The 144,179-nt window shown below is 39.3% G+C and overlaps 2 protein-coding genes, 2 long non-coding RNA genes and 1 pseudogene across 4 annotated transcripts; 2 read left to right on the top strand and 3 right to left on the bottom strand.

The window, feature by feature from the left end:
- Positions 1 to 31,317: 31,317 nt before the first annotated feature.
- LOC106911795 (multiple epidermal growth factor-like domains protein 10) lies at positions 31,318 to 33,502 on the bottom strand. The gene is made up of 4 exons (XM_014978610.2): positions 33,372 to 33,502; positions 32,688 to 32,789; positions 32,359 to 32,459; positions 31,318 to 31,529 (listed from the first exon to the last, which is right to left on the bottom strand). The coding sequence occupies exons 1-4, from the start codon at positions 33,491 to 33,493 to the stop codon at positions 31,408 to 31,410; spliced, it is 447 nt and encodes a 148-aa protein (XP_014834096.1). The 5' UTR covers positions 33,494 to 33,502; the 3' UTR covers positions 31,318 to 31,407.
- A 27,262-nt stretch (positions 33,503 to 60,764) lies between these two features.
- On the top strand, positions 60,765 to 67,161 carry LOC148156321 (uncharacterized). Its single transcript, XR_015764795.1, has 4 exons — positions 60,765 to 60,835; positions 65,370 to 65,453; positions 66,033 to 66,125; positions 66,992 to 67,161. It is a non-coding gene; the product is annotated as an uncharacterized LOC148156321 (long non-coding RNA).
- Positions 67,162 to 73,152: 5,991 nt separating this feature from the next.
- On the bottom strand, positions 73,153 to 73,953 carry LOC148156320 (uncharacterized; annotated as a pseudogene).
- Positions 73,954 to 89,433: 15,480 nt separating this feature from the next.
- lmnb1 (lamin B1) lies at positions 89,434 to 128,309 on the bottom strand. Its single transcript, XM_088011313.1, has 11 exons — positions 127,775 to 128,309; positions 123,678 to 123,834; positions 123,472 to 123,597; positions 116,441 to 116,611; positions 110,017 to 110,142; positions 101,312 to 101,532; positions 100,992 to 101,220; positions 95,664 to 95,768; positions 95,009 to 95,128; positions 94,754 to 94,858; positions 89,434 to 90,598 (listed from the first exon to the last, which is right to left on the bottom strand). Exons 1-11 carry the CDS (start codon positions 128,125 to 128,127, stop codon positions 90,557 to 90,559), a joined length of 1,755 nt encoding a protein of 584 aa, XP_087867439.1. The 5' UTR covers positions 128,128 to 128,309; the 3' UTR covers positions 89,434 to 90,556.
- Positions 128,310 to 140,413: 12,104 nt separating this feature from the next.
- LOC148156319 (uncharacterized) lies at positions 140,414 to 143,922 on the top strand. The gene is made up of 2 exons (XR_015764947.1): positions 140,414 to 141,609; positions 142,275 to 143,922. It is a non-coding gene; the product is annotated as an uncharacterized LOC148156319 (long non-coding RNA).
- The last annotated feature ends 257 nt before the right edge of the window (positions 143,923 to 144,179 follow it).

The raw sequence follows: 144,179 nt of genomic DNA, 5'->3' as shown, positions 1-144,179 counted from the left end.
ATTTTGCAGTTTCTCTTATTGTGATATTTTAACTGTTTCACTTGAACATTTAACTTCCTGAGATATAGTCAATTTATTTTCAATAAAAAAAGACTTTAGGGCTTATTGGGTTTTGATTATGTTGTCTAGGTAAATATCATCACTTACTTGTATATTTTTTATTTACTTTTGTTTTTCAGGTTTGCGTCATAAAGCTTCTTGATGTGTTTCTGAGCCATGATTGAGACTCTCCATGATGTTCACCCAGGACAGAGAGGAGCTCATATCTTCTCCACTCCATCGATCCCTTGAGACCTTCCTGTTGTTAAATTGCCTTTCCCTTGGATCCAAGCACAGTCAGCTGGATCATCACAACATTGACTAACTTTTTATTTACAATTAGGATCTGAAAATCGGAGGACCAGATACTCAAAAATCAACCTGCAGACTTTAAGCAGCTACCCTGACACTGCAGTGATCCTGGACTGGGCTGAGCCACTCTTCCTCTCTCCTCCAGAGTGATGAGTTTTCATCACCAGTAAAGACAAACAAGTTTAACAATTTTGTTTTCTTTCAGGCATGGTCTTATGACAATTGTGTTTAAAACTTTCTGCAGGACAAATTTTGGTTAGAAATTTGGGGAAATATGTGTTTGGAAGATGGAATCAGTACAAATTGGGAAGTTCTAACTTTATGGTTCACGAATATCTTTATTTCACACATTGGAGTGTGACGAACAAATTACAGGTGAACATGGGGATCTTTTCAGTTGCTGTGGGTGAATTACACTACTTAGTGTGTTTGCCCACTGTTTCTGGAGAATTGGAAGGTATATTTCTTACATTATAGGTCAACTGATGTAAAGATGCCTTCAAATACAGAGAATGTGATTGTGGTCTTATTTTTACGACTTGGTTGAGGGTCATGAAGACCTCCAACATCCTGCCTTTCCTTACAATGGGGTGTGAATGGGTCTGCTTGAGTGTGAATGAGAGTGAATATGTATGCAGATGGCCTTTGATGGGTTTTTAGGAAGCGCTGTGTAAATTTGACGTCACTTTGGTGTAGCTGTGTGATTTTTTTTTTCTCATTTTAAACTATTTAGAGACAGTGGAGGTTTTTCTGTCATAAATGTACTTATACTACTGCTTTACAGACAATTTTAAGGTGATGATTACATATTTTGGTATCACAATCTGATTTGAAGAAGAATCCTTTGCTTGTGCAGTAGGATTAATACAACGATGGGAGCAATAAAACTTCAGCCTTGGCTTAAAGCAGATAAATTTAGTAATTAGGAAACTGTCTCATCCTCTTTGGATAAAACACTAACACACTAACTTCTAACTGAATTAACTGTTGGTTTATATGTCACATGGGTAACTGATTGGACATGTTGAAATTTTTGCATAATGGGGGAAAGTTCTTCGATTTTAGTTTTCCACCTATAAATTGTTTTTCTTTTTAAAATAAGAGAAACACAGGGGGATATTATACAGATAAAAGATTACTGATGGAACTTTGAAATTTAAGCCATCTCAATCAGAGGTTTTACAATACAATTCGAGGGTTGGTGTGAACCAACGGTTACGACTCTGCATTTCTCGGAAATGCATTAACTTCCTCCATGATTCACTCTGTTTGTCTCACAAAATGCTAATGTGTTTTTCCCTTCCAGCCTGACAAGAATAAGAAAGGGACTAACTATTAGATTACATACATTTTTCTTAACCATAGCTGACTTGCATTGTGGGCTTCGCTTCAACTACAAAGGAAGATGATCTAAATTTTATTTGACTCATATTACAGTGGCTACCATTCAGTGACAACTAAATTAAATGAAAGTTCTGTGTTAATTTCATAATTTTGAATTAAATATTAAATTCTTTGATTGAGGTGTTCAGATTGTAACAGCATCTGCGACACCATGTTTGAATTACATCCAACTGTGTTATATAATGCTAAAGTTAGCTGTGCTAGCAGGTTTCATCTCAATGAGTTGTGTGGGATTTGTATTGTATTCTATAACAGAACATTTGTTCTGTTATAGAAACGGGGAAATTAATGGAATTGATCTAATAAGCAAATTTGTAGTCCGGAGTTCTCTTTACTTCTTGGCAAAAGAGGTTATTGAAGTTAAATCAAAATTCATTAAATATGAGCTAACTATTTGGATATGGAATAACTAAAATTTATAAATTGAATACACTAAACTTAATATTACCTGTCAAATAATTTATATAAAACAGTGTTTCTTAAAACAGGGAAGGTGATCGTTGGATTGTTGAATCTCTTTTCATATGATTTAAAATAAGTTGTTTAACTAAGACATCCAGGAAGGTCTAAGCTGAATATTTACATCATTTAATAAACTTAGTTGCATCGAATTTCTCCCCAAAACTGAAAATGCATTGATAATTGATAAACACTATAAAAAGGGTAATTCATTATCCAATTAAATATTTTATAGGTTTTCAAAAGAATAAATGGATCAGAGGTAAAAATAGTTGAAATTTTGGGATTTAAAACTATGATTGGAATAAAGTAAGTCATTTTTGATATGTAGTGACACGGTTAACTTTACTCATGTAAAACAGGCTGATCATTCTTTAAGGTTTTAAAATAGAAAATATGATGATTGAAATTAAATTGGTCTAAATTGGAGATTTACAAATTAACAATTATGGAACTGCTTCTAAAATATGGTTAAGGTTTGGGTTCAACACAATGGGAAAACATTTATTTCTCATGTAGGCCATAAGGCCTACATGAAAATACATTTTAATACATTAGATTAAAATTAAAATACATTTTAATTTTACATTAAAAAGAGGGTCAAAAGATTGATAAAATATAGTCCTAAATGAGCAGCTTCTTAAAATGCTAAGTTTACTGAGTTATAATACAAAAGGAAATTTAGTGAAGGAGACTTAACAAAAGGAAATAAATGATAATTAGGAATAAAGTTTTAAAGAGAAATAAAACTAAAAGCTACCACAAAATCTCTTCCTTCTTGATAATACAATAAAATAACTATTAAAATAAGATTTGATAACAAGAACAATATATGACTTGAAACAATAAAGAATGATTAGAGTATTAATTAATAAAACATTAATTCAAATAGGAAGGAATGACTTATTTTATTTTAAAATACATTAAGGAGCTCTAGATAGATGACAGACAATGTTCCAGTATGGTGACCAGCGGATGACCTCATTAAATAACAAAGAACCAAAGAACCAACCTGAGGATCTTCAGCCCTGACCGGAGGACGACCTCACACCTAGATGTTCATCAGGATTTCTTTCATTCTATTATGCTTTTGATGTCATCAAATTGGAAAAGAGGGAACGGCCTCTTTGCTAAACTCACCAAATTGTGGGCACAATAAACACGGCAGGGGTTTCTGGCTTCAGATAAAGGGTCAGAGATAGCTCCTGGTTGGATGAGCAAAGATACGCCTTATTTGAATAAATTAAAGATAAGAATACGCCTTCACTATAAAACTTTCTACACAGAAGTAACAAATTAGATTTGCTCTTGCAATTCTCCAGACGTCTTTGCTTTTCTTTCTTCTTCTTCTTTCCATTTATGTCAGGCAAATGAATGTATGTCTCCGTTGTTCTGCAGTTTCTGTTGTAATTTTATGCATCGTCTTACATTGGATTAAACTCTGTAATTCTGTGACATCAACACGCATTGCTGTTTTCTTCTGAGTGACTACACGTGGCCGCCACGAGAGGACCCGGGATCCAAGAGGAAGAGAGAGCCAGACTTTTTCCAAAATTAATTAATTCAGAGAATCTCTTCCTTAACACTTGGCATTGGTATTTTAGGAGAAAAGTTTTATTTGTCTAGTGAAAATAGCAAAGATTAAATTAGAACAGTTAAACTGCTTTATTCACAATCCTTAATAATTTTAACTTTATAATGTAAACTGTAAATGAATATGCTTTAGGAGTATATTTAAAAATTTTCAACAGAATCTGGTTTTTTTTATCTCTTATTAACATATGTCTTAACTGTAAAGCTTGCTTGTATGTATCCATGTACATGCATATAATTCAGGATGCGCTTAAATGAATACATGTGCATGCAACAAATTAATTTACCATAAAGCCAGGAGCACAGATACATTCTCCAGTCACACTGTGGCAGTCAGCTCCATTCTGGCACTGACACAAGTCAGTGCAAGATTTGCCAAAAAATCCTGGTGTGCACGTCTCATTGCAAAAAAGTCCTGACCAACCAGCCTGACATGTACATTCCCCTGACACTGGGTGGCATCTAGTGAAAAAGAAAACATGATGTAATCACAAAAATTTACTTCACTATGTTGGAGTACTAAATTGAACTGCTTTGCACAGTTTTATCACAGAAAAAATGGTTAATGGTACAATTATGTCCCATATATTTCATACTCATAACAAGTTTAAAGTAATCTTTTAATCTTAGTAACATGTCTTTCCTGAATCAAAATCAATGTCCTACACACTAAGTTCTTAAAATATAGAAAAACAAATTTTGTAATTTCATCACTTAACACAGGGTGTTATCACTTCAAAGTTCTCCCATACCTTTCAATATAAAACCTAATTTCCAGAAAAGTTTTTTTCTAATCTGACAAAACCAAAATTTGTAAGCTTTACAAATTGACAAAGCTGACAGGTAGTCTATGTCAATTACATAATTATCAACGTATCCCTCCTCACCAAAGAATGACGAGGTAGGTACCATCCTCCCTGCGAGTCTTAACTGCATATGTGAGTGGCTTCATGTTTTAAACTAACTCGGGAGTACTTTAAAATTCTTAGCAAATTTATAATTTAGTACCAGCAATGTTAAAAAAATGGAAGAGAGGTCTTACATAAGTCTTCTATTTACTGAACCTTAAAACTGGGGAAAAATATTGACCAGGGTAAGTTTTAAAGTAATCTGTATCTCTGCTTGTTTTCTATTTAATACATAGACTTTGACAAAAAATATATAATGTTTGTATGATAAATTGTAATTTTAAATTGCTTAGTGGGCAGAATATTCTAACATTTCTCTTATCAAAAGATATTAGTTGTTTAAATTACTCAAACTTTCTATGGTCATCCAGCATACAGATGACCAGTCAATTTAATACTCTTCTACGCCATTCCTGTCTTTGCTTTCTCTTACATATTCCTAAAAGAAAAGTCTATTTTGTCTTTCTTTTAAGTGATAGACAACTTAAGGACTTTAAGACAGCTGACCTGCAGTGTGCAAATACAAGTGGATAGGGGGCAGATAGAGTTTTGCCATTTTAAAACAGCATTTAAAAAAAAACAAAAAAAAAACTACAGCATACCTTTGTGTGCAACAAGCTGTAACAAGCCCAAAATTTTTCTTACTCCACCATTTAAATATTTTGTGTATAATATTGACTTTTCTTGTTCACTGTGCTTTTCAGCAAACCACACAGCTTCATTCTTGTTCTCGACAACATATTGTTACTAGCCATGCCAGTAACAATTTTATGAAGACATTCCTCTTTTCCTTTTGATTCTTGGACTAACTCTGATACTGAGAAATAAAATCTAAGTTATCTTAGAGTGAAATTATTTTCACTTTGTTGAATCTTCATTTAATGAAATACATTAAGGTTTCAAATCAAATCACTATTGTCCAGTTTATTAAAAAATAAAGTTTTTAAGCTTACAGAAATGTTTTTCTTGGATTTAACTTGTGGTAAATCCAAGTGTGTGTGTTGGAGTGGAACTTTAAGCTACATAAAGCAGAAATTGTGGCGAACAAAAGTGATAATCATTATTAGACTGTTATAAGAATTAAAAAACCCAGTCTGCTTAATTTTCTGATTAAGCAGACTGAACTAAAAAAAGAAGGGTTGTCTTCAAAGTTGATACACATGCATTTACAGGAAGATTTTTTTTTTTTGCTTCCCAGTATAATAAAGCTTTATCTTAAGTAACACTTGCAGAACCTTTGTGAGTTCAGAAGAAATCCTGTTTGCATGTCACTTGCATGTCAGACCCATCAACTAACAGCCACCTGTGCGTATGTAACTGTCTGACATATTACAGTCACACTAGTTTAGTACTATACCTGGAAACTTGCTTTTTCCTCTAAATATTAAAACTCTACATTGATTCCTACAAGTACCAATCGTTTAAATGTGTTTATTCTTGCACAATAAAGTTTGTTAAAGTCAGTTAAATCATTTACAGCATACCTTAGAGTTCTTGGGACGTGGCATGGACAATTCTTTTCGCATCTTGAACCGTAACGGTCGTCAGGGCATAAGCGGATATCACATTTTTCTCCTGTGTAGCCCGCATCACACAGGCATGTTCCATTGATATGAACGCACTTACTGTTGTTCATACAGTGACAGGTCTTTGCACAGCCAGCACCAAAAGTACCAACTGGACACTCATCCTGGCACCTGTTATCAGCAAGACAGAAATATGTATTGTCATAGATTTGGCAAAGCAGCGGGTATGAAAAGTGTCAATAAAAATACATTTAGAAATTTAGTACAAAAGTTCTGAGTATAGGCCCCCGACCTTGTGAAGGACTCTGGTTCTTTCAGTCTTATATAAAAAAAACTGATCTCATCTCTGCTACGCAAAGGCCGCTCACCTTTACACTTCAGGAGATTTGAAGGAGGGAAACTCAACACGGTCCAAGTAGGGTTGGGCCATATGATATCATTCGCAATAATACAGGTTAAAAAAAACTTGCACAGAAAAATACATTTTATTGTGATATGCTTATTTCATGGTGTAAATACATCATCCCACCACACGTGCAGTCATATTGAAGTTGTAAAGGTGAAGGAAACATTGCTAAACCGCCATAAAAACAAAGAATTTGGTCAGCTGGTTGACAGTCTGGATTGAACTGAATTTGACAGAATTAGCTGATATCTGTGATAAGGATATACACTTCAGCTCTGTGTCAGCTCGGCTCTCCTCTCCACATGGAAAGAACGAACCAATCAGCCATTGTGAAAAACTTTCTGAAACACTGGTGTCTTCCCAAAAAACAAATAAATAACTTGAATCTTTGCACAAAGTTCAGGGACATTGAGCAATCTGAAACAGGAGAAATATCTCCTGATCGTTTTGTCCGCGCCTACTAACTCGTAAAGAATTAAATAAATCAGTGGAAGTGAATATCTGATTCGGGTCTCTGTGACCCAAATCAGATATTCCCCTAGAAAAAATATTAAACAAACTTCGCACATTATTGGTAATGCCCTTGCTGAAGGGAAAGGGGGAATGAAGGGATGAGAGCTAAAACATTAACATGGAGATTTATCTGACAGTTGGAAAAATTGAAAATGAAAAATGTTGATTATTAAGAAATGTGCTCAAATTTTTACTGTTTGCAGTTTTTTTTATGTATTTTGATGTTCAACATTTTTAAAAGGAGCATTTCCTTTTAAAAGTATTAAAATATTCTCACTTTTGCACATAATGTTTTTGTAAAAAAAAACATGAGGGAAACACTTTTTAACATCTTGTAAAATTAGTGTTCTGCTGAACCACAATAGATTGTTAAATTTGTGTATTTTAATATTTTTATTTCCATTTGGTAGCTGATTTCAGGGAGTTTTCTGTTAGCAAAATTACCTTACATTTCTATTTATCTATGTTAGCCCCCCACTCCCTCATGTGGAGAAGGGGAGTGACACGACAACCACAAAAATTCGAGAGTCCAGGTGAATGTGACAAAAAAAGGGATTTATTTTCAGCAAAAATACGAGCTCGTACAAACTGTGAGGGAGAAAGGGACAGTTAGGTGGTGCCAACTCAAAGAAAACAGGGCATAACTACAGTTTATGCTAAATAAAATAGAACCTGATTTAACAAAAGTTTCACCAAAACTTTACATGGGTGGCACCAACCTATTTACCTAATGTAAATAGTTCCCTCAATAGGTTGTAGAAAATTGTAAATATAAATGTAGAAAAACACCTATGTGATGGGAATGTACAGGGTACCCCAAACTTACCTAGTCCTCTAACTCCCACCACAAACCTTTACACATAGAGCACCAACAACAAGACAATAGAAGGACTGGTCAAAGCTGTTAAAGGAGCAAGAACTGTAGAAAAGTTCTTGCAAAAGAATCCTGCCATCCGCAGGAATCGATGGAGCTCCCATCTCCAGGATTAGAGGATTTATGTCTCAGTGAGATCTAAAGAAACTCATCCATGCGTTTATCTGTAGTCGCATTGATTACTGCAACAGCGTCTTCACAGGTCTGTCCAACAAATCAATCAAACAGCAGCTGATCCAGAACACTGCTGCTCGCATTCTCACTAAAACCAGAAAGATAGAGCACATAACACCAGTTTTAAAACCACTACACTGGCTCTCTGTAGCTCAAAGAATAGACTTTAAAATACTGGTTTTAGTTTATAAATCACTGAACGGTTTAGCACCACAATACATCTGCTGTTGCTGTATTAACAGGTCTTCTGGTTCTGGTCTGCCCTGCATCCCCAGAACCAAATGAGGAGAAGCAGCATTCAGCTTCTATTGCACCACAAATTTGGAACAAATTTCCAGAAAACTGTAAAACAACTGAATCACTGGGTTTTAAATCTCAACTTAAAACCCACCTGTTCAGAGTTGCTTATGGAACATAACAATTGGGATTTGAATCCAACCCGAGTTCAAGCGCTAGCAAGAAAAGGTGTGAGGGTTTAGAGTCCTCCCCGCCCCCCGTTGAAAAGGGGTGGGGGTTGGAGTCCCCCAGTTGTTTGAAAAGGGGTAATGGTTGTAGTCCCCCCCCTCTCCCCTCCTTTCTTTTCTTTGATGAGGTACCCATAAGGGCAGAACTTCGACTCGGCAGTAAATTTTATGTTTTTGATTGTTGATTCGATGTACAGCATTTCCTTTAATGCCTAGTGAAATCTTTCAAGTGCAACCTGGCTTTCAGGGTGGTAAGAGCTCGAGGTGGCATGCTCTACACTCAACTGTTTCAGTGCTTGGGCAAAGGTCCTAGATTTAAAGTTGGTGCCCTGGTCAGTTTGGACAACCTTATGACAAAATACTTATAAATCTTTACCAGAGCATTGGTGACCATGTGAACTGTAATCCTACAAAGGGGCATGGCCTCAGGAAACCTGGTGGAAGCACACATCGTCATCAAGATGAACTGGTTTCCACTTCTTGACTTTGGCAAAGGCCCTACACAATCCACAATCACTCTTCCAAATGGTTCACCCAGTACTGGAATTGGGGACAAAGGAGCAGGGGGTATAATCTGGTTTGGCTTGCCAGCAACTTTGTAAACATGGTAGGTACAACAATAATGGGAAACATCAAACTTGAGACCTGGCCAAAAGAAGTGTTTGAGAACTTTGTTTATACCCAAATGCCCTGACAGTGGATGATCATGTGCTAATGCTAGCACCTGCATGTGGTACATTGTTGGCACAACCACCTTATAAATGGCACTCCAGTCTTCCAAGTTTTCACCAGCCCAGCGTTTTAACAGGAAATCATCATCAACCATATATGTCACCTTTTTCCCCTGGGCTTCTTCTTCGGTAAGAATAGAAGAATGACATTTCACCAGAAACGTCCTGATTTTGTGCAGCAATGAATTCCTCTCTGGAAGCTGGTAAATTGGTCAAATCTGAACCTGGAAGAGGAAATACATTTTCAGATCTGTGGAGTTCAGTCTCTGATCTGATAGTTTCATGAGACAGTTCTGTGGCAAGAAAAGACTCAGACGAATCAAGACTGTATTTCTTTGACTGGGCGCAGGTGACCACACAAGGAGAGAAAATGCCAGGACACACTGGTTCAGACTCCAGGCTTCTGGTCCAGAGCAGAACCTGATTGAATCTGTTGACTTGTCTGCATTGACAGAAACTGAACAACTGCAAGTCCAGTCGCTTTTACAGAAGTACAGCTGTCTTTTCAGCCCATGAAGGTGACTTGGGGTGCTCTAATCTGGTTTCTCATGACATTCCCCTGTTGGATGAGGTTCCGGTCCGGCAGAGGTACAGACGCACACCTCCTTCAGAGAACGAGGCTGTCAACCAGCTCCTACAGAATCAGGTAATAAGGGAAAGCAGTAGCTCTCATGCCTCTCCCATCATTCTTGTTAGGAAGAAAGACAGCAGCCTGCATATGTGTGTGGATTACCATCAGCTTAACAGCAAGATGAGAAAAGATGCTTTCCCATTGCCTCTCATCGAGGAAAGTCTGGACCATCTTTCTGGGGCCCAGTGGTTTTCCACTCTAGATGTAACCAGTGGGTACAATCAGGTTCCTATATCAGAACAGGATGAGTTAAAAACTTATTTTTGTACGCCATTTGAGTGGAACCGTATGCCCTTTGGGCTTACGCCAAGTAATGCGCCAAGTACCTTCCAATGGCTTATGCAAAGGATGTTTGGGGACCAACAGTGTCAGTCCCTTCTTTTGTATTTGGATGATATTGTGTTTTCAGGCTCAGTGCAGCACCTTGCATCTACAAGCTGTCCTTGCTCAGCTTCAGAGAGAAGGTCTGGAAGGTAAAACTTGAAAATTTTTATTTTTTCAAGCGACAGGTTAAATACTTGGGGCACCTTATCTCAGATAAAGCTCTAGCCACAGACCTGCCAAGACTGAAGCAGTGGCTAAATGGCCACGTCCCACACATGTTTCAGAGCTTCACTCATTCTTGGGCTTTGCAAGCTATTATAGGCGCTTTCTGAAAGGTTTTGCTAGGCTAGCTGGTCCTCTCCATAGGCTGGTGGCACAGCAAATGGGCACAAAATCCAGGAAGGGGTCTGGACAGGCTTTTCAATCGGCCTTTACATCAGAGTGTGATGTCCAGAGAGATATGGAGATATGGAGAGATATGCTCCCTTTTCACGTCCTTTCATTCTAGAGACGGATGCCAATCACAGTGGACTTGAGGCAGTATTGTCACAGGAAACAGAGGGATGGAGTGAAGACCATTGTATATGTCAGTCGAGGCCTTAAACCTTCAGAGCACAACATGGCTAATTATAGCTCTATGAAGCTGAAGTTTCAAGCATAAAAATGGGCTATGATCGAGAAGTTTATATCTCTTGGGCCACTGGCGCATACAGATAACAACCCTTTGAGTTATCTTCATTCAGCCAAGCTTGGTGCCATGGAGCACTGTTAGGCTGCTCAACTTGCTGCTTTTAATTTGGATATAAAGTATCGTTCTGGATGCAGCAATAACAATGCTGATGCACTCTCCCGCAAATCTACATCAAGTACCAGCCTGGCAGAACTGTTGTCGTGCACCTCTGTCCCAGAGGCTCTTTGGTGTACCCCATGTCCTGTTCCATTGTCAGCAACTCAATCTGTGGTGACTGTTCTGCTATCTCATCAGGAACATGTCCATGTTCCTGATGAGATAGCAGTTCCTGATGAGATACCAGGGTATGGAGCGCACCACTGAGTTAGTGAGGCAGCACCGTTACTAGCCCAGGATGTCTCATTAGACATCCCGGGCTAGTAACGTTGTTGCCTCACTTGTACCCACATTAAACAGTGGGTACAAGAGTGTCAATGGTGCCAGGTCACTAAAAATGTAACATCTAGCTCTGGCACTTTCATGAGCCATCTGTTAGCTTCTCAGCCAAACGAGATCATTGCCATGTTTTACCATGTTAGAGCTTTCACAGAATGGTTTGGAAAATGTCCAAAGTTCTGCAGCTACCCGTTCTGGAGTAGCTGGAAACAGATGCACAATTTTACAACCGTGGATCTTTGAAAAGCAGAAGCTGATGTATTTAGTAAATATAACATTGCTGTTCCAACTCGGAACCAGAAATCAGCTACTGTCACCCAGGTTTTGCTGACTGAATGGTTTTTCAGATTTGGGGTTCCAAGCTGCATTAATTCAGACCGGGGTCAGACTTTTGAGAGTGCGTTAATTCAGCAGCTCTGTAACCTGAATGGGATTAAAAAGTCACACTCCACCTTTTACTACCCTGGTGGAAACAGGCAGTGTGAGCGCTTCAATTGAACACTTCATAACCTTCTGCGCACTTTACCAATGTCTAGGAAGCGGGATTGGGCTTCCTGTCTTCCATAAGTACTTTTATTATGCAGTATTCAGCCATGCCCCTAACACCTCCTAGACTCCAGTGGACTGACTACTGACCAGCTCTCCAACTAACGGGTCCGAAAAGCCTCTAATTCCTGAGTATTACCACAGATACAAATGTAGAGGACATTTTGTTTAAGCTGGGCGCGAGAAAGATGTGTCTAAGTTCCAACTACCTTCAGATCCAGACGTTATGACCCACTTCAGTTCATGAATCAGACATCAGAGTAGCCCGCCGATGCCCGACAGCATAAACCACGCCTGTTAACGGTAGCTCTTTCTCTAATAATAACGTGCACTTGTTACAGCTTAGATAATTTTAGAGACTCGGATTGAGTCCCAGGGTCATTATTTATCATAACCAAAGAAACATCTGAAGCCCCCCTAATTTACTAGGATCATGAACATTGATTTTATATTAACCAGAAGATTTAGTTTTTTTAGCTGACTTAATTAATTTAACTGTCCACAGCATCAATTAGACTTTAATATTTTATTAGCAAGCTTTAGCAGGGGAAAATGACATACAGCATCTTCAATCAAAAAAACAAGAAATTAATATATTTAAGAAATTTAGAAATTACACCTCCTTCTAATCCCTACACTGTGTCACTGATCTAAAGAGAGGCTTTGGGATGCAGTTCCACTCGTACCCAGATGCAGAGTTGATCTTGGCAGCAGAAAACTTTAATATCCATGGTGAGAGTCCTGTCTTGTCGTGGCAGAATCCTTTTTAGAATAGATCCAAAGGTGAACTGGTGAGAATCCTCAGTAAACTCAGTTCTTTATCCATATGCAATCTTTGTCTATTCCCCATGTCCACTGCAGCATAGTTGAAATCTTTTTGGGTTGAGAGTAGGGCTGTTGTCAAATCAGTCCCGGGTTGTGGGTAAATGGATCTTGTTCCTTTCTTGAGCAGCGCGCGGTCTTCACCGTCCCAGGGTATCAATACGCAGCCCTCAGTTGATTCTGCATCTTTGTGTGATCTTGACTCGAACGCTGCGGAACAAAGAACACCTGTCCCTTTCTCACTTGTATTTTTATACCCTCTGTTGTCTCTTATCTGACAACAGAGGGTACAACTGGTGTTGTATCTGCAGCTTACACAATTTTCTACACTTCTGTATCTTATTTGTGCATGCACTAACTGCTCGCACAATCTCTTATTGCACAACTCCTTGATGTCAAACGTTTTGGTCAACCGTTGCCTCTTTCCTCTTTTACGCCCACTGAAGTTTCTATCCGCACTCAACATCTGGTGCTCCTGTAAGTTTCGCAAGTCCACTTCCTGTTTCTTCAGTGCTCACAGCTCTTCTGCTCACGCAGCTTCTGATTGCAACACAGTACGGAACTTTCCCTCTAACTTGAACCAGAATATTAATTTATGATTTATTTTCCATTTACTTCTTGAATCAAGTTCACATAACTCATCACCTTAATCAATAGTACATTTTAAGGTAAGGATTACCTTAGTTTTTAATCACATCAAATCATAATACAGAATTTTCTTATTGCTTTCAAACTCTCATTACAATACAGGTTATGTGTGTTTCAATCAACATTAAACCATAATTCAAGATTACTTGTTACCCTCTGGTTTTTGTGACCTGTTTTCTGTGTGTCCTGGAAAGATCTCAACCAGTCTCAACCAGGTTTCACAACAGTACTTTTCTGTTACAACACTACCCCTCATCAGATTACTGGTGAGTCTCCATTTTTTCTTATGTATGGCCATGAACCTCAGCTGCCTGTGGATTTCTTGTTGGTTCGAGTTCGGGACCCTGCACCAGGTAAGGTGGAGGATTGGATGGCTGAGCATAAGACCAGGCTTTTCATCATGCTCAGGATCACTTACTGGCAGTTGCAGGATCAGGGTATACGGGAGGTTCCACTGCAGGAGGGACAGTTGGTTTATCTGAGCGATTACAGTGCTAGAGGTGGCCATAAAACCCACATAACCCGGTTATCCATCAGGTCGTGAGAGCTCCAACAGCTGGAGGGCCAGTTTATACTGTGAGTCCTGTAGGTGATTTGCAGAGAACCCAAAATGTGCATTGTGACATACTGAAGGCTCGGGTTGACCCAGAGTCCACACCTGTACCCTTACAGTTAAAACCTCCAGAGAGTTAGATGACGATTTGTGCTTGTTGGTCCCTGATACTTCAGTACCATCCACTTTTGCAGCTCCTTAGGTTCTCTCCACAGGTGACTTCAGGAAATGGTCACTCTGTTCAAACTTCTGAGGCAGTTCATCCACCCTTGCGTTGCACTGTCTGCTCCAGGGCTGGACAGCATTCAAATGTCCATCACCTCCCTCAACCTGTGGGTCATGCCACAGGATTGAGTCAGCCAGTCTCCAATGCACAGTTTGCCATTTTTCGTCCTTGGTGCTGAAGTGTGCAGGTCCATTGTCAGGGCAACGATGCAACACTGAGAGGTAGAATGTGGTGGGATGGTGTCACCCTCCCCCACCCTGCGCACCAGGTGCAGCCAGAAGCACACTGTTGATTGGTGGGCGGGACAGATGGCTTTATAGACACATGCACCACTGCAAGGTGCATGTGTCTGCAGTGTTGCTTTGCTGGTGTTACTGGCTGCTGTAGGAGGTTGTTGTGGCATGCGGCTTCCATCTTGTCCTCACCTGCTGACCCGCTCACTCCCAGTGTCCTATTCATGGGTAAGCTACCTATTTAGATTTTAATTTATTTTACCTGAATCCACAGTAATGGGTTTTCTCTTTCAGGCACCTGATTGTATTGTTTGGAGCTACAGTGCTTTGGACACTCTGCTGTCTTGTTTGTTTGGGCTGCTCTCAACAAAACCTGTTGCTGCTTGGGCAGGCTGTGTGGCAGGGCATGACTCTTCTGGCCCCGTTGAAAGGACTCTGAAACCGGACAACAACAATTTGTTCCATCGCTTGGAGCATTTTTCTTTTACATTTTGTGTTTGTTGTGCATTATTGAAATTACTTATTTGTTTGCTTTTTTGGGTTTGATTTACTAATTTGTTTTCTTTTGCATTGCATGATTTTTTTTTTTTTTTGAATAATTTATGTCCTTACCACACATGTTCCCCTTTCTTTTCAGGGACCGAGTAGTAGGCCTGAAGCCAGGAGAAATGTTTTTAAAAAATTGTTAATAAAATACTGTGTGTAAGTCTGTGTTTTGGTGCATCTTGTACATCAGGGGTCCCCAAACTTTTTCCTGTGAGGGCCACATAACTTTTCCCTTCTCTGGTGGGGGCCGGAGTCAGTTTGTAACAGAAAAAGTGTGACGATTGCAGGAGTGCCTAAATGTAAAAATTTATTGTTTTCCAGAAAGCACAATCAAATAACCCTCTCTGGGTTCTTCACAAAAAAAAAAAATCCAGGAAATAACACTGTATTTTCCGGACTATAAGGCATAACCCCAACTTTTTTTTTTTTTAAACCAGTAAACATATAAGCCGCCGGTCTAGATTTTCCACAACGATGCAGCAGCACACAGCAGAGGGGTGCGGACACCCAAAATTTGAGTCATAACAGGTCAATTGAATATAACATTTATTATGATTGAAAAAGAAAAAGTTGCCAAGTTTAGATTTAACTGAACTGATTATGAGGGCGTATGAGTTTGAAGAGAAAAATCTCCTTACTTAAATGAAAATGGGTGCTTTCTTCTTCTTTAGATTTCAATGGCAGCTTGCATCCATTATTGTTGCACTACTGCCATCTTTTGGATCCTAATATCTATACCTCAAATTCTCATTGTATTACCATGTTTCCCCGAAAGTAAGACACTGTCTTACTTTCTTTTTATCCCCAAAAGCCCCACTATGTCTTACTTTCGGGGTATGTCTTAAATTGGAAAAAAATTGTCGAATTTTTTGTTTTAACCATAAAATTAACATTTATTAACAACCTGAACAGTATTGTATTCACCACAAAACAGTTTTATAAAAGGAAGTGCCAAGAATGTCTTGTTACAACATTGCATAACATGTAAAACAATGAAAAATGGTAAGAACGAACAGTGGAATACTGGAAGATAAAACAGATTTATTCCATGACAACCATGTCATCATCCTCAGGAATATCATCATAAACATCCACACTCTTAGGTTCCTGTGGATTTTCTTGGGACTCTCGGGACGACATTTCTTGCCGAATCATTGGCCCATATTTCTCATGGGTAGCAACGGCACTGTCCTGAAATGAGCAGGCTTTGTCCAGGTAGCCAGCTCGCAGTGCATTTGCAACACAGGTGTTAGTGATTTTATTCCAAGAATTCTTCACCCAGTTAACAATCTCTGGCAGTCTGGGCTTCACAAAGTTCACACGTACATTTCTCTCCATTCGGTTTTCAATGTAGTCATTGATTTCCACACGCAGATAGTCCTTGAACGGCTTGTTAAGCCGAGATAAGCCGTCATCCCTGCAGGAATCATGATTTGGTCGATTCTCCGCTCATGAAGGAAGTTTTTCATGGTTTTGGTGCGGTGTGTGCTGGCTGCATCCCAGATCAGCATCCCTCTTTTGTTCCCGCGCATTACAAGCGGCAGCATTAAATCAAGCTACTTTCTTATAACATCTTGTGTGGCCCAGGCTTTTTCAGTTTCCAGCACATAAATGCCAGAAACCCGCTCAATCTTCTCCTTCTTGCCCTTTGCAATGAGTAGCGGTGTTGCTTTAGTGCCATCCAGACGAATCGTCAAAATGCAGGTGACACGTGCACTTTCATAAGCAGTGGAGGGAACGTACACGGAGGAGGCACCTCGATCAATGGTGGTTTGAGCTGCTTGGCCCATGAACACGGCAATTTCATCCATGGCGATCATGTTGCAAAGACTGTATTTAGAGAAGTCAATGTCATCCACAAACTTCTTGTAGGCTAATGCACGTTTAACAATCTCAGCATCTTCCAACCTAAAGAGGGTTGTGGATCTTCTCAAAGACAGGTCATTGCGTTCAAGAAAGTTATCCACCCAGTGCTGTGATGCCTTGAATTGTTCAGGGGAAATTTCAAACTGTGGCGACACTGCAAGGGCATATTCCTGAATCTGAGCCCTGGTCGCCGCCAATGTCTTTGCTCTCCTGTCTGCAACCCACTCAGAGACCAGGCTTTCCAGCTCTGTATACATTGGTTGCCGACCACATCCAATCTTGCGCTTTTTAGCCATTCCGCTCTCCACTTTTTCACTCAGGTTAGTGTATTCTGCACGCCATTTTTGGACCAGTCGGTGATCCAACATTTTCTCCTTACAGAACTGCACTACATTTTTGCCCCAAGATTCTTCGACAATCGCTTTTTTATACTCCACGGTGTAACTCTTCCTTTTACCACTGGAACCGGAAGCGTTCATGTCTAGGGGCAAAAATATAGCATACGGTATAAGCACTGCTTGTGGTTCCGTATCACAGTCTCCCATAGGGTTACAGCCCCACACAGTATCCCACACAGCGTGTTTTTGTATGTATCTAACCCAGTGTGATACAGTACCACCTGCTGTATTTAATCCAGTGTGACACCTGCTGATACCCACTAGGTTACATACAGCAGATGATATGCCAGTGTGTATGTTTTACTGATGTATGATTAATACTGTGTGCATTACCGTATTTTAAGCAGGAGGCGGCAGTGACAAGTGCAGGGGACGGCGCGGTGACGTATGGAGAGGGGGACGGTGCGGACGTGGGCAGGAGGAGGCGCGCAGCTAGATGAGAGGTGTTTCCCCGAAAAGTAAGACACTTTTCGGGGAAAAGTGTCTTACACAATTTCTATAAATGTGTAGAAATTTCAGGCATGATGGTTTGTGATCTCTGGACATTTTGATGCAGGTCACCAAGGGCGTAGGAACGAGTCTGTCATTGGAAACCTGACAGATCCATAAATAGCTTAAGCAGAAATGTCAAAGAATTGTGCCATAAACACATCAGTAATGCGTTACTCCTAATATGGCCCCTTGTTTCAGTAACAAGCATTCTAACGCGTAACTATTTACAATCCAATAATCAGATTAAAGTCATGCATCCATGTAGCATAATGACTGTCATTCCAAGACTGCACACTCACTTCACAGGGTTTCCCCAGAAAACTTTCTAAGCCCGGTGGTCGAGCCGCTGAGGCGGTCCACCGTGTTTTTGTATTATAGTAGACAGGAAATGTAAAAATATTGTAATATTGGCCATTCTAAGGTAAAAACCCAGCGCATACAGTGTTCATGTTTTGTTTTGTTTTTTCATCCAGACGGCTTCTCGCGTCCCCCTGCAATGACACGGCTCCCCCCTAGGGGGCGCGCCCCACAGTTTGGGAACCTCTGCTGTAGATAATGTACAAGGAAGCAGTAAATCCACTAAACACAATGAAATTATCTAAAATAAATTCACTCTTTTGAAATTTTGGCACATCTTTTCTCTTATTACACAAATTGTACATTTTTCTCTATTTTAGCAACATACTCGGAACATAGCATGTACTGTGATCGTAGAACAAAATACTTCACAAAGGTCAATATTTTCACAGGTGTCAAGACTGTTAAAGAGTATCACCATCAAACAGCATTGATTATGGTTAGCTGTTAAAAAACGTGCTGTCAACTTCTAATTTGGAATTTTTTGTTTCTCTCACTTGGTGACTTCTGTTAACTTTTAGACAGCTTCAAAGTTAGAAATTTGGGAATTTAGACTGAATAATTCAGTTTCTAGCTCTCACATAAGTTCAACAGTAGACAGTAGAACTGAACAAAGATGTTGCAATCCACAACATCCAGTATAAAAAAACTGTATTATTGCTAAAGTGGTTGTTTTATTGAAATAATTCATTGTGCATTAATTTTAAAAATTAATAACAGGAAGTTGTATCAAAATTAATGTTCTGTACTTTTAATCCAGAAACAATGATTGACATAGAAATACGATAAATCATATAACCATGTTCAGTCATGTTCAAACTCAATCATATTGCTATGATTCAACATAGAAACATTTTACTCTTCTGTGTACTGTGAATATATATATATATATATATATATATATATATATATATATATATATATATATTTATTTATTTATATATTTATATATTCATATATATATATTTATATATATATATGTTTCTGAATTTTTCCCATTTCACCTTACTTACAAAGTTCCTGTGTATCCTGGTGAACAATTGCATTCTCCAGTCACATGATGACAGATGGCCCCATTCTGGCATTGACATGTCCATTGACACCCATTCCCATAAGAACCAGTTTCACATTGGGCCTCACAGCGCCAGCCTCTGTATCCAGGAGTGCAGATACAGGATCCAGTGATAGGGTTACATAGTGCTCCATTCTTACATTGACATCTATTGCTGCAGTGGGGGCCCCAGTGGTCACTGTCACAAGCTGCGGAGAAGATAAAAATAAGCAGGATTTAGGCCTTCCTCTAATATTTATGTGCTGTCTGAGCATTAACATCTCTAATTTGCTGCCAATTGTCAAGAGGAACAAAAAGACAACTTAAGAAATTATGAATGTTTCTTAAAGTTGTAACAAATCTTAGTATAAACTAGAAATGTACATGCACAAGAGAGTTCTTTGACTTGTTTTTTATACAAATTTAGAAATAAGTATGATCACTGCTTTCCCTAATCAAAGCTAGAAAAATGATTTGATTGAAATAAAAAGAAGGATGGGACACGTCAGCTCACTGATGCGGCTAAGAGTTGCCCGCTACGTTTAATAACCAATCATCTGTTTCCTGGAATCATGGTATTATATCAGTCACTCTCGAACTTTTTACAATTAAGCAATCCCACATTCAAATCTATAGCCCAGCCTATGAATCAAAACAAAAAAAAATGTCATCAATAATAGTCCATCGAACAGTCCATCAAAAATAAAGTTCCGTCCTCGCAAAAAAACAACGTTGGGGCCCAAAAAATGTATCAGTCTTTGTGCACACAAAAAAACAATAAAAAAAAAAACATGGAAGGGTCTCACCGGGACAGCGTCTGTGTACCCGGGCGGCTCCCTTTGTCAGGCCTGGAACGTGAGCGCATCGGGTCCGGTCCTCGCCCCGTGTGGCTTTATCTTGCCTCCAGAAGACTTTTGATTCCTTCAGTAGTTGATCTGGCAACGCATTTATTCCATCAGGTATCTCCGGGCTAATCTTTCGAGCTCCCCGGTCCGTCGCTCGGCGTCCTTTTGCAGCGTGCTGCCACACCCACTTCTCTCTCTAATCCAGTGTCCCTTGTTCCTTTTATCAGTCCGGGTAAAAGTTGTGACCCAAATATTTTTTTTACTTCGTGGACTTTCACAAATAAAATACATACATGCAAGACATCCTTGCATACATATCAATACAACAAAAATTTATGTGAATTTCATTAACCCATGCTTTATTCTCGGAGGTTAATTTTTTTTTTCGCTTAAGATACTTTTTTTTATTGTGATGTCACAGATCCCCCCCCCCCTGCCGGAGGCACCTGGACCTGAACTCCATAATAGGGTTTCAAGATCACCACATTTACTGTATCTGTTTTTCTATTCTGGTCTGTCCACTGTATCTGGTAATTCACAGGACCCAGTTGCTTCCTCACTACGGCTGGACCTGACCATTTAGGCACTAACTTAGAGGAAAACCTATCAGTAGCTTTGGAGAGGGGGTGAGACCGAACCCAGACTAAGTCTCCCGGAAAGAGCTGTACACTTCTCCTACGGGCATTATAATACTTAGCTTGTCTGACCTGGCTCAACCCTATCTTCCGCTTAACCTGTTCAGTCATTTCTATATGTCTGTCCAGAAGTTTATAGGGCGTCTGTTGAGGGCTAGGAGAGTGGCCAATGATTCTCTCCAGTGGACCTTTGAGAGGCCGACCCAGAGTGAGCTCTGCAGGAAACCTTCCAGTTGTCTCATGCTGAACGGCATTGATGGCAAATCTAAACTCTTGGATCCATTGGTCCCAGTTGGAATGGTGTTCTCCCACAAAAGAGGCTATCATGATCTTTATTGTTCGGTTTGACCTTTCAGTGAGATTGGCTTGGGGATGATAACTTGTAGTAAACTTTTGAATCACCCCCTATGTGCGACAGAACTTTTCCATCTCATGGCATGTAAACTGAGGGCCACGATCTGATACTAGCTCTTGAGGGACACCAAAGCGGGTAAATATTTCATTCTTCAAGATGCTGGTAATTTTCTGAGCTTTGCTGTCTTTGAGAGGAAACACCTCTATCCACTTGGTAAAATAGTCAATGATTACCAGCAGGTATTTATTTCCATTCTTGCTGCGAGGTAGAGGACCCATCAGGTCAACACAGATCTTCTCCCATGCTTCGGTTACTGGGGTAGGCTGCATGAGCCCTGCAGGCTTTTTGTTGTCAGGTTTATATTTTTGGCAGGTGACACAGGCTTTAATGTAGGCCCAGACATCTTTTCTGACTGAGGGCCACCAAGCTACTTCCAGTATCCTTAACAGGGTTTTTAATTTCCCTAGGTGCCCGCTTAGAGGATGATCATGGGAGTAGCTGAGAAACTGGATTATTATAGACTTGGGCACGACCAGCTGAAACTTTCTTGACACTTGGTTCTTGACACAGGACTTCCTGTACCAGACATCCTGTACTTGACAGAACCCTATTCTGTTGGGGTCTTTATCAGCAGACGTCTGGACCATGTCAAGGAGAGCAGAATCCTTCTCTTGTGCCAGTTTGATTTCGGCCAATGATGAAGGTAATTCTGACTCAGATTTGGACGTGACTGCTGGAACGGAGTCATGTCGGTTTTCCGCACTGTTCTTGACTGTGCGTCGGGTACCAAATTATGTAACCCTTTTCTGTATCGAACGTTGAAATGGTATTCTTGCAGCCGAAGCACCCACCGGGTCAAACGAGAGGATGCCTTTGGACAATTGAAGGCCCAAGTCAACGCTGCATGGTCAGTAAATAGTGTGAACTCAGATCCATCTATGAAATGCCGCCACTTTTCGACTGCCCACACCACAGCTAAACACTCTTTCTCTGAGGTTGAATAATTACACCCAGGACCCCTCAGAGATCAGACGCATAGGCAATGACCCGCTCGCCTTCAGGTGTCATTTGCACAAGTACTGCGCCAAGACCTACATCACTGGCATCTGTGTGTATCTCAAACGGCCGTTGGAAGTCTAGGGGCCTCCACCAGGGCCCGTTTTAACTTTTCAAAGGCCTGCTGGCGGTCTGGACACCAGTCCCATTTGCTGTCTTTTTTAAGAAGATGGTATAAAGGTGCAGCTATGTCAGCAAAATGGGCAATAAATTTGTGGTACCAGCCCACTAGCCCCAAGAATCGCTGAAGCGATTTCTTATCTGCCGGTTCGGGGTAGTTTGTGACGGCCAAGCTTTTACTTTCATCTACTTGCACCCCCTTCCCAGACACTACGTGACCCAAAAAGTTGAGTTCTGATTGAAAAAAGTTGCATTTTCCCAGATTGAGGGTCAAATTTGCCTGGTGTAATTTGGCAAAAACTGCTTCCAGATCTTTCATATGTTGTTCAGGTGAGGGAGAGAAAATGATCACATCATGGATGTAGACAAAACAATTTTTTCCTCTCAACTCTCCAAGCACTCGTTCCATGAGTCTCTGAAATGAGGCACCAGCATTTTTCAGTCCAACAGGCATATATTTAAACTGATACAGCCCAAAAGGTGTTATTACAGCTGTCTTGACTTTACTTTCTTCAGCCACTACCATTTGCCAGTACCCCGATTTCAAGTCCAATGTGCTAAAAACTAAAGCTCCATTCATGGATTCCAGCAACTCATGAATCAGAGGCATGAGATAAGCATCTTGGTGAGTTTTGGCATTTAAGGTCCTGTAATCCACACATCAGCTTCCTCAGGGGGGGCATAAGAGGAGTTGGCTGCCAGCACTTTGATGCCAGAATGTTAAACTTCATGGTAACTTCTAGCCTCCTGAGACTAGGGTTCCTATTTGGGTGTTAAATGTTGCATCCCATATGTAAATAACTTTGTTGATGCATGTATGATTTTTTGTTTGTTTTGTTGTTTGATGTTTTGTTTTAAAGAGGGTTTTGGGGGGGTTAAGGTTGCTAGGCGATCTACCCGGGCTTCTAGCGGTAACTGTCTGTTGGCTGTTTTGGAGATAGTGCAGAGAGCAAGCGTACGAGTCACGGTTGAGTGGAGATAACTAAGAAATAGTTCAACTAGGGTCCAGGCAATCAATTAACTAGCGCTTGGTTGATGAGGGAACAAGGTGGGTGTTTTGACGAGAGTATTGTATTTGTTGAACGGGATGTTTATGTTTCAATATGAAATGGTGCTAATATTTGATTAACTGTCGAACAGTTGAAACAGAATACATTTAGTTAATTTGTAATATATAAATGTTAGTTAATTAAATACATGTATTGTAAATGTAATGTTATTACATAAAGTAAGTCTTATAGGTTAAGGGAAAAGGTTAGAACCACTAAGAATAACTAATGGTGTTTTATTTGTATGTTTATAGCTCTTACGGTGTGTTCATGTATAAAGGCTGTTAAATAAAGAAACGTGAACCATCAGTTAAAGAGACCATCTGTGGTGATCCTGGGTCCTCGGGTTGTTTTGCTGCTGCTTCTGTCATGTTGGATTTTAGTCTCTTGACCCACATGCAAGTTTCACACAAGACCGGAAACACTGTTCAGTGAAAGTTTTAATGTTGTTCAATTGTACAATTAAATATGCTCCACAGAATGGTTAGGCGATTCAGCTCAGGATCTGTTGGAGAGGGGAGATGTTAGTGGGGGAGCGGAGATGAGAGATCTTGATCGGATTGGATGAACGGGCTTACTGTTTTTCCGGATGGTGGTTGCGTGGAGGGGAATGCTAGGATCCGTCAGCGTTTCTGATGACCAATGATGGAGAGGGAAGCGGAGAGCAGCAGGCGGAGATGTTCGGTCTTTGACAGGGGCGATCTTTATGTCCGGGCGTGGTTCTTGGCTTGATCCCGACAGCTCATCGTTTTTTTCTCTGAAAGAAGACACAGAATTACTCGAAGTCTCTTAAAAGCATCTAAAGTATGGCTTCTGGGTAGACTCTGACCAACAAGTGGGACCATCGAGCGATGAGCGACTGTTCCTCAGCTTCTTAAAGGTCCTCCAGTCAATCATTCGGAATCAGCTGCCGGTGCGCCAGCCTGTCAGAGCTCTCCTCCGAAGATCCTCTATAGGGAAGACCACTCACACTGACCCGAATCCTAACAGTACCCCTCCCTCAATGACCGCCACCTGGCGGTCTGGACGACCCCGAATCCCTGGAGGCGTGAAATTTCCTAAGAACAGACTCATCTAAAATAAATGACCTAGGAACCCAGGAGCGCTCCTCAGGGCCGTAACCCTCCCAATCCACCAAGTATTGGAGACCCCTGCCTCGACGACGGACATCCAGTATTTTATTAATAGTGTAGGCTGGGCCCCCATCTATGTAACGGGCCGAAGGGGGAGAATTAATAGGTGGACAAAGTGGGGAAGACTTCACAGGCTTGAGCAGGGAAACATGAAAAACCGGATGGACCCTTAGAGAAGATGGGAGCTTGAGTCTAACTGCAGAGTGGTTCAGAACAGCCTGGATCTCAAAAGGGCCCAAAAACTTGGGAGACAGTTTTTTAGGTGCAGCTTTGAGGGGAATGTCCTTTGCCGAAAGCCAAACCTTCTGACCTGGGCTATAAACAGGCGCTGGTTTTCTTTTTCTATCGGCAAAACGACGGTTCTGGGCCGCGGTCCGATTCAAAGCCGCAGTAGCCTCCCTCCAAATGCGCTGACACTTACGGATATGGTGTTGAACTGAAGTGACAGCGTTCTGAGGCTCGTCTGAAGGGAGGAGAGGAGGTTGATAACCCAGAGAACATTCAAACGGAGACAGACCAGAAGCGGAGGAGATGTGGCAATTATGGGCATACTCAACCCAAGGCAGATGGGAGGACCACGATGAGGGGTTGGAGGCGCACATACAACGTAGCGTAGATTCCATCTCCTGATTCATGCGCTCCGTCTGCCCATTAGTCTGAGGGTGAAAAATACTTTAGCCCCGAGCGCACCACAAAAATCTTTCCATACCTTGGAGATGAACTGGGGCCCCCGGTCAGACAAGATTTCCATAGGAATCCCATGGAGCCTGAAAACATGTTTAACAAGCAAGAGAGCAGTTTCCTTAGCAGAAGGCAGTTTTTTAAGGGGCACCAGATGACAGGCCTTGGAGAAACGATCAACAATGGTAAGTATGACTGTGAATCCCTTAGAAGGAGGCAAACCGGTAACAAAATCGAGAGCAACGTGTGACCAAGGACGTCCCGGAACAGGTAAGGGCTGCAAGAGACCGCTGGGAGGTTGATGGTGAGACTTGTTCTTAGCACAGGTATGGCAGGCTAAAACATAATCCTTAACATCCTTGTTTAGGGACGGCCACCAGAAGGAGCGTCTGATTAATGCTGTGGTCCGACTGGTGCCAGGGTGGCCAGAGAAACGAGAAGCATGGGCCCAATGAATTACCCGGGAACGAACAGACAGAGGAACATAAGTGCGGCCCGAAGGACCGGTACCCGGATCAGGATCGGACTGCTGAGCTCTGAGGACCAGGTCGGAGATGTCCCAGGAAACCGCCCCCACAATACATGATCGCGGCACTATGGTGTCCACAACAAGGTCACCCTCATCAGAGGAGAATTGCCGAGAGAGGGCGTCAGGTTTCACATTCTTGGAGCCTGGTCTGTAAGAAATAAGAAAATTGAATCTCGAAAAAAAGAGAGACCATCTTGACTGTCGAGGATTCAACCTTTTTGCCGTTTGGAGGTAGGACAAGTTTTTATGATCTGTCCACACCACGATGGGAAGCTCAGCCCCCTCCAGCCAATGGCGCCACTCCTCAAAAGCCATTTTAATAGCCAGCAACTCACGATCCCCCACATCATAGTTTCTCTCTGAAGGCGACAGCCGGCGAGAAAAAAAGGCACATGGATGCAGTTTGTGATCAGAGGGCGAGACTTGAGACAAGACCGCTCCAACCCCCGAGTCAGAAGCATCCACCTCCAACGTGAACTGCTGAGAAGGGTCCGGTTGGATCAGAATAGGAGCACTAGCAAACTTCTCCTTCAGAGCTGAAAAGGCCGCATCTGCTTCAGGAGTCCAAGTAAACTGGATCTTGGTGGATGTGAGACTTGTCATGGGGGCTGCAGTTTGACTGTAGTTGCGGATAAACCTCCGATAAAAATTAGCAAACCCCAAAAAACGTTGTAACTGCTTCCGGGAGGAGGGCGTCGGCCAATCCAGAACTGCGCGAATTCTCTCCGGATCCGGCTTCACCTGCCCGCTCTCCAAGATGAAACCCAGGAACGAGATGGAAGGTACATGAAACTCGCACTTCTCCGCTTTAACGTACAAACTGTTTTCTAGGAGCCGTTGCAGGACCAATCTGACGTGCTGTTTGTGTTCCGTTATGTTCTTAGAGAAGATCAGGATGTCATCCAGATAAATGAACACAAACCGATCCAGAAAATCACGCAGCACGTCATTAATAAGAGATTGAAAAACCGCTGGAGCGTTCGTCAGACCAAATGGCATGACCAAATATTCAAAATGGCCCAACGGAGTTTTGAACGCGGTTTTCCACTCATCCCCTTCACTGATGCGGACAAGATGGTAAGCATTTCGCAAATCCAATTTAGTGAACACTGTGGCGCCCTGGACCGGTTCAAATGCTGACGTGAGAAGGGGAAGAGGATACTTATTTTTAACTGTGATCTGATTAAGGCATTTGTAGTCAATACATGGTCTGAGAGAACCGTCTTTCTTAGATATAAAAAAAATCCGGCCCCTAACGGAGACGTAGAGGGGTGGATAATGCCTGCAGCCCGTGACTCATGAATATATTTCAGCATACTCTCCCTCTCTGGCTTAGAAATGTTATACAGCCGACTGGAGGGCAGCGGAGCGCCTGGAAGGAGATCAATTGCGCAGTCGTAGGGGCGGTGGGGGGGAAGTGAAAGCGCTTTATTTTTTTTTAAACACCATTCTTAAATCATGATATTCAGAGGGCACTTTAGACAGATCCTGGGCGTCATCTTCGTCCTGCGGAGTAGTGTCCAGTTTTGGATTCGTCAAGGCCGACAGCAGGCAGGTTGCATGACAGGTTCTGCTCCATGATTCCACTCTTCCCTCATACCAGTTAAGGTGAGGATTATGTTGTCTCAACCAGGGAATACCCAGCACCAAAGGGCTCTGTGGAGAGGGAAACGCATAAAAAGTCAGAAACTCTCGGTGATTGCCTGAAACCAGAAGTTCGATAGGTTTAGTCTGTTGTGAAATTGCTGGCAGAACTCCCCCATCCAGGGCAGAAACTTGGATTGGAGCGGGAAGGGAAATTGTAGGTATATTAAGATTCTTAACCAGTTCTTTATCAATTAGGTTTTGTTCACATCCTGAATCAATTAGTGCCGAGAGGTTAACTGACCTTTGATTGAAGCAAAGAGAGGCAGGAAGAGAAAATCGGGAGATCGAACTGGAACATCCACCCACCAGGACTCCCGTGTTCACTGGTGGGCTTTCCCTTTTAACCGGGCAGGGCATGCCGCGATAAAATGGCCAGAGAGACCGCAGTAAAAGCAGGCTCGAGCTTCTAGCCTTCGTTGCCTTTCTGAGGGGGAAATCCTGGTGCGGCCAATCTGCATGGGTTCCTCGGGAGGAAGAGTGTTCGGTGAGGTTTCCATGGCAACCTCGGAAGTGAAACTGTCTGGAAAAAACACAGGTTTAGATCCCTTCCTCTCTCGGGATCTCCCTCGAAGTCTATTATCAATCTTAATAGCCAAGGATATTAAAGCCTCCAAATTGGGTGGTTCATCCCTGTAGACCAGTTCATCCTTAAGCATCTCGTTTAGAGCCTGAATGAAAGCCCCTTTAAGAGCTTCGTCATTCCACCCAGACGTAGCTGCAAGTGTGCGAAAATCTATTGCGAATTCAGCTGCAGAACGGGATCCCTGCTTCAAGTTCCAAAGCTGATGCGTGATTTCCAAACTAGACTCTGCATAGCCGAATGTTTGCTTTAACTCACTTAGAAAGGTAACAAATGGTGTTTGAGAAAGAGAGACCAGGTTAAATTTAGCTTCTGCCCATCGCAGGGCTTTCCCCTTCAATAACCCGATCATATACGCTATCTTAGCGGAGTCATCTGGGAAAGAGTCTGGAGCTCTGCAAAAAACGATGGAACTTTGCAAGATGAATCCTCCACACTTTCCAATCTCTCCAGAATAATGATCAGGTGTCGGAAGCGAAATCTCACGGCCCCGGTGCGTCCCAGCTGGGGTTGACTGCAAAGGAGACCCCGCACCGGGTGGAGGGGCAGCGGCGGCGGCGGCTTCTGCGCCGGCTGCATTAGGAGGCTGAGGATTTTGGTCCAGTCTATTTGACAGTTCTGAGACTGACGTTCTCAATTGATCCATTATCTGTCCCTGGAAATTCTGCTGATCCAATAGAGTACGAAGCATGGCGTCGTGACGAGCTAAGAGTTCAGCTGAGCTCAAAGCGGGTCTTGTGTGAGTACCTGCTGGGTCAACTTGGCTCGATGGTTCTGTCATGTTGGATTTTAGTCTCTTGACCCACATGCAAGTTTCACACAAGACCGGAAACACTGTTCAGTGAAAGTTTTAATGTTGTTCAATTGTACAATTAAATATGCTCCACAGAATGGTTAGGCGATTCAGCTCAGGATCTGTTGGAGAGGGGAGATGTTAGTGGGGGAGCGGAGATGAGAGATCTTGATCGGATTGGATGAACGGGCTTACTGTTTTTCCGGATGGTGGTTGCGTGGAGGGGAATGCTAGGATCCGTCAGCGTTTCTGATGACCAATGATGGAGAGGGAAGCGGAGAGCAGCAGGCGGAGATGTTCGGTCTTTGACAGGGGCGATCTTTATGTCCGGGCGTGGTTCTTGGCTTGATCCCGACAGCTCATCGTTTTTTTCTCTGAAAGAAGACACAGAATTACTCGAAGTCTCTTAAAAGCATCTAAAGTATGGCTTCTGGGTAGACTCTGACCAACAAGTGGGACCATCGAGCGATGAGCGACTGTTCCTCAGCTTCTTAAAGGTCCTCCAGTCAATCATTCGGAATCAGCTGCCGGTGCGCCAGCCTGTCAGAGCTCTCCTCCGAAGATCCTCTATAGGGAAGACCACTCACACTGACCCGAATCCTAACAGCTTCTCGCTCCTTCCACCAGGGACCGCCTGGTGGATGATCTCTGGTGGGCGTGACCGGCGACGGTGGGATCCTCACACCTGTCGGAGATTGTCTCATCTCCGCAGAGGCTTAAGAGTGGAGTCAGCCAACACATCGATGCCAGAGTGTTAACCAGTAATGGTACTGCAGGCCATCATCATAGCGTTTGTTGACTCCTTGTGAACCTCCCAGTGACTCCTGTTGTGTTTCTTCGTTTTTCAGACTACTCCCTTGTGACGTCGTGGTCCGACCACTCGAGGCTTTTGAGCTCCTGGCTGTACCTGGCGTACTTACCCCTCGTTGGCTGCCTTCCTCGTTCTGCCCCGGTGAGCCGAGGTCTGTATCTGTCCGCCCTCCAACGCTGTCCGCTGGATCTTCCCAAGACACCAGCTGGTTCCGCAGCAGATCCCCATACCTGAAAACACCCCCGGAAATCCCAGTATCCACCCCCTCTTACCTGCCGCCTGACCTAGTAAGACCGTTGCCGTTCGTTCAGAACTCAAACATCCCACAGTCCTTAAACTCATTGCTCATTCTCTCTTCCAGCCCGCTCCAGTTGCCGCTCCACCAGGAACACAGTTTATCTGTGCTGTTGTTGTGCTTTATATTAAGCATCTTTTACTGATTATCGGTTCTCTGGTTTTTTGCATGTGGGTCAAGAAGTTACCTTCCGTCATGACACCATCTTTTCAACCGGGACGCTACACCATATTATGGGATGTGATTTTTTTTCTGTATTTATATAAATGTCCAACAGACACAGACACACCTATCAGTGTAACAATAATCACCAAACTAAAACACATGAGATATTAAGGTCAGCAAAATTGTCATGGTGGGAGCTATAAAAGACCCCCCGAACTATGTTTTCCTGCCAAGGTAACCATAAAGAAAGTTTGGACTAAGTTCCTGATTGTTCATCCGAGCAGTTTTACTGCCAACAAACCTTCAGCAGTTTTCCAGACAAATCAGATCTGGCACCTCTGTATTCACCTGGGCAGAAAGTTTGGGTCTTTTAACGTGGCATTCCATTCAAATCCATCCCTAACAAGCTGGGTCCATGCTTTATCAGTCTATATGTCATAGAATCTGTCATCAATCCAACAGCTGTCTGTCTCCAAGTTCATCCCACGTTCCACATCTCCAAGGTAAAGCCTGTCCTTGCCTCGCAAACTGTTTGGTATCCTGAGAGTGTCGCTGCATTTGGGCCCGAAATATTCCAAAAACCATGACACAATAAAGGTTAAGAATTTCTTGTATAAAAGCAAGAAATTCTTATAGAGATTTCATAAAGGACTTATTTTATTCCACTTATAGAGATAGAGATGTGAGAATATTTTTTTTAAATTATGATAGTTTCAATTTCTTTATAATCTGTTTTTGGTTGGTGCTGGTGGCCATTTTCTATTTTTCTTCGAGTTAGACAAAAAGGGGGCAGAAAGAAGGGGGAAGACTACACCACACGATGCCCCAAGTTTAATGATTTTGTTATTTTGGGGGGTGGGTGGGGAGGGGTTAACTGGTATCATAGGTTCAAAGTTTTTATCCTGAAAAAGCATTGAATCCCAGGACAGGGAAAAAAGAACATTATTACACATGGATATTATTATTATTATTATTATTATTACACACGCGTGGATATTACATAATTTTTTTTTGAATTGTGGATTTTAGAGTTAGTAGATGAGAGCTTATGAGGTATACACCTCATTAGCGTTTTATTATTTTCAAAAATCTGTTTTTACTACTAAGGACTGCATTGCACAGTGAGATGTTATTACGAGAAGTAAAACCAAACATACTCAGATTTACACTGAAAATAACAGATACCTTGAACTGTTGCCAGATTAAAAGATTTTACAAACATATTTAAAAATATAAGTTAGAAATCCTTGTGATTTGGTTTCAGAATAGGCTGTCCCAGAAACCAGTTAGGAAATATGGAAATACTTATTTTCAACAAAACGACATTAAGTTGCAGATCATTTACATTACAAACAACTTACTCATTCACACCAACGCAACCATCTGTCTCTGTGTGGTTTAATAGGCTGCAGTAATATGTTGAAAGTCATTTTTTCAACATGACTTCTGAGTACTTTCACAGGAAACCAGCCATACACATGACATGATCACTCACAGACAGCAACAGCTGAAGAACTCACCACTGGAGCAGTTGGAACCCCCCCAGCCTGGTTCACATCGACAGGTGTTGGGTGCCATACAACTGCCATGAACACAGCTGTCTTCACAGTGTGCTGTGCAAGGAGGAAGCAGACACAATAATGAATTCATTTGACTTTTTTAATTTTATGTGAATTAATTTCAGATTATCTATAGATTATCCACAATGTAATTTAGAAAATATCCAATATACCACAAGTTTCCATACAATGAATAAAAAGATATACACCTTTTTTCCTTAGTTTCTGAAGACATTAGACCACACTTCCCCTGTTTTAGGTTAGTTATAATTATCAAAAACATTTCCATTTACCAAATTTAAGCAGTGAGAAAAATATCAGAAGACGATGTGATGCCTTTGGAAACCACCCTTAGCTTAATTGACACATTTACGTTCCACAGGTGGAGGCACACCTGTGGAAGTATTTTAGGGCCACATCTGGTACACACAGCTTTCTTGTTTGACACAATTGGAAAGACAAAAGAAATAAACCAAAATAGCCAGAAAAGAATTGTGGAGTTTCACAAGTCTTGTTTATCCTTAGGAACAATTACAATCAAGGAACAATCAACAATGAAGGTGCTGTGTTCATCTGTTCAAACTAGGAATGAAAACAATTATTTATAGGTTAATTAATTGTTTGCATTTTTTGCAATTGTTAACCATTAATGTCTACTTAGATATTGTCTACTTATTCATTATTGGTTAACAATAACCAATAAATAATTTTGGCTGGATGGCAGTCAAAATTCAAAAGTGTTGAATTTATGAGGACTTTGTCTTAATGTTAAGACAAAGTCCGAATATGGTGAAAAAGAATAATTTTACGTGTGTGTGGTTCTGCATGTGTATACAGAGAAACAAGAGTAATGGCAGTGGTGGGAGGGGATACAGGCACTCACGAGCACACATCTCTCCAATTTCAAAGAAGCCTGGGCAACACTGTGACTTTATCCTGTACATGATTTTCTCTCCTCTCCGATAAGCTGTCCGATACATCTCCCTGTAATCACACAGAGAACAGAGGTCACTTGTTGAGGACATTTAGGTTATGGAAAAAGGTTTAACAAATTAACTAGCTTTCACAGGTTATAAAACAGCTGATTATAAAAAAGTGAGCCACTCTGTCATCATACGTATATGATGTATGAGAAGTGAAAATTGTACTTTGATAAAACACCAGGTACAAAATCTGTAATCTCTTAGATGTATGCTAAGGTGTGTTCCTCACCTGTATCTGGTGCACTTGAACCATTTGAGGATGTCTGGACAGTTGGTGTAATAAATCTGATCAAAACTATAAGCATAAGACTCCGTCACCATCCTTGAGTAACTGAAACCATAAAAAGACAGAAGAAGGACACTTAAAACTTACAAGCAAACTCAGTATGTCTGTTGTGAGAAAGTAAGATAAGTTAAAATTTCAAACTGTTCAGTGTGCCACTTCTATCTGACCACTGTTTTTCAAAGTAATGCGAGATAAGTGTGAGAATTGAAGTCTGTCCAAAAGAATTTGGTTGCAGGGCTTGAAACAAAACTCCCGCATGACTGTCTCATGAATAACCACACAAACATGCTCTTTCTACAGTAATCACATTCAATCACTAACACCAGTGAGTTTCAAGCTCACTGGTGTTAGTGAGCTTGAAACTTACTATCTCTTTTTATTTCTTACTCTGCATCTTCTCCTGTCCCCCATTTTTCAAAATATTCTATTCTTTTGAAAATAGAGCTTCTTTAACTACTGTGAGCGAACATATTTTTTGTTTCGTGATAAAATCAGTTTAACTCAAATTTTATTTGAAAAGAAGGACCTTAAATCAGATAAAGGAGAGTCTATTAAAAGTACTTCTTGCAAGTTTTCTCAGCACTTGTCCAAGCCCTACACAGAAATGTCTGCAGAATTCTGATTCACCTCTCCCAGTGACTGCAGACGTTTGGATCATCCAGATTGAGGGAAGATGTATTATAAGGGCGAGACCAGAAGACCACAGTTGAAAGGACCGTCATATAGTACCCCATCAACTCAGCCATCATAATAGAAGCTGCACCTTAAGTTGGAGAACAAGAAAAAAAAAATCAATTAAATGTAGGAGCACTTAAAAGTTAAACTGTTATTTGAATTGGTGCATAAATGTACATAATGTGTTCTTACACCTTAAGTAAAAAAGGTAAATCATAAGTACATTTATTCTATTGTGAAAACATTTGAAGTAGCTACTTAGCGTGCTCAATAGTTAGTTTTAGGGTTAGGTTAGGTTAATTTTAGTTTAACTGCATCGTTGAACTTACCACTCAAATCTGCAGTTAATTTGAATCCAATTCAGTTTATTTATCCATCCCTCCATTATCTTACATGCTGGTGCCTATTTTCAGCAGTCAATGGGCGAGAGGCGGGGCACACCCTGGACAGGTTGCCAGTCCATTGCAGAGCATCAGCTTATTTATATAACACCATTTCATAACAAATATCGTCTCAGGGAACTTACAAAAAAATTTTTTCAATTCAGTCATACAAACATTTCAATTGATCCTAGTTATCAAACAGTACAGAATGCTCAGTTATTTATTCAAACTAGATTAAAAAGTTTTTTCTATGGAAACCCAACAGATTGCATTAAATGATGCATACGAAAGGTATGAAGGTTAACAGAATATAAGGAAGCAGTAAAAATACATGCATACAGCATAAAAATGCAACATTGAAAACAATCACTTGCACAATCAGTATAGACAGAAACGAGGGTAATGGTGGTGTTGGGAGGGGGTATGTACACTCAGGAGCACGCAACTGTCGCCTGTGTCACCCATTGGTGAATGACTGTAGTGTGAAGCGCTATGGCGTCTTAGGGACTTGATAAAGCACTATACAAGCACAAAGCCATTTTACCACTTCGTCTGCCTACAGAATGTAATGCGGTTCTGGATTGGAGTTCAGTGGATTATGATTATGATTATAATGATTATGGATTCATTATCAGACATATTTTCTATTGATATTGATCAATTATCTATTGTGCTAGATATTGCTATAGTTTTATCACTATAGTTTTTATTAGAATATATTGTTAGATTCTAACAACAACATATATCACAAATACACATACATCAATACAAAAGTACAGCTGGTATTTTGTACAATAATTTCATTAAATTATTATTATTATTATTATTATTATTATTATTATTTATGGAAGCCATTGAATTTCCCCCACCAAAACCACTACCATAGACACTCTCCACTCTCATCATGGACCCACGAGCCAACAATAGAACCTACACAGTGTCGGTTATGTCCATTTTTGTAAACTTCCCTTGCCATCCATCCCCAAATGTTCTCAAATGGGTTTAGATCCGGGAACATGCAGGATGGTCCAAAAGAGTGATGTTATTCCTTCCTGACAAAGGAAGAACTCCTTTGTCAGGCAGGTATTGTGAACTACAGCATTGTGCTGTTGAAAAACTCAATCATTACCACACAGATGAGGGCCCTCAGTCATGAGGGATGCCTGCCTCAACATCTCCACATAGCCAGCTGAAGCTCCATTGTTCCATTGAAGGAAAACGGACCCCAAATCATGATGGCGCCCCCACCACTGTGCCGTGTAGAAAACATCTCAGGTGGGATCTCCTTGTCATGCCAGTAACGTTGGAAGCCATCAGGACCATCAAGGTTACATTTTTTCTCATCAGAGAAGACAACTTTCTTCCACCTTTCAATGTCCCATATTTGGTGACCCTTGCAAAGTCCAAACGGGCAATTATGTGGCGTTGAAGAAGACGTGGCCTTTGAAGATATTTTTTGTTTCTGAAGCCCTTCTCTCACAGATGCCGTCTGATGGGCTGATTGGGCTGCAGTCAGCACCAGTAATGGCCTTAATTTGGGTAGAGGATCGTCCCGTGTCTTGACGGACAGCCAATAGGATCCTGCGGCTCAGAGCTGGTGAAATGTTTTTCGGTCTACCACTTGACTTTTTTGTTCCATAACCCTCAGGATCATTTAAAAAATGCAAAATGACTGTCTTACTGCGACCAACCTCAGCAGCGATGGCACGTTGTGAGAGGCCTTGCTTATGCAGCTCAACAATCCTACCACGTTCAAAGTCAGTGAGCTTTTTTGCTTTTGCCATCAGGAGGTCTTGACAGTGTAAAGCAGGGGTCCCCAAACTTTTTCCTGCGAGGGCCACATAGCTGTTCCTTTCTGTGGTCGGGGGCCGGTCTTAGTTTTTGCAGTAAAAAAACTAAAATATTCTTGTCGATTGTTCTGTATTTGAAACTGTCGAGCGGGGGGGGACGGACGACGACGACGACGACACATTCGCGCTTTTAGATTGATTGCATACCCAGAATGCAAATGGAAAAAACCATGAGTGAAACGGTGACTGACGAGTATATATTCCATTGAGGGAAAGTAAGTTTCACATTTGCTCAAAAGCCCCCTGGTGGTTGAAGAAAAATCCACATATAAACCGGAAAATACAATATATGAAAAAAAACACTGAATGCTCTCTGGTATGAGCAGGCGGGCCGGATCCGGCATTGTTCAGGGGGCCGGACCAAATGACGTGGCGGGCCGGATCCGGCCCGCGGGCCGTAGTTTGGGGACCCCTGGTGTAAAGACTTGACAGAAAATGACATGGAATCCAGATTTTTGCACAGCTTTTGGCTTTTAAAGACTATGGTCTTAAACTTTTGATCAGCTGAAAAAATCATGTTTGAGTGTAATTGCAGTTTTCAGAAAATTTCCTGCTCAAAAGTTCTTGTCTCTTGCACTGATTTTTTTTCCTTTAACATTGTGAAGCTCTACTTAGAACCTTCTTAAGATCCAATAGTGCAAAATGCAAATTCTTGCAATTTTTTGACTGGTCTTAAGATTTTGATCGGGAGTGTGTGTATGTATATATATATATATATTTATATATATATATATATATATATATCAGTCTGTCCAAGAATAACACCACTCCTGGTGCCAATACCCCTCAACACTTCTTAACCCAAGTTGGCACCAATAACTGATGTATCAATTATTGAGGACCAGATCAAACCAAATTTATTCTTTGATTCTCTTTAAAAACACAACTTGGCAACAGATTTTTTACAATGTCTGTCTGTCTGTCTGTCTGTCTGTCCGTCAACCCATCTTTTTACAATATATTTAAAACAAGTTTATTCTTCCAGTTGTTAAAAATATTTTTCTTTCCAGGTTTTTGAACTACGAGAATTGTGTGTAGATCCTTAGATATTCCTCAACCTAAAGTCATATACAAATAGGCAGTGCCAGAAAGCATGTAGATAGTCATCAGGTGAATCTTCTATGCAACTTGGACATGTGTTGTTTTGTGAAAAAAACATTTGGAGAAATTTTGTCTTGAATAAAGGTACACTATGGAAGATTTTGTTATTTTGGATCATTTTAATTTTACTTTAAACATATTCCCGATAGAAGAATGTCCCATTAACACAATAGGAAGAGATTTTGTTCAAACTATTTCAATTTTGTTTATAGTAACAATTGAGAACACTTCTTCTACAGACAGTTTACAAAGAAAGTCTACCTCTGAAGGTATTACACATACACACATTATCACTTTCTATGGTGACATGCTTTCCATTAATTATACCCTCTAAATAATTTACCCCTTTACTATTACATTTTGATAAGATAAAAATCCTTTTGATGTACTAGAGTGTCGAGGGGGTCCCCCAATCAGAACTCGAGTGGTGTCCTGTTGTTGGACTTCTGTGCTCGTCACGGATTGTCCATAACGAACACCATGTTTAAGTGTAAGGGTGTCCATATGTGCACGTGGCACAAGGACACCCTAGGCCGCAGTTTGATGATCGACTTTGTCATCGTTTCATCTTATCTGCGGCCGTATGTCTTGGACACTCAGGTGAAGAGAGGTGCAGAGCTGTCCACTGACCACTACCTGGTGGTGAGTTGGCTCTGGTGGTGGGGGAGGAAGTCGGTCAGATCTGTGAGGCGGAGCTTTAACTCCCATCTCCGACAGAGCTTCGAACACGTTCCGAGGGAGGTGGGGGACAGTGAGTCTGAGTGGACCATGTTCCATGCCTCCATTGCCAAGGCGGCTTATCAGACCTCTGGTCGCAAGGTTGTCGGTGCCTGTCGAGGTGGCAACCCTCGAACACGTTGGTGGACATCTTCGGTGAGGGATGATGCCAGGCTTAAGAAGGAGTCTTACCGGGCCTTTTTGGCCAGTGGGACTCCAAAAGCAGCTGATGGGTACTGACGGGCGAAGCGGCATGCAGCTCGGGTGGTTGCTGAGACAAAAACTCGGGCGTGGAAGGAGTTTGGAGAGGCCATGGAGAAAGACTTCCGTACGGCTTCGAGGCGATTCTGGTCCACCATCCTGGAGGGTGCATGGGAGTTCGCCCAACCAATCTACATGTGTTTTATGGACTTGAAGCAGGCGTTTGACAGTGTCCCTCGGGGAGCCCCGTGGGGGGTGCTCTGGGAGTATGGGGTACCGGGCCCTTTGATACGGGCTGTTAGGTTCCTGTATGACCGGTGTCAGAGTCTGGTCCGCATTGCCAGCAGTAAGTCGGGCTAGTTTCCGGTGAGAATTGGCCTCCGGCAAGGCTGCCCTTTGTCACCGATTCTGTTCATTACTTTCATGGACAGAATTTCTAGGCGCAGTTGAGTTGTTGAGGGGATCCGTTTTGGTGGCCTTAGGATTGCATCTCTGCTTTTTGCGGATAATGTGGTCCTATTGGCTTCATCGAGCCGTGATCTGCAGCTCTAACTGGAGCGGTTCGCAGTCGAGTGTGAAGCAGCTGGGATGAGGATCAGTGCCTCCAAATCCGAGGCCATGGTCTTGAGCCGGAAAAGGGTAGAGTGCCTTCTCCAGGTCGGGGGGGGGGGGTGTCCTGTCCCAAGTAGAGGAGTTTAAGTATCTGGGGATCTTGTTCTCGAATGAGGGAAGAAAGGAGCATGAGATTGACAGGTGGATTGGCACAGCATCTGCTGTGAAGCGGCGCTGTACTGGTCCATCGTGGTGAAGAGAGAGCTGAGTCAAACAGCGAAGCTCTCGATTTACCGGTCCATCTACGTTCCCACCATCATCTATGGTCATGAGCTTTGGGTCATGACCGAAAGAACGAGGTCCCGGACACAAGCAGCTGAAATGGGGTTCCTCCGCAGGGTGGCTGGGCTCTCCCTTAGAGATAGGGTAAGAAGCTCCGTCATCTGGGAGGGACTCAGAGTAGAGCCGCTGCTCCTCCACGTCGAGAGGAGCCAGTTGACATGGCTCAGGCATCTGGTTAGGATGCCTCCTGGATGCCTCCCTGGTGAGGTGTTCTGGACACGTCCCACCGGGAGGAGGCCCCGGGGAAGATCTAGGACACACTGGAGGGACTATGTCTCTCGGCTGGCCTGGGAACGCCTTGGGATCCCTCCGGAGGAGCTGGAAGAAGTGGCTGGGGAGAGGGAAGTCTGGGCCTCCCTTCTAAAGCTGCTACCCCCACAACCCGACCCCGGATAAGCGAAAGAAAATGGATGGATGGATGGATGGATGGATGGATGATTCAGCAGTTGCTAGAAGAAATAAATGATGTTTTTCAAGATGTTTACACCAAATTGTATTCTGAGGAAAATAATGCTTCCCAAGAAGAAATTAACTCTTTTTTAAAACAATATTGATCTACCGCATTTGACAGATGAACAAATTCGTATGCTTGAAGCTCCAAAAGAATGAACCAATGCAATACACCTTTTGCCAAACAATAAAGCACCAGGACCGGACTGTTTTCTTAAACCTGGCAAAGATCCTATGGCCACTTCTAGCTATTGTCTTCTCTCACTAATAAATACAGATATGAAAATTATCTTTAAGGCAATAACAATCACAATTGAGAAAGTCATCTCATCCTTCATTCATCCAGATCAAACTGGTTTCATTAAAAATAGACACTCCTCATATAATATACAGAGATTGTTGAACTTGATGGTTGGTTTTAACAAGTAAACAAGACTCAGCCATTGTAACTTTGGATGCTTAAAAAGCGTTTGATAAAGTAAATTGGTCATTTTTGTTTTCAATATTAAGAAGGTTTAGATTTGGAGATTCTTTTATTAACTGGATTAAGTTATTCTATACATCACCAGCAGCAACTGTTACTACCAACAATATAATTTCAAAGAATTTCATCTTACAAAGAGGCAGAAGGCAGGGTTGCCCACTTTCTTCGTCCTTGTTTTCCATGTTCATTGAACCCATTGCAGCAGCAATTCGTCAGAACTCTCATATTAAAGATATCCCAATTAACGCAACAGAACATACATTTTTTTAATATGCTGACAATATCTTAACACTACTGCAGGATCCATATTCTCCAATGATTGAAACAGTCAGAATTATTAATCAATTCTCAAAAAGATCTAATTACTTAATAAATTAGAATAAATCTGCACTTCTTCCTTTAAATAATTTAAAATGGGATGAGACAATCCAAACTACACCTATTCCTTTATGCACAACTCATATTACATACCTTGGGATTAAATTATCTCCTAATTTGTCAGATTTGTTTAATCTTAATTTCATATCACTTCAAGAATCAATACAAAACAACTTGAAACAATAGATAAATCTACCACTTTCTACTTGCAGGTAGAATAGTGACAATTAAAATGAAAATACTTCCCCAAATTAATTATCTATTTTCTATGTTACCCATCCAACCAACTAAAGAATGGTTTACATCTTTAGATAGTATAATCTCCTAATTTTATTGGAAAAACAAGCTACCAAGAATACAGTTATAAACTTTACAAAACTCAAAATAATATGGAGGGCTAGATGCACCAAATTTTTATTAACATTATTTAGCCAATCAGCTACACTACATATGATACAAGTGGTACGGGTGTGGGGTTGGTTGGACCCCATTTGTAAACACAAGGGTTAAGTGGACCCAAAACGAGCAACACAATGATTTAAATAAATTCAAACAACCATTTTGTGGGAAAATGCAACTATCGGATTTTTTATCGGATTTAGTCAAGCGATTAAGAAACATGGTTGCAATAAATCACCAACTATTAAAACTACTCTTTCAGTTTGGTGGAAATTCAGTGATATCAACTCAAATTTTACCACCTCAAAATACATACCACTTTGGAACAATCCAGATCTTATGATAAATAGAAAAAACCCTCTTTATTTTAGCTCTACAGGCATTACACATTTTGAACATATTTTTCGATGTAATAAATTCCTCTCATTTTCACAATTAACTAAACAATATAAACTCAATGATACTCAATACTCAATTTTTAAAATATCTTCAATTAAAATCTTTTATGCAAAGTAAATATGACCTGGAAAAACTCATTATAAAACCTAATACACAAATTATGGAACTATTTAAAATTGCATCTAGAAAGAAAACTCAATCAATCTACAGAATGTTAAATAGGATTGATTCAACAATATCCATCCCTACTTTAAAATGGCAAATAGATCTAAATATAAACCCAGATTGTGAATCCTGCATTAAAATTTGCAATAATTTCTCATATATGACAAAAAAACCCACTAAGCTCCAACTTATTCAATATAAAGTACTTCACAGAATCCACTACCCAACTCAAAGAATGCATAAAATGGGTTTGGCTCAGACTGAATTGTGCAGAAATTGTTCAAAAAATACCCCTGATACATACTTTCATGCTTTATGGTTATGCATACTTGGTCAACAATTAAAATAAATTACATTCCTTTCCAGTAGGTTTGGCTGTCTCATCCCATTATCACCTTCTCTTTGTTTACTGGGAGACACCACCAACTTCATTAATAACGTTCCAAATACTAAACAACTACTCATAGCTGTAACCATTGCTAAGAAAACAATTCTTATGAACTGGAAAACAAGGACCGCCATCAGTGTGACAAATTGGAAAAATGTACTCATTGAACACATTTCAATGGAAAATAAAATAGATTTTATATGATTCTCATATATATACTTAAATAAATTCATTTATTTAATGGTCATTGTCTTCGCCCTGCTTTGTTTTTCTTCCTTTTCCTTTTTTTGGCATCATTTCTCCATTCTCATTTCATATAGTTCCTGTATGCAATATAACAAATTCCACTCAGTAGAATTAATTTATCAATTCCATTAATTGATCTGTCATATGTATATAATTACTTGTCTTTCATAATTCATTGATGTGTTCATATTATTGATGTGCAGTAAAATGCTAAGAAAACAGTTGTGCTAATATGTAGGACTAAAGCAGACAACTTTGTTTCCCTGATTTTTTTTTTTCTGTCAGGGCAAAAGTTAAATGTTCAAACACTAAATATCAGGGTCACTATATCACAGACTAGCTCTGTGACGATGATGACATTTATCAACAGTGTGCGCACTGATGAGGTAAAAATAAGTTTGTTCAAGGCTTACTGTACATCCTGGTATGCAGCTCCTTTGTGGTGTAAGTGTAAAAAAGCTTAAGCAGCTTAAGGTTGCTCATAATGATTCCCTGAGAATTCTGCTTAAGAAACTCAGGTTCAGTAGTGCAAGTGAGATGTTTTGTAATGTACATGTCAGAACATTCCAGGCACTCATGAGAAATTTGATATACAAGTTTATGTGTCATTTATGAACAGTCTTATTATAATGTTTTCACATCCTTCTGTCAGTGCACTAAGATACCAGTCGGCTCTGTGGAAACATTGGTATGCAAGTCTTTCCTAAGATTTTATTTATTATTTTATATGTGTTGTTGTGTATTATGTCTTTGTGGACAATGAGTCTGTTGAATAAAGCAATCAATTATTGCTAGTATTAATATTTTTTGTTGTTTTTGATTTTATTTCATTTTTGTTGGTTTGTTTGTTCGTGTTATGTTTGTTTTTATTGCTTTACATACTGATAATGTCGTTCATATTACCATTTTTGCTCACATACTCATACACATACATGCACACACAGTTAATCATACTTATTCTCTGCAACACAATACCCTCTCTTTTCCTTTTTGTTAGTTCCATGATTTTATTTTCCTTTCATTAATGTAATGAAAGGAACATATGGTGTAATGACATACACCATATGTCTTCTATTTTGATATTAAATAAAGTAAAAAGAGAAAAGAAAAAATTAATGGTTACATCCCAGACTTGGAAAGCTGGGATGCATTCCATGCCATGATGTTCAGAAACTCTCAGGCACACGTACATTGTTGGCCCAAGGCATAAGCAAACTAAGCAGCTGCATAGGGCCCCAAAGTCACTAAGGGGCCCCCTCAGTGGAGCTGATTTTTATTTTTTTTGTAATAATTTCTATGTCATAATAATTTCAAAAACACGCAATTTCACTATGAAATTATTTGTTTTTACAATAATATATATTTAATAATGTATGTATAAATTATTATTTTATTGATAAAAGGGGGGAGGGATTCTCTTGGGGGCCCCTCGTGGCCGTGGTAAGTACTGCATGTTTTGCTGGTATCATGAGCTGCAATGAGCATCCAGATGTCCAAAGCTCCAGTCAGAAGTGAAGTAAGCAAAACAATGTCTCAAAAAAGGGCTTATCCTTCAGAGAAGGAGAAAAGAAAGAGGAAAAATAGAAAAAAGCCAAGATAAAGGTTTGTTTTAATGTGCCTTGGTAATGTAATGTAAAAGATTTGTAAAGCTGCTAGTTAGTAGAAAATTAGCTTGAATGAGACCTGGAACAGTCCAGTTCCACAGCCAATCATTTGTGCTAGGGTCTTTGTGTTTGTGTAAAACTGAGTTTAAACTTTAAATGAGTTGATTCTCCTGCTTGGCTCTGTATATTTCTGAGGTATTTTTGGCTTCAAAACGCCGAGTTTGATAACGTTTGATAAGAATAAACTTCTCAATGTTTGACATTGTATAGCAAAATGTTTTTACGTCAGACTACATAGCTGGTACATCGATGAGCTACTCTATGCTGTAGTTGAGGATATGGAGCGAAAGCGGAAGTTCAGACTGGAAGACTCCGCCCCCTCCATTCGCCCATCGACGTCATGCTCATCTCCGACCTCAACACTGGACCTCACCCGGTGCGTTCAATCAGCAATCAGGCTCTGCATAAAGGATCCACACCCAAGCCGTCAGCCGCTTCCCAGCTGCGTTCAATCCGTTCATCTGCACGTCTCAGCTCCTCCACAGCTTCGTGATTCCCCATCCTTCGACCTCGCATCCTGCGTTGGTCCTTTCTTTTTCCCCTCAGACGCTCCTCGGATGCAAGAGATTTCTCCCGGCCCCAGCCTCGATCATTTTAAGCAGCTTCTCCCGCCTATCTCTCACCTGCCTAGGGTTTCATTTACTCCACAATCCACCTCCAAAAAACATAAGCCCTCCGGTCACCTTGTTTACTTTGACCCCTTTGGCCCGTGATGCACGACGCATTACCTCCCGCACAGTCAGTGAGACAAGGTAGCTAACTGCGGAGCTCTACGTGGAGGGAACAGCCTGTTTATAGATGCAACATAAAGAAAAACGACAGAATCAAAAGGGAGGATCTGATGGAAGCGGCAAAAGGCCATCTTCCTTCGCCCATCAAGCTTCTCTCACTTCCGCATGCCGTCATGGTCAGCACCTTTCCGGATTTCCCCCTCTACGCCCGTCTCAGGCTGCCAGGATGCTCCTCAGATACAAGAGATTCCTCGATGATTTCAAGCAGCGTCTCCCGCCTTGATGATTTCAAGTAGCGTCTTCCCCCTTTCTCTCGCCTGACTGGGTTTTCTCCATCTCCCGCTCCCTCGCCACCTACTCCACAATCCACCTCTGGCAAACAGACACGTGATCCCACTGTTTTCAACCTGCACCGTCTTCTTCACCTCAGCGCCTTCGCACCAGTGCCACGCTAAGGATCAGCATGCCTACGATTTCCCTCTCCTGCATGGTCGCTGTCAGCCCGCTCAGCAACACCTCTCTGGTTTTCCCTCACTACACCTGTTTCAGGCTACCAGGGTAAGACGTAGCATTCTCATGTCTCATTCGAGTCTCAAAATACTTCGTAACGCAGACACTTTTCATTAGTTTATCCCCTCCCGAACACTTTGGCCATATATACATGCGCCACTCGGGTTCCAATGTTCAAGGACTTTTATCCGAACATTGACTTAGTTAAACCATCGTCACCTGTTTCTCCGAGGCGCCTTTAAACATAACATTGGTTCAGCAGGTGACCAGCTGTCGCGTAAGAGCTGCAAGGCGTATGTTAGAATCCAGACAGCCTTGGAGGGATGTCTTCCGTATAAATAGCAGATGCATGTGCACTCAACTGCGAGCAGTGCAGCCCATCTTTAACTGGTCGTTTGGTCACTGCAGTTATCTATCTGCTTCACATTAGTTATTTGTCGCTAGTCAGCGCACTATTCTTTGTCGTCTGAGCTGTATTATAATTTAAGCTACCCAGGCCCGGCAGCACGGGCGGACACTTCAGTTGTGTCCCGGCTGTTCTGTAGGCCCCGTGTTTTACCTACATGGCCAACTCTTTGATATTCCTGCATAGATTTGGTACCGGAGTTTCCTCCCTCTCCCTTATCGCATCCTCTGCAACCGCGTTCTGCAATTAAAACAGTTTTTATGTGCTGTTAACATATCGTAATCTATTTCAAACCGCCTACAAACGCAACTTGAGCCTGGAGATGTTCACACCAGTCGCCAATGGCGTAGGAGCCGCTAGTATAACGCCAATACTTTCCACAATTTAACCAACCGAGTAGAGTAATGCCGCTGGATGCAGGTGATGTTAGCATAGTTATGACTAATTTCAATACAACCCCTTAAGCTTGTTAACAATTCGCCCGTGGCCATTATCGTTGTGTATGTTCAGCTACGTAGATAAATTCTGCCTGTTGAAGATTTTAGGTTGTAATTTTGGAAAATCTCTGGCTCAATCTTCTTCTCACGGATCCCAGGTTCTCCCGGCGGGCCGAGTTAAATCACACAGAAAACGAGTGTAGACATCTCAGAATTAGAGTTTAATCCAAGAAGACACACATGAAATTACAACAGAAACTGCAGAACAGAGACATGCATTAATTTACCTGAGTCGAATGGAAAGAAGGAAGAAAGAAGCAAAGACGTGCTTAGACGTCTTTGGAGAATTACAAGAGCAAATCCGAGTAGTTACTGCTGTGTACAAAGTTTTATAGTAAAGGCGTATTCTAGACTTTTATTTATTCAAATAAGGCGTATCTTTGCTCATCCAACCAGGAGCTGTCTCTGATCCTTTTTAAAGTTAGACACTCCCTGCAATTTGTTTTCAAGGTCAAGCTCCAACTGTCACCTTTATCTAAACAAAGTGGAAGCAGAGCTTCTCCTCTACTGGCCTGGACTCCTGCTGTTTCAAGGCTTTTCACAGATCGTGTGAAAGCTGGAACTTCTCCTGATGGTTTCCCACACAAAGGGCAGTTCAAAAGATCTCAGCAAACAATCTACTTTATCTACAGGTAACAAAGGTTAACAGGACAGAATAAGTTATTAATCTGAGAACTATAATTAGGCTTTCCGATCAAGTCATGGCAAGTTTTTAAAACTAGCATATTTTAAATTTACTCCTTATCATAACCTAAACAGTCAATTCAATCAGCTAATCTCGTCTGGAGCAGGGGTTCGCGTCTCGGCTGGCCTTCACATACCGAGGCATGAATTGTCATTCACCTAATTGTGGACTTTTACCTTGTTGCAACAGCAATACGTGCAGTAGAGTGGCTTGCCAACGTAACATGAAGTCGACTAATAATTCCTCTTCAGTTCGGTTGAGTCTGTCCAGCGCTTCTGCTAATTATTAATCAGCCTTAAATTCTTGTTGATGAGGGCCATTGTCCAATCATTGTTTCTAAAATTTTTTGCTCAGTGTCCATTCACTACTTATCAAAGCAACCTTAAATAGAACTGGTTTAGATGTGGGGGGTTTTTTAAAGCACTCGATTTATAGGATTTTTTTTTTTTTTTTTTTCACATGCGCAATGTATAGTGGTTGATGATTCATATTTCATTCCGGTAGCTCAGTTCAGAACAATCCAGAGGATTTAAATGGTCTGGCAGTCGCTATTCCAGCAGGTGATCCTTTTTGTAGCTTAAGTTTTAGGTTTTTCTTAGCTGAACTCTGGATATTCCTGGTCTACTTGCTTCGCCACTATCAACCGAGCTGTTCCATATTCTGATGTGTCCTGTTCAAGTCCCATGGGTCGCTTCTCAGTTCTTATCTCAAGATCTCCCAAAATCGGCAGATTATTTCCCAGGCCATCCTGCCACTTTCAGGCTATGTAGTCTGTTCTCTCACTTACCCCGGTCCCACACTCAAATGTGCTCATTCCAGTCTCACTTCTGGGCCAATAGCCTTTAGACTCTTACCAGTCATTCTTGTGGGTCTGTCACTACAGCAACCAGCTCTTGCAGGTATCCTAAGCTCACAGCCATTCTAGTCTAAACTCCCAACCCCATTGCCAGGTCCAGTGGAGTTAATTCGAGTGGCACGTCTCTACACGTCAAAGCTTTTCGATGAGTTAGTTAAGATGGTATTTTCTTTCTATTTCCCATTTTAAATTCAGTCTGTCGGGCATGGCCCTTTTTTGGGGGGAGTTGGTTCAGCTTCACCTTCATTTCAGTAGCTCGAGTTTCCAGCTTTTTACAAAATTGTTCCACAGCCATAACCCGTTTCCTGAAGGCTAACTCCGCAAGCAATCCCTAATTGTCGCTCTCATCAGTCGTGTGTTACTATAAAGCTGAACCTTCACCAGTCCGTTTCATGTCAACTGACTTTAATCTTATCTGTTTTTCACCCATGATCATTTTGACTATTGTTGATGAGCTGTCTCCACCTCTGCCCAGTCTAGTTCATCTATTAGACGGCATCGCTCATTTCATGTTTAATCTCAGGTCTAGCTCTAATTTATTAGCGAGGGCTCCCTCAGTGCCTAGGTGAGCATTGCGCATTTCGCTGGTGGTGGTTGGTCTTTTCTTGCCTAAGCATTCTTATCCAGTGATTTGTCCCATTTTCCTTCTCACGCCTCCATGCTCCCACCTACACGTCACATCACAAGCACACTCGTTCTACCGCATCCTAAGTTTTGTGAGTTTCTTTATCATCTCATTGATTACTTCCCCTCTTGACTTTTTCCTTCTCTCTCCATTGTTAACTCTTTTTCTGTTTTTGGCTTTTCCTCTGCCCCTGCTGCTGGCCCATGTCCCAGCGTTACCTGCCCCTGCAGCCGGCCCATGCCCTAGTCTTTCTCTGTATTAGTCCATGTCTTGGTTGTTTTCTTTTTCCCTCATACTTTTCACCGTGGCTCCCTTACAGCGGGCACCTGTCCTCCATGTTTTGTGTCTCCTATCTGATCCCATCTCCTGCCAGGCTCCGCGCATTCAATTATCCTTCACTCTCTGGCTGGTATTATTTTGGCCCTTTCTCTTAGCAATCCTTCACTCTTCAGTTGGACATCACGATTTCATGAAAACCCCCTATCTATGAAATTTGAATCCTCCTACCAGCTTCTCACCCTCTAATCTTCTGCACTCCATCGGCTGTCAACAAGTTTAGGTCTCACCTTTCCTCGGGCCTCAGCCCCTTTTTTGGGGGAGAGCATCCCTAATCAGTTATCGGGATGTTTGAGTTCACATCAAATCTCAGCTCGAATTTGCTGCCGGGGTCGGAGTGCCAAAGAACTGTTATTCATTCCTGTCATTAAATCTTTTAATTGTTCCCCTTTTGTCCGTCTGAGTCTTTCCAGATTGAAATAGAGCTAAAGCGGAAGTTCAGACTGGAAGACTCCGCCCCCTCCATTAGCCCATCGACGTCATTCTCATCTCCGACCTCAGCACTGGACCTCACCCGGCGCGTTCAATCAGCAATCAGGCTCTGCATGAAGGATCCACACCCAAGCCGTCAGCCGCTTCCCAGCTACGTTCAACCCACCACCTCCCCTTCTCCACCCACATCCTTCTGCTCTCCAGAATAGCACCCTTTCCCAACCACCACCACCAGTGTCGGGCCCCAGGGGGAGAGCATCCCTAATCAGTTATCGGGATGTTCATCGAGTTCACATCAAATCTCAGTTCGAATTTGCTGACGGGGTCCGAGCGCCAAAGAACTGTTATTCATTCCCGTCATTAAATCTTTTAATTGTTCCCCTTTTGTCTGTCCGAGTCTTTCCAGATTGAAATGCTGTTTGCTGCTGAGCATAATCATTTTGTGGCTAAAACATCAACTTCTAAGTTATGTGAAACTTCTGTTAAAATCCTATGAAAGCACAGAATCAGTCCAGTACCAATCGACATTCAGTCACATTCTCATCAAGACTCACCTGGTATAAATAAAATTTTTAGCTATTGGAGTAACACTGAAGAGAAATGTATTTAATCAAAGAATGTCATGAATATGTGTGTAGGGCTGCACCGATTGCAGTTCTCTGGCCGATCCCTGGTTACCGATCTTTAAAAAGCCTGACCTGCCGATTTTGATTTTGGCTGATATTAATTTTTTTTTTTTTTTGGTCTGAAATGTCGCTAAATATAGCAACAAAGTCACTGAGTATGCCACAGTGGGGTGAATATTGTTTACTGTTAATGCAGACCTGACCTAGTTGGTCTGTCAGTCACACATCTCACTGTAGAGCAGAAGACGACAGAGGCTGATTTTTAAACCTTTGCTGACGAAGATAAGATCAGGGGATAAGGTGGGCGTCACATGCAAGTATCGGCCAATCACAATCACCCAAAATTAAGGAAATTGCCGCCCAGAAATCAACTGGACGATAAATCAGTTGGCCTATAAATGTATCCTGTAATATTCATGTATATAAAGTAAACAGCACTTCCAGAAATGCAATAAGTTATAGCAGGTGAATGATCTAATGATCGGACTGCTGATACTTGTGCCTCCATGGCCCTGCACACAAACACGCACATGTATGTATATATATATATATATATATATATATAGAGAGAGAGAGAGAGAGAGAGAGAGAGAGAGAGAGAGAGAGAGAGAGAGAGAGAGAGCCTCGACTTCCAGATGGAGCAGGAGGTCTACAAGAGGAAAAGCGGTGGTATTTATATCACTAACCTGAATATGAGATCAAGGGAGAAAGTTGAACAAAACATCTTTGAGTCTGTAGTTCCGGAAACAATTTTTAAAGCACGTATTAATCTGTATTCTTAAGAATTTTTTCTTTCGCAATGTCACAATTGATATTTCACAATTAGTTGTCATCGGTGTCTCCGCCTGTCTTCCCGAGAGATTTCACATACAAACACGTCCAAACTTGAGAGAAAAACTTAAAACTTACCGGGAAACGTTAAAGACTGGGCTTATTTATCCTTGAGCTTGTGTCAATGATCGCGATCGACCCAGCAGATAAATAAAGACGATGCACATCAGCTGCAAGCCACAGCCCTGGAAGTTTGCAGCGCTGTTTTCAGACTCAGCACTGAGCGAATCACTCGTGTGACGTCACGAAAGAGAAAGCTCAGGCTTTCTCCGTCTTATCTTTTGGTTGAATGTAGTAATTATTTCCACTTTGGTTTTATGTTTAGTTAATTTTCAAGTGCATTTTTTGTTAACATAGACTGAGAGTTCATTTTATTTTTGTTTTTGGTTGTTTTGTTTACCAGTTCCAATGTTAAGTGTTTTTATCTATTTTTAGCAGGGTATTGCTTGCATTATTATGTCATTTCCATTAAATCAGTGTAAAAAGCTCTTCAAACAATATTGTTTATTGCAATAATTTTTGAGACAATCGCTCAGCAAAATTTGTTATGGTGAAAGGCACAGATACATTCTACTGCAAGGAGGAGACAAAATTCAAAAGTTCTACAAAAATTTATGGGAAGGCCAGACAAGTCAAACATTTAAAAATATTTCCTTATTTTGATTTGCAATATTCTAAAACAGAAGATGTTAAAACAGAATTTATGAATACAGTTTTTAACCTTTAAGTCGACTGAAGTAAAAGAAAAAATATTTATTAATATTATATATTTTATATATATATATATATATATATATATATATATATATATATATATATATATATATATATATATATATATAATATATATATATTATATATATATTTATTAATAATATTAATTGAGGTGGCTCGGGCATCTGGTCAGGATGCCTCCTGGATGCCTCCCTGGTGAGGTGTTCCGGGCACGTCCCACCGGGAGGAGGCCCCGAGGAAGACCCAGGACACGCTGGAGGGACTATGTCTCTCGGCTGGCCTGGGAACGCCTTGGAGTTCCCCCGAAGGAGCTGGAAGAAGTGGCTGGGGAGAGGGAAGTCTGGGCCTCCCTTCTGAAGCTGCTGCCCCCGCGACCCGATCCCGGATAAGCGGAAGAAGATGGATGGATGGATGGATGGATGGATGGATGGATGGATGGATGGATGGATGGATGGATGGATATCAAGGGAGACTGAGGCTTACCAGTGGGGAAAGCTGTGAGGAAAAGGGGACCATCTAATGAAGAAAAAGGGCTCACCCTAAAACTACAAAAACACAGCTTACAGGAAAAAAAGATGCTCTAACAAAATAAACACAGAAGACTTGACACTGCCACCACATGGAGCCTCAGAATAAAACAGTGGTGTCACAACAACAAATACAATACAGCAGTGGAGAATGAAGATCGTCTGCAGCACTAAGTTCCTGACGGTGCACATAACACAACTTTGGTTGGACACCTCACATCACTTCCCTGGTGAAGAAAGCACAGCAGCGCCTGCACTTTCTGTGACAGATGATAAAGGTTACCTTCCTGCCCCCACCTTCTACAGAGGAACCATTGAGAGCCTGCTGACCACCACTCGCTTCTATCCAGAACATTCCACACAGATGCTGCTTAGCCAGAGCAAACCACCCATTACACCCATCCTCTCCATGGTCTGTTCATCCGGTTGGAATCTGGCAGGAGATTCCACATAATCTGCTGTAGAACAGCCAGATAAAGAAATAGTTACCTCCCATTGGCCATCAGATTGGTCAACACCAAAATACCCCCTTCTAAGACTGTTTGAAAATCCTAAATGTATTCATTTATATATTTATAGGCACATTGATTTTTCTGTGTGCTCCGGTGGCCAGGTGGTGACATTTTGTTGCCAATTTCACTGTCTTTGTGCAATGACAATAAAATGAGTATGTATTTTCCACACATTATTATTGCAACATCAAAAACAAAACAGAATGAAATAAGATTATAATCAAATGAAAGTTAGGGCATGGAGTAGTTTTTGAGCTCAGATAGTGATTATGATAAAAAAAAAATCTGCAAGTTTTGTTTTATGTTCAGTTTAAATGAACAGAAATCGATGCAAAGTTATTATGATAGAAGGACCATACTGTGTGCATGAGGGAAACACTAGTACAGTGTTTCTCAACTTTTTTTGTGCCAGCGCCCCCCTAGCTTTTATCCAGGTCCCTCACCGCCCCTCCACCAAAAAAATTTGCAGGCTACTTTGCACTGACCATTATTTTATCATTAATATTACTATCACTATTGTAGATGTTTTGATTGTTTCTGTATTTATCATCAAAAATAATTTCCCAGAGAACAAAAAAGCCATGGGAATAGAAATTATTTTCACAGGAAAAAATAAGGATACTACTTTGTGTCAAATTTTAATCAGAGCTACATGCTAGTTGATTAGCTTCTTGCTGTCTTCTCTTTTGAGGCTTTTCTCTTTTAATGCGAACCATTTTTTTTTTCTCTGTCAGAGCAAAGTGGATCTTCCTCTACCAAATGCAACAAGTAGAATGACAGGGCCACCAAAAAATATTTAAAGCAGAAAAACAGAAATCCCACCCCTTTATTGGCTGATTCAAACAGAAGCTCATAAAAGTGGGCTGGGGCATCTGCTGGGGAGCAGGAAGATAAAAGCAGTTGGGGGTGGAGTCTATCTGTGTGAGGAGGAGTTGCATCAGAAAATTTGCATTGGTATAGGCTAACTGGGTCAAAAGTCACGTTTGCCAGAATTCTCTGTTTTATAAGAACTTAAATTTATATGATGAAAGAGGGCCTCATCCCTTATTAACCAATTGATTTAAGAGAAGGTTCCAGAATCCTGTCTGTTTTATATTGATAAGAAATTAATTTAAATCAAAGCATATGCTTTTATACAATAAGGATTTTATGACGCAGATTTAACAGGTGTTTGTGTGCGATAACATCGATTTTGATTTGGGCGTGGCATTTTAATCCATCAAACTCGATTAATTAAAATTTGACACAAAGTAGTATCCTTATTTTTTTCACAGGCGTCTACGAAAAATGCAATGAACATTCAAGTTAAAATTGGTAGCCCTAACAGCAGCCAATCAGAGTGGAAAAAATATTCTTATTTTGTGCCATTTTCTAGTTGTTAAATATTCCACAAAATGAGCAGATAAAAGATGTTCAACATGCCAGTTTAAACTTTGAACTATTTTCAAACCGACTGAGCTCTGCAACATTAAAACATGGATAGAACTGTAACTACATTAATCATAACTCTTCTTCTCTTCAGTGTTTCTGTCAGTTTCTGGTGGTGCAGCTCTGTGCTGCCTTCAGGAGAATGAGACATCAGAGCATCATCCATAAAACTTCACTCACATGGCATTTAGTGTGCAAACCAGAGCTTTCAGTGGAAAAACAAAAGTTCCAGATCCTTTAATGCCATAGAAATATGAGACAGAAACATTGATTATATCTTTATATAGACCTGTCTATTGATTTATAGATTAATAGTTTTACTGGACAGAAATGACAAAGAACAAATCTGGTTCTTAATCAAATCTAATTAAAAACATGAATAAGTGATAAGTTATTTACTGTTATGATCTGTAAGATATATTTATTCTCAGTACTAGATGTGGTCTCAACAAACCCATGACATTTCAACAATATTGTTTTACTTTTTATCTGGAAATAGTGTATTTATTCTTGCCATACTCTCCTCTGTATTAATTATTGATCGAAAGGTCTTGCCATACCAGTTTATTCCTCCGTATTTACTTTAGTTTCTTAGTTTATTCTTGCATTTTGTTCTTCATTCATTTCCATTTAGTTTCCTTTGATTAGTATTATCCTCTCTTGGTTTATTGCTATGTCCACTTTAGTTATTTCCTGTTGCTACATTTATTTTTATTTATTGACTCTCACCATCATTAATCTTCACTCATCACCTGCTGCGCCGCCTAATCATTATATGTTTCACATCATGTGTTGATTTTTCACTGTTCAGCGTCGGATTCTCTGTTTTTATGCCATAATTCACATCTAGTTCGTCGCTCCGTTTTATGTCCCGCTTCTCCTGTTTCAGAGTTTTGCGCGATGTGCGCGTCTTTTTTTTTTAAGCCCCTATGGTGCAGGGCGGTCGGGAAAAGGCAGACTGACATAAACCTTTTAAAACAACGGAAACAATTTCGGTGTTCTGATTATTGAAATTTAAAAGTGCTGTGTTGTTCCATCACCCCAGTTTCATACAGGACCACTTACAGCTCCGGTGTTATCGCTATAAAATGAACGCCCTCTATCATGTTATCACTATGGAGGGATTTCTTTATTTAAATGGGTTCATTTTTCAGAGGGATACACAGTGAGGGTATCGTGATTTTAGCTACCAGTAGCAGGAGAACGGAGCTGTGCCAAGAAGCTAACAGAAGCTAACAAACACTGAATAGAAGAAAAGCTGCCATGTATATTGTTGCAGCCAAGCATGGATTAATGTTACACAATACAGTTTTACCAAGTTGCTCAAAGTCTAAACTGGCATTGTTGTGCATTTAAAGTGTAAAGTTTACCTTCGACCAAACGCCCCCCAAAGGCATCCCAGCGCCCCCCTTTTGTAAAAATGTTCGCCAGCGCCCCCTGCCGTCCTCTGAACGCCCCCTGGGGGGCGGTACCGCCCACGTTGAGAACCGCTACACTAGTATGATGCTTAACTGATGGTAGAGTGTTCAGTTTGTAACCTTCACTCTGCCACACATATTGTCAATGGAGCCCTATAACTTACTCTTTGGTTTTCATGACCATTAAACAACATACATAGTTACACACATTTTATTGAAACATTCTGTGGAAACCCAATGAAAAAAACTCAAAAGTACAATTAGCATCCAACTATTCTATTATATTGGGGGGGGGGGTTCAAAATGTCTTTCTCTTTCTCACTGTTTATTCAATTTCACATGCTGTTTTTATTTTAATTATGTAAAGCACTTTGAAATGCCTTGCTGCTGAAATGTGCTATACAAATAAAATTTGATTGATTGATTGATTGTTTACTAATATAAATGATTTTGAATAACCTAAGCACAAACACTCTGGAACTCTCTATTGCTGTCCTGCACTGCATGAATGAACTCCATTGACTCTTTGAAAAGACAGCTAAAGACATACTGACAAGTTTTTAATTAGACTGCTATATTTAATGTACATTTTTATATATTTTTTTTTCTGCCTTTGTGAAGCACTTTGTAATTTTAATGTCTGTGATGGGTGCTATATAAATAAATTATTATTTAATCCTTAGCATAAAAATAGGGAGAACAAAAAGCTTCAATTAAATACATTATTTATTTAATTGAAGCTTTTTGTCTGTCTCCTCTTTTCCAGGATATTGTGCAGACGGTTTAGTTGTATGGCACCGAACACCTGTCGATGTGAGTTAGGCTGGGGTTGAGTCCAACTGCTCCAGTGGTGAGTTCTTCAGCTGTTGCTGTCTGTGAGTGATCATGTCATCTGTATGGCTGGTTTCCTGTGAAAGTACTCAGAAGAAAAACGCATACTTTCATCATGTTACTACAGTTGGTTGGTTGTTTTTGTATGAATAAGTAAATTGTAATGTCTGCAGCTTGTGGAGAATTATTCGGTCCCCATATTTAGATTCTTGAAGTATGAGGTTGAAGAAGAGTTGAATTCATGAATTCCATTTATTAAGATTAAAATACACGCTGGTCTATTTGTTCATGCTATCCTTAGGGTCTAACAGAGCAAAATGGCATCCAACAGTTTCTAGTTCTCTTTGTTAGTGAACATAAGAAATATTGGCAACAACTCTTAGCTCAGTGAATTTTTAAAATTAGCAGTGTGACATTTAAATACTTTTGTTTTCACATGTCCTTAAATCAGCTCAGGATTTGTCCAATACAGTTTTTACCTCCTTATTTCCTTTTTTACCCTTTTGTACACAACACAGTAACACAACAGAAGAAGACAATAACTTTATTTCAATATAACTTCTGAAATCTCAAAATGTAACATAACTAGTAAGAGTTCAATTGTAAATATTTAAAACTGAGGTCAAAATCGTATTCAAAATGGAAATCCAAACATTTTGAATTACTCAGCATTTCTTTGTTCACTCTGAGAAATCAGAGGTCTGCTCAGAGCATGTGCAAATTATAAGCACTGACACCATAAAGCCATTGCTGGGTTAAAGCAATAGTTTTAACCCAGTGCTTCTCAATTCCAATCCTCATGTGCCTCTATTCCAGAACAGCTGATTCAAATGATTGCATCACCATCAAGTACTGCAGAAGCCTGTTAATCACCAAAATATTGAATCCAGGTGTGTGGCAGAAGGAAAACACCTAAAACATGCAGGGCAGGCATGAGGATTGGACTTGAGAAACGCTGCACCACACTATTTGTGTTTGGAGAAAAAAAGCAAATAGATTGGTACTATTCTGGCCCGTCTGCCTGCTCTGTTGTCTTGCTCAGCTCTCACCTCTGCAGTCAAGCTCATCTGATCCATCTGCATGCTGCTGCAGTTTAATCAGGCTCATGTCATGCACCTGTTCATCAGCAGTTATTTAGCTCTCTTGTCAGATGGTGCCAGATTTTTGAAAGTGTAAGTGTGAGTAGACATCCAGTGTTTCCTGCATTGCCGGACCACTGTTTGTCTTGAGGCTTTCCATGTCTTGACTTGTCCATATCTGATATTCCACTGATTTCTGTCATCTGGACATGGCCCTGTTTCTATCTCTCCCATCACTAGATGGGTCCGGCAACACCGATGCGTCGGCGCATGTGTCAAGCCCATAGACCAAAACCCGTGTCGGTGCGCGTATTGGTTTCAGCAAGTCACGTGACCGATACAGGAACTGTTTTGAAACGACATTAACGCGCCAAACTGTTAATAAGGAACCGAATCTGTCAAAAGCATTTGGTGATGCTTGCATCACCTATGCAGCAGCTTCAAAGAAAAGGTCTCTGCAGTGTGGGACCATTTTGAACTTATATTGGAAAATAAATTTTTCATTTTTGTTGTTTCGTCCGGTTCTTGTCAGTTTCTACTTATCCATCTAAATCCAAATTCAGCTGAAATTGACTCTTAGTTTATTTAATATTATGTTCTGCAGGTTAAGTGTCGCATATGTTTGACTAAACTGTCTTATTTAAATAAATCCACCTCCTCAATGCTGAGGCATTATGAGGTCAGGCATGAGAATGAAGTCCCAGATAAACTCAGATATGCAGCCATTCTACAAATTACTCAGTTGCTTTTGATACATTATTTCATATACAGTGATCCCTCGCTATAACGTGGTTCACCTTTCACGGTATTGCTACTTCTCAGATTTTTTGTGCAGTTTTTTTCCACAGTGTTCTGCGTCCTGATTGACCGTATGATTGGTAAAAACAGTCTCCGCGCTTCTTCTCTACCTGAGTGCCAATAAAGTTACGGTATTTAATACAGATTGGCCATTCAGGAGATGGAAACTGAAACTTAGAATGCCTGCTGGAAAAAAAAAACTGTGGCCAGAGGCAGCGCAACACCCGACCGGAGTTTCCATCACTCTGCCGTAGATACAGCTGTGAATCTCCCGAGGCAGCTTATTGGAGGAGACCCTTTAATGACATTAATTAATTGATTGTTAATTAATTGATTGTTCATCAATCGGGCCTTAATGTGATCCATCCGCATACCTGAAAACAGGTTTTGTTATTTAGTTTAAATGTAGAGTATGTATTTATGCTGTGTAATAACTGTAAAAAATAAAGGTAACTACTTAACGGATTTCGCCAGTACACAACCGCTAAGAAAAACAAAGCTTCGCTGTAAATGTAGCATTTACTTCATTTTTTTCTACAGCAAAAATTTTGTTAAAAAAGCGTAAAAGGCTAAATTTCAAAATGTTGTAAAAACGTTTTTTTTTTTTATAAAAATCTGTGGGGGGCGGGGGGAACTGTCCACAAGGATCCTCATTCCAAACACATTCACTTAAATTTTCACTTTATGGTACATGTTCACATTTTTTATTGTCTGTATATCAAATATATTTTAAATTTAACTGAAGATATGACATAATACAATATATAATATTCAATAAAATACGAAGACTTAAATCTTATTGTATAGACTAGGTCATCAAATCACTACGTTGCCTGTAGGAATTTTTAATGTCCAGCAGGTGTCAGTATTGAGTGACACAGTATCGAGACAGAATCGACACCGTTTTGCTATGTGTCGAAACGATACATGACGCCTCATCTACCCATCACTACTCTTGACTCCTGGGACGAAGGAGCAGCCTGAGATTGCCTCCACATGGCTGACCTTTTTCTGTGCTCAGACTCCTGATTCTAGTCTGACCCTCAGATATCATTGCCTGATTATGTTTCCCTGGTTCTGACCTAGCTTTGCCTCCATGACCACAGTCCTGTTCAATGACTGGTGGTCCTGAAGTTGGCCCACTGTGTTGCCAGCGTTATTGCTCTAAACCAGTTTCTGCCATCCTGCACAAGAACCAGCACTCACCAACAGGTCCTATCCCCCAGCCACTGCCTGGTCATCACAGTCTCGCTGAGGAACTGAGATTCTGGGTTCTGCAGCTGTTGGAGGCTTTCCTTTTGAGCTCCTGACTATAAAGATTTATTCAAACCACTAACCAGTTTGTCCATTATCAGTGGTTCTTGGTCCTGTTCATGGTCTCCTTTCCCAACACATTCCTATTTTCAAACATTTCACTGCTTTACTGTTTTAGCTGAAATTTCAGGTCCTCCGTTTTGATCATTACATAGCTGTCAAAATAAAATCAGTTCTGAATTTTTTTCAGAATTCAACTCTGAAAATACAGGCTATTGTGTTAAACAAACCCTGTTATATTTTGCCTTTTGGAAGGAGAAGGAACTAAGTGCAAAGAAGTAATCTAATAGGAAAGACTAAAGCTACGTTCAATCCATACAAAGTCATTATTATGGATCATTCACGTCATGCAAATCAGTCCAGGAAAATCCCATTTTGTGTGTATTTTCAGAATATGTATGGGGGATTCTAGATCCAACTAGGCTTTCAAGGTTGTCCTGAGTACACAATCTGTTTTAGACAATCATTGCTGATTCTAAACTTTACTACTCCTCTTCAAGTGTGTTTCTTTGTAAGGCTGCATTCTGGCACAGATGTTTAAGTTGGAGATTTAATCCTGCAGGTATTTCTCTGTGAAAGTGCATGTGGAAAGTATTCCCTGCACTTTTTTCATATTTTTCTATACAAGTCTTATTCAGAAATATATTAAATTAATCTCTTTCCTCAAAAGTCTACACACAAACATCCCATTGTGATGATGCAGATTTTGTGTGTGTGTGTGTGTGTGTGTGTGTGTTTTGCAATATTAATAAAACAAGAAGACTTCTGGTGGAACAATGCTATGATGGCTGCACCTTTAAAAAGTATTTATATAAAGATTGCATACATTTCCTGAAGTGTTTTTTTTTAAAGATATGAAGAGACAGCAAAAGATAATTAGCAAAGTCCTAAGACATGGCCAACCTAGATGTAATCTTTCAGCAACTCATATTTTTGGCAGAACAAATAAAAATTGGAGTAAATCATGGGTGAGTTAAATGCAACACTGGGAGAAGCAGAAAAGAAAGTAATATAAGCTGAGGAGAGGATACAAACTGGAGAAGATTGAAGCAGAGATGAAGTTGTACAAGAGAAAAGAGTAATGTTTCACAGAGTCGAAGAGTTGCTCATGAAGAGAGGATTTATGGCTTCTGTGAAGGAGCCAGAAAGGACTTCATTGTTCATCAAAAAGCTACTGCATGAGGGTCTTCAGTTCATTTTCATGTTTATGCTTCAGCTGTCTGAGGAAGAGATACCGGTTCTACATATCGAGAAGACTGGTTGGAACTCAGGCACCAACTGGAGCTCCGCCATGCTCCATCATTTTAAACTTTACAATGTAAAGTTTGGGATTGCAGCTGACTTGGACAAGAGCAGGACGGTCCAAAACAAGAAACACAGCCAACCCAGGCACAGATGAGCTATAAGGTGAAGCTCAGTGCTTTCAGACAAACTCCAACTAAAATCTCATCTCAATTTTTGTTTTTCTTTAGTAATTGACCTTTCTAATATGGACAATGATAAAGATAGATTTGGTGAGTAAGCACCAAATATAATAAATTACCAAATCTAATCTGTTATTTAAAGGTTACTTAGAGTAACTCCAGGACGTGGCAAAGTCTCTCCCTTCACTGGACACAGGGGAGGGCCTGTCATTGAGCGTCCACAAGGGGCAGGAGGGTCAGTACACTCAAAAAAATGAACTTAGTGGGTTATTACATTAATAAAAGAATATCATGTACTTTTAACACAATAATTTCATGTTTTAAACAAAAACGTGATAAAATCATGTTGAACAAACAAGAAATTTATCAACTTAACGTTTATGAAATTGAATCATGTTGAGATAACACGATTCATTATAGTCAGACTGATCTTGTGCTGGAGGCGACGAGCGAGATCACGGCAGATCCCGCGAGATCATAGGAAATCACACGAGGCCCCGCGAGATGATTGTTTTTCGTGCCAGGAAAACGCCAGCTGCAGTTTAGAGAATACTAAATTCTCCTGGCAGGATTGTGCACATATCAGTGTTGCTATGTTTGGTTACGTTTCTATGTAATTGATGTACTCATGTCAGTGGCTAACATGTGTTAACATCACATGAAGTAATGGTTAGCTGGTAATTAATCAGCGTTTTTCTAACATTTGCACCATTTCCTGCTTGCTCCATGCTTGTGTCAAAGCACAACTGAATTGAAGTAGTCATTGCATTTATAAAAAATAACATGTTTAACAGAATTATTTTATGTTTCAAAGGCAAATATGACAAAATCACGTCAAATAAACATAAAATTCAACAACCTAGCGTTAATAAAATGTATTCAAGTTGAGACAACGTGATTCAATTTAGTCAGACTAATCCCCCGCCGAAAATGGTCTATCGAGATTACGGAAAACCACGCGAGATGCTAGCGAAATTACGGAAGATCACGCGAGATGCTAGCGAGATCACGCGAGATCTTGTCTGGGAAAACTTCAAACTGTTCTTTCAAGAGAAGCGGGAAGATTCCTGATTTGGATCTGCTTAATTTGAAAAAGGTAAGATTCAGTCTATTTTCATCCGTCTAAATCAAAATAAAAATCGAAATAAAAAGATGCAAATTAAAATCATCAGACTTTTTAAAAAACATTTTTTCTATGTTCGGTCACGTTTCTATGTAATTGATGTACTCAAATCATGCTAACATCACATGAAGCAGTGTAAGGGTCACAAAGCTGCTGTCAAGACAAAAAACGGAGGAAAACTGCTCAGGGCGGTAAAACACCGCGGTAAAGCTAGCCGGCTCTGACTCCAGCCGGCCCAGCACACAATATGCAAGTGCGCGGTCGCTCAAGACATTATGGTACACCCATTTACGTGCTGCTTTCACAATAAAAGCGCACATCCGGTCCATGTTTGAGCTACTCAAATCCAGCCGCAGCATTTGCAAACAGAAAATAATATATGCTGAGAAACTAATACAAAACTAATACACTATATATATATATATATATATATATATATATATATATATATATATATATATATATATATATATATATATATATAAGTTGCCATGCCCATTGCTGAGAAACTCTCTGTTTCCAAAGACTGCTACCACTTCTGGGTGACAGAGGAACAACTCTAGAACAGGACCAGAAAGTTGCAACTAGATCTGATGTGTAATTTCAAAATAAAAGACCATTAAAGTAGTAGTTTAGATCTATTCCACCTAAGTTGCTGTGCCCATTGCTGAGAAACTCTCTGTTTCCAAAGACTGCTACCACTTCTGGATGACAGAGGGACACCTCTAGAACAAAACCAGAAATGTGCAACTAGATCTGATGTACAATTTCAAAATAAAAGCCTATCAAAAAAGTCATTTTTATCTTTTTCCCCTAAGTTGCCGTGCACATTGCTGAGAAACTCTCTGTTTCCAAAGACTGCTACCACTACTGGGTGACAGAGGGACACCTCTAGAACAGAACCAGAAAGTTACAACCAGATCTGATGTGTAATTTCAAAATAAAAGACCATTAAATTAGTAGTTTAGCTCTATTCCACCTATGTTGCCGTGCACATTTTTGAGAAACTCTCTGTTTCCAAAGACTTCTACCACTTCTGGATGACAGAGGGTCACCTCTAGAACAGAACCAGAAAGTGGCAACTAGATCTGATGTGTAATTTCAAAATAAAAGACCATTAAAGTAGTAGTTTAGATCTATTCCACCTATGTTGCCGTGCACATTGCTGAGAAACTCTCTGTTTCCAAAGACTCCTACCACTTCTGGATGACAGAGGGTCACCTCTAGAACAGAACCAGAAAGTGGCAACTAGATCTGATGTGTAATTTCAAAATAAAAGACCATTAAAGTAGTAGTTTAGATCTATTCCACCTAAGTTGCTGTGCCCATTGCTGAGAAACTCTCTGTTTCCAAAGACTGCTACCACTTCTGGATGACAGAGGGACAACTCTAGAACAGAACCAGAAAGTTGCAACCAGATCTGATGTGTAATTTCAAAATAAAAGCCTATCAAAATAGTCATTTTTTATCTTTTCCCCCTAAGTTGCCGTGCACATTGCTGAGAAACTCTCTGTTTCCAAAGACTCCTACCACTTCTGGGTGACAGAGGGACAACTCTAGAACAGAACCAGAAAGTTGCAACCAGATCTGATGTGTAATTTCAAAATAAAATCACTTCAAAATAGTCATTTGTTATGTTTTTCCCACCAATTTGCCTTGCACATTTTTCTTTACAGAAGAAGGGGAGATGCCACAGAGTGTTAAAAATGGCCGTGTTCCAACTTTTTGGGGATTTATAGACATTGTGAAATTTTGACTCAACATATATCTCCTGTAAAATGTTACATTTACTCAGATTAAACTTTTGATCTGCCATCTATGTTCTATTACGAATAAAATATTATATGTTGCCACCTCCACATCATTGCATTCAGTTTTTATTCACAAATTGTTTAGTGTCACACCTGTTTTGAAATCTGGTTTGAATATAAGTAGTACATGTATAGGAGATTATAGAAAAATCTGTATATAAATAAGATGATTGAGTGAGGCAGCTCTTTACATTTTCTACTTATTTGTGTATATAAAAATAAAAACGTATTATTTTAAAGGGATTTAATTTTGAAATTATAGATCATATGTGTTTGATATTTTCTGGTTGTCTTGTAGAGGTGTCCATCTGTCACCCAGAAGTGAGAGAAGTCACTGGAAACAAAAAGTTTTTCAGCAATGTGCACGGCAACTTAGGGGGAAAAGATAAAAAATGACTATTTTGATAGGCTTTTATTTTGAAATGACACATCAGATCTGGTTGCAACTTTCTGGTTCTGTTCTAGAGTTGTCCCTCTGTCACCCAGAAGTGGTAGCAGTCTTTGGAAACAGAGAGTTTCTCAGCAATGGGCACAGCAACTTAGGTGGAATAGATCTAAACTACTACTTTAATGGTCTTTTATTTTGAAATTACACATCAGATCTAGTTGCAACTTTCTGGTTTTGTTCTAGAGTTGTCCCTCTGTCACCCAGAAGTGGTAGGAGTCTTTGGAAACAGAGAGTTTCTCAGCAATGTGCACGGCAACTTAGGGGGAAAAGATAAAAAATGACTATTTTGATAGGCTTTTATTTTGAAATTACACATCAGATCTGGTTGCAACTTTCTGGTTTTGTTCTAGAGTTGTCCCTCTGTCACCCAGAAGTGGTAGGAGTCTTTGGAAACAGAGAGTTTCTCAGCAATGTGCACGGCAACTTAGGGGGAAAAGATAAAAAATGACTATTTTGATAGGCTTTTATTTTGAAATTACACATCAGATCTGGTTGCAACTTTCTGGTTCTGTTCTAGAGTTGTTCCTCTGTCACCCAGAAGTGGTAGCAGTCTTTGGAAACAGAGAGTTTCTCAGCAATGGGCACAGCAACTTAGGTGGAATAGATCTAAACTACTACTTTAATGGTCTTTTATTTTGAAATTACACATCAGATCTAGTTGCAACTTTCTGGTTTTGTTCTAGAGTTGTCCCTCTGTCACCCAGAAGTGGTAGGAGTCTTTGGAAACAGAGAGTTTCTCAGCAATGTGCACGGCAACTTAGGGGGAAAAGATAAAAAATGACTATTTTGATAGGCTTTTATTTTGAAATTACACATCAGATCTGGTTGCAACTTTCTGGTTTTGTTCTAGAGTTGTCCCTCTGTCACCCAGAAGTGGTAGGAGTCTTTGGAAACAGAGAGTTTCTCAGCAATGTGCACGGCAACTTAGGGGGAAAAGATAAAAAATGACTATTTTGATAGGCTTTTATTTTGAAATTACACATCAGATCTGGTTGCAACTTTCTGGTTCTGTTCTAGAGTTGTTCCTCTGTCACCCAGAAGTGGTAGCAGTCTTTGGAAACAGAGAGTTTCTCAGCAATGGGCACGGCAACTTTATATATATATATATATATATATATATATATATATATATATATATATATATATATATATATATATATATATATATATATATGTGTGTGTGCTGGGCCGGCTGGAGTCAGAGCCGGCTAGCTTTACCGCGGTGTTAAACCTCCCTGGAAAAAAGTTGCACTGATGTAAATTCAGCATCTGGTGCCATACAAACTCTGAAGTCTGAGGTTTAGTGGATTTTAAACACTGGGGCCAAACATAAGTCTATTTAAATGTTTTTTTAATTATTATTTTATTTCAGTACTGTTATTATGTAGGTAAATGCAGAGTGGACATTGGATACACACACACTTTTGTGGCTTTCTATCGTAATACAGATTCTTCATTTATTAATAATAAAAAATATTAAATTTGAGTCAGAGGAACCTGCGGAGACCTTTGCTGTTAGAGCTTTAAATGTGCTTGCAATGTCCACATAAATGTCCACCTTCTAACTATGGATTTCTAGTATTTTTTTCTGGCTGAAACACTCAGAGGATTGTCCATTATTCCTATTATGGTAGTCCATGAACAGACTTGAGCTTTCTTATTTTTAAATACATATATTCCTCTGCTCTAAAGATGTATTTTGTTATTGTACTTGTTTTTCCATAAATAATTGTAGTTCAAAAACAATTTTTAAGTTTATCGGTTTAATTTTGAAATGTTGAGGTTTTTGTTTAGATTTTTATGTTTTATATTTTTATTGCTTTCTACCATGTTCAAGTCACCACTGTTCTGCACATACATGCTTGCATGTGCCCAGTGGTTATATTCAGTTTCAGAACAGCTGAAACACTGGGTGCCTTTAAATCTCAACTTAAAACCCACCTGTTTAGAGTTGCTTATAGCTAAATTAGGCTTAGTGCGGTTTTAATGTCTTCAATGTTTTTAATGTTTTTGGCTTTACTTTTTATCTGTTTCACTGTATAAAATCTTGCATGACTCTGTGTTTCTGTTTTTAATTATGTAAAGCCCTTTGAAATGCCTTTCTGATGAAATGTGCTGTACAAATACAATTTGATTGATTGATTCATGATCCATTCAAGAGACTTGTACTAAAAGTTTGAATGTTCAGATACAACTCTGCTCAGGGTGAATTACATGTTTTAATGTTTGAAAATCTGATCTCTTTCAGAACATCACCTGTCTGTTATCCACCTACATAAGCACTGGTGAAGTGGGTCATCGGCCATCAAGTTTTAGATTGCAGTGGCTAATGGTAAGTTTTGCCAGATCTAAAATGACTGAATCTAGTGTTGGAGCGATCATAAGGGTTCATAAGGGCAAGTCAGTTTTATTTGTCTTTATTTGCGTGGGGATGTGGAACTGTAAGGAGTGTTGTCTCTCTCTGTCTAGTAGATATGAGCTGCTATCAGCCCTATGCTAGCTACAGAATAGTACAGAGCAAGGGGGAAGAAGGATGAGCAGCAACATGAGATTGTGATTGACAGCACTAAAACTCTCCTGCCACTGACTGGTTGTTTCTAGCACTGGGAGAAGGCAGAGGAAATAGATTTTTCACAGTATATCCCCCTATACTGTACCCTTGTTTCAGACATAAATATTTCTTAGGTGACAGCTTCAGTTAGAAGTTTAAATAAAATGTTAAACTTAATTTTAGTCAAGGCATAATGAAAGGAGAATAACAATTTTAAAGATCTTTCAAATAGGCTGCAAGCCACTGATCACTTTCGTTGTGACTTCCTTTGAATGTAGCTAAGTTTTCAAGTATGTGACCCTATAGTATACTGCTGGATTTTTACGGTTGTTCTCATTGTTTTCTGATCTTCATATTTAGGAAAACACGGCTGAAGTCAGACGAGGGTGCATCCTAAAAGGCCTGTGTGCATACCTGAATGAAGATCCAGAGAAGCTGGAGAAAGAGTACATGGTATGTTAATTTATCTTTGTGTCCACAAAAGAGGTGATGATAGTTGGAGTTAACTGGACTTCCTGTGAATTATCAATAAATTTAAAGTAAGAGATGATCATTAAAACTCTTCTTTTTTTCACTTGGGTACATTCAATTTTAATTTGACTTTTGAGATGCTTTTAGATTTCTCCCACAGAAAAGGATAATCATTAGTAAGATTGATATAATTACAGTTATTGTTAAGTGGGTTTAAAATGAGGATTTTTAGGTGAGTTAAACTCCACAAAAAGATCTTTGGCCTGTTTTATTTAGCCTTTTTTTCTAACAGCATTGTTTCATATGCAGACAAAAATATGAACTAACTTCACCTAAGATGTTAGTACTGATCTATTTGGAAATAACTACCACACATAGTCATGACATTTCCTCCATCCAGGAAATAAGACAGGTTCTTCATGTATAAGATGTTTGGTTTGTGTACAGAGTCAGGGCTTTGTTTGCACATAAGTAGGACTGGTTTGGAATGACAGTCTGTGTGGTGGATCCTCAGACTGTCATTTCAATTGAGGAGAACAGGCCATGGAATATGGGGCCTATTTGGGATTCATCCCTTCTCTTCATGTTTTTCCATATGAGACAATATACCGTATTTTCCGCACCACAAGGTGCACCGGATTATAAGACGATTTTTGTGAAAATGTAGAAAATATGGTACCTTTTCTAAATGGGAAATCTTACCACTGGACTCACAATTAACACAGACAGGTCTTTGATGGACCTTAGCTGTTGGTGAGTCAGCCAAATAAGTGTAAAGTTATTTTTTTTATTTAATGAGATGTGAAATCTCTCCCCCCCAAAACCCCACCCTTGTTCCCATCATCAAGGTGCACAAATGGCCGAGACCGTCTGTGGAATCTTCGTTATTCGACTGGAGTGTGCAGAGCCTGGCGATGCCATTGAGGATGTTGGGATTCTCCTGGACGGGGTGGAAGTGATGAACAACTTGGGCAATCTATCTTTACATGTTTTTCCAAAGACCGCAATCGAAAACTAAATTTTAACTGTTAGTTCGCAAAGTTGAGCGAATTTACTGACACTTTTTATGTTGTTAAGAATTTGATCTATGCTAAACACAGCCCAGTTTTTTTCTGGAAAAACAAAACTGACCTTTTGTTGTTTATTTCAACTTTCAACTCAGCTGTTTTTTGTGCTGTGTAAAAAGAAAATGGATAACAATTTTGAAAATACAGTTCATGTTGTACTTTTTCTCATTGTTGAGTGTTCTTTCTTCTTTCAGTGTGGTCTTAAAACACTTCATTTAATAGCACTTAAGAAAATGTCTTTGAATTAACATAATTCAATCATGGAAAGATTTTCCACACGATTATATAGCTTTCTTTCAGCATGAAGCATGTTTGTTCAGCTAACTTAATTTTCATGAGTTGGATCAACTTAATTAAGTAGTGTGAAGGTATCACTGTTAAATAAGTTGGTTTCAACTAAATTTGCATTCATCTTAATCAAGTAAAGTCAATTATTTGGTCCAAAACATTGCAAATTAGTTGGTCTGGTTCTATTAAATTACATTGGGTCCAACTAAAGTAAATAAGTTGAGTCAACCACAAAAGTTAAGTTGAGCCAACACATTTGCTTTAAATTGGAGTAACATAATTACATAGTGCTGAAATAAAGCAAAGTAATCAGGTGGAAAATCTTTCCATGATTTTTTTATGTTAATCCAAAGAGTTATTTCTTTCAGTGTAGTTCAGAATCCTACCGTACTGTTGGTTGTTTAAAATAAATAATTCTGTGTTTTTCTTCTATCTCTTTTAGCTAGTTGCTAAGCTAAAGCTAGAGGAAAGAACATGTTAGGAAATGCAAATGAGAGCTAAAGGATATGACACAGTAGGGAACGCCCTCTTTTAGGGCGCAGCTTAGATAAAGGCTAACAACGGAGATCACAAACTCTTCTTGGTTGCCATTCTGTCTTTCTAACTCCTAAAGGTGGCATGAGAAATGGACCAGCTGTATTTTGGTATTAATAAATGGAATTCATGAATTCATCTCACTGACTCTTTTTGAACGTCATACATCAAGAACTTAGCATGGAGAATGGAGAATTCTCTGCATGGTTTACAAATTTTTTATGAATGTTCTATTTAATCTTTTGTTCATTCTTTGCCATTATGACCAGAGAAAGGGAAGCTTGTCATGTTTTTTCCTTTATTTACATGATAAATTATTTGAGTAGATATAGATCAAGAGTTGTTTCACTTAATATAAGCGGAGTGCTCAGTCCTGTTAATCTTGTCCCAGTTTAAAAAAAGATAAACTTCAGATAGCTTTCATCCACAGATCTCATGTTGATAAACATGCCAAATTTAATAAAATTGATTTTAAAAAATATATTTCTTCTTGCACTATTCAGGACAGAAAAAGAAAGGTGACTGTTCTGCTATCCAGAATAGTCAATTTTGAATATATTTTTGAGCATATGCTAGGAGATATGTTATGGTAATTGAATGGGGTCTTAGCTAGTTGACTTAATGTTTACATACCACTGTCCAGTAAATGGTCAGTCTACAAACACCCTTTTGACATTGTCCTAAAAGCTAAAAAATGTTAATATGTGTGTGTGACTACTTCAACATGAGATTACATCCAAGAATAGACTCATCTGATGGGAGAGCAAACAACTAAAATATAAGTAACAGAATAAATTTATAAATGAATGAACTGGGAATGGTGGACACATGAAGGGAATTGAACCCTACAGGCTGAGACTACACACCTTACTCACCTGGCCATAATGTATACTCCTCCTGATTACTTTTATATTTTTAAAAACAATCTTTTTAGAGCTGCCAAATCTGAAATCGCCGTCAGTACGCTCTTGGATCAGAATCTTGTTTACTTGTCACTTCAGATTAACAACCTTAGATCTACATTTTATAGCCATTTAAATGATGGTGTAAATCAGAAAAAAAATCAAGTCTGAAATTAGTTTATGTTTGGAGCTTAATGACAATGGTGATCTGTCACCATTGTGTTATGGGATGCACTGAAATCTGTTATCAGAGGTAAAGTAATAGCTATTTTATTATCAATTTAAAATTTAGAAATTGGAGGATTTAGAGGAAAAGCTAGTGAGACTACTTAAGATAGATAGATTTTATTACAGTCTCGAAGTCCAGTTTACATAAAAAAGATAAATACAATAAAATAATAAAAAGTACAATAAAAAAGGATCCTAACCCTTCAAGAGGCAATCATACCAATGTCTCCAAAGCATAGATGAGTATTTCAGTGCACTGTATTTAATGTTAGTCAACAGTAGAATAATTCTATTATTAGACTCATTCAAACGACAAATACATTTATACATAAGCTTTCTTAAAACAGCCATCAACATGCTGACGTGAGCAGATACAAACAGTTCACTTGCACTGGTCCATCTGGGCTTATTTAACAAAAGTCTTAGTGCATCTGTTGTTGCGCAACACCCCCCCCCCCCTCTCTCTCTCTCTACTTCCCCTTCTGAGAGGAGGGAGATGTTGCTCCCAGCTCTCCGTCTAACGAGTCCGAGAAGCCTCTAACTCCTGAGTATTACTACAGATGAGAATATAGAGGACATTCTGTTTAAGCTGGGCGCGAGAAAGACTAGCCTGGTTTCTAACGACCTCTGCCTCCAGATGTCCCACCCTTTTTCACCCTGTGAACTAGCCAGATCGAGCAGCCTGCAATCAGATAGTTCCACAGAGCACACCTGTTAACGGTCGCTCTTTCTCTTATTACAACTTGCACTTGTTACTGAACCAGGTAGGTTTTAGTGACTCAGGCGAGTCCCAAGGGTGTTGTTTTGGCTAAAAGCAACCTATAAAACATTTTCCACTTTCTGCTCCCAGAATCAAACTTCATAGCTATTTTACAACCATCAAAGAACTTTAAGGTGACTCATTAATTGAATGTCCACAACATCTTTTAGATTTTCTTGATGCTAATTATTTTATTAGTAAGGCAGTTTTGCAAGGGTCAGTACAGCTTAATTCAGTAGCCGAAATAATCAAATAAGTAAAAATCAATAATCTAGCCTATCTTTCCCTAATGCTGACACTGTGAACTAAAAAAGGAAAACTTTGAGAGAGAGGGACGGAGTTTGGCATTTTGAACCCCAGAACTGGCCTGATGATAAAAAAGGTGTTGCAGCAGCAGGAGGCTCCCAGTACAGGAGGAGTACTGAGTCAGAGCGGCAGATCTCGGGCCTTCCTCATGCGCGTAGCGGCCCTCTCCTTCTTGTCTTGCAGCTCTGTAGCTCCTTTCTCTTCATCTCACGATCTTTCTGGTCCTTCGAGATGTAGAAGAGCTGGTCTCATGGAAGGAACACACCAGTTCTTCCTCTTTGCCTTTGTTCTTTGCCTTTGTCTTTATCTTCATCTTTGCCTTGGTCTTTTTCTTTGGGGTCTCGAACCCAGCTGATGAGAGAAATGCAATTTGAAGCCACATGTTGCGGGGCTAACGGGTTGGTCCCCATGTGCAGAACAGTCTTCGGCTCTGTGGCTCCGGCTCTTCTTCAGCTGCAGAGTTCTTTGTCCATCTGGATCTTGGCTCGAAGCTGCCTGAAGGATCCAACCAAAGATTCCTCTTTTGCACTCACGTTATAAAGGGTTTATCCACCCTTTTAGTGCATTTGCATTGGCTAGCTTTGTTGCTGTGCCTGTCTCATTGGCTGACTGCTTGGACCGATGATCTCATATCCATCACTGTCTTGAAGACATGATGTCTGTTCTAATGACCCAGGGTTGCTCAACAGTCCTCTTGTGTCTAACCTTTTCTTAGGAAAGTTGAAGTTCAGCAATAAAGCCTTGGTCCTTGGTCCTCCTATCAGTTCCTCTTTCCCCCTGACTTTTCACCTACCATCTACCTCTAACACAACATCAGTGACCTTTGATTACAGTTACACATTTTGCACCATTTCAAGTTCAATGTCAAAATCACATTTATAACCTTTTCGTTTCTCTGATTTAGCATTCACTTATAATATTATAATAACCATTACTTATTAGTTACTCTTATAATCATAATGTGTTATTACAGACATTTCTGAAAAGAAACCAAGAATAATTCATTATTCTAATTATTTGACACCATGTTACAGTTACTTCTTTCACCTTTAAGTACTTCCATAAGTATAAGAGTAAGTGTAAATATTCTTATAATCAAACCAACATCAACCACTGGTTAAACCAATATTAACTATTGGTTTAATCATAAGTTATCATTATTAATTTAAGTATTTTACTCTGGGTTTTATCCAATTACTCAAAATGGTTAGATTTTATTCCTTAAACCTTTAGTGCTCAAAATGAGCAATCTGAACTATTTTTAATCACTGCAGGCTGGAAACTTCCTCTTTCTTCAGGAAACCTGCTCTTCCTGTTCCATGACTCTCTTTCTGCCTGACTATGATTTTTTATGATTAAATAGAAAAAAGTAGAATTAAAGCAAAGTTTGCAGGACACAATAACAACACACACAACCAGATTAATTTTATTACCCTCTGACTCTGCTGTTGGGTCTTGATGTCACCTGCGTAATCAGTTTTAAAGATAACCTTATTTATTGTTATTATTAAACTAAAATCTCCAGCATGGGGAAGCTCGACTTTTTCTTGACACATCATTATAAGACACCTTCAATCTATGAAGACTGGCTTTTTAAAAATTGCACCACAAATGTGCCATATACAGTGATGTTCATTATGATCTAAGTTCAGTTTCACTTCATCAGAACAGAATCCAAGCTTACGAACAAGGATATTTGCCTGAGCAGATATCATTCTAACCTGACGGTAAATGTCCTCATCATCAGACAGACGGTCTGTCAGCACTTGACCAAGATATTTTCTTCGAGACATTCAACAAAGTTCCAGACAGCTTAAAATTTGGAAATATCCTGTTCTTGTCCTCCTTAGTGCGACGAATCAAAATGATAGTTTTTGATGGATTGAATTTGACGTCATGTAGCTCACCATATGGTGAACAGACATTAAGCAGCTTCTGAAGACCAGCTGAACTTGGACTAAAATCCACTAGTTCATCAGCATACATAAGTTGATTTATAATTGTATCTCCAACCATGCAGCCCATTTTTCACAGGTTTAGCTGCTTAGAGCTCATTCATAATAAATTAAACCATGCATAAAAGGAATAAAACCATGCATAATAAAACCAGTGAAACACAAGGCAAGAGAGGGGCTACCCTTGAACTTGCAAACTTGAGATGTTCAGCTGAAATAAGATCTGTTCCTATAGATTTACAGACAGTTCTTTAATTGCCTGATAGACCTCGTGTGTTTTGATAGTTTCTACATTACTAACTTGGTCAACCTGGAAGGGTTCACTCTGAACACGGGTGAATAGTTTGCTGTAGTGGTGTCACCAAAAGTCTACAATCATATTCGCCCCTGAAGCGCCATCAACAGTGCAAGGGAGAGAGGATTTACTATTACTGATAAAAACTATCAGTAATAAAAACCTCTTTCCAAAAGGCTTTAGTGTCTTTACGTATATACGTAAAGACACTAAAGCCTATGAGCAAACCATGAAGGCTGATTCCTTGGCAAAAAAGCATATGCTTTTTTGCCAAGGAATCAGCCTTCATGGTTTGCTCATTCTGTCTAATGAACCGTAGTGCATATTTGTATTTTGCTTTAGACAACTTTTTCTGTTGTCTAAAGCAAAACCTAGGCAGGTTAACCTGTCTAGGTTAACCTGCTGAGCCCAAGAAGTAGTAGCTTCACGGGCTTCGCTGTAGTATTTAGACACATATGTGTTCCAACCGGGTCCATTTTTAATCTTTATATTACCTTTATTATAAGGCATGCTATAGCTCCCAATAACACTTCCGTTATCTCAGAATAAAATTCAGTTATATTGGTTCTATGTCCAGTATCAGAACAGTTAGTCTATACAATTAACTGCCTCTCTTGGTAATTTAATGGCACATAAGAATTGATCAGTTTGGGCATAGTAACGGGAATAAATATTCAGTAAGATAAAGAAGACCAGTCTATACGTGTCTGATTTTGATTGCTGTTTGCATATACAGTTGTGGGTGTATGATCAAATCTAATAGACACCTCGAAGGGGATGTGATCAACAGTGGACACATTGTATAAGATATTAATGTAAAATAAAGCAGCATGAGCATCTGCTGTAGTGATACAATGGTCCAACCAAGACGTATTATGCCAGGCTTCACTTATATAGGTGTAACTTGCAGCTGGCAAAAGTTCTTTACTTGACAATATTAGATTAGAATTTGTACAAACATGATTCACATGTATAGAAAACATCAAATTTTTATCTGATATGTCTGCATTCATGTCACCCATGACATACTTTTTGACTTCTCATTTTGCATAAAATAGCTAATATAAGCAAGTTTACTTAGGTATTCTTCTTCATTATGATGACATTCATGTGGAGCAAAGACATTTAAAATAATAAATTATTTGTCATGCTGTTTCACGTGTAGCCCCAATACTTAATCTAATGACATTTATCACTGAGTCCAGGCTTTTTTCCCATAATATAACCACTCCTCCTGGTATCCTTCCTGTCTTAATTCCCAAACTGAGGTCAGTAGAAGATTCTCCAGCACCCAGGAAACTGTCCTTAATAGAGTTTAGTCCTTTTAAATCCTGTTTGGCTAAAAAGGTTTCTTGCAAGCACAAGATGTCACAGTGCAGCAACAACTGGTCGACAACCAAACGGCGAGCTTTATCATCTGCACTCTGCCCTAAGCGCAGGCCATGACAGTTGTAAGAGGTGACTTTAATGTCCATAATATTTATGACTTTGTGCTCACATCATCAGTAGGTGCGCATATATCCGTGGAAGAAAGGGTAGCATTTGCGCCAATGATAGTTTTCTGTGGCTCATAAAACCACCTCACATTAATTCCCTCAGGCCAAAGCTCTGGGTTGTACATAACAGCCACGTCACTACATTCGGCAGAAACCTTGAATGAGGCAAACCTGGTATTAACAGTAGTGATTCTCTGGCAAGTTACATTATGCCCAAGTTTGGCTTTAAGATAAACGCATAGTGTATCCACTTCCAAGTCAGGTGAGAATTTAGAGGCAAAAACATTCACCAATTTTGTATTTACAATTTTGATGTTCCCAGCAGCTCCAGTACCAACAATAGTTTGTCCAGCTTTCCTGTGTCCCAGTGAAGGGCCAGAGCTAGTCGTTGTCTTTGCAACAGCAGGCCCTATGGGCTGTCGATGGTGCCATTTCACAACGTGGCTCCACTTAGGAGCCAAATTTTGAAGAATCATTCAAAATCTTTGACACAACCAGAGCAGAAATAAATGTACTTCAGAACGAAATAGGCAAAATAAACATAAAAGTATTATGATATTGAGAGAAAAGAACTGAAACTACTCTCATACAGATTTTCTGTACATCCTTGTTCATAGTGGGGTTGGGAGGGGTGCTGGTGCCTATCTCCAGCAAACATTTCTGGCTAGAGGTGGGTTCACCCTGGACAGATCGCCAGTCTGTCGCAGGGCAACACAGAGACAGACAGGACAAACAACCATGCACACACCTAGGGAGAATTTAGAGAGACCAATTAATCTGACAGTCATGTTTTTGGACTGTGGGAGGAAGCAGGAGTACCTGGAGAGAACCCACACACATGCACAGGGAGAACATGCGAAGTCCATGGAGAAAGACCCCGGGCCAGAATTGATCCCAGAACCTTCTTGCTGCAAGGCAGCAAGAACTGTTCTACCAACTGCACCACTGTGCAGCCCAAGCAAAGAATCCAATAAACAAAATTAGAAAACTGATCACTAAAGACATAGAAAATTATCCAAAGGAAATAAAACAGTGTTTTGAAGACCTGGGTTTTGCACCTGGGTTGCCAGGTGAGGGGCTGGACTTGGCTTGGTGTTGCTAGATAAAAGATTGTGATGCAACAATTTTGAGATTCTTGAAACGGGCTGTTTTGCAGTCACCAGCAGACCATTTACTTATTCCCAAAAACGGGAGATACACATAAGGTAGTATGGAAACATACAAAAAGGGAATCTTGCATAATAGTGGACCTTTAATATATTCCCTATCTTTCTGTCTACTTCTAAATGTGTTCTTTATTTGTATCCTTTGCCATCTGTTAGTGCCTCTAGTGGCACAACTAACAAACATACAATTAAATCTAGATACCACAAATTTGTTAGTTAATTAATTAATTCTGCCATTACTCCCACAGTCAAATAGATATTCTCTAACAAAATACTATACTTTCTTCATTTTACTAAGCATGTAGAGCTAATTATATTACCTTAACAAGACCTTACAGTGGGGACAACCACTGGCCAACCTGTTGAAACTGTGGCAAATTTTAAGTACCTTGTGTCAGTCCTGGACAGTCAGCTCACCTTTGCTAAAAACACTGACTATATTTTAAGAAATGTTCACAGAGACTATCTTTTAAGAAGACTTAGTGGTCTTGGAGTTGGCCAAATATAAATTCTGTACAAGACAACTGTTGAGTGTTTAACTTTTGAAATCCCTGGGTAAAAGAACGGCCTTTATTTTTGTGCCATCCCATGCATCCCTTACATTAAGAGAACATAAATTTAGTGCCTTAAAACTAGAACTTGCCAATTTGTTTTCAGTAGCAGGAGGTGTTCATTTTTTTCATTATTCACCGCACATACATTCAGTGCACATACAAAAAATATTACGGACTGGCAAATAGCAAAGACGGGAATGATCTACAAAATAATTAACTGGATAATAGAACAAATAACAGAAATAAACATAAAAATAACCAGGTAAGTAAAAAAACAAACAAACAAAAAACAATGAGGTATACATAAATGGATGCATTCAAAACAAAGACAAAATACAGAACATAATCAATTGGTGTCACAATAAAAACAATAAAATTGTTTAACATATGTGGATTAGGACATTCTTTTTTCTTTTAACCATGGCAGCTATTTTCTACTTTGAATTATTATTTTTCTGTTTTCTGATGTTGGTTGAGAGAGAGAAAAAAAGCAAACAAGTAGATAAATAAATAGATAAAAGTATATTACAAAATAAATAAAGGATAACTTCAAAAAAGAGAGAAAAAACACTATGTGGTCTTGTTATTATTATTACTATATTATTATAGAGGCTTCCATTTCCCATCTCCTGAAAGTGGTGGGTTGAGTGTTGTTCGTTATTCTGCAATAGCCAGCCACGCCCTAACCTCACCACTGACTGACTATTGACCAGTTCTCTGTCTAACAGGTCCGGAAAATCCCTGAAACCTGGGTCTTACCCTATCATAGGTTTACTAGAGAATTTCTGTTTAAACTGGCGGCGGAGAAAACTCGTCTAGCTCTAACTACCTTCAGATCCAGAAGTTACGGCCCTTTTCAGTTGAGAAACAGTCGACAGAGTAGCACTAGCTGCCGCGTAGTTCCAACAACCACTCCTGTTAACGGTAGCTTTCCTCCTTAAAATAACGTGCACTTGTTATCGGCTAGATTGGATTTAGTGACTTAGATATAAGTCCCAGGGCCATTATTTATTGCTCGCCAAAGGAAAGTACGAAGCCACCAATTTCTAGAATCATGCATTTAGATTTTACTTATACCAGAAGAACCCTCATCAAACAGTGACTCAATTGAATTCAATGTCCACAACCTCCATTCTTATTTTTATTATATTTTATTAAGCAAGCTTTAGCAGGGGTAAATGACAAGCAGATTTAATAAAAGTAATTGTAAACTTGTAACAAGTATTAATCTCAAATTATAAAATCAACCAAATCAACCATATCCTATCTTATTTCTATCCCTAACCTGTGTCACTAATCTCACTGAGCGAGGCTTTAGGGGCAGGGCAACTCACACCCGATGTTAGTCGATCTTGGCAGCCGAAATCTTTAGACGTCCTTGGTTAGAGTCTCTGTCCTAGCCGGGCAAAGTCCTTTTCCGGAAAAGCAGCAAAGTCAATCTGTCCGACCTCTTTTAGATGAACAGAATCTTCATCACTAGGTGACCTTTGTCTTTTCCCCAAGTCTGCTGCTGTTGAATAGGGATCGTAGGGTGGAGGCAGAGGAAACGGTCAGATTCAGGGGCCAGGGCTGGGGCTGACGGATCTTGTCCTTCTTTGCGGCGAGAAGTCTCAAACTTTTCCCCCCGGTCCCAGGGTGTGGTCCTCCGCTGATCTTTCGCCTGCGTCCTCTTGTTGATTCTCCTTCAGCGCCGCGGACTAAGAACAGTTTCCTCCCCAGCTCGCTGGCTTTTAAACCCTCTTGGCCCACAGTTGTGTATGGGAGAGGTCTTATGACTCATTCTTCCCGAATATCTCATCGGGAAGTACCGTCCTGCCCAAACCTTGTTCCACCCTGAATTTGGTAATACACAGACCTCCCTCTTTTGCGTTTGACTGCTGCAACTCCTTTGCAACACTTCTCTCTTTTCTGTTGGCCATCTGGTAGTTATTACCTTTTTTGGCAATTTGTTCTGAGGCCCCCGCCCAGCCATCTCAGTGCTTGTGACCTGATTCATTCTTTTATTTTCCTGTGCTCAACTCTGCAATCTTCTTATAATGTACCATGAAACACAATTAACTCAAAACATAATCAATTTGTTTTACCATTATCTGAAATCGTGTATAACAACTAAGTTGTTATTGTTACCGCAGATCATGAATACAGATTATATATTTCAGTCACACATTACAGACATGGTGATTACAATACATCAATCATTTCAATTATTACACAACTATGTATTTTGTTTTTTTATTCCTTTAATCATTCTTAAATTAATACAAGATTACTGTTACTGCCCAGGCCTTTACCCTGCTTTCTGCGTGTACCTAGAGAGATCTCACAAGTCCATGCCAGTTTTCTTGACAGTGTGTCCATTTGATGTGGTAAGTAATGGTGGTGGAAAAAACTCAGTCCAAACAGAAAACACCAAACAGAAAAGCAGTCAGGGCAGGACCTGCCGCAAACAGTCCGGTGGGCGGCGACGCCGGAGGCGGAGCAGGAGCCAGAACTTAAGCTGCGGGGGGAGTCTCCAGGATCCTTTGGGGCCGACTGCAGGCTCTGGAGACGGTGGTGGAGCACCGGCTGGCGCCGGCTCAGGGGGCGGAGACTCTGGTGGAGCAGGCTCAGGGGGCGGAGACTCTGGTGGAGCAGGCTCAGGGGGCGGAGACTCTGGTGGAGCAGGCTCAGGGGGCGGAGACTTTAGGAATGGGTATGGAGCTGTGGGGGTTGTTACTGGGTCCATGTTGAGGCGATCCTCACCGATTTGTTCGGGTCCTTCATGAGATGTATGGTTATGAGTGGTGAGGGAGACGCCGGTGAAACCGGGTAGTCATGATGAAAATTATGATTTAATGACGAACCAGGAGAACAACTCAAAATCCAAAAATATCTGGCAGCACAGGGTACAGAAACAGACGTTAGATGAGGACCCAACAAGAGACAAAGACAACAGGTGGGTTTAAATACAAGGGAGGTAAACAAGGGAACGAGACACACCTGGGAACAATCAACATGGAAACGCAGAGTCAGACTCACAGGGAAACAGGATAACAAATAAACATGGAAACTACTCAAAAATAAACAGAAAACTTCCGATCCTGACATATTATTGATATGAATTCCTTCAGTATTAGTGTTTTGACAGATTGCTGCTGCTAATGGTTCTGTGAAAAGCGCAAGTAATGAAGGTGATAATGGGCATCCTTGTCTGATACCTCTGTGGACTGTGAAATTTGTTGATATTAGATTGTTTGTTACAACAGCTGCTTTTGGTTTATTGTAAAATGTTTTTATCCAGTGAATAAATGACTGTCCAAAACCAAATTTTATGAGAAATGTCCAATTTACTTTGTCAAATACTTTTCTGCATCTAGTGAGAATGATTTTGTTTACTTGCCAAATGTGTTAAAAATTGCTGATGCCTTATAACACTCACAAATACTAGAGAAGAAAGGGGAAAAAAGTAGCCGTTATTAACCTTTATCCTTAACTATAAGTATCATTTCTCTTTAAGTGCATTTTAAAACCTTTTTCAAATATTAACTGAAACACTATCACTTGTTGCATTAGTCATTTTCTTTCCTCCTTCCACAATTGGCCATAACTGACTTCTTTCTGCTCTTTAAGTATTCTGTCGTCTCGGGAGATCTTCCAGATCTTATTTCTGAAAGTTTGCAGTGAACTGACTAACAGACCAAGTGGAATTGTCCCAGGGCACACCAACCCTATGCACACTGTCAACAAGAAAGTCTACCTTTTCTTTATCCTCTGATGCAAGCGCAGTGAAGATATTCATCATTACCTCTGCTCTGATGTTTTCCCCAGGTGTTTCATTTTTGTCATACAGCTGTAGGTTCCATCATCTGCTGTAGCGCTTGGCATGATCAATTCCTTGCTGAATTTGAACCATCTGCTCCAATATGACCTTTATCAGATTTTCATTCTTTTGCACATGGATTTCCACTACTTTGAGCTATTCACAGACATTGGTGATAACTTCTGTGTTTTTGTTCATTTTTTTTGCTCTAAAGCTGTGAAGCAACCAGATAGTTCCAGTACAGCTTTCAAAATGTCCTCATTAGGCGAGATATTAGCTGACCTTTGTTTTTTTTGATTCAAGAATCTTTAATCTTTAATAAGCAGACTTCAACAAAGTCTTGAAGTCTTAGAGACCTTGTTGCAACAAAGAAGCTCCATCTCTGACATTTTTCACTCCTCTTTGTGCTATTGAGGCACAGAGTTGAGGCAATGTTAAGCAAGCTAGCTAGTGGTTAGATATTCTTCCAGTAACAATTTATTTTCACACCGACTGTTTTTCATTCAATCTTCCTCTTCTTTCTTATGCATGAAAGATGCCTTGATTAACATTGATGATGATATTTGGTTTAGTTGTCTCTGTCGACGAGGTACAACTTACAGTCTTGGAGCTCCTCATAAAACCTCCGCTCTGGTCGCCATCTTGAGACTGACTTCATCAACAATTAAACATCAAACATGGTTGGTTCCGGTAAAGACGTCTCACTGATAGGATTGAGGCCAAGGACAACTCTCCCCCTAATTATATTAACTTTAAGTTTCAGAACCAATCTTGCTGTTTTGAGAGGGAAACAGGTACTGGACCAAGCTACAATAATACAGTGATGGAGAAAACTGATAAACCGAGACCCCACAGAAATACCCAAAGGCAAGCAAACAACAAGGCAGCTGATGATGAAAACATAAAGGAAGCTAATGCAAGTGTGGCGGTGGATGTCGCCGTGCTGGCCATTGAGATTCATGCAAAGGTTGCTGCCATTGTGGAATATAAATTTTTGGTGTTCTCAACGAAGTTGAACACTATTGCTGCAAAATTACAGAGAGATGTACAGAAACTGGAAGAAGCAGAGAGTGGTATCTTGGATGCTGAGGACAATATAGCTGGGCTGCAGAACAGATTGCTGGCTATAGAGAACAATGTAGCCCATTGGCCCAGGTGGATGACCAAGAGGCATACTCACACTGAGACAACATAACTGATCTTCAGTGTTAAGGAAGGTACCCAAGGAAAGAATGTACAGGATTTTTTTTGGTAACACTTTATTTGAAGGGGGTTGAATAAGACTGTCATGACACTGTCATAAACATGACATAACACCTGTCATGAACATCAATAAGTCTTCAGGAATAGTTATGACTGTTGTCATAAAGCGTCATTCGGTAAATAATGACACTTTTAATACAAAGTTGACATTATTCGAAATGTCTTCAATGTAACAACTTGTCATTAATCTTTTTTATGACAGGTGTTATGTCATGTTTATGACAGTGTCATGACAGTCTTATTCAACCCCCTTCAAATAAAGTGTTACCTTTTTTTTTTTTTCTTTTTTTTTTTTTAAACATGGCTACCTGAGCTCCTGAATCTTGAAACTACAAAGGACAGGATTCGGCTGGACAGATAGATGTCACAGAGGCCTTGGTCGCCCCACATCCACGGGTTGTCATTTTGAGACTACACTACCCAACTGACAAAATGAAGATACTGACATCTAATGAGAAACAAAGATTAGAATACAAAGGTAACAAAATTGTCATTCACCACGACATTCCACAAAATATCATCCAACAAAGCAGAAGTTTCTACTCTGTATGCAAAAATTGTCAAATTCCGGATGCAATACCCAGCCATACTGTGCTTTTCTCACAACAATAAAGCGTTCTTTCAACACAGCAGAAGCAGCAGCTATGGACCTCCAGGCAATGGATAAAGTCCCGTGATTATGTGGATCACATGTGTCTGGATCCACTGATATATCCACTGATATAGTGAGCGTTGCTCACAATGACAGTTCTGTTCTGCAACAGACCTGAGTGGCCTTATTTATTTCAGGTCTAAAGTAAATTTGGACTGAGAGAGGCTTTTATAAAGTCTGTTAAACTTATTTACCCTTCTCCTAAGGCCTATGTGTTCATTAATGACTCTAGCTCTTTGGAATTTTCATTGTAAAGATTTACCTGACAGGGACACCAATAGACCCTTTTCACATGACGTCAGACAACATCCGTTTTGACTCGATCCAGTGTATCTAGTTCTGGTGTGTGTAGTTAACGCTGTTTCTGGACTCTAAAGCAGCTGCCACAAATATGATTTGAAGATATATCACTATTTGCAAACAATTTTTCTTCATCAACATAATCTAAACTGGACAAATTCCTCGCTGATTGATACCAGTTTGACTACGAAGGTACGTGTTTTGTTTTTTTTCGCTGTTAGTTGATATGCTAGGATAGCAATAGTAATTTGTTAGCTGGCTAATATTACGTAGCCTTTCTGTTTTGGAAATAGAATGTATTTAGGCTCTAATCTTACTCAGATTTTTATAGTATAGACTGGGGTTGCCATCCGTCACGTAAAATGCATGATCGTATTAAACCCTCCTCACTTATGCTAGTTTCACCACCTGCTAAGTAGCGACATTACCTGCAGCCACAAGTCCAAAACTTGATAGTTATGCAAAACACCCGCAACTCCATCATGTCCTGAGAAGTTAAAGACATGATCAAGACATGAGGAGGAAGACGCTGAGATAGATAGATAGATAGATAGATAGATAGATAGATAGATAGATAGATAGATAGATAGATAGATAGATAGATAGATAGATAGATAGATAGATAGATAGATAGATAGATATTAACGTTTCATTGGAGAAATGTGATGAGCTATCCATCCATATATATATATATATATATATTGCGCCAATTACATATATATATGTAATTGGCGCAACCCCGACGCCAATTACAACGGCTGAGTGAAGTACCATCAGAAAGTCTCATTGAAGATGTGAATGCAGCATTGAGAACAATCCCTACCAACACCATAACAGAAACCAATGAGCTGATATACAACTCAGCATCAGTGATCCTTGAAATGCTCGGCTATAAGAGGAACCATGAGACCCAATATCCATCATGGAGGATCTTAGAGGCTAAGATCAAGATAACAAGGAGGGAAGTGAGCCAACTGTCAGAGCTCCAAAGAGGTGCAATGAAAAGACCAGTACCTAAGAAGTACAGCCAGATGCCCATACCTGAAGCACTCGAAACTGCCAAACAAAGGCTCCAAGCCTTGGCCAGCCGCCTAAAGAGATACACAAGAGAGAATGAAGCCAGGAGGATTAACCGGCTCTTCTCCACCCAACCAGCTAAAGTGTACTCTCAATGGCAGGGTAATAACAACAGAGCAGACCCACCAAGGCTGGAGACTGAACAATACTGGAAAGGCATATGGGAGAGGGAGGCGTCCCACAACAGCAATGCACAGTGGCTAACCTCTCTACGAGAGGACCACAGCAACCTCCCTGAACAAGCCAGCTCAATGGCAAGAACAAGATCCGTGCAATAAACAGCTATGCCTTACCAGTAATCAGATACCCTGCCGGAATAATTAGCTGGCCAATGGAAGAGATGAAGGCCACGGACGTTAAGACTTGGAAGCTACTAACCATGCATGGAGGGTTCCACCCCAAATCCAGCACCCTGAGACTGTACACAAGCCATAAGGAAGGAGGCAGAGGACTAGTGAGTGTGAGAGCCACTGTCCAGGATGAAACATCCAAGATCCATAAATACATCAAGGACAAAGTCTCAATGGACGATGTGCTCAGCGAATGTCTCAGACAATGGGGAACAGAGGACGAGGTGCTGGAGGAACCATCATGGGAAGACAAGCCCTTACATGGGATGTACCACCGACAAATAACTGAAGTGGCTGATATCAGGAAATCCTACCAATGGCTGGAGAAAGCTGGACTCAAGGACAGCACAGAGGCCCTCATCCTGGCCGCCCAGGAACAGGCCCTAAACACCAGAGCAATAGAGGCTCAGATCTACCACACCAGACAAGACCCAAGGTGTAGGTTGTGCAAGGAGGCCTCTGAGACAGTCCAGCACATAACAGCAGGGTGCAAGATGCTGGCAGGGAAAGCGTACATGGAACGACATAACCAAGTGGCGGGCATAGTGTACAGGAACATCTGTGCCGAATATGGACTGGAAGCCCCGAGGTCAAAGTGGGGAACACCCCCAAAGGTGGTGGAGAATGACCGAGCTAAGATCCTGTGGGACTTCCAGATCCAGACAGACAAGATGGTAATGGCGAACCAACCGGACATTGTGGTGGTGGATAAAGAACAGAGGACAGCCGTTGTGGTGGATGTAGCAATACCAAGTGACCACAACATCAGGAAAAAGGAGCATGAGAAACTGGAGAAATACCAGGGCCTCAGAGAGGAACTGGAGAAGGCCTGGAAGGTGAAGACCACAGTGGTGCCTGTGGTCATCGGGGCCCTCGGGGCAGTCACCCCCAAACTGGAGCAGTGGCTCAAACAGATCCCAGGAACAACATCAGACATCTCAGTTCAGAAATGTGCAGTTCTAGGCACAGCGAAGATACTGCGCAGAACCCTCAAGCTCCCAGGCCTCTGGTAGAGGACCCGAGCTCAGAGGATGAAAGAGACCACCCGCGGAGGGTGAGAAGGGAATTTTTTTATATATATATATATATATATATATATATATATATATATATATATTAGCTCATTAACTTCACATTTCTCCAATGAATATTTATCAAATGTTATGATTAGAAGGTTAAGTTTGGCAGTAGAAAATTGATAACATAGGAATAACACCTTTATATCCCTTTTAACAGGTTACACTTGATTCTGCTGTCACCACAGCACTTTGTGCAAATAAAGTGCATGAAGTTTGTGCTCAGCTGGGAAGCCCTGTGGATCACATGGTGGGACTTCTGCTTCAAACTGCTCACTAAAGTTTACCATTTCCTCTGTCATCCACCAGTTCACTGCAGACTGGCACCAGTTCACTGCAGACTGGCACCTGCCAAGGACCCTACATGGATGTCTTCTTAAGTTGTAAACCCTGAGTAGATACTGTTGAAATAAAATTGATATGCTTTTGTAAATACATTTTCTCTATCAATGACTTAAATTATTAACTGTGGTAATTATGTTTGTGTAATGTAGTAACCATGTAGAGTGTTTAATATAATTATTAAATAGATGTTTTAAAGAAACAGCCACAAACCTTATGTCTTTGTTCCACAATGGCAGCTTTAATTGTAGCATTTCCTCTCCTCCACATACTTTGTTGCCAGATGTGTAAAATTTACAAAAAGAAGCAATTTAAATGTAAAAGTTGCAGATATGTAGATTACTCAAGAGAAGCTATTTACAATACTTTTTTACAGAACTCTACACAACATCAATTCATTTATTAATCAATACATATAGATATTAATTACAGAATAGATACACAAAGATTTAATTTCTAACACAGCTGCAGTATTGAGTGTTCATCCAAGAAGTGGGACTTGCAGGAGCAGGGAGGCTCTGTACTGGTTTCTCCTTTTAAATCAAGAGGCCCATGATAGTTTAACGTTAGGCAGCAGATGTCCCACAGTTGATTGACTGAACCTGCCATGGACAGAGGAAAAAGACCATCCCAGATATGGTAGGTTGTTAGGTCGGCCACTGTTGAGAAAGATGAACAAAACAATATGAAAAATTATGAATCACATCAGAATATGTAAATTATTTAGCATATTGCACTTAAATCAATATTTAAAATGCTTTTCTAAACAACAGTGTTGGAAGATGTCAGTGATTTTAGTAAAACTTTTAACAACACAGCACTGAAAGGCAGCGGTGTATACATTTCCTAACTGTGGCTAAAGCTGCTGCTAGCTGGTTTATTCTCTGATGGGAGGCTGTTTATTTTATAAAAAGTCAGAGAATGGTGAATTGACAATGAGTAATAACAGCTATCTAACACTTAAATGCTGTTATTATTAACCTTACCTTTTATTATATCCTTAAGATAATGAGTATCCATGAATTTTTCAGTCAGGTTTCCCGAGACAAAATCACACCGGAAGTAAAGATACGGAAGTAAAGATACACCGCTTCGAGTTATGGCGGCCAATGTCTGACGTCACTGTGAAAAGGGTCTATTGTCCGCTTTAATATTTGCATTGGTCATCAAACCATTGGCAGAGTCCATAAGTAACAATAATAATATAGTGGGACTTTCAACTGATTTGATATTCCATAAGATAGTTTTGTATGCTGATAATGTGCTTCTCTTCATCTCAAAACCGGAAAAATCTTTACTAGCTTTAATGTCTATTATTAAGGATTTTGGCTCACTGCTGGGCTATAAAATTAACTTGGATAAATGACGAGCAATGCCGACTGGTTTTAATGATGAAATCCCTTATTCATCTACCTTCCCATTTTCTTGGTCTGATTCAGCATCTGAATACCTGGGGATTGATTTAAAGCCTAGTTTGGGGTATTGCTGAGAAACAATTTGACTAAAGTACAAAAAGAAATTCAAAGACACCTTAGAAGATGGATAAGTCTGCTAATTTCATGGATGGGTAGAATAAGCTTCTTTTCTAGTTTTTTTCCCATTATAATCCTTACACTTCAGTTTAATAATAATAATCAATTTAATTTGTACTCCACTTTTCATTAGAAAAAATCTCAAAGTGCTACACAGTGCAACTAAAATCGTAGATAAAATCAACATAATAAAAATCAGTTTGTATCATAAACACAGCATAGAGCCAGTGCAGTTATTTAATTTTCAAAAACAAAGTGTTAAAAAAGAAATAAAACAAAATTTAAAAACATCAAACATAAGATGAACTTACAAAGTGAGGAAGGGCAAACATTGTGGAGGAAAACATGAGCTACAATTCTTTGGGATAACCTTTGGAATTGCCTAATCCTAACCCTTTTACTCATGATATTCTTTGTGGTACTTAACACAATCATGTCCAAAAAATCTAAATGACTCATTGTAGCAAATTATGTGGTTAAGATCAATCAGGACCATTAATTATTATTAAAGGAACTGAGTCTCAGGTGGTAAATATTTCCATCTAAATTACTGTAACAAAATACAGTTGAGTAAAATAAGCTCAACAAATAAAACAATGTTGAGCTTATTTTTATGCAAACTGAAAAGAAAAGTTGATTATGGCAGATACATTTTGTCAATGTATATCTGACTTCTTTAACCATAGACAAGTGAAATGTAGTTAGGTCTTTGTCAGGGTCATGAACAGAATGCTGTTCTCCTCTAACGACAGTATTTCAGAGCCCACCACATACCACAGAGATACACTATGGCTACTCTTATATATAGCTTTAAAGAACATGAATGGCAGAGTAGTTTCTGAGGAGGAGATTCACAACTCACTCAAAAATTAAAAAGCACTCGGAGTTTTCTGGTTTCAAAAAAAAAGAGCACTTTCTTAACTTATAAAAATAACAGGAATATTTTCCAAGTTGACTTCATACTAAAATTAAAATATAAACATTAATTTTGTGGTAGAAAAACTGTTTCACTCCTCACTCATTCACCAAACAATCAGATCAACCACAGCAGCTGCTTTAGCTCGTAAATCACAGCAGGAAGCTAACCTGACAAAGAGGAGGCCCTAAACAATAAATAATAGATCTGTTTGCATAACTTTGAGTCAATAACATCATTTAGCAAATAAATTACTTAATAGGCTCCAACACCACATGTCCTCTCTGTGGTGACTCAGATCCCAAAAATCTGAAAATGGTCACCTGAAGAAAACGGACACCAACTTTTCTGTAATTTTGTAGTGTTTTAGTGTAAAATACACCCTCCCAAAAATAAAATTCTGCAAGAGTAGCGATACAGATGTCTGACATCTATTCTTCATGGCATTTCAGTTTTGCAAAATTAAAATGAAATGCCATTAGTCAGAGGTTGCAGCACAATGTTGGGCCCATTTAAACTGAATAGAAAATAGGCCTATGGATGACTTAACTAATTTATACAAATTGCAGAGAGAATGTACATTTTGCATAGCATGCACCATAATGCATAACATTTCACAATGGATTTTTTAAAATATAAATATTTACATATTTCTTTTTAAAAAGTCATGCAGCCTACGACATCTGTAATGGAAAATTTTATAATGTGCTCCTCACCCCTTTTCTGCTTTAGATCACGAGTCTGTATGAACTTATCATGAAACTGGTCAAGCTTGTCTCCTATAGACTTCTACAGTGCCATACAACAGCAGGGGAGAGCTCCTTGATCCTGGAGACTAAGTGTTACTTCCCCAACCCAGGACTTATCTGCCCTCTTTAGCATGAAAGAACAACCCACTATCCTTAACAACAGACAAATGGCCAGACCATCTGTGTTGGGCTCCACAGAATCCTTGATATATAATCAGGGATTCACACCTCTCATCCAATCAAGTCTCTCTTCTCTGACCAGAATCTATAAAAGGAAGCCAGATCCATTGTTGGTCAGAGCAGATTTGACAAACTCCTTTCACTCTGTATTTCTGTTCTCACCTTGCAAGGTTTTAATAAATTTCTTATTTCTTCTCATCCAGACTCTTGTTAAAGTAATTTTTTACACGACACATTAGGGGTTGCACCAATTAGTCGATTCTTTTCTCTGCAATGACTATTTTTCTGGGCCAGTCGACTAGTCGCAATCACATGACAAAACAGATTTTTCCAAGGAAATGAAAGAAGGTGGACTAGGTGAGTTCGTCAGAAAGCTGAAATTGTATAAAAATGTAAATAATTTAACAAAGACAAACTAAATTACAGCATAGGCTACCGCAATAGGGGCGTTGCGCGGCGCGGTTGTTAGCACGGCGCCCCGCATACAGAGACTTTAGCCCGCAGTAGTCAGGAGTCCGACTCCCGTCCTCCATTCGCTGGGCCCAGGCCTCTCTCCGCTCTCTCTGCCCCCTTACAGTCAGATTGTTGTCAAATAAACTAGTGCCGAAAAAATCCTTAAAAAAAAAAAAAAGACTACCGGAGTAATGTGCGACAACGTGTCATGATGTCAGGCTTTTTGATCCCTCAACTACCCCAACTGATCAGCGTCACCCTGCGTATTGAAGCTTTTAACCTGGCAGCTTTACGCTCTTATAAAAATATGGTTTGACTACATCTGGAAACTAAGACCAAGCTTCATCCTGAGGATCTGATAAGAGGCGATCTCTGCCGCCGTCTGCATGTCGGTTCAGAGAGCCGAACCGACTCTGAGTCAGCAGAGATCCTGCTGCGCATCGGGCGGAGGAGCAGCAGGAGGAGCAGCAGGAGGAGCAGCAGGAGGAGCAGCAGGAGGAGCAGCAGGAGGAGCAGCAGGAGGAGCAGCAGGAGGCTTCGTTGAATTCAACTGAACGGGATCCGTTCATAATAAGTTTTAGTTTGTGATATTCCAAAAGCATCATTGTGGTCAGTGTGATAATTTGACTCCTATACGAGTAGCTATCCAGAGATCATCAGCATCAGCCAGTGTTTGGAAAAAAAAAAAACAAAAAAAAAGTCATACCCGACTTTGTATAACGAACTTTTCTCCGCTGCTCACGAAGAATGATCTTTTTATTGCTCTTTTAATTCTGCATAATAGACTTAGTTAAAGCGGGAAGAGGGTGTCAATATTTGCCATGAAAATAGCTGATAAAGCCTCCAATTAGTTCTGAAGAGTTTTTGCACTTACGTCACTATGACGTCACCGCGACTAGTCGACATCGACTCGACTATAATCATGATGTAGTCGACCTTAAAAAATATGTAGTCGTTCAACCCCTACGACACATCCTTCATGACAGTAATTTTATTTCTCTTTAAACACAAACGTGGGCAATATGGTTTAAAATGAAATGCAGACCCAAATTTTGCTTTAATTTCACTTTTTAATCAATAATTGAAAAAAAAAAAAGTCATAAGCATGCAATTATACATACACCGGATGGGAAAGGTTTGCAATGTTAAAAATATCACTATGTAGCTAAAATAAAATTCAATGGAGTATAAAAAGTAAAGACTAGAACTTCACACTAATTTGTTAACTGACAAGAACAAATGCAAAGCAAGTAAATAGATGGAAAACAGAGCAGTATAGTTTTAATAATTTCTGGCCATTTGGACTCTACCAATGTCTACGGGATTTCGTTTTTTCTCAATCTACTTTCTACAGAGCACGATTTGAATGGCCTTAATAAAACCAAATACAGATATTTAAATTCAACGATGATTAAAGACTGCTAAAGCATGCATCATAATAAAAACTGTACTTTAAGCTCTTCAAATATCAAAAGTTAATACAATCAATACTGCAGATGTTGCAGTGTAAGCAAAAGAACAGACTAGGTGCTGCGTATCACATTAGGGAGTCTGTGAATATTAACATTTCTCATTAAAATAAAAAAGACACTGTTGAAAACCTGCACTTGCCACTTTGGTAAGAGATCTGTCTGTCAGATCTCTTAATAAAACATCATACCATAGACAACTAGAGTCATGTTAAACTTCAAACTTACACCTTCAGACTACTGAGCACAGACAAAGGGCATGGGAGAGAATTTGGGTATCTAAACAAAAGTTCTGCTGAAACAAAGTCACTACTATCACAGGACTGAGACTGTGTAAGGTAGTCACATGTAGAACTTTAGCAATGAAAAATTGCAGTAGCTCTATACCACCAACTTTTTGTTGCTTTTCATCTGTAAAACCCTGCAATTTAAGAATATCTTAAAAATGATAGAAAATATGTTAGAAAAACAGCAACAACAAAAAAACATTCTCATTGTGACATCTTGAGTTAAGACATTTGGTCTCAAGATTATGAACTACAGGTTTTGGTTTTCAAACAAAAACATTTACAAAAAGCCTTTTTATAACAAAAACAAAACAATGATATACACTCTGCTGAAACACTACAAAATATAGAAAAATATCACTATGAAAGTTGGCAGATGACTGACTGGGCTCAGAGGTGCCTGGTCTCTGACCAAGATCACATGATGGAGCATCCTCTTTTGGCAGCGTGAGCATCTTTCTGCAGAGTAACAAACATTAAAAATGCTTTAAAAAACCTTTTCAAAAACCTTTTCAATTCCTAGAAGTTTGAATAAATGAAAATTGCGAAATGGATTTAACGGCTACGTTGAGGGGCCCTGAACTGCTCCGATTTGGCCCATAAATTTTAATGACTTGAACCAGTTTGATTTGTTAATGATGTCTCGCTACAAAGAAAGTAAGAACTGTGCATTGGTGTCACTTAGTAAAAAAATAATCTTGCTGCAGTACTTAAAAATTAAGGGTCAAATAAAAAAATTGATGTTGGATGTTTTTAATAGCACAATATTTTGGTGTGTGAAACATGATGGTCATTCTCTTGTCCTTCAAACTGCTGACCACCAAAGAGTGGTCAGCAGTATGTGTGCATATCTGAAAATAGTTAAGCTGCCATTCACATGACTGCCAGATAAGCTGGCACATTGAAAAACAAGAAAATTAAGGAGAATCTGTGAAAAATCAAGTTGGTGATGTCTGAAGTATGTTTGTCAGTTTTAATGAGCTTCCTTTGTGAAAACTCACATTATGCTACAGATGACTGGGATGAGCTTCTGTGTCTTATGGGGGTATGACCAGTTAAATGCTTTTCCCAGGACATCCCAAGCTTGTTTTCTCATTTTATTTTGCTTGTTATAAACAGGGTTTGTACACATTAATGATTCCAAAATTGAAAACCCTGAAAAGATTACTTAAAATTATTTTGTCATTGTACAAGAAAGCGCAACAAAATTTAAAAACATTAAAATTATCAGATAATCTGGAAATTAAATGTTAACGCTTCATGAGTTTTTTTTATTTAGGATCCACAAACTGAGTATTCTTACAGTGGCCCCCACATCACGTGGCTTGCATCACTAAACCAGTATTTAGAAATGAAATAAATACAAAAAACAAACAAAAAGATAAGGAAGACAACATCGCAGAATACATGTAATTTTAGGTTAAACATAATGCAATAGTGCAATATATTAATTTTTATCATCCTTTAAAATTTTCACTATCATTAAATATAACAGTCAGCATTCAATTCCAGTGTCCCCAAGTGGCCAAATGAATCACATAAATTGCTTTAAATTTTCCTTTAGCTTCAGACACTTGCCTCTCCTAGCAGTTTTATCTGCGTGCGATTTACAAGTAAGGTATAGTAATTTTATTGAGATAGCACATTTTCAGCAACCAGGCTGGTTTAATGCACCTGGTTCCAATGTTGGGTTAATACCCAACATTGGAACAAACCTTTTCAGTATGTCAATGTTCTTCTTAGGCCTTCTAATCAAGAACATTGACATACTGAAAAGGTTTTTACTATCACCAGGGAGCGAACCAAAACATGCAGGATGCCGGTCCTCGAGGATCGACTTTGGTCTAAAGTAATAATAAACTAGACGGGGCAAGAACTCACACATCAGGGAAAGACAGCACAAGATGCAACATTCAAGACATTGCTAGCAAAGGCAGTGACGTCAGGGGAATGTATCTGTAAACCAGAGGTTCCCAAACTGTGGGGCGCGCCCCCTAGGGGGGGCGCCGTGTCATTGCAGGGGGACGCGGGAAGCCATCTGGATGAAAAAATAAACAAAACATGAACACTGTATGCGCTGGGTTTTACCTTAGAATGGCCAACTCTCTGTTATTCCTATGTCAATTTGATACAGTAGAGGCTTCCACACTTCCCATATTTGTGTCCTCTGTCACTTTTATCAGCAGTTTAAACTGTTTAATCCGTTGTTAACATGTTGTAACCTGTTTTTCCGAGCCACCTTTAAACGCAACATGAGCGCTACGATGCTCGCGCTGGGTTTCCACCTGTGAAGGAGACCTGCTGCTGCTGGGCGGAGCTACGTAGGTTTGTGTTAGAATCATGGCAGCAAACCAGCAAAACGCAAAAAACTTTTCACAGTTTTTCCCTCCAAACTAACCGACTGAGTTGAGTAAAGCTGTTGGATGCAGGTAATGTTAGCTAAAAGATGACTAGCTAATGTTAGCTAAAAGATGACTAGCTAACATCAATACAGAACCTTAAGCTTAACAAGCACCTTGTAGGCTACCGATGTTGGTGTCTATTTTCAGCTACGTACATTCATTTTGCCCCCAAAAAAGTCGATGCCCTCCCCCCCCATTATCTGTAACCCTTATGGGTTACAGATAATGAAAAACCAAAATTCAGTGTCTTGGAAAATTAAATTACAGAAGATCAATACAAAAAAAGAATAATTTAAACATAAGTATGTTCATTTCTATGCAGCCAAAACTTGGCTAGTCCATCATCTGCATGACTTACTGCAGCGAGATGTGAATGATATTAGGTGTTCAGGAAGTTCAGGTAGCTTAAGGCACTTTTCCACTAGCCCGCCTCAAACTGCTACGGTCTCGGTCCACCTTGGCCAGATTTATTTTCCATGAGCAAATCCGGCGCGGCTCAGCCCAGCTGATCTCAGATTTTAGTACCTACTTAGTACCAAGAACCGATCCCATTTGATCGACAGCTGACCACATTAACGTGTTGGCTCGTGATTTATGTCACTGACAACTCCAAAACAACTTTTAGCGTTTAGAATTTAACTTTAGCTGTGGACCGCAGACATGCTATCTGCTATCAGAAAGTTGCATGGAGGTGTTTAATTATGAGAATAATCAGGAGCAGCGGCAGGAACACATGCAGTAACTTTTGCAACACAATGACTGTAAATTAGCAGCGGTCATTGCAGCTCGTTTCTCTGAAAAAGAGAGAAACGGTGCAGCTGTTGTCAGCTTTCTGACGGAGCTGCAGTTTTGCATCAACTGTGTGAAACACTGTAGCTGTTGTAAACGAATATTTTACTAATTAACTAATGTATCGATAACTCTTATGATTAATTGAGTAATCGGATAAAATAATTGATAAAAATCTGGCATAACACCAGTGTTACTATCGGATATCAATTTCAGTCCAATTTTTCATTCTTTAGCATCCCTAACAGTTACTTTTTTGTAGTTTAGAAAACTAACCTGTAACAACAGCTCATTTTTTAAGTTAACCTGAAGAAAAGCTATACAAAGATCTGAAATTATATTCAATAATTCAATGCCCCAAACCTGTCAAGCTTTGGGTTTGAGAATATGGGAAATGTCTCCTGGAGTTGGGAGGTTTGGGCGGGGGGCAGGCGAACGTAACCTGGGGGTGGAAATACGAACAAACAAACCTAATGTGCGTGTGTGTGTATGCGCGCGTATGTGTGTGTGTGAGACACGACCAGTAGACCAGGGTTGAAAGTAAGAACGGGTGCCGTAAATACGGGATATTTACAGCACCTTAGTTCGTCACACTCAGAAACTCATCTACCAGCTGTGTACCGCCACGATGATTTCCGCCACCCGTTTATGGAGACCGGGATGATAAGAAATTCATTGTGCAGTTCGTCCATAAAGCTACACTTACACTGTAACCATCAACTACTCAGCCGCCCGCCATGTTCAGTCTATCTGCTTACCTGTATAAATACTCCTGCAGTGCTCTTCCCACTGTTCACTTTCAACCAGCAGCTCCCAGAGGAAAAAGGCTGCCATACTCCAGACATCGCGCCAATCATTTTAAGGATGCTTATTGGTCCCCCAAAAACGATGAAAACCCGGGCATTATCATCAATCAATAAAATCCCCACGGGCCGAACATGAAAATTGGACGTTATGCTGCTAACACTTAGCTTTGGTCAACAACTCAGAGGTTGAAGTCAGAGCTACGCATAACGCAAATAATGTTCTGGCCGGAAAATAAAATATAATTTAACGAAGCTTTGAGGCAGGTAAATTTTCCTTGAGCAATTTTAATAATCGAGGTACTCGAATCATTTGAGGAATTGTTTCAGCTCTAGTAGCTACATAATATTAGTTATTTTTCCACAATTCCGTCCATGTTTTCCGCGTCGCAGAAATCATATGACCCTAACCATGTGAGAGGGACAAACGGTTCTTTACAGCTAGTTAATCCTTAAATTTAAATTGTACGTCAGAAAAACTTGATGTCTGCACAATCATATTTGAATTTAAAGCACTAGAAGCAATAGGACCCAAAAAAAGTCTCCACTAAGAGGAGATGTATTCCCTAAAAAAGGCTTCAATAATTTTAACTATTTGAAACAAAAAAATAGGACCCAACCTGCTGTTGGAGGTCTTTCTCAATGGCTTCTATACCATAATCATCTTCATCTCCCTGATCATCTTCTTCTGCTATCTTGTATTTGGTGATTCTCTTTGCCACTTCCTGTCAAAAAATCAGTGTCAAGTAGAATTCAGAATATTATTAACATTATATGAGTAAATTTGACACCTTTGCCTTAAGTTTGTGAAAATACTGTATAAAAACAATAGTGAAAGGCAACAATTTAACAGCATTATGTAATTAAAACTTTACCTCTCCCTGAGGGTTCATCAGCACCATACTAACATCTTCTCCTGACCCCCAGGATGACTGGTTTTTCCACACTAAGTCAGAGGGAGGTTTGGAGCTCACACCAGCATCAGACGCCCAGATCTGCACAGAATGTATAAACACCACTAACATCCATGCACTCAATCCAAAAATATACAGATCAGCAGAACAGTAGAAGTCTTTATCTTATTGACATTACAAACTATGCTTTGATAAAGTTTTTGGGTTTTTGGTAACACTTTATTTGAAGGGGTGTGCACAAGACTGACATAACACTGTCATGAGCATGAACGAGTCCTTATGAACATCTATGACAGTTGTCATGAAGTGTCATTTGATAAATAATGACATTTTAATGCAACATTTGCATTTTTAAGACTTTCAATACAACTTTTAGAGCAACTTTGCGTTAAAAGTGTCCTTATTTACCGAATGACACTTCATGACAACTGTCAAACATTCATAAAGACTCGTTCATGTTTATGACAGTGTCATGTCAGTCTTATTCACACCCCATCAAATAAAGTGTTACCGGGTTTTTTAAATTGATATCAATACATGGAAATTGAACAAATTTTTCAAACTACCCTTCCAAAGAAACAAAAAACTTTAAAGTGATTTTAACAATAGATCTTACCGTGACTTTATGCCCAGCTTTCAGGACATATTTGGGTGTGAACTTGTAAGTAGACGCAACATTTCCAACATTCTGGACCATCTCGTAACCCACCATGGCCTGGTCCTGATACACAATTATTTACACTTAGAAGATAATACTAAAACAAAACATTTGCAAGATTTTAAATTGTCTCTTGTACACTTGTTTAATATGCGTTTAATATGCTTATTTTCTATGCAAGACACCACTTGCATCTGATTCTATACACTGACATAATTTTTGTCTGACATACAGTCTTGGTCTCAATGGTCTATCTACAGTGTGCGAGTGTGTGGCAGAAATCCTGCCAGTATTAACACAAGCCGTTCCAACAGTCCTAGTCTTTCTGTACAGAAATACTAGGACAAAGCATGTCCTACTTTGTCCTAGTCTGCACATCTGTCAAGTTTTGGGTTTGAGAATATGGTAAATGTTGCCATCTGGGGTAGGGGTTGAGAAACAAACGTAAAACCTGGGGAGGCTGGGAGGCAGAGGGGGAGCGCGACAATACGGGATATTCACAGGAAATACCAATACAGGAGCATGGTGGGAAAGGGGGCAAAAAACTGTACTCTCCCAGCCAAAACGGGAGACTTGACAGGTATGCTTCTGAGCTCCTACCATGGGGTAAATACTAGTGCCGCCAGTCGATTAAAAAACTTAATCAGGGGTGTGCTGTGGTGGCGCAGGGGTTAAGCACAACCCACATATGGAGACCTTAGTCTCCATATGTGGGTTCCAGCTGTCACAGGTTCGATTCCCGGCCTTGGTGACCTTTGCTGCATGTCTTCCCCCTTCTCTCATTACCCACTTTCCTGTCAATTAACTGTCAAATAAAGGCCACTAGAGCCAAAAAAAATCTTAAAAAAGAAAAAAAACAAAACTTAATCAGATTAAAAAGTAGATGTGTAGTAGTTGTGCTTCAGGTGAAGGAAAATTCACCCAGGGTTTCCCCCAGAAAACTCACTAAGCCTGGTGGTTGGGGTGCTGAGGCGGTCTAGAGGGACCTGCTTTGTTTTTGTATTAAAAAATGCTAAGTAGACAGGAAATGTAAAAATATTACTGGGTAATTGTATATGTTACTGGAAGACATGGTCAGTGAAATGCTATTTAAAGTAACAACTATAGTCTTAAAAACAACAAATAAAAATACTATTAAAATAAACATAAATTATTTACACTTCTGTTGAAACCAAATTAAGCCAGGCCCCTAGGACGTTCAGGGGCCCCATAAATGCTAATATTTTAAAGAACCACATATATGGATATTTAATATTTGTTTATTGAGAATGTCAACACTGTTACATTTTATTTAATGGTTTCAGCATAAAATTGTTTAACATTTAATTTTAAGTTTTTAAGGAGCTGAGAAGTTTACCTTTTAAAGATCAAAGAACAATCTTCATAGTTGTTATAGCAACAATATGATGGCTGTGAGCTCAATAAATTTACATTTCAGTAAATTACAATTACTAATCATTGCTTTTCAACACTGCCAATTAAACAACCCCCAGCAGGATTTTGTTCACCCAACCAAAGACAACATAGTCATGACATGACATATACAAATATACTTAAACTATATATACTTATACTTACTTTTACAAAGTAAACTTGCCAGCTCCTTAAAATCTTACATATAAATGTAAGATTTTGTCTTTCTGCTCTGTCCTTCGAAGGAGCAGGACGCATTCTCTGTCTCCCTGTCCTCCCTATATTCCCTGCTCAGTGTCTGTCCTGTGTTTTCAGTCTTTCTTTTGAATAACTTCCAAAGTTGCAAATTATGGATCTGGTCAGCTGGTCTCTCAATGAAATTGATGCAATTTTTTCCACTGGGAAACCAGGTAAAGGGGAACCCTCGTGTCCCGATGAGACATTCTTTGCTGGATATACGATGGATTCTACATGGAAGTGGAAGACCGTGTGCCTGATGATACTGTCAGTCGAGGTTGTTGAAGATGTGTACATGATTGGATTCATGATAACACGTTTTCTGCTTATTGGAGTTGGCAGATACCTGGCTTGTCGGAAATTTTGGAAGATACCGGCGGCAGTTTTGGCAACTTCGAGGCTGCTGGGTACGATTGATGGGATCTGCAGAGCGATCAACATTCAGACGATACGGAAGCTGGGTGCGATCCTTGAACAGGACCATAGCCGGGCAGCGGATCTCTGACTCAGAATGGATATGGTGTGACCTTGGAGAACGTTGTTCGCTCGGATTAGGCGGAAGACCCTAAATTCGACTGTTTGGATTTGCCACCGAGAAGCTCCAGCGAGACTTTCAAGGAAGGTATTAAATTGATGTCAGCCTGACCAAATCAAATTATTGCTATCAGAATCTGGCTCCCCAGGCTGGCCTTGGCTGGCCAGCTATCCTCCCCTGGTTGTCTAAAGAAGGCTGTTCTGCTGATTTGTCTATATGTGTTTATATGTGCTTATGTGCCGAGGTTTTTTTTTTCTTCATCTCAAGCTCTGCCCTGCAAAGAGCAGAGTGAGACGGGGTGTTTTTTCCTCTCCTTACCTGATTTTTTTTTCTTCTCATTTTTCCTATTTCCTCCTGCAAGGGCGGCGCCTGTCGGGCTGCGAGGCCTCAGCCAACTATCCCACAACTAGTTTTTAAGACTAGTTGTGGGTTTAAATAGTGTTTCATTGGCGATGTTTTCCGGTAACATATAATTAGTAATATTATATATATAATATGTGTGTGTGTGTGTGTATGTATATATATATATATATATATATATATATATATATATATATATATATATATGTGTGTGTGTGTGTGTGTGTGTGTGTGTGTGTGTGTGTGTGTGTGTGTGTGTGTGTGCGCGTGTATATACACACATACATACACATTACATACATACATATAGACACATATATAGTGATCCCTCGTTTTTTGCAGGGGTTGCGTTCCGAAAATAACCTGCGATAAGTGAAATCTACTTAGTAGTTACTTTAGTTTTTACAATTATCATACAGCATAATTAAATACTCTACATTAAAACCAAAGAACAAAACCTGTTTTCAGGTCAGCGGATGTGTGTGTTCATCAATCAGGCCTTAATATGATCCGGAGTCGTGTCATTAAAGCGTCTCCTCCAATCTGCTTTGCGACATTCACAGCTGTAGCTATGGCAGAGCGATGGATCTCGTCGAGCCTCCGGTTGGGTTTTGTTGCTTCTGGCCACAGTTTTTTCCAGCAGGCATTCAAAGTTTTCAGCTTTTATCTCCTGAATGGCCAATCTGTATTACTTATATTTAAATACCGTAACGTTAATGGCACACAGGTAGAGAAGGAGCTCGGAGACTGTTTAGCCAATCAGGACGCAGAACACAATGCACTGTGAAAAGAACTGCACAAAAAAATCTGTAAAGCAGCGAGACCGCAAAAGGTGAACTGCGTTATAGCGAGGGATCACTGTATACATATATACACACACATACACATATAGATAGAGAGAGAGAGAGATATCATGTCGTGACTATGCTGTCACGACATGGGTGAACAAAATCCTGCCTAATATCAGTAGCTGTTAGTGATCAGTAGCACACTCTGCTGGCGGATGTTTGGTGTACTACAAAGCAGGAAGCCGACGTCGTTTCTCTCTACATCCAGTGGGTGGTGCAGTCGATACAATCGATAGCCACACAGGCACACCAGCTAGAAGTAAACAAAGGCACCTAGTACAACACTTTCATTCTATTGGCTGAGAGGTTGCCAGGCGACTGTGCCAAAAGGCAGTTCCATGTTTTGTCCAAGCAGAGAGTGAGTGCAAGAAGTTTTGACTACAATCATTACAAGTTTTGAGAAGAAAGACATTAAGTCTTGCTTTCAAAATAAAAATGTAACCAAAAGTACTACACATTTTGAGAATAAAAGACTTGAAGTCCTGCTTTCAGACTGAACATATGTGCTCTTAGATTATGGCAGAAAAATTCCCCCCTACAGAGACTGCTTTGGTTGCCCTTTTGTCTCATTTAGGTAGGTCTGTTTGTTTGAGTTAGTCTGATTTGAATACTGTTATTTTGACCTCTTATGAGCCCAACTTTGTCACTTTTTATTATTTACCCAAGTTTCTTATTGAGTTAAATAAACAATTGCTTTTGAATTTAAACCTGTGCCTGACTCTCCTTTTACTGCTTGGTCCATAACAGTGCATCATCCAACCCCGTTTTCTGTCGGCTGGAATGCTATAATGGATGCTGTGTCTATTGGTCTTAAGGCTCCCTCATACTTCATCTAAAGTGTCAAAACTGGCCATCATTTAATTAATTGCGTAGGGAGGCTTCTTCCTCCCCTTCTCGACACTGGACATAGGTAGAATGTAGAGCTTTGTGCAATGTGTTGACTGATTTGATCAGAAGTTTATTGCCCTGTTTTATGCCGGAATGTGCTTAGGCAGCAATGTTGATATTTCGTTTCAACTAGTCAACTTTCATTACCTGCATCTGCAAATTGAATACTTTTAAGCGTTTATCAGATGCTGTGAGGGATTGCATACATTGCAATGGGTGGGTGAAGTATTTTGTGAAGACAAAATACCTACAGAGATTGTCAAATTAAACCAGAATTATTCAACTGGCCTGGTTCGATTTCTGTAAATGTTATGTCATGTTAGTTTATAAACATTTTCCAGTTTTCCTTTAAAGCAAAATTGAGAATGAAGGAACAGAGAGGAACGCATGATGAATGCTAAAGCAGGAAGGGTGTCCTCAGGTGGTCTGCACTGTGTGTTAAGGGTGTGTGCAGAGATGTTTTGTAATCACATGACCACATGTCAACTGTTCAGCTTCAGATGAAGAATGGGAACCTTTTAGAACACTGGTAAAGAGTCACTGGCAACAAGAATGTGTTTTGCCAAGATTATCCTGCCAAGTCTCGACAAAAAAAAAAAAATGCCAATGACAGTAATAAACATACCGTCATTGGCACTATGACAGTATATAAAATGGTAAATGGCCTGTACTTGTATACCGCTTTATTTAGTCCAGAGGACCAAAACCACTTCACACTACATTCAGCCATTCACACACCAATGGTAGCAAGCCACTGGATACTAGTCACAGCTTCTCTGGGGCAATCTGAGAAGCTGCTGCCATGCAGCAGTGCCACTTGTTGGACCTTCTGACAACCACCAGAAAGCAAGGTGGGTGAAGTGTTTTGTCCAAAAATCATGACAGTGGAGGTGGGCATGGCGGGAAACAAACCAGCTACCCACCGACTGAAGGACCAGGTTCTTCCATGTATAGCTGTTCAGTAAAAGAAGAATCAAAGAATCATTAAAGGTCTCTGGAGCTCACCTCATCTCCACTGTTGAGGAGGCACACAAACTTGCCGTCAGTGTCAATCTCATCGATGCAAATGGGTCCTGTAGCAGAAGCAGAGTGAGCAATGGAGACCGAACTGCTGGCTTCCTGTTCCTCCACATCAATGCGCTTCCTCTTTCCTTGAGTTGTCCGCACACTGCGACTGCTGGATGATGCTCGAGACACTGTGACATGGGATGAGGGACTGGGAGACAGCTTCAGCCTGGGGGATAGAGAAACACCATTTAGATGTAGATGTGTCCGTGTGAAAAAAGGGAACCTCACAAAGCCATCATAACTTTATAGTTTACCACCTTTCCTCCTCTCCCTCCAGAAGCTTCCGGTAGGCATTGATCTCCATGTCCAGGGCCAGTTTCACATCCAGCAGTTGTTCATAGTCATTCAGCTGCTGCTGCATTTTGGCTTGGATTTCTGCCATTTCACGGTCTTTGTCTCCCAGTAGTTTACGGCTTGTGTCTCTCTCTTGTGCTAAAGCTGCCTCAAGTTCTGCTATACGATCCCTCGAGCCACGCGTCTAAAGGGGTAGATTACCAGTATTAGACCAGGGCAAACACTTTTTATCCAAGCACAGGAAGTTTCCTGTCCTATCCAAAGACAGTTGATAGGACAACTGTCCTTATCCTCACATAGGATCCAATGTTTCTTGTACAAATCAGTGTTGATTTTGACAGCAAATATTTAGTCAGTTTCAGTCTTTTTACTAAAATGTCATTTAGTTTTGTCATAAAACTAAATGACAGTTTTAGTCTGTTTTAAAAAAAACTTATGGTTTATGAATGAAATTAAATTACAATCATTTAGTTTTAGTCACAAGTCAGAATTGTTGTCTACTTTTAGTCCACTAATTATAATAAATCTTTGATTAACAGATTTGATTACAGTCAAATTAGTCAACAAAAATATATGTAAAATGTAATTATCTTTTGATCAATTCACTTAAATTTACACAAAAAATATGCTTTTAACCAGTTATTGCCTTACGTTATTGTCAGGAAATGCAATACATACAAAAACAGATTTAAATTCAAAAATAGGGAAGAATAAATATTTTCATTATTATTCTGTTCATTATTATTCTGGCGGCAATATTCAAGTCAAGTGTACTTTATTGTCAAAGATCTATGTAACAGGGTTAACACAGAAGTTTGAAATTGCATTTCACCAGTCTAAAATGTGCAGTTAAACTAAACACATAAACATATAAATAAGACATTGACAGTAATCCCCCCCCACTTGTCGGTGCAACGCTGGCCCCATATTAGCTGGTCACTGCAACTTTTTTTTGTAGCTCAATGAATTTGTATTGCTGTGGACCTTAAAGTCTCAACGTCAGTTACAATCTTTGATACATCTATGAAAAAATATAATGCGAAAGCAGAAATCATAGAACACGTAAGAAGTTTATTTAATCTAAAACAGCACAAAGCAATGTCAAAGCAAACTTCATGAACAAAAAGCCTGTTAAGTCTGCCATACAAGTAACTATATGTGGCCCACGCAAAAGTGCTACATTTGTCCTACTTTTGCGCGGCATTTTCAGTTGTTTTTGCGAGGCTAGCACGAAGCGTATTCGAAAACGGCACAGAACAAGACGAAATGCTGTCAGTACTCGATTGAATACCTTGATTATGGGTTTATACTTTTCCAACAAACACAACTTCCACTGTGTTTACCATTTACCATTTTGCAGGTGCAAAAATCCATATCACTCAGCAATGACACTGTGGCACACAGAATTAATGAAATGGGAAATAAAGAGGAGCAGCTGTGTGCCATCTTAAGGAATTCTCCGTTTACCCTTCAGCTGGATGAGACGACCACTCCCGACATCAACGCTCTGTTGATGGCTTACGTCCGCTTTAAGGCTCCCAGCAGTGAGGACATGGCTGAAGAATTTTTATTTTCAAAATGTCTAAAAACAGACACAAAGGGCCAGACCATTTTCAATGCTGTTCATGGCTATTTACAGGAAAAGTCCATCCCAATAACAAATATCCTGGCATGCACCATTGACCGTGCTCCCTCGATGGTTGGCAGGAAAGGCGGCTTCACTGCTCTTCTTAAGGAACAGGTCCCGAAGGTGCTGACAGTCCATTGCATCCAGCACTGCCACAATCTTGTGGCCCAAACTTTTTCCTGAGGGCCACATAACTTTTCCCTTCTCTGGTGGGGGGAGAGGAAGAGGTGCGTTTCTCGATTGACACATGGGCAAAACCCATGAGTGAAACGGTCACTGGGACTGACTAGTATATATTTCATTAGCATATTAATTTCTCATATGTTAACATAAAGCACATGTGTCAAACTCAAGGCCCGCGGGCCACATGTGGCCCGCCATGTCATTTTATGTGGCCCGCCTCAGCATTTTATAGGCCGATGATTGACTTAAAATAGGTTTTGAGCACGAATTGACTACAAACTACATATCCCACAATGCATTCCGATTGTTACCAGCCAACATTACGGCTTCTCGCCACTAGAGAGCAGCAGAGTCACCTCAAGCTGCTTATTGATTTTCCCAGCGAATAAAACTGAGACATCGACAAGCTAACATCAAAACGTCCAAGAAAAGAAAAATCGATTTACAAGTAAGACTGTGAATGAAGATATGTGTGAGTTGGTGTCAGGGCAGCAGGTCGCGCTAGACTTTTTTTGTTATCCGTTATCTTGACCGACAACATAAAAAATCGGTCATATACTATTTTTATCCGTGAAATTGCAATCATATTAACATCGGCTATTTAGTCGCATTTTATGCGGTTTAGTTAATATTCACCGTGAATCCACAAATTAAACCGATAAATGCATCTACATTTTTCTCATAGTGACAAAAACCACTGACTGAGGCCCCAGTAACTTTTAATAAATTAAATTCAGCGAATTTACTTAAATTAGCATCACTTCACCCGCTGGGGTCTGAACGCACTTCCTCCTGGTTCCCATCTGCAGAAAAATCTGCGCTAATTCATCAGTCAGTTGGATCTGTCTGATCCAAACAGATCAACTGAACTCTGAGTGTTTTACCCTGCGCGGTCCGGTGTGCGCTTTTACCAGGATTTTATTTATTTATTTATTTGCGTGGTTTCGCTTCTCCGAAATGGACAGATGTTAAACTGCTCAGTTTAAAAATATTGTAATTTTTTCCATTACATCCATGGAAACTCAAATGTAATATTTAAAACTTCAATACATTAAATCAGTTATTTAACTATATGAGGTGTTTAAATTATTTTTAACATTGTATTTTTATACATTAATGCTAGGGGTGCCCAAGTCTAATTTTCCAGAGTTACCATCTGCAACTTTAGATGCATTCCTTCTCTAACACACCTGGACCATTGACTCATTATAAGCCTCTACAGAACCGAATGAGGGAAGTCAACCTTTTGTCCGGGGTGTGTTTTAGCAGGGATGCACTCCTGATTTGTACCGTCAATGTGGCCCGTTGAGTGTGGCCAATATGCTGAAGTGGCCCTCGGTGAAATTGAGTTTGACACCCCTGACATAAAGGCTCGTTTTGAAGTATAAGCTGCTACTTACAGGCATTGCTTCGAAGATGCAGCGTTCATAACAGACACGTGTGTTCATCTGCTCTACCGCTAGCAAACAACCGTACTGATTAAATAACATAAAAGTCAAGCAGTTCCCTAAAAGTCCAACAGATGGCAGCAATGCACCCCACAGTTTACAGGACACACTTCCTGCTAAAGAGCCCTCTGGTGGTTGAAGAAAAATCCACATATAAACCAGAAAATACAATAAATGAAAAAAAATCTGAATGCTCTCTGGTATTGTTCAGGGGGCTGGACCAAATGTGGAGGCGGGCCGGATCCGGCCCGCGGGCCGTAGTTTGGGGACCCATGCCGTAGACAATGGAGAAGAGTTCCTTTTTCAAATAAGAGTCATATGCAAGTATCTGGACATATAATGGAGTCTAACAGGTGCTATATAGGTTCTCAAACAATTTATACTTATAGTATGTTTATCATTTGTTTTTGTGCTTTTAAACAAGCCTAATTCTAGTCTTATTCATGTATGTCTTTGTGAATATCTCTTCTCCAAGCGTGAAACTTTTTTGTGCATGGGCCCTTTTTGTTTTTGTTTGTGCTTTATGTGTGATAATATTCAGAAAATCAATAAAATTTTATTAGACACCCAAAATTTGAGTCATAACAAGTCAATTGAATATCACATTTATTAGGGTTGAAAAAGAAAAAGTTGCCAAGATTAGATTTAACAGAACTGATTACAGAAGTATCCGAATGGTAACTGTGACAGTAAAAGTGCTGATCCTTCGTGTCTGCTACTAGCATGTGCTAAATGAAAATGAGCTCTTCCTTCTTCCTTCTTCCTTCTTCTTCTTCTTTAGATTTCAACAGCAGCTTGCATCCATTATTGTTGCACTACTGCCATCTACTGGATCCTAATATCTATACCTCAAATTCTCATAATGATCCCAGTATTATTTTAAAAAAAATAATAATCTTTTTCCCCTCAGTACTATTTAACTGATCAACAACATTCTCAAATTTCAATTCCCTATTAAAACCTAATTCTGTTTTAATGGGCGCTTTTTTCTTTTATTTCCAATTTTTACTTCCATTTGATTCACTTCGTGCTAAAGAGCCCCCTGGTGGTCGAAGAAAAATCCACATATAAGCGGCTTATAGTGCGGAAAATACGGTATATGAAATAAAATCTAAATGCTCTCTGGTATTGTTCAGGGGGCCGGACCAAATGTGGAGGCGGGCCGGATCCAGCCCGCGGGCCGTAGTTTGGGGACCACTGCTCTAGACCATTTGAATAGAAAAATTGGTTTCCAATCAAATTCTTTTTCTGGATCAAATCATTACCCTAAGCATCTGAACCGAATCTGTAGACACTGAAAGGTCCGGTCCCAATATCATGTTGAAGGGTTTGAGTGCGTAATGTCTCCCAATTCTCCGCATCCAGGATTCGTCCTGCCCCTTTTGGGTCCCATTTCCGTACATCTGCTAAGCCTAAGACTTCAGCAAACCAGCAGACCCACAATTCATTCCTGCATATGACATTTTGAATTAAAGACGTAATTCTGAAAATGTTTATGTCTTTATTGAAAATGCAAAGGAAATAGTATAAAGCACACAAGAGTAACAAAAATGTTTGATATAATAAACTGAGCAGAAAAAAAAATAGTCAAACTGAGGAAAGTAAAATAAAATATTACAAATGCAAGATGAATTTCAAATCTTAAATTAGACTGCTAGTATAAAGATTAGGCTTTTTGTATTCTTGCAATGTCTAAGCACTTTCTTAAAATTATTTCACTTAAGAATTTTTAAAGAGGAGGTGAATTTTAAAAAGCAGAATTTGCAAATATAAATTTAGCAAGATAATTAAATCATTAATATAAATTTCTCTTTGCCTGTTCCATTATATCAAAACTTAAAAGCGGAATAGATTTCTTGTACAAGATCAGGTTTTGAAAAATATTTCTAACATTACTGTAAACACAATTGAAAAAAGGTTCATCGTCTCAATATCTTGGTGTCACAAAACACAAAGGATTGATATTTTAATTGAATTTATTTTGCAGAAAGTCATAACAGGGAAAACTTCATACATCATTTTGAATTTCTTTAATTTTTAGTGAATGTGCAAAAAAGATATTTGGTTCTTATTTTTATATTGTGATTTTAAACAAATGTTTTCTTAGAGTAGGTGGGAAGAAAATTGACAGTGTTCCTTATGAATTTATTAAATTTTTGTCCATAGCCATTCATAAATAGAGATGGTTATTTTTAAGTAACAGTTGAATGTGTAATCATACCATTAATTAGCTGAATCATAGCAGAAGGAGTTACCTTTAAAGGAATCTATTAATTGTACAGACTGATAAATATTTTAGATGTCAAAACAAAACAGTAATAGTACTGTAGGCTGTTTCATTTTGATCAATTTTAATATGTTGCCATGTTGTTCACGCTGCAATGCATTCTGGGTAAATGACGTCTACTGGGTTCAACTGCACGAGCTCCGTCTAGCCAAAACAGCAATGAGTAACATCTTTAAATCTTTTCAAATTGAACTGGAGCGCGTTGAAATCGATGGGAATGTAGAAATCACAGAGGTAATGAAGATGACGAAGACCAAACAGAGGAAGGAAGAACCATTCCAAGAAGAAACTTGCTTTGTGGACAAAAAGGACCTGAGAAAAAAGGATGGACACGTTTCCACTTTTGTCCGACCTTTTAGAAGTCTCTCCTCAGCTAATAATGAATTAAAATGGTCTCTCAGTATCTGTCAAAGCTGGCCGAGAAATTTGATGAAAATCTTCCAGAGGATCCCAGAGAGGGGCACATGTAGATTTTGGACCCATTTTCTCTGGATCCCTCTGAAAATTATGTCGTTTTACCTTCCATCTGGAATCCCAGCTTCTAGAAGTTTCCACATTTTAAAGCTGAAGTGGAGCAAATTGGACCGTGGCTCCTTCTGGATTCTGGTCTCATAGAATCCATCTCTAGCGCCAAGGACTGTGAAACTCCTCCTCCCACTAACAACAAAACACCTGTGAGAATCCGGATTCTTCATTGTGACACTTCGCGCACCCTGTTGTGGCTCCATCTATGGTAACAAAATCTAGCTAATGAAAATTGTTCTTTAAACTTTTACAAAGTAAACTTGCCAGCTCCTTAAAGGAAACCATGATTAGTTATAAAATTAAACCTTATTTGAGAAATATTTAAAAACAACACAGTAATACTGTAGGTTATTTAGTTTTTATAAATTTTTATAAAATATTTTCACAGGAATATCGCCATGTTGTTCACGCTGCAGTGCATTCTGGGTAAATGACATGTAATTGTCCAACTGCCTGGACCTCCAGCCAAAACAGTGATGAGTAATGTTATTAAGCCTTTCTAATTTGAACCAGAGCGCACTGAAACCAATCAGAACGTAGAAATAACAAGAGGTGATGATGATGAGGAGGACCAAACAGAGGAAGAGGACAAAGATGGCCGTAGGAGCTGCTGCTGCTGCCTTTAGCTTCGTAAATGAAACAATGAATGATGCATATCTCTGGTGGACTGTGTGATCCTGTAAGTATTTCTATAGCTCTGTGTCCAGTTAGGCAACAACTGTTTAGGGTCCAAACTTTGTTCGATGTTGGTAGTGGTTTCACAGTACTGGTGTTCTAGCTCCATTACCATTTCCAGTAGTGATAGCTCCATTAGCGCTGCTCGTCTTTGACGTTTCTCCCAGCATCTGTAGAGCTGTGTCCGGTTTGGCAACATCTTTGCTGTTTAGAGTCCGGTGCAATGGTAACAGCGACACCAGACCTCCATGGGTCCGGTCGGATCGGTGGTTTCAGTACCGCAGGCAGCATAGCTCCTGTTAGCATCTCAAAGAGCATCCAGCTCTGCCTCTCTCAGCAGAAACACTGCATTTATTTTGAGCTCGTTAAGGTAACAATCACCTGTTAGAGCCTTCATTAATTCTGCTGGTATAAATGACTCAAAGTGTTGTGGAGAAATGTCGAGGGTCCAGATTAGGTCCTTCGCTGTGTTCCACTCTGGCTCTCACACTGCGCTCTCCTTTCTTTCATGTAGGAAATTATCCAGATTTGCATTATTTATTTTATTTTTTAATCACAGTCGATAGCGACACAGTGTGGCGGTTATCTAAAATTACACCAGTCAAATGTAATATGATAAACAACTAATCCGGTAAAATGAGCCTTCCTGTGTTTACTCTGTAGACTCCAGTGCAGAATGGACCAAAACATGTCATGAACCCATCGGTTAAAAAATGGCGACCTTCATGGGTGAAAAATGTAACAAAAGACGTACATTTTTGAAGTAGTTATGAATTTTGGCGCATCACAAACAGCAATTTTTTAGGTAATAGGAAAATTACAACACATTTAGGCCAACATGATGAACTAACAATACTGAATGGTTTGGAAATCTCACTATTAAATTTAAAGCCCAAATTCAAAGTCTGGTGAAGATAGCAAGTCAGATCATTAACACTACGGCCCTTGTCCTCTCCACAACATCTGTTTGAGCAGACTACCATCAGGCAAGCTCAGAACATCTTGTCAGACAGGTGACGTGCTCGCATCAGAATATGTTCTCATGAATCAGGGAGAAGGTTCAGGTTTCCTTTGTGTAAATAACAGTCTGAAACATTAGCCTGATAAATGCCTGTAACAGGGCCGGTATAGAGGCAACGCTCACTGAAAAAGCTGTCGTAAAAAAAGTGTTTTCAAATGGAAAGTATTGAAATAATTTTTGCTTCACTAACATTTGTGAATATATCAAATTTTGCTGTTTTTATCAAGTGATGAAACACATTTGAACAGCTAAGCAGTGACTTTGTCAAGAAAAAATACATATATTGTACATTTAAATACTTTTTCACGATTATAACCTGCGCACTCAAACCCTTATGATCACTTTTTTAAACGGAACTTCACCAGATTATCTGAAGGATCTTCTCATTCCACATTCATCCACCAGATCTCTGTGATCACAAGACAGCAACTTCCTCCACCTTCCTCGCTCCAGATAAAGGACCATGGGAGATCGGGCATTCACTGTGGCTGCCCCCCCATCTCTGGAAATCTCTCCCGGATTGTTTGAGAGCTCCGCAACCACTGGTTCACTTCAAAAGAGGCTTAAAGACTTTTTTATTTAAGCAAGCCTATTCTGCCTCCACATGACTTTTATGATGTTGATTTTATCTATGATTTTGGTTGCACTGTGTAGCACTTTGAGATTTTTTCTAATGAAAAGTGCGGTACAAATTAAATTGAACTGAGTCCACACTTGATGGAGGACTGCATAATACGCAGTGTGAGTATTGGGCCAAAGATCTGCATCTCTAATGTTTACACGGTCTAATGAGAAACATTAGTTATATCAGCTTAAGATAAAAAGGTAATCATGTATCCTTAAACATCTTAAGAAAACAGAAAAAGGATTAAATTGGAAAAAAAGAAAGAAAAAAAATCTACCTCTTTTTGTAGTCCTGTCAGTTGAGCACTTAAGCTCTCGATCCTCAGGGCAGATTCTCTGAGCTCCTCTCGGGCCATGATAGCTGATGCTCCATTCATCTCTGACAGATGATGCAAGTCTTCAAGCTGAAGAAAGAAATACAATTTGAGAGTCGAAACAATCAAATGTCAACCTCTCAACCTGAAAGAGGAACTAAGACATTCTAGCAACTTCCTGATAAGCAGGAAGTTTGTGCCATTTGGTTTGTTGTTCTAAAGAAACTTTCGGTTTTACTTCAGATTATTATGAATCTGCATAGAAATGCATGAGGTTAGGAGTAATTAAACAGTTTTTCTGCATACTTTAAAACGCCCACCAAAAGTAAGTATTAGCAAATAGTTTTTATCTACAGTGTTCATCTCTGAAGCAGTTAAGACTTTACTACTAAGAACAATTCCTTATTCTGTCATCAAATCTTAAAGTGACCTTATCAGCTCTAATCATGAAAATAAAATGAACAATGCTCTGCTGATAATTTCAGGGTAGTGTTGTGTAAATTATCTTTTTCATTATGGTTCCCCCCAGAAAACTTGCGGTTTGGCACACTAGGGTGGTCCACCAGCAGCCAACCTAAAAAATGCTAAGGATACCTGAGAGAAAGCTGAAGTCATAAAAAGTAGAAAAAAAGCTAACGCCAGAAAGAGCAGAATAGAGCACAAATAGCACAAGACAAGCACTCGTTTTGTTGCGTTTGCCAGGAGACATGTTTTTCCTGATGTCTGCTCTTGTCATCTGGCTGGCCCTGTAATGCTTGTTCATGTGTTACAAGTCGACTATGTTCATGTTACAGGTCAACTATGCAGCTGTGCGCTCAGATTTGCCAGATTGAAGCGGAGCAGCGACGTCCTCCCAGTGTCAGAATCTCACTGAGACAGAAACTGGATTAGGTTTTCTATCACTTTAACATGACTGCTATGACTGATGGATATTCACATATAAAATAAATCAATAGTGTGACATCCCCTCCACCTTACCTGGAGGGATCAATCCCTTATGCTAATTGTTCTTTGTCCAGAGACACACCAGAAGTGGTGCATCCAGGTCATACAGAAGCCTATCAGCCCGTATCAAAGGACCCGGTACCCCATACTCTCAGAGAACCCCCATAGGGCTCCTCAAGGGACACGGTCGAACGCCTTCTCCAAGTCTACATGTACACCAGTTGGGCGAACTGCCACACACCCTCCAGGACCTTGCTGAGGGTGTAGAGCTGGTCCAGTGTTCCACGACCAGGACGAAAACTACACTGCTCTTCCTGAATCCGAGGTTCAATGGTAAATGGACTGAACTTATATAGCTATATATTATCTACACAGAAATTAAGATAATCTGAGACAGTGAGTCATCCCCTCTAGATCATCATGAGCTCCCAGCTGCACATCCCAATTTGTGATGTTGAAACAATCTCTCAGGGCCTCCTCTGCTTCAGGAGTCCATCTTCTGATGGAGCAAGAGGAGACACCCTGCCTTTGGACCAGGGGGTATACTGGGGCTGTATGTATACCAGGTTGTCATCTGACTTGCCTAATGGGGGAAGGGCAACAGCATTATAGCCATCTTTTACATTGGTGTACAGTATATCAATTATCCTGTTTTTCCTGGTCGGTCCTGACAATCTGGTGAAAAGCAGTCAGAGTGGAATCCAGGGTGACATGATTAAAATCTCCAGATATTATTATGAGTGCTTCAGGATGTTGCAACTGAAGTTGTGCTGTGACACTTTGTATCTTTTGACAGACTCTGCCCTCTGTGGGATGTAAACAAAGATAGAGATCACGTGACTGAATTCCCGGGGGAAGTAGTAAGGACTGACAGACTGACAGGCTGACAGCCAACAGCTCCAGATCAGGGCAACACAGCTCTGCCTTGACTGTGACATGGCCACGGTTACACCAACGGTTGTTAACGTAGATGATCAAACTGCCACCTCTGCTTTTTCCACATGCCTTCGGATCTCCATCAGCTCTGACCATTGTAAATCTGTGCAGAGTAACGGTAGCGTCCGGTATGCTGTCAGTTAGCCATGTCTCTGTCAGGATGAACAGACTGCACTCACGATAAATCTGCTGATTCTCCAACGCGAACATCTCATCCATCTTATTGTGTAGTGAGTTGACATTCCCCATGATCACGGAGGGAAGTGATGGTCTAAAACGCCTCCGGTTCTTGGCGAGCTTAGCTCCAGCCTTGCAGCCTCAATACTTCCTCCTTAGCTCCGCTGGGATAGCCTTCTTCCATCCATTCAGGCTCTTCAAGAGGGCCAGCAACTCTTCTCTTGAATAAACAAGAGAGCTGACTCTTGTGTGCAGACCCGCTGTTTCCATATATAGTTTAAATGAAGGTAAATAAGTTAAATAAGACAAATAAAGTTAATAGTGCTGAGGAGCGACTAGAGTTGCTGCTGTTACATACAGCGCATCATTCAAATCTATTGAATTTATTGCCAGATCACAGTAGCATTTATACCTGAAGCAAAAAATTAACAGTCAATCCAGGCGATTGGCAGAGATCAGCCTCATTGGTGATCAGTATTGGAATCGGCAGCAGAAAGCCTGATCGGAGCATCCCTTATAAATATAACTACATTCCGGCACTTAAAAAAAATGTGAAACTTTTTGGATTTAGGCAATATAAACTTTATTTTTAATTCAAAGGAAAAATAAATTTCACATCATCTGTGCAAATCAACATCTCTGACAGAAAGCTGACCACAGCACCGTCTCTCTCTTTAGTGCTGCCTGTTCTCCAGAGAGACGAGCTGCTAGCAGTGCTGCCAAATCCCAATCATTTCACTCCAAACCTTTCTGCATGTGTTCCTGGCTCTGCTTATGATTAAACTCATAATTTCTCCTCTGTACTGAGCAGCTCTCTGATAGCAGACAGCATGTCTGCAGTCCACAACTATTTTTTATTTATTAATTTTTTTAATAAACTTTATTTACAAATAAAGAATATACAATTGCCAACAGTAGTAGTATGCTCGAGGTGCTGAGGTAACAATCCACAGGATTCCATGAGAAAAAAGAAAAAAATAACAGTTTACAAATCAAATTCATCACGTAAGGCTAAAAGTTTCATCGCTTTAGAGTTGGTGCACACTTTTAAAGAGTCCAAAAAACATCACAAAAAAGCTATAAAAACAGTGAGGTTGGTTTTGTTTTTAGCAAATCTGCATGTATGTATGTGGAACTTGGCCAACAGAATAAGAAAGTTTATAATGTATTCTTTCCTAGACATTCTATTATTGGAAATACCAAAGAAAACATATTTAACAGTCAAAGGAAAAAATATATCACATTTCCGATTAAAGAAAATATTGAAATTACACCAAAATGTTTTACTGAAAGCACATTCCCAAAAAATGTGGGTTAATGTTTCTTGTTCGATGTAACAAAAGGAACAAAGAGGATCAATATTTGGAATATATTTAGTCAGTACTAAATTTACAGGGTAACACCTGTGTAAAGTTTTAAGAGACACCTCCCGTACTTTGAGATTAAAAAAAAAAAAAAAAAAAAAAAAACTTTCTTGGCAATAACCATGTTTGTTCCCAATCAATATCTGAATAAAGATTGTTCCAAAAAAGGATTGAAGCAGGTTTGCTAATAGTATTCCTTTGGATTATTTCTCTAATATGTTTGTTTCTGGTTTTAATACTAAGGAACGATTCTGAATTACCAATAAATAACTCTGGAAATCTGGGATATTGGACATGGGCTCTACCTGAGGTTGATATGAGAAATTTCAAACCTGCTGGAATAGCATCAAAAACAGCAAATTCTTTAAGAGCCACAGGGAAGTTATATTTACAAAGAAATTCACCATAATGAAACAGTTGACCATCGTCATTAAACAATTGTTTTACAAATAAAATATCACTGTCCACCCAGTTCTTAAAAAAATAAGGATTTATGCTTGAAGCAAATATTTTGGTCATTCCAAATAAAACAGTTATGAGGGGAAAAGTTAAACCAATGTCCAGGATAAAAAAAGTCGTTTATGGAAGCTAGATAAATTAACAGGAAGTTTTTCTATTTTGTAGTTACATCTTAATAAAAAGTCTAGGCCACCCAAGGATTTAAAAACTTGTGTAGGAATCCAATGTCACATTGAATTAGGATTTTTCAGATATCTTTTGATCCACCTAACTTTTAATTTAGAATGTAGGGTATTAAAGTCCAGAACATTGAAACCACCTGAGCTTAGTCTATTGATCATAACATTCTTCCTAAAGAGATGAGGCTTTTTCCCCCAAATGAAATCAAAGAGTATTTGATCAATTTTGGTGCAAAGGCTGTTCGGGACATCAAGGGCTGAACTGGCATAGACGAGACGAGAAAGACCTTCAGTTTTGGCCAGCAGGACTCGACCAGTGATAGTCAGGTCTCCCTGTAACCATAGATTAAATCTTTGTTGACAGAAGGGTATAATTGGATCAAAGTTTTTGTTAATTCTTGTTGTTTGCTCTTTAAGTATAGTTACCCAAAGATGTTTAACTTCAGACTTCACAGGAATTCCTGACGAAAATAATTCATTACAACTACTGATTGGAAAAAGTTCACATTTAAATAAGTTAAGTTTAAGACCAGATGCTACTGAAAATGTATTTAAAAGTTTAAGTGCAACATCAATTTGAAACTTATCTTGTAAGAACAGAGTTGCATCATCAGCTAGTTGACTTGAGTATAGTTTTTCCTGCAACTGAGATGCCTTTAAGATCATTATTTTTAATAAAAGTAGCTAAGAATGAGTCTCTTGAAGCAAACAAAAATCAGCACCACAATTTTTTGCAAACAAAAATAAAGTTTTTCTTTCAGTGATATTCCTCAGTCCTCGAGCATAAACTGAGAAGAACTTTAACATAGTAAAAAACAAACAAGTGAGTTTTAGTCGAACTTAACTGAGAACATAGAACTTTCCCTCCATATTAATTTGAATGGGATCCAACGAAACAGTTATTCAATTTCCTTGCCGTCCACAAAGCTCGTCGTCTTACAAAGTATGCGATCTTCTTATCCTTGCGGGCTTGTTGGATTGTTGGGCACAGACAGCTCCGTTTCTCATGGTCTTCCACAGAAAGATCTTCTTTGAACAGGAGATTTCTTTGCTTCAAGTAGCCTGAATTCTTTGCCATTTTCCAGATCAAGTTGCAGAAATGCTGCATAGAAAATTGAATGATGATGTCTCGGGGCTGTGGTTTGGTTGGATGTTTTCTTCCAAGCCGATAGACTGAATCAATCACCTCCAGAAGCTTCTCGTTGTAACTTGGGATTATATGATTATATTCTGACATACCTCCACCACCTTGAGTCTTACATTTTCCATCCCTTCTTCGGGCATGCCGCAGAGCCGCAGATTCCACCACTTCTTATTGTGTGCTAGCTCCAGCACTTTGTTTTCCAATGCCTGAATCTTTTCTTCAGCTTTGCTGACTCGGTTGACCATGCTGTGCAGTGTGCTTTTAATATCTTGAATGTCAGTGGAGAGAAAATTATAGAAGACTTCATGTCATCGATAGATTTCCTAATAGATGTCCCTTGCTCCTTGATAGCTAGCTTTAGCACTGCTATCATGTTCTCTGCTGTGGCTTGCTCCATTTTACCTTTCTTGGTAGAGACGGTGACTTCGTATGAGTAAGTACTAGATGAGTTTTGCGATTTGTTGTAAAGGTTGAAGACCTTACAAATATATCTGTTCTGACAAGAGGAGAATAAAGTTGGAGGAAAGTTCCAAACAACATCTAAAGGCTAGCCGCCATCATGGCTCCTCGAGGGCCTACATTCAAAGTCCACTACTAAACTATAACGTTGTTTAGCAGGTTCCTGTGAAGTCATCAGGAGCCAATTTACCAATGCATTCAGTGTTAATCAAATTGTTTGAACATAGTACTCAAATCGGTCCGGCTAGTACTACCCCTGAAATAGGTATGAAAACCTGAGAAGAGGCAGGCAGAGCTGTGCCGGATCTGCTAATGGCAAATTAATCTGGCCGAGTCGGACCAAGACCGTACCAGTTAGAGGCGGGCTAGTGCAGTGTTTCACTGCAGGGTAATGTTTCTTAAAGCACACTGCCCTCCATGTTTTAGATGTTTCCCTGTTTGATTCCTGCCTGATTTACCTGATTGCAGTTCAGCAAACACCTGTCAATTGAAATCACCTGGGCTGGGAAACACTGCTCTAGTGGAAAAGTGCCTTATGTAGAGCAATTCTACCTCCAAGTAACATTAAATAATTGCATCCAATAATGTTGTGACAATGTCAGTTTTTTGAGTTTGTAAGCATCAACAGCATGTCTGTCTTTTGTTTAACATGTTTTTGAGGGATTGACATGTTAACTTGCCCTGATGAAATGTATGTGTGTATGTGTATGTCTGCGTTTTCATACTTTAGCCTTGTAGGTGCTCTCCATGTTGTCCTTGTAGATCTGGATCTGCTCTTCATTTTGTGCCCTCATGTCAGCCAGGGCCTGAGTCAGTTTAAATTCATATTCTTCCTTCCGACCAGAGTCCACCTCCACCAGTCGGGTTTCATACCTGTGTCGAGCCTCCTTCACTTCCTAAAACACAGTGCAGTAGTGACTTAGTGTTAGAAGAGTTGTGATCTAGAGATTTTGTTACAACACTGCAATGGTGCAAGATGTCAGTAGAGGTGAACCTGCCCTTCAAGAGCACCCTCCATATTGTCCAGTTTGAGGTGGCATGCAATTTGTGCCAAGGCAACACTCAGAGGGGCATGACCTCTGAATAGGGCTGTTGTAAACGAATATTTTAGTAATCAGGTAATCTATCGATTATTCTTACGATTAATCGAGTAATCGGATAAAAAACGAAAGTACAACATTGTTAAATCTAACAGCAGTAGTACTATCGCATATCATCAGTCCAATTTTTCACATTTGAGCTTCCCCAACAATAACTTTTCTGTAGTTTAGAAAACTAACCTGAACAATAATAGCTCACTTTCCAAGTTAACCTGAAGAAAAGTTGGTAACACTTTATTTGAAGGGGGTTCAATAAGACTGTCATGACACTGTCATAAACATAACACCTGTCATGAACATCAATAAGTCTCCATGAATATTTATGACTGTTGTCATAAAGCGTCATTGGGTAAATAATGACACTTTTAATGCAAAGTTGACATTATTCGAAATGTCTTCATTATGACAACTTGTCATTAACCAAGAAATCATGATCTGACATAAATTTGTTATAAAAGTATTACCGATTAAACTTTAAAAATTAGCTTTATGTAGTAATATTATAAAGCTCTGTCATGTTGTTTAGTCTTAATTTTCTTAATTTAATCGATCCTAAAGTTTTACAGCAAGATGTCTACAAAGCACTTATGAACTTAGCATTTGAAACATTATTTAAGGCTGTTTTAACCCTTGCGTGTGCGAAGACTGAGGCAAACGTAGAGAACTGTGGCAAATGATAAAAGTTTTACGTGTGTGGGGTCGGTTGGTATGGACCCCATTTCTAAACACAAGGGCTAAGTAGTGCAATACACCATCTCCACCAGTGAGAGGCAGCAGTCCATGAACAGGCGTGCAGTGTGTTGGTGAAGAAGAAATCTTCCATAGTGGCGCAAACCTAACACAAGTTATAACGGCCAGACCTCCTGTTTAAAAAGAAGCCGAAGTTTGATACCTAATACATATGAGGTATGTGTCTTATTAACTTTACATTTTCTTTGAGAAAATAACATTGACTATGTTCTCGTTCTTTGTAATGTTAGCCATGAGCAATTCAAGCCAATCCTACCTTGCTGTAAGTTAATGTTAGCTAAACACAATTACTGTAACGTTAGCCCTTAATATTAAATATATTTTAAAGACAGGCAAATTGTTTTCCCCCCTCCAATTTTAATCTAGCAAATTAAAAGCTAATATATTAGTCAAAGTTATCCTTCATGTGCATTATTTAGCGACTTGGCTGATGTGACACAGAGTTTGTGTTCTTTGCTTTGGCAACTTTAGCCACATGAAGACCCAGGCTAGCCTAAGGACACATGGTGAGGGGGGACAAAGTTGGCTAATGAAGACATGCTACGAGTGTGGAGGATGTAATAAGGACCAGCCACCAGAGAAAGAAGTTCCTGTTTGACCAAAGAGAAAGAAGCAGATGAAATATTCCCCAAGAAAATTAAGTAAGTCGTTTTTGTGTTAATATTTTGACCATGTGAAGTGGGGTGGGACAGCCAGGTAAGTGGGGAATGGGGAGCAGGAATCAACATTCACCAGCTGAGTTAAGTTACGTTTTAGAAAACTAAAACTGATGTTAAATCTATTTATTTATTAATAAGCTTCTTGCAAACAACCCTAAGTTAGAGTATCTGGTTAGAAATCATTTAGAATGCTCATTAAGTAAAAAGATGCATTCATGTGCCTGAAACTATATGTTAAATGATGCATTTGAATAACAGTGACAGTCTGTCTGAACTTCTGCCAGACAAATATTTGATCAGAATAATTTTGTTCAGCTCCAGTTATTATTCCACTTGTATTAAGAAATAATTGTATTGCACTTTATAACAACCAGTCATGTTAACTAGGCATTTGTCTGCCAGTCTACCATTCTGACAGTGAGCAGCAAGGGACATTTTTGAAATGGTATTTAAATAAATGCTGGAATATGATGACATTGTTTTTTGTTTTTGTTCTTTTTTTAAGTGACCACAATGAATTGAGTCATCACCAACTATGAGAATGTCCAGAAGAGATTCACCAAGTTTGAATTCATGAAAAGGCTTTCGCCATGATTAACTATTGCAAGAACAGCTGTAATTTCTGAGCATTTCTGGACACCTTCAAAGAGCTGCTTCCAGGAAATGAAGACAAGAAGAAGATCTCCTGTTTTCAGAGCATTACAGGAAGACTATTACGAAGGAGATGGCTGACATAATCAAAGCAAAAAATGTTACTGTTGAAAGAGCCTATTTTCTGAAGTTAAAGAATAAGTAATTCTGTTTTAGTTTTTTAATCAGTATTTCAGAGTAACAATATACTGACCAGAAGTTAAACCCTCTGTTATCTTAGAACAGAGGTTCCCAAACTGTGGGGGGCGCCGTGTCATTGCAGGGGGGACGCGGGAAGCCGTCTGGATGAAAAAATAAACAAAACATGAACACTGTATGCGCTGGGTTTTTACCTTAGAATGGCCAACTCTCTGTTATTCCTATGTCAATTTGATACAGTAGAGGCTTCCACACTTCCCATATTTGTGTCCTCTGTCACTTTTATCAGCAGTTAAAACTGTTTAATCCGTTGTTAACATGTTGTAACCTGTTTTTCCGAGCCGCCTTTAAACGCAACATGAGCGCAAAGGTTTCCACCTGTGAAGGAGACCTGCTGCTGCTGGGCGGAGCTACGTAGGTTTGTGTTAGAATCACGGCAGCAAACCAGCAAAATGCAAAGAACTTTTCACAGTTTTTCCCTCCAAACTAACCGACTGAGTTGAGTAAAGCTGTTGGATGCAGGTAATGTTAGCTAAAAGATGATTAGTTAATGTCTATACAGAACCTTAAGCTTAACAAGCACCTTGTAGGCTACCGATGTTGGTGTCTATTTTCAGCTACGTACATTCATTTTGCCCCCAAAAAAGTCGATGCCCTCCCCCCCACACGCATCGTTTCAACCAGACAGCCATTTGTAATCCATAGGGGGGGGGGGGGGCGCAGAAAATGTTTGAAAACCACTGGGGGGCGCAGCAGAAAAAGTTTGGGAACCACTGTCTTAGAACAAGTTATCTTCTGTTTTATTCCAATGTACAAAGGGTTTGTTCTACAGTTATGATGGTAGTTATAAGTAGTTCAGTGTGTTTCACTTCATTTGAGGTAAGACTTAATATCAATAACTCTGTTAGCATTTCATCTGACGCTGTAATATGAAATTACATCTTTATAATTGTTGCTACTAGTTTCAATTTACTTGAGGTAAAAGTTAATATTAATGACACCTAATGACTTTGTCATAACTGTTACTTGTTTCACTTTACTTTAGGTAACAGTTAATATTAATGACACTGTAATAACACTTAATGACATATTCATAACTGGTGCTACTTGTTCCACTTTAATTGATGTACAAGAAATTGTTAATGAGTCTGTTATTAAATCATTTGACCATGTAATAAAGCTTAGTGAAATCTTTATTGCTTGTCCTACTTGTTTTGCTTTATTTCAGGGAGTGGAAATATTAATTTAACATTAATATTTAACATTGTTTTGTTAAAGCTTTTGCTAGTGTAATAATTAAATCATTATGACTACTATTATGACAAATTTATGTTAGATCATGATTTCTTGGTTAATGACAAGTTGTCATAATGGAGACGATTTTGTCCAGGTCAGTGGTTCTTAACCTTTTTTGAGGTGCCAAACCCCCCAGTTTCATATGCGCATTCACCAAACCCTCCCCCACCCCCCTTCGACACAGAAAATAATTTGCGGTATTCTGATTTATTAATGTAATTATATTAGTTGTATTACCTCCCCCACGCCACTAGAGGCAGTACCAACCCCGGAAAGATGTGACTAAGGAGCAGATTTAACTATAGAATTTGGTAAAAATGGTGAGCTTTACTGAAGTAATTAAAGACGAGTTCAAATCCATGAGAGTGGAACTCCTTCCCGCAGCAGCTCCACCGAACCCCTGAGACCAACTCATCGAACCCCTAGGATTCGATCAAACCCAGGTTAAGAACCACTGGTCTAGGTTAATGACAAGTTGTCATAACAAAGACATTTTGAAAAATGTCAACTTTGTATTAAAAGTGTCATTATTTACCGAATGAAGCTTTATGACAACAGTCATAACTATTCATGAAGACTTATTGATGTTCATGACAGGTGTTATGTCATGTTTATGACAGTGTCATGACAGTCTTATTCAACCCCCTTCAAATAAAGTGTTACCGAAAAGTTATACAAAAATCTGAAATTATATTCAATTCAATAAGCTTATAAAAAATGTCTGTACTCCAGCTTTTCGTTTATGCATTCATCTTCAGTCAATTTTATAGATGCCCAGCCATTTATAGCTTTTGTGTTTATGTTAGCAATGGAATTTGACACCTTTGTTCGTCACACACAGATCTACCAGCTACATGCCGTCACAATGAGCTACGCCACCCATTTGTTGAGACCAGGATGATATGAAATAAATTTTCTGGTTCATCCGTAAAGCTACACCTACGTTAATTATCTAATGCGCAGCTGCCCACAGTGTACAGTCTATCCGCTCACCTGTATAAATACACCTGCAGCGCTCCTCCCCGCTCTGAACATCGGCCTCCAGGCAGCAGCTCCAGGAGCCATATGTCAGGCATTGCGCCAGTCATTTTAAGGATGCTTATTGGTCCCCCGAAAAACAACAAAGACCCGGACATTATCATCAATCAATAAAATCCTCCCAGGCCGAACTTGAAAATTGGACGTTATGCTGCTAACATAATAAAATATAATAAAATATAATTTCACGAACCTTCAAGGCAGATAAATTTCCTCAAGGAATTTTAATGATTGAGGTATTCGCATTACTCATGGAATAGTTTCAACCCTACCTCTGAATCTAACTAATTATCTGTCAAATTGTAGACAATGCATGCACCAGGTGGTACTACTTGATCATAAAAGGAGTACCACCGGATTCTATTTTAAGTCCAACTCTGTTTTCAATTTATGTAAAAGGTGTCAGTGAAAAACTGATGACACTCTTTATTTCCATGCAAAAACTGTTACTGCTGTGCTTGGGCACCTACATTTGACCCTCAAACTCATTAAAACTGACTAGCTTCAGCTGAGACTAGTCCTAAATGTAAAGACTGTAACTGTAATTTATATTCTCAGGTGAACTGGCCATCAATATAAATTTGTAGACTCATGCACTAGTATATTTCTATCTCTAAAACTATCTTTGAATTATTCCCACTCTACTTATCACACCTTTCACTTAGACGAGGGGTGGGCAACTCCGGGTGTCCTGCAACACACTAGAGAGAAATAATGAGGTCATTGGCAGGGCTCTGGAGAACTTGACTGCACTTAGGAAGTGGTTTAGCTATTTGATTGAAGTGTGCTGCCCTAGAGGCATCTAAGAGTTGCAGGACACCAGCCCTTGAGAACTAAGATAGTCCAGTGACGGGTTACACTTTCAGGACCAGCTCACCTTCTTTGATCCATTAGTACGGTCCGAATTTGGAAAATGTTTTATTTATTATTATTATGACTCTGCTCCATCAAGATGGAACACTCTACAGCAGGATCTGAAGTTTTCCACTTTGATTCCTTTAGGATAATTTAAATATCCTTCAAGTCAAAAAGAGAAATTTTCTTATGAAACTTGCTCTTTTTAATTGTTCATTTTGTTGTATTTGTAATTTTGATGGGTTTGTCCAAATATATATCTCTTGTAAATGGGACCCTCATTGAGATCTCTGATATCAGTGTGACAAACTGGGATAAATAAAAGTAAAGAAAATATATTTACAGAGTTATAACTCAGTAAATATTTTTTTGATTTTTTTATTTAATGTAGGATAAAAACAAAGGGACATTTGAATTGTTTAAGTGTCATAATTACAACATCTACTCTAAATATGATTAAGAAAGTCTTCTTGAATTTAACAGCAGTGCAGCTGCACTGGCTATACCAATATATTAGTTTGAGTTGATGTTTTAATTATTATTTCCATCTGTCCATTTTCTAACAACCTTCTCCCTAGTGAGGTCGGGAGGGTTGCTGGTGCCTATGTCCAGCTAACGTTCAGGGCGAAAGGCGGGGTCACTCTGGACAGGTCGCCAGTCCATTGCAGGGCAACACAGAGACAGACAGGATAAATAACCATGCTCACACACACACACACACACACACACACAATTTAGAGAGGCCAATTAACCTGACAGTCATGTTTTTGGACTGTGGGAGCAAGCCGGACTACCCAGAGAGAACCCACACATGCACAGGGAGAACATGCGAACTCCATGCAGAAAGACCCCGGGCCGGGAATCGAACCCAGAACCTTCTTGCTGCAAAGCAACAGTGCTACCAACTCCACCACTGTGCAGCCTTTAATTATCATTTAATTATTAGTAGTAATTTAATTATTATTTAAGTCATAATATATCTAAAGGTTGTTATAACTCAAATAATTCAAAAGTCTTCCAAGAGTTGCTGTAGATGGTAAAGGCTGTGGACAGGAAAGAGCTTCTGTAGTGATCTGTGTTACAGCAAATTGGAAGAAGCCTCTGACTGAAGATACTCTGATAGTCTCATTAAGAAAGTGGTCAAGGTTGTCCATCATCTCCAGAGGTTCACCTGAACGGCTCAGTTCCAGAATGAATAAATGAGTTGAACCCGACTAACCACAGATGTGCACTACAAAGCTATACAAACATGACAAGTGCCATCCTCACCTCTTCATGCATACTCTTTCGGAAGTCCATCTCTTCTGCCAGACTCTGGCAACGGTTTTCCAAGTCAATACGCATAAGCATCTCATCAGAAAGCTCCTTCTTGGCCCGAGAAAGACCCGTTTCCATCTGAAAAGAAACACCGTCTGGAGTATGTGATTATGTCAGAGTAAAAAAAAATACACATTCAAAATAATTTATACGTTTACCTCCTGAAGTTGTTCCTGCAGCTCAGATAGAGTATTTTCCAGCCCCCTTTTCTCAGATAGTGTAGTAGCCAGCATTGCGTCTTTGCCATTGAGCTGAGCCTCCAATTCCTTCAATCTGGCCATGGCTGCTGCAGCATCTGTGTCCTTTTTAGTGTAGCTGGTATAGAGATGGGTGAAATTAGAGAGTAATTTTCCCCCCTATTGTCCATATGTGATCAGAGTGCATCTGGATATCAACGAGATGATAAAATTAAAAATGCTTTGCACTCAACAGCAATAAAAATAAAAAAAAGTGCAGAAACTTACTTACTGCCTTATAAGAAATGTCTTCATCATTAGGAAAACTGTGAAACCATTAACCAGGGTTTCCCCCACAGAGTAAAGCCAGGCTTTACTCTGTCTCTGTTGCTCTGAGCGTTTGGGTGATGTTAGGAGCAGATTTATTCCTAAAGTAAAAGGTATCTTTAGAGAAGATAGGTTTATAGTTTATGCATTTAAAGCTGGACCAATCATACCCTGGCGCCTCTCCGCATTGCCTCGTGGGCTGCTGCAGTTGGATGTCTTAAGTAATTAATTAATCAATTAAACTCACTGAAGATGAATACATAAACTAAAAGCTGGATTGTAGACATTTTTATAAGCATATTTGTGAGCCTGCCTCTTTGTTATTAAATTCAATATAATTTCAGATTTTTCTATAACTTTTCTTCTGGTTAACTTAGAAAGTGAGCTATTATTGTTACAGGTTAGTTTTCTAAACTACAAAAAAGCAACTGTTAGGGATGCTCAAATATGAAAAATTGGACTGATATTGATATCTGATAGTAACACCGGTATTATGCCAGATTTACCAATATTTCATTTTAGAATTTTTTTTTATCCGATTACTCGATTAATCGTAAGAATAATCGATAGATTACTCGATTACTAAAATATTCGTTTACAACAGCCCTAGATGCATCAAATGCGTTGTCCACTTAGTCAAACAGAGTTAATGTCCGCTGAGATCCGAGAAACTAGTCCCATAAATTGGACCGACCAAAACAGTTTCTGTGTCCCCTTGTTAAAAACTCAACAGACATGAAATGGAAGAGCTACTAAAGCCATATTAGCAGCATTAAATTAAATCTCCCGTTTGTTGCTCATCTCTGCTTGCAGTGCAGCGGATTTAACTCATCATGCAGGGCCGGCCCAAGGCTGTCTGAGGCCTGGAGCAGAATTTGACTTGGGGGGGCCCCATCTTCATGCTAAAAACATCAGCATCTCTAACAGCTTCTGTGTTAGATTTAGTGAAATCTGGGAGAGGGGGAGTAGTTTAACTGGCCAACCTAAAATGTAAAAAGCTATAATTGTAGTTTACTAATTTGTACAGGTGAACAAACAGAGCTCAAACGCAAAGATCAACTCACAGCATCAGATTGTAGCTGTGGTAACAAAACAATCCAACTATGAATATTGTTCTTTGAACTTTTATGAAATAAACTTACCAGCTCCTTAAAATCAAATTTAAATATTAAACTTAAAATGTTTTAGTTTATGTATGCTAAAACCATTAAATCAAATTTAGCAGTAATGATATTCTCAATAAATGTTACATTTATATATCGGTGGTGTGTGTTCAAAATATTAGCAGGGGGCCTTCTCCAACTGCCGACTTATTTGGATTAAACAGAAGTGCCAATAAATGATATTAATTTTAATAGTATTTTTGAATTTGTTTTTAAGAGTCTATAGTTGTAGGTTTAAAACTAATTTCACTGGTGATGTCTTCCCATCCCATCCATCTATTTTCTGTACAACCTTGAGGGTTGTTTGCCCATCTCCAGCAAACGTTTCAGGCGAGAGGCAGGGTACACCCTGGACAGGTCGCCAGTCTTTCGGAAGGCAGCAATGTTTTCCCGTAACATGCAATTACCCAGTAATATTTTACATTTCAACTCAACATTCTTTAATACAAAAACACAGTGCACCGACTCAGCGACCCAACCAACGGACTGAGCAAGTTTTCTGGAGGGAAACCCTACAGTAACTTGTATATCTTCTGGAGAGCACTTAAGTACCTTAAGTACGATTACTTAATGTGTTGCATTGTCAGTGATTATTTGCCTAACATTGTCAGAACTTTGTTCCCAAAGCCAAAACGGCTTTTTCATTTAAGTGTTTCTATGAGGAGTTTCCTACATGACTTTAAATTAGAATGCGACAATGACACGAGAAAGCCGTAAGATTTGTCAGTCATGGCTGCTGCCTGATTGCTTCTACAAGTATTTGATGCAGCTTTTGAACTTTTTTTTGCATGTTGTCTCTTAAAATTGCATCTATAGTAGGAAACTGATGAGTGTATGAAACTTGAATGACTTCTCAACTCTGCAACTACAAACACACCAGTTCCTTGGGATATGCAATAGTTAGTTACCTGCTTCTCAGCCAAACACAGCAACGGAGAAGATGGGTTTGAAAACTGACAATTTCTCTCTTCATACTTCAGGCTTTACTTGTGCTCTCACCAGGCAAAGCTTTATGTAATCTTTTTTTTTGTACCTTTTTTAAGACGTTATGTTTCGGAGTTCAGGTATTGTTAAATGTCACATTAGCTTCTTGTGATATTTTAAAGGTCGATTTCAAGCCTTATTAACTCAAAAACATGGTAGGCTGCTGGATGACTGCCCTAGCGCCCCTGGAATCTGGCACCCTTAGATACCACTCCTGTTTCAGTGAACCAAAATTAACATCCTACTGTGAACTATCCAGGTCAAGACCAGAATAAGACCCAACATATGGTAACTGCAAACATCCCTTCCGTATACTGTACTGGAAGAAAGTATTGTCCCCCTTGCAGATTTTTTTTTCTCTGCTACTGCTGTCAACAGCTGCAGTGTGACAGTTTCTACGATCAGATTTAAGACAATATCAAGCAACAAACTAATTTATGTTAGCACTCATTTAATAAATGAGTGTTGTACAAAAGAATACATATCAAATAGAATGTGCTTACTGCTACAAAAGATATTTCAAAGCAACTTTCTGTAAAATTGTTCTTTTTACAATACAGAACCAATAACAATAACTATCTAAAGTTAATTACTTTCGGAACTAACGGTGAAGTTAGTTCCGAGTTGGAAATTTGCACTCCGCGGAGTAAGGGCCGTTTAGCTCAAGGTTGATCCGATTCATGAATGCTAATTTCGGCCAGCTGTTCTCCACTCTCTCCCCTCAAACGCTCAGAGGTTCACTTAGGACTGTCAACAAATTTCCTAGCCAAACACTCCTGTGGAACAAATATAGAGATGTCTTGCCTTGTGACAAACTGACACAAAAAAGTTGTAATTCATGCTATTACATGAGGTACACTAATTTTTATTCAATTTAAGTCATTTTCAATATTTCAAATCTGATAGACTGGAGAGATGAGGCACACTCATTTTTATTCTTTATCAGTGGGTAACATGACAAGGAAGCTATTGAAAACCTTTATTGTATTTTTTAATATAAAATTACAGAAAAAAAAATATACAAAAAGATTAAAATGGAGGAAAAATGAGTGTGCCTCATCTGTCCAGTCTATTAGAACAATTTCAAAATGATTTTGAGTCATTCGGTGAAAGGATTTGAAAGCGGTTAAAGAAAACTATATTTTTGTAATATTAAAAATATTTAAAATGACTTAATTTGTTGACAGTCCCCAAGTGAACCTCCAAGCGTTTGAAGGGGGAACGGTCGAGAACGGCTGGCCGAAATTAGCGTTCATGAATCGGATCACCCTTAAGCTAGACACCGCTTACTCCGCGGAGCGCAAATATCCAATATCCAACTTCAAACTAACTGAAGTTAGTTTGAAGTAATTTAGCTTGCGTACGCCATAGCATTGAAGCTGAAGTTAGCTCCCGGATTTCAAACTATCAAATCAAATCTAAACCAATTTTATCTAGGCTGAACTCGTATGACGTTCCCAGTGCAAACATCCAATCTAACGCCCAGATTCACTTGACCGTGTAATGTTTCAAAAGTGGCTCGAAAGTTTGAGTAATGCGTTTTGTGAAGCATTTGCAGAGTTGCGTAAGTGTTACACAGAATGACAGCATGAATTTAGAGCTTACTTTTGTTGAAGATGTTCATGATCGGCTTTGACCTTTCCCAACTCAATCTGCAGCCAGGCCCGCTCCTTGGAGGAGTCATCCAAACTCCTCCTGGCGTCGGCTAGCTCCGTTTCATACAGTGCTTTCAGTCCACCGAGTTCCCGACTCCTAGTTTCCTCTTTTTCGCTAATCTGGAGGTGAAGTACGTCATTCTCAGACTCTAAACTACGAACTTTATCGATGTAAACAGCAAGACGGTCATTGAGGTCTCTGAGCTGTTGTTTTTCCTGCAGCCTGGTTATTCTGGTCGGACTTAGCGGTGTGGCGCTGCCGCCGCATGTGCCTCTGTGGGCGGTGGGAGTTGCAGTCGCCATTGTGGAGAGCGGCTAAGTCACTGTTAGCGTTAGAGAACCCTGGCAAAACAAATATGCCTTCTATAAATGTGCGTTTGGTCAGATTCAACCTCTAAACTGCCACTTCTTTCTTTAAAGTATATGCAGTCTCCTCCTCACCGAATGAAAGAAAGGGGTTGGCTTTCTAACATGGCGGCTCGTTGAAAATATTACGTATCATCCTGCTGGCCAATGGAGTATCGTCTTCTTCTTCTTTAGGTTTTAACGGCAACTTGCATCCATTATTGCTGCATTACTGCCATCTATTGGATCCCAATATCTATACCTCAAATTCTCATGAAGACCACAGTATTTTTTTAAAAACGTAAAATCTTCTTTTTCCCCTCAATACTATTTAATTGATCAACCACATTCTCAAATTTCAATTCCCTATTAAAATCTAATTCCGTTTTTAATAATCGTCTTTGATTTGCATATTTTCTACAACTAATAAAAACATGTTCCATCGTTTCTACAGTATCACACCAACTACATAAACCAGTAAGATGTTTCCCCATCTTAAAAAGAGTTCCATTTAAAAAACTGTGCCCGGTTCTTATTCGATTTATAATTATCTCCTCCCTCCTGTTTATTCCCCTGACCCTCACTACATCAATTGTACTTTGTATCCTATATAAATGTCTTCTATTTATTTCATTATCCCATCTAATTTTTTATATCTTCTTGCTTTCTCTCCAAACTATACTTTTGCCTTCAGATTTAGATAACTTTATTGGCATATCAATATCTTCTTTTTTAATTGCCTCCTCAGCCAACCTATCTGCTCTTTCATTACCCATGATGCCTACATGAGCAGGAGTCCAGAATAATATTACATTTTTATTTTTTTCACATATCCTATGATGAACAGCCATAATCTCATATATTTTGATGATTATTTGTACAACCCTTTTCAATACTCAACAATGCAGATAATGAATCACTACTAAATATTATTTTACTTAGATTGGTATCCTCCTCCCATTCTAAAGCTAATAATATACCACACAATTCTACTGCATAAATATATACTCAAATAAGTAGATGTTCTTTTTGAAATATTAATCTTTAAATCAGGAATCACTACTGCTATACTGGTTGCTTCATTTTTGGGGTCTTTCGAACCATCAGTATAAATTTGCAAATCATATTTATTCTGTATTTGATTATAAAATTATTGACAAATATCTATTAAACAGTATTTATTTTATTAATATTTGATAATGATCTGTCAACATTAAAATATTCCCATGTCCATGTAGGTCTCAAAGGCCACAATACTGTTGGACTAAATTCTTTATTACATTAAATATTTTTGCTCTGTTATCCCCAACCCACCCAAAACTATTAATTTGTACCTTTCCTTTTTCCCAACAATTTTCTAATACTTTCTTAACTGGATGATCTTCATTATGTCCTTTTAAATTTATTCAATAATTAATCATTATCTGTTGTCTTCTGACACATAATGGTATTTCTCCTGATTCTACTTGTAAAGCACATACTGGAGTTGATTTAACTGCCCCTAAACAAATTCTCAGTGTTCTGGCTTGAAGAACATCTAATTTATTTAACCTAGTTTTAGCCGCTGAACCATACACCACACTCCCATAATCTGTTCTTGATCAAATTGGTGACACAAATATTTTTAAGTGATTCAAAAATTTGCACCCCATGTCAACCCAGCTAAACACCTTTTTACTTTTCTCCATAATATGTGCTATGTGATTTTCCCAAGTTAGTTTCTTATCAAAAACTATTCCCAAAAGACAAAAACGGTTAACCCTTTCTAACTCTTTCCCATATAAATACAACTTATCAACCCCAATTTTTTTTTTATTTGTAAAAAACATTACTTTTGTCTTCTCAATTGAAAATGTAAAGCTCCACTCTACCCCATACTTACCCACTTTATCTATACCTTCCTGAAGTTTTAAAATAAAATGTTCTACATTTCTCCCCCTTTTCCATAATGCTCCATCATCAGCAAAAAGTGACTTGCCAAAACTAATAGATAATTCTTTAAAAAATATCTTTAATGTTGGACTTACCACAGTTCCTTGAGGAATTTCATTTTCTATTTTACATGACTGTGAAACATGAGATCCTATTTTGACTTGAATATTTCTATCACATAGAAAATCCCATATCCAATCAAACATATTACCTCCTATACCTATCTGATGTAATTTAATCATTAACCCTTCCCTGCATAGCATATCTGATGCTTTTTCTACATCAAAAAACACAGCAACAACAGTTTCCTTATTAATCTGAGCTTTTATAATATCATCTTCTAAACATAAAACAGGATCTGTTGCTCCTCTCCCTCTATAAAAGCCACTCTGATAAGGAGCAATTGTATTTCTTGACTCCAAATATTGTATTAATTTCCCCAACCCTAATTTACACATATTAGACGCTAAAGCAATTGGTCTGTAGTTTCCAGGATTACGAAGATCTTTCCCAGGTTACTTTAGTGGAGTAACAATTGCTTCTTTCCATTTACAAAGCAGACTCCCCTCTTTCCAAATCTTATTATATAAAATTAATAATTTATTTAAAATGTCATCACTCACATGTGTTGGCATAATATAACAGACTTCATCTTGACCTGGAGCATGATTCCTAGTTCTATCCAAAGCTCTTTTCAGTTCTCCAATAGAGGAAGGATAATTCATCATCAGTATTAATCTCCCTCCTTCTTAAAATTTCATCAGTTTTCCTTTTAGTGTTCTCTCTTCCCTGTATTGCATTAACTGATCAATTTTTCCCACTATGCATCTCCACAAACATGCTTACTAAAATCTAATGGAGTATTGCGACGTTTCTTATTTTTTCTTTTAGGTCTTCTTTTATATAATGGCAGATCACAAGCAACTTTCAGGTGCCTACCGCCACCTACTCTACACAAGTGAGTAGCAACACTACATCCATTAAATTCTATTTTTTAATTTTGTATTAAGATAAATGAAATTAATCTGTAAATATCCACTACTTTTTCTTCTGTTCCTAGTATTCATTTTAAATTCAATTCTTTTTCTCTCCTTCTCAATCTCTTCCTTTCAGGCTCATCCATTTTCTTTACACCCTTGTCCCTCAGTGGGGTCGGGATGGTTGTTGGTGCCCATCTCCAGCTAACATTCTGGGCAAGAGGCAGGGTCACCCTGGACAGGTCGCCAGACTGTTGCAGGGTGACACAGAGACAGACAGGACACACTCCATGCAGAAAGGCCTAGGCTGGGAATCGAACCCAGAGTCTCCTTGCTGCAAGGCAACAGCTCTACCAACTGCGCCACTGTGCAGCCTCCTTTCAGGCTCACGTTTTACAATTCATCAATATCTGTTCTACTTTTTTTTTTCTCCACATCCTTCAAATTTATCATCTTTTTCTCCCAATTAGACATAAAATGTCTGTTACATAGGTATGACCGACTCAATCTCATTATTTATTCCCTTCCGTTTCTTTCACTAATATTTCTAACTGACACTAACATTTGTATTTTGATATAAACTCCTTTTTTTATTTTCATTCCTATTTTTTTTTTTTTTGCCATAATTCTATTTCTTTATTCTTAACTGAATTCTCTTCCTCATCCCCAAAAGAAATTGTAATTGTTATTGCCCCCTCTAAAGCCGTTTTAGTTAATTTATCTGTCTTTTCATTGCCTTTTACACCTTCATGTGCTGGTACTCAATAGAGCCAAACATCAATGCCACCCAAGTGTAATCCAAATAAATTGTGCTGAATTTCTAATATTAAATATTTTTATATTATTTATTTTCCCTGAATGCTCTCTATTAGTGCTTTGGAATCTGTGCAAACCATCCTATCTAGTCAAACTTCTTCTACCCACTGTAAGCTTACTATGTCTGTCTCCACTTCAGCTGTAAAAACAGATAGTTGGTTTGATAAGCGTTTGGAAATATAAATTTTAAACTCTGGAATAAATATTTCTATTCTGACCCACATCCTTTTGTGTTCTTAGAACCATCTGAATATTTTGTAAGCTAATTAGAATATAAGTTTCTTAAATATGCATCCGTCTTTACCCTTACTTCATTTAGATTCCCATCATTTTTCATTTTAAGAAGTCTCATCTACATTTGCCTCTGGAAATATCCATGGAGGAACATTACTAATCAAATTAAACCGCACTATTTCCTTATCCTCTAATCCATACATTTTAGCCCATTTGTCCACAATATATTGAAAGTCATTACTTTGGAATTTTGAGTATTCCCGACAGTGGTAAAATTCTTGAAGTTACATCATCTTCCTTACCAACTTTAATTTTTGTCCAATATACTAGAGAATTTTATTCTTATTTCTATTGGAGTCACTCTAGTTTCCATTAACAGACCATTAATAGGGGTGCTGTAGTGGTCGCGGGTTCGGTTCCCGGCCTGGTGACGTTTGCCGCATATCTTCCCCTTCTCTCATTGCCCTCTTTCCTGTGGGGCTACTTTCAGATGAAGGCCACTAGAACCAACAAAACCTTTAAAAAAAAAAAAAAAAAAGAGCATTAATGGGTATCATTTTCACTGCTCATGTACATATACGCAATGCCCTACTCTGTAATCGATCTGCATTTTGTAATGTTTTAGCTGCTGCTCCTTATACAATACTGCCGTAGTCTATAGCTGATCTCATGCAAGGACAGTCCTTAGGCCCTTAGTGAAATTTGGTTTTGGGGCCCTCTATTCCTGCACTAATATTTTCATATTAGTGCAAATGTCTTTTTTGCATTGATTGATCCAATCAACAGTCAGATAATTTGCACACCTGCTATAAACTTATTCCAATACATTATATTCTATATAAATTATATTATATCTGATGCATATGACATTATATAGAATACATTTATTTGCCAACTGATTTGTCGGTGCTGATTTCCTGAATTTGGGAGATCGGTGATATGTGAAGCTGATCTTATCCCCCAGTATTACCTACCTCAACAAAGGTCTAAAAATCAGCCACTGTCCTCTTCAGATCTGCCATGACAGACTTTTGGCTGACAGACCGGCCCAATAGGTCATGTCTGCTCGTTTACAGTTAAAAGTAGTTATCCCACTGTTGCCAACTCAGCAGCTTTCTTGCTATATTTAGCAACATCCATCCATCCACTTTCTTATGCCCTTGTCCCTAGTGGGGTTGGGAATTTAGCAACATTTCAAAGAAAAATTGGTTTTGACCAAAAGTGGAATCGGCATGTCAGGCTTTTTAAAGATCAATAATCAGCGATCAGCCAGAAAACTCCAATCAGCGAACCCAGACTTAACCTATAAGAATCCAGACCCTTTCTATTTTTAGGAACATTATGGAAGTTATTACATCAAATGGATCATTTAACATATCTGAAGTCTGTTTCTAGATCGTACCACCCACTAGCACAGGTCTGAATTGTGACATGACTAGCACTTATCTTTTAAAATGCTAAAACTTGTGGATTTAGGTAATGCAATCAAAAGATGTAAGCCAATAGGCTTACATCTTTGTGTAAGTTTGTGTGGCTTTTGCCACACAAACTTTATGATTTTTTAAAATCCAAATTTAAAAAAAATTCACATCACAACTAGTTAGTATTATGTAGTTCACTGTCAACACAAAACAGCATCTCCATTAGAAAGTTGACCACAGCTGCATCGTTTCACTCTTTATTACTCCGTATTTTAGAGAGACAAATTTCTAGTGTGGCACTTTATTTTTATGTTCAAGGTCACTTACGCCAATGGGCTCTTTGCACCTCAGCTTCCGCGTTCGGGGTAAAGCGGCTCGATTGTTTCCGATCCAATACAAATATCATTTACATTAGGTGCTTTCAGGGCTTGGCCAAGGTTTGTACATCGATCCGAAGCCCCAACAAGTAAGCTGGAGAAAGGTTTTAAGATCCTCGTTATACATTCACTGACACGAAGGTGAGTTTTACTTAAATTTTGTGGCTAACATTAACGTTAGCTTATGCTAGTAGGCAATATTCTCCATTGTTCTTGTAAAATGTGCTATTTAAGTATCTAAACATTCTAACGACAATGTATTTATCTTATTTGTTTATTGTCGTTAGTGTCACAGACTAACAGGGAGGTTATGGTTCGGACTTTTTACTTCCGAAGCCTGACGAAGCTCAACAAGCCTGATAGCTTAACAGTAGCGCAGCTCTGGTGTCAGAGATCTGGTTCAGCTGTTCAGGTTCAAAGTTGCTGCTTTTAGAAAAATATGACCGTGTTGCTTCATGTCTCCGTGTTATTTCGTTTTAATACCTTTGCATGTTTCTTGTGAAGAGCTCAGATAGGACGGTGTTTACAGCAGTATGTACAGGCGGATCAGTTGCTCGGCTGTCTGGCTCTGGTCTGCTCTCTCGTTACCATAAACTCTTTCAGGCTGAATACAGAAGTGATTCCATGGAAATAACTCAGGGAGGCTCCTTTATTTACCATCCGTATCCCCGGTAGTTTTAGGCTGATCCGGAGTGAAGTGAAGGCTGCAAACTTTGCTGTGCGGCGTTAGCTGGTAGCGACAGATATTTACAAGCCATCTTCTTAATTCAGGATCGCTTGGAAATTAACGAAAACTTAAAAGCCCATTATATTAGGAAGACAACGATGTTAATAGTATTGTTTTTTTGCATCTGAAATACGACTTAGTCTTTTCTACCAGTCATGGTAACTCAAAGCGGAAAAAAGTGAGCCGCATTAGCTCCTGGAGATGTGACGTCAACGCCTTAGGTGCAAAGAGCCCATAAACTATCGTTATAATCTGTGACCTTGGGTACACTGAAAAAAGCGATTTTGGATTTTTTAGATTTTGATCTAAAACATCATATAAAATGTAATAGATTTTTTCAGTTAGCTAAGGAATTATAAAATAATTGGTAAATTATACATATGCTACCCATTCATTAACAGTAAAAACCTGTTACATAGGAAAATAGAGTAAACTAGAAAATTCCTGCAGGAATTTTAAGGGGCCTGCCACCTGTGCCCATCCCTTTAAACCCAGCGTTTCAAATTTGTCATGAAAAATAGATATACGCAGGTCTGACATACTTAACCCAACACTAGCACAGAGTAGCTGTGAATATTGTCAGGTATATTATGATATATGTGTTACCATTGAAAAGCGAGACCGACGACTATAAGCTTCGCACATGTGGTTCTCACTCATGGTCCAAAATAAAAAACATGAAGAAAGTTGGTAATAGTTAATTTCTAAAAACAATTTAAATTTTCATAGTAAAGATTTTAATTTACACTCAAAAATTCAGACAAATAATAATTATGTAAGCAAAACATGAAAAGTCACAGGAAATATGTATTATTCCCACAATGCATTGTGAGATCTGATTCAGCGCTGAGAGATTACTCACTGCCTCTGTCTAGGACCCGTTGCTATGGTAATTAATTATCTGCACCTGGGCTGGCTCTCTCCCTGGTTTCTATACTTGTGAGACACCCAGCGTCGGTCTCAGGGCCCTGACAAAAAACCATAAGCCCTAGGAAAATTTTGAAAACATTTTACGGGAGCAGGCATGTGTATCTATGTCATGACCAACTTTGAGATCAATAGGCCGCTTTTTGTGCCTGTGAGGGGGAGTTAAAGAGAGTTTTGGAGTCAGACCTCCACTGTCCTGTGTGTGTGTTTCAGAGAGAAATCTTAGTGATGCTGCGAGTTCCTCAGATTAAAGTTTTTTCGTTTTTTTTAATTTATGTCGTCATTTTATCTCAGAATCCCACTAAAAGTAATAGCTCCAATGCCGGGATCGAGCCGCTCGTTTTGATACCACTTTTGTTGGTGGGCACGCAGGGGTACGAGCCGCATTAACGGTAGTGGAAGAATAATAAATAAGCTATAATAAAGAGACATTCTATTGGGTGTAGAACAATAGGTGCCTGCCATGCAATGCATAGAGGCAGTGACTGACCTGCTTTGCAGGTCAGTCACTGCCTCCATGCAATGCATGGAGGCAGTGACTGACCTATGGAGGCAGTGACTGACCTGCTTTGCAGGTCAGTCACTGCTCTCCCTATGCATTGCTTATGGCAGGCCCCAAATATACCCCCGAATCTTGAGTCCGGTGCACGCGTCCTGATCCACACTCCGTACCAGTAGGTGGCGATAATGCACACCATTAAGTTGCTTGCCAACCGCCATTAAAACAAAAAGAAGAAGAAGTCCGTTTTTGAATGAGCAGGACAGGGAACTCTGGATCCTGGAGGGGGGAGACGAGCTCGCGGACGTCGGCAGGATTGGGAGCAAAGGCGGAAGAGGCACGATCAGACTGTGAATGGTTGGAAGGATGTCAGAGGGAAATGTATCAGGTAGTGATTTTGCGGAAATGGAAGAGGGTGCTGATGATGTGGATAATGAAGGACCTTGGCATATTCAAAAAGCTAAGCATAAACGGAAAAAATCAAGACAACAAATAGAATCATCTGTTTCCGAGGCTGAAGGAGAAACTGTTACGATGTCAGAATTTAAAATAGTTCTGAAGTTTGTCAAAGAGGGTGTGTCCTTTGGCAAGTGGAATCCAATAAAGCTGACAAAAGAAATCAATTCACTGGTTGGAAAGGTGAAATTTGTTAAAATATTAAGAGATGGATCGTTATTGATTATCTGTAATGATATTAAACAAAAAGAAAGGGCGCTGAATATAAAAAGAATCCTTGGTGAGAATGTGAGAGGAAGACTTTTGGATGACAAGAAGTATGTATGCGGAGTCATTTCGGGGATTCCACCTGATGTGCCAGTTGATGAGATCAAGTCTAATGTTTCAGGAGGGAAAGTGGTGGAAGCCAAACGATTGAAAAGAAATAAAAATGGAGAGAGGAGTGATAGTTTTTCTATCATGTTAAAATTTGAAGAGAACAGACTGCCAGATAAAGTGTTTGTGGGATATATGAGCTATGATGCCCGACCATTTATTCCTCTGCCGCTGCGGTGCTTTAAATGCCAGAAATTTGGACATGTCGCGGCAGTGTGTAAGGGGAAACAGAAATGTGGGAGATGTGCTGGGGATCATGAGTATGGGAAATGTGAGGAAGGGGCTCCGCTGAAATGTTGTAATTGTGGAGGTGGGCATAGTTCAGGATTTAGGGGATGCATAGCTAGTAAAAGAGCTGAGGAAGTTCAGAAAATCAAAGTCACTACTGGCATTACTTATGCGGAAGCAACGAAAAAAGCTCCTGTTCAATCAATATACCCAAAGAAAGTGTCTGGAGGAGGAAAAGAAGGATCTAATTGTTCAGAATGCTCTAAGATTAAAGGTGACACTTTACTCATGACAAAGGAGGATTTTGTATTGTTCATGGTTGAAGTTGTTAACTGCACTGCTCAAACACAAAGGAAAACGGAAAAAATTCAAATAATAGTGAAGGCAGCCCAAAAGTATCTTGATTGTAAAAATGTTAATTGGGAATCAATAAAGAAAAAATTAAATGAGACAAAATCTTCTCAACCTCAATCATGCAGTGGCGGCCCCTCTTCGTTATGTTAATTATTTTCCAGTGGAATGCAAGAAGTCTTATTAGTAATGGTCTAGAGTTTAAGAAATATATTTCAGATTTGACAGTTAAACCTCACCTGATTTGCATTCAAGAAACCTGGCTTAAGCCTCATCTGGATTTCAAAATTTCTGGGTATACATCAATTAGGAATGATAGAAAAGAAAGACGAGGGGGAGTAGCAACTTTTGTACTAGACAGTATAAGATATAAAGTGGAATCAATAGGGGAAAATTATGAATCAATAGTTATTAAGATTTGGATAGAAAATGACCAAATGTCGGTGATAAATTTTTATATTGCTAACAAGAAGTTGTCCATTCAAAATCTCAATGAAGTAAATGATCAAAATGTAGGTAAGACTGTATGGTGTGGTGATTTCAATTCTCATAATATTTTATGGGAGAGTCTTAATACAGATGCAAATGGATTGACTATTGAAGAATTTCTTGAGTTAATGATGGCAGCACTACTAGGTATGATTGCTGTAGGAATTTAAAGAGTGTTTTAGACCCAACATTGGTTTCAAATACATTAGCTGGAATTACTTCTTGGGAGGTGATTGATTCTCCAATGGGCAGTGATCATTTTCCTGTTCTAGTTTCAGTTGGTTCTGAAGTGATAAAAGAAGAGGAAGGACAGATTCCAAGATGGAAGTTAAGTAACGCTAATTGGGAGTTATTTAAAAATTTAGTTGATAGTCAATTTAATAATCTGGATGAGAATTTGTTTTGTGATGTGGAGATGTGTTATTCAAAGATTAAGTCTGTCATTATTAATGCAGCTGAAAGTTCAATTCCTAAATCAAAGGGAAGAGGAAATAAAAAGTCTACTCCATGGTGGAATGAGCAATGTAGTATTGCTATAAGGGGAAGAAATAAAGCTTTTAAATTGGTAAGAAGATGTCATACCTTTGAGGCACTAATTCAATATAAGAAAGCACAAGCTATATAGTTAGGAAGACTATTAGAGAAGCTAAGAAGGCTTGTTGGAGGCAATACTGTAATTCCATTGGAAGAGAGACCAAACTGTCAGAGGTATGGAGAGTTATTAAGAAAATGAATGGTGTTAAAAAGAGTTTTTCCTTACCGGTTTTAGAATTAAATGGGAAAATAGCGGTTAGTAATAAAGAAAAAGCTGAATTATTAGCAGTAACGTTAATTAAGGTGAATAGTTCAGAAAATTTATCTGAAGAAATGAAAAGTAATAAATTAGATTTATTGGATGTAAATCCAGAAGTTACTACTAGGAGAGAAGTCTCAAACCAGGATTTAGATGTGCCTTTTTCTATGTATGAGTTAGAAAAAGTTATTAATAATGCTAAGCAATCAACTCCGGGGAAGGATGGAGTGTGTTATGTAATGCTCAAACATGTTAAATATTCATCTCTTACTGTTATATTAAAATTGTTTAACCTGATTTGGATGACTGGGAGAATTCCGGCAGAATGGAAACAGTCAGTTATAATTCCCATCTTAAAACCTGGTAAAAATGCAACAGACCCATCAAATTATAGACCTATAGCTCTTACATCTCAATTAGGGAAAATAATGGAGAGGATTGTTACAGATATGCTTTATTATTTTAATGAGAGTAAAAATAAATTCTGTCCATTCCAGAGTGGTTTTCGTAAAGGGAGAAACACGATGGATGCAGTTCTGTGTCTAGAGTCAGAAGTAAGAAAAGCTCAAGCGAATAAAGAGTTAGTGATAGCTGTGTTCTTTGACATTGAGAAGGCATATGATATGTTATGGAAAGAAGGATTATTGATTAAATTAGGGAAAATTGGTATAGGAGGTAAGATTTATAATTGGATTTTTTGTTTGGTAGAGAAATAGAAGTTCGGGTTGGGGTGAATTTCTCTTCTAGATATGCTGTTGAGAATGGTACCCCCCAAGGTAGTGTGTGTAGCCCAATTCTCTTTAATATTATGATTAATGACATTTTTGATGAGATAGATAGTAGTATAGGCAAATCTTTATTTGCAGATGATGGTGCTCTATGGATTCGGGGACATAATCTGGTTTATTTACAGAAAAAGATGCAGGCTGCCATTTTGAAAGTGGAAGGTTGGGCTAATAAATGGGGTTTTAGGATGTCAATCGCAAAGACTCAAGTAATTTGCTTTTATAGAAGACATAAGGAAGTTAAGCTGAATCTTTATAAACATAAACTTGAACAAGTGAAAACAGTGAAGTTTTTAGGTGTCATCTTTGATGAAAGCTTAACTTGGAAACATCAAATAGAATCAGTTCAAAATAAATGTAAAAAAGTGAATAATTTGTTAAGATGTCTCTCAGGACAGGAATGGGGAGCTTCAAGAAGTGCATTGTTGGGAGTTAATCAGGCGCTCATGAGATCTATTATGGATTATGGGTGTATAGCATATATGGCAGCTGCTGACAGTCATTTGAGAAAACTTGATAGTGAGCAAACACAAGCATTGAGGATTTGTTGTGGAGCTTTCAGAACATCGTCTTTAGCTGCTTTACAAGTAGAAACTGGTGAGCTTCCTTTAAGATTAAGAAGGTTGAAATTAATGTACATGTACTGGGTGAACCTACAAGGACATAAGTGTGATCATCCAACTAAGATGGTGCTGAAGGAATGTTGGGAACATCATAAATTAAATTGTAATAGTTTTGGATGGATTGGGGAAATAAAGGCTAAACAGCTTGGTTTAACTATGCTCCAGTGTAGTGTTACAGTTCCTCAATCTGAAATTCCTCCATGGTTATTTCTAACTCCAGAAGTTGATCTTCAATTAAGTGAAATTCTTAAAAAGGGAAAGACTCCAGAATGGGTTGTAGTTAATAGATATTTTGAAAGATATAAAGACAACATAATTATATATACAGATGGATCTAAAGATCCAAATAGTGGTAGAACTGGGGCAGCAGTGAATATCCCACACCATAAAGTCTTGATTAAGAGGAGAACAGCTGACCATTTAGCTGTTTTTACAGTTGAATTATCAGCCATCATATTGGCCTTAGAATGGTTGCTTGGTAATGATACTAGGGAAGTAAGTACATTTATCATAGCATCAGATAGTCAAGCAGCATTATTAAGTATTAAATCTGGTAAATCTAGCAGATTAGATTTGATATTAAGAATATATCAATTATTAGTTCATCTTCATAACAATAAATGCTTGGTTCAATTTGTCTGGATTCCTGCTCATGTAGGTATAGAAGGAAATGAGGAAGTAGATATTCTAGCTAAGCAGGCCTTGAAATCAGATATTGTTCATCTGAATATTCCTTTGAGTAAAATGAGGGTAAATCTATTATTCAAAAAGAAATGATTAAGATTTGGCAGGAGCTATGGGATAACCATGATAATGGGAGACAACTATATACAATTCAAAAGAGTGTGGGAGATAGTAATTATCTGAGTGGAAGGCGGAAAGAGGAAGTAGTTATGTCTCGACTTAGAATTGGACATTCTGGATTTAATAGTTCTCTCTTTAAAATAGGAAAGCATGAGAATGGGGCTTGTAATTATTGCAATCAGGTGGAAACAGTGGAGCATGTCTTGTTAGAATGTGAAATACTCAGAGGAATGCCAGATTTTAAAGTCGTTACTAAGCAGAAAGAATATAGGACTGTCTATGATTAATCTATTAGATAATAAATCAAGTTATGTTAGAAATCTCTTATTTAGGTTCTTAAATAACACTGGGTTAATGAGTCGTATTTAGGATATGAACAAGTATTTGTGTGTATGCCAGTGCATGCTCATGCATTAATTCAGGTATTAATGAGTGTGTTAGGATGTGAATTTGCACATCCTACACATCATTGAGGTGGATTTAATTCCCTCTGAGATCTCTGATGACCACACTCCAGTCTGGTAGGTGGCGGTAAATGCACCTTAAGTTGGATGCCAGCCGCCAATAAAAAACAAAAGAAGAAGAAGAACTCTGGATCCTCTCTGCCATCAAACCGTGAGCTGAAGGTAAGCTATTTGTGAATAATAGCACGAAGGCAAATTGTAATATTTGAAATGATGAGATATTTCACTTCACTTATATTCAGTATGCATCTGTGTAACATGCCATTACTTGAAATCAAAGTTTGAATCTGTCCCTGGCGCCACCATGACCGTTAACTGTCTGGACAACCAAGTTGCAATGAAATGTGTTCGCGGTGTGCTTTTTACAACATTAGCTAGCATGCATGACTGTGTCTGACCGCTGGTTTTAAGGTTAGAAACTAGTCAACTCCAGCTTTTTCTAATATATTGAATGGGCGGATGTTTAAGATAGACTGTAAAGGGGATAGTTCAGCTTTCGACGAGTGTGGTTAAGGTATAATGGTCATTAAGTATCTGCAGGTCTCTGCTCCCACTTCACGCTGCACCGAAATACACTGCTGTCAATGTGTATTTTCGCCTCAGTCTTAAAATACTACTATACTAATATGTCACCAACATATGAAATGACTGACGTGTTTTATGTTGTTTACCCGTTAGCTCTGTTAGCTCCCTTAACATGGCAGCTAGTCGGTCTCCGCCGCGGTCTGTTTAAAAACAAAATGATCCACTCTCCAGATTACCTGCATGCCCATGCCTATGAGATCTGGTCTCATTTAAAATGTTATTTTTGTCCTTTTATTACCTAGATCAAGGAAGAGTTCAGACGTATCACTACATTTTCCTTGGAGGAGACATTCATGCTAAAGCTGCGGTCTAAAGGAGGGGCTGCTGGTTCCAAGATGCACTGGACACTATAAATGACATTTGTTATTTTACTTTTTTTCCACAAATATGTCATTATTGATATACGTGAATTAAAAGTGAAATAATTTGTAAAGAATTGCTTTGTTGTGAACAAAGTTGAGCTCCTTACCAACTTAAACTACCCTTTTTTAAAGCAATTCTGTCTTACTGTATGTAATTAATAATGTGCATCTTCTTTGTTTCTTTCTTTTTAACATGTAGGAATGTGAGGACTACACAGACAAAACAATGAAGGTGATCATGATGCACAACATCATGGCTGAGGAGGATCCATCAGATGTGTCGATAGTGACTGAGGGAAACCAAGTGATGGAAGGATGTGGAAGCCAAACAAAGGCATGTGTGCTGCTGATGGGACTGATATATGCCCTCAACCTTGACTATTCAAAGCAGCTCAAGAACACATTTGAAGCTTTTCAAAAACTTTTTTTGGAATTTGATGGGGTAAAACTACTGAAGAAGGTCCACAGCCTCAAAAACAAGTTCATGCAATAGACATACATTTCCCCTCTTGTTCCAAGAGGATCTTTTGTCTGGACAGATATTTTTAATGGAGTACAGTTTTATATTTTTGTCCTCTTCCCTCCTCTGCTCCACACACAGAAATATATGTACAGATGGATACATAAGTATGTTGCAGCCTCTCAGCCCACTCCATTGTTCTCTGATTTCTCCACATTGACAGAACTGGAAAAGCAATAGAAACTGGCCAGTCTGGTCAATACCACTGAGTGAATCCTGAAGAATTTTGAACTCTCCCTCCCCATTTGTTTGTTTCTTTTATTCTCATCCTATCTCTGAGAGTGAGAGCAAGCACAGAAACTAAAGAATGTTGATTTTCTGATTTGTCTTTGTCCAGAAGTTTGATACTGTACACACACAGACTTGTAGAGTGTGTGGATTTTGTGGCTTTTAAAATAGAATAAGGGGTATCTGAAACTGTTGTTTGCACTGACAAATTATCCAGAAAGAACATTTGAAGCCATTAGCATAGTGAGTTATAAAACAGGTTTATTCATTGAAATGTTGTGTAAAGCTGTTGTAATGGACTTTATTAATTTTTTGGATAATTTAGTGTATTATTGCTGCTTATAAACAAGGCAGTTCAGTTATTTGTGTATAAATACACCTGCAGATTGCTGATTTGCTCAGTCACTGTTGTATGTGGCTGAAGAAACACAAGAGTTTAGATACAAGAAAATCTTCATGTGACTGGACATCCCTTGCACCTCTGCTCTGATCACCTCACTTCTTTCATTTTCTCTTCTCTCCTCACTTCTCCTTTTCTCTGATCTACTCCTTTTTTATTGAGCAGTCTGGATGTCCTAAAACAGGAATATGTTTTATTATCCAACATTACTGAAACATTTGAAGTTCTTAGGTTATAACGCAGGTTCATTAACCTGCGTTATAACCTAAGAACTTCAAATGTAATGTTCTGTTTGTAATGTTCTGTGACACTGTTGTGCTGCAATTTATTCTGCGTTTCTGTTTTTGATGACTTTATGGATTAAAAACATTGAAAAGGTGTATGATCTGAATGTCTTTTTTGGGGGCAGGTCTTACCTTCTCAGAATAAGTAATGGTTATTAACTGATTTTAATTAACTTATTTGTAATCATCAGGTATTACCTACTAGCAAACAAGACATAGTTTTACCTAACTAAGTAGCTGTTGAATATATACATAAATATGAGGTAAATTTTACCCAATTTCTTTAAGTATTTCACATACAGGTGCTGGTCATAAAATTAGAATATTGTGATAAAGTTCATTATTTTCCATAA

Source organism: Poecilia mexicana, unplaced genomic scaffold (genome assembly GCF_051168715.1).
Source record: "Poecilia mexicana isolate PSO_F unplaced genomic scaffold, ASM5116871v1 scaffold_12, whole genome shotgun sequence".
Lineage (NCBI taxonomy): Eukaryota > Metazoa > Chordata > Actinopteri > Cyprinodontiformes > Poeciliidae > Poecilia > Poecilia mexicana.
The sequence above is the reverse complement of the archived record's forward strand: the minus strand, read 5'-3'. Positions and strand labels throughout refer to the sequence as shown.

Bases quoted from the DNA above. Each gene is read 5' to 3' on its own strand.
- LOC106911795 (XM_014978610.2), bottom strand. From the start codon at position 33,493: ATGATGGCTGAGTTGATGGGGTACTATATGACGGTCCTTTCAACTGTG. The intron at 32,790-33,371 runs GTGAATCAGAAT...TTATGGTTTCAG, and splicing joins GTCTGCAGTCACTGGGAGAG to TTACTCAAGGATGGTGACGG. The intron at 31,530-32,358 runs GTGAGTGCCTGT...CTCCTTGCACAG, and splicing joins AATTGGAGAGATGTGTGCTC to CACACTGTGAAGACAGCTGT.
- lmnb1 (XM_088011313.1), bottom strand. From the start codon at position 128,127: ATGGCGACTGCAACTCCCACCGCCCACAGAGGCACATGCGGCGGCAGC. The intron at 95,769-100,991 runs GTGAGCTCCAGA...ATTGTGTATCAG, and splicing joins TCCTCAACAGTGGAGATGAG to GACCAGGCCATGGTGGGTTA. The intron at 90,599-94,753 runs GTTGGGTCCTAT...GTTACTCTGCAG, and splicing joins AGAAAGACCTCCAACAGCAG to AAAGATGCTCACGCTGCCAA.